The sequence below is a fragment of the Quercus robur genome, chromosome 1, assembly GCF_932294415.1.
Source record: "Quercus robur chromosome 1, dhQueRobu3.1, whole genome shotgun sequence".
Taxonomy (NCBI): domain Eukaryota; kingdom Viridiplantae; phylum Streptophyta; class Magnoliopsida; order Fagales; family Fagaceae; genus Quercus; species Quercus robur.
Genome location: NC_065534.1, coordinates 14,692,592 through 14,836,770, shown reverse-complemented (window position 1 = coordinate 14,836,770; position 144,179 = coordinate 14,692,592). Strand labels below are relative to the sequence as shown.

At 34.4% G+C, this 144,179-nt stretch overlaps 7 protein-coding genes and 2 non-coding genes across 15 annotated transcripts; 6 read left to right on the top strand and 3 right to left on the bottom strand.

The window, feature by feature from the left end:
* The first annotated feature begins 30,999 nt into the window (after window positions 1-30,999).
* On the top strand, window positions 31,000-35,175 carry LOC126722519 (UDP-D-apiose/UDP-D-xylose synthase 2). The gene is made up of 9 exons (XM_050425677.1): window positions 31,000-31,462; window positions 31,557-31,649; window positions 31,829-31,936; window positions 33,481-33,595; window positions 33,678-33,811; window positions 33,911-34,012; window positions 34,105-34,197; window positions 34,307-34,442; window positions 34,526-35,175. The coding sequence occupies exons 1-9, from the start codon at window positions 31,193-31,195 to the stop codon at window positions 34,636-34,638; spliced, it is 1,164 nt and encodes a 387-aa protein (XP_050281634.1). The 5' UTR covers window positions 31,000-31,192; the 3' UTR covers window positions 34,639-35,175.
* Window positions 35,176-37,019: 1,844 nt separating this feature from the next.
* On the bottom strand, window positions 37,020-37,092 carry TRNAR-UCU (transfer RNA arginine (anticodon UCU)). The gene has a single exon. It is a non-coding gene; the product is annotated as a tRNA-Arg (tRNA).
* A 10,476-nt stretch (window positions 37,093-47,568) lies between these two features.
* Window positions 47,569-52,625, top strand: LOC126722511 (BTB/POZ domain-containing protein At3g44820). Its single transcript, XM_050425671.1, has 4 exons — window positions 47,569-48,336; window positions 48,749-48,818; window positions 50,141-51,349; window positions 51,457-52,625. Exons 1-4 carry the CDS (start codon window positions 48,287-48,289, stop codon window positions 52,024-52,026), a joined length of 1,899 nt encoding a protein of 632 aa, XP_050281628.1. The 5' UTR covers window positions 47,569-48,286; the 3' UTR covers window positions 52,027-52,625.
* A 3,983-nt stretch (window positions 52,626-56,608) lies between these two features.
* Window positions 56,609-56,690, top strand: TRNAS-GCU (transfer RNA serine (anticodon GCU)). The gene has a single exon. It is a non-coding gene; the product is annotated as a tRNA-Ser (tRNA).
* Window positions 56,691-56,795: 105 nt separating this feature from the next.
* LOC126722503 (protein RETICULATA-RELATED 1, chloroplastic-like) lies at window positions 56,796-63,878 on the top strand. Its single transcript, XM_050425664.1, has 7 exons — window positions 56,796-57,574; window positions 57,665-57,763; window positions 58,627-58,847; window positions 59,580-59,649; window positions 59,936-60,015; window positions 60,835-60,899; window positions 63,448-63,878. The coding sequence occupies exons 1-7, from the start codon at window positions 56,984-56,986 to the stop codon at window positions 63,639-63,641; spliced, it is 1,320 nt and encodes a 439-aa protein (XP_050281621.1). The 5' UTR covers window positions 56,796-56,983; the 3' UTR covers window positions 63,642-63,878.
* A 4,557-nt stretch (window positions 63,879-68,435) lies between these two features.
* LOC126722496 (AP-2 complex subunit alpha-1-like) lies at window positions 68,436-84,316 on the top strand. The gene is made up of 27 exons (XM_050425656.1): window positions 68,436-68,930; window positions 71,422-71,553; window positions 72,252-72,377; window positions 74,588-74,650; window positions 74,735-74,832; window positions 74,928-75,135; window positions 77,011-77,082; window positions 77,167-77,259; window positions 77,611-77,712; window positions 77,890-77,987; window positions 78,251-78,332; window positions 78,472-78,560; window positions 79,058-79,163; window positions 79,335-79,400; window positions 79,890-79,996; window positions 80,088-80,192; window positions 80,293-80,413; window positions 80,552-80,734; window positions 80,916-81,152; window positions 81,852-81,932; window positions 82,109-82,273; window positions 82,411-82,497; window positions 82,595-82,720; window positions 82,817-82,897; window positions 82,989-83,060; window positions 83,577-83,656; window positions 83,740-84,316. The coding sequence occupies exons 1-27, from the start codon at window positions 68,799-68,801 to the stop codon at window positions 83,885-83,887; spliced, it is 3,060 nt and encodes a 1,019-aa protein (XP_050281613.1). The 5' UTR covers window positions 68,436-68,798; the 3' UTR covers window positions 83,888-84,316.
* Window positions 84,317-84,502: 186 nt separating this feature from the next.
* Window positions 84,503-93,727, bottom strand: LOC126722486 (DDT domain-containing protein PTM). The gene is made up of 10 exons (XM_050425647.1): window positions 93,551-93,727; window positions 92,390-93,404; window positions 91,000-91,707; window positions 89,547-90,744; window positions 87,990-88,278; window positions 87,649-87,767; window positions 87,029-87,492; window positions 86,847-86,875; window positions 86,210-86,728; window positions 84,503-86,084 (listed from the first exon to the last, which is right to left on the bottom strand). The coding sequence occupies exons 2-10, from the start codon at window positions 93,223-93,225 to the stop codon at window positions 85,024-85,026; spliced, it is 5,223 nt and encodes a 1,740-aa protein (XP_050281604.1). The 5' UTR covers window positions 93,226-93,404; window positions 93,551-93,727; the 3' UTR covers window positions 84,503-85,023.
* A 6,627-nt stretch (window positions 93,728-100,354) lies between these two features.
* On the bottom strand, window positions 100,355-109,480 carry LOC126722469 (DNA repair protein RAD5A). 3 transcript variants are annotated; one of them, XM_050425630.1, is made up of 20 exons: window positions 108,631-109,476; window positions 108,402-108,535; window positions 108,008-108,143; window positions 107,752-107,805; window positions 107,530-107,676; window positions 107,287-107,438; window positions 107,126-107,210; window positions 106,760-107,032; window positions 106,458-106,604; window positions 106,160-106,315; window positions 105,009-105,076; window positions 104,086-104,208; window positions 103,920-104,019; window positions 103,668-103,780; window positions 103,060-103,338; window positions 102,709-102,909; window positions 102,269-102,362; window positions 102,088-102,159; window positions 101,496-101,594; window positions 100,355-100,858 (listed from the first exon to the last, which is right to left on the bottom strand). In XM_050425630.1, the coding sequence occupies exons 1-20, from the start codon at window positions 109,213-109,215 to the stop codon at window positions 100,736-100,738; spliced, it is 3,141 nt and encodes a 1,046-aa protein (XP_050281587.1). In that variant the 5' UTR covers window positions 109,216-109,476; the 3' UTR covers window positions 100,355-100,735. The 3 variants fall into 3 exon arrangements, 2 of the variants coding, with proteins under 2 accessions (XP_050281587.1, XP_050281596.1); XR_007654003.1 differs by lacking the exon at window positions 100,355-100,858 and having other exon boundaries at window positions 101,514-101,594; window positions 102,088-102,176; window positions 108,631-109,478; XM_050425639.1 differs by lacking the exons at window positions 100,355-100,858; window positions 101,496-101,594; window positions 102,088-102,159; window positions 102,269-102,362 and having other exon boundaries at window positions 102,770-102,909; window positions 103,064-103,338; window positions 108,631-109,480.
* Window positions 109,481-133,671: 24,191 nt separating this feature from the next.
* On the top strand, window positions 133,672-142,903 carry LOC126722445 (uncharacterized). Of its 5 annotated transcripts, XM_050425614.1 has the most exons (5): window positions 133,677-133,990; window positions 134,857-135,023; window positions 135,257-135,466; window positions 138,665-138,783; window positions 142,523-142,903. In XM_050425614.1, exons 3-5 carry the CDS (start codon window positions 135,379-135,381, stop codon window positions 142,634-142,636), a joined length of 321 nt encoding a protein of 106 aa, XP_050281571.1. In that variant the 5' UTR covers window positions 133,677-133,990; window positions 134,857-135,023; window positions 135,257-135,378; the 3' UTR covers window positions 142,637-142,903. The 5 variants fall into 5 exon arrangements, with proteins under 5 accessions (XP_050281577.1, XP_050281571.1, XP_050281560.1 ...); XM_050425620.1 differs by lacking the exon at window positions 134,857-135,023 and having other exon boundaries at window positions 133,672-133,990; window positions 138,665-138,777; XM_050425603.1 differs by lacking the exon at window positions 134,857-135,023 and having other exon boundaries at window positions 135,326-135,466.
* The last annotated feature ends 1,276 nt before the right edge of the window (window positions 142,904-144,179 follow it).

Below are 144,179 nucleotides of genomic sequence, written 5' to 3'. Positions count from 1 at the left end.
CTTATTTTTTATTTTTTTTTGTATCTTTTAGCCCAAAGTTAAAGAGTTTAGCTTAAATAGAATAAAACTTTTTACTTTTCAACCCATAAAATAAAATAAAATAAAAATTGAGCCCAAAACAAAAAAAGTAAACCTAAAAAAAAAAATGAATTTAAGGCCTAATTTGTTAAAATGGATTGAATTGATCGAATTGAACCAAAATATACCAAACTTGCTTGGACCAGAGTAGACCGAATGGGGGTAGTAACCTTTTTATAAAGGATAAAATATTTTTTCAATAAGGCATTAGTACTAGGCCACTTTGAGCCGCCATTTTCTAGATGTAATAAGTTGTGTGCTCAACTTTTAATGGTAGATCACTATGGAAGAAAACACATGATTCTAATTTTCCTAACTATTGGCACCCAGGATCTGTCCCTACTATCAATTTGCTTTTTTATTGAAATATTGTTAAGGGCCTTTTGTAGTAATATTGATTTCAACATACATAATTGCATACTCAGCATGTTTAAAAAACCCAATAGTTCTCTCTCAACTCGGGTGTCAAGGAATTTGTTTAAATTTATGGCGCAACACCTTTTGTCTTTCTGCAAGTGCCAAGGAATTAGTTTCAGGAACTAATAGGTAAGCAGAAAGGAAAACTTAGCAAATAGTAGAAACATGGCCCACGGGGCAAGTTCCACTTTAAGGGATAGGAATGAAAGGCCAACAACCAAACTTGCCATTCATTTTGATATAGCTCCTCTGCCTTAAAACCTCTATACATAGGGGCATAACTCTGCATTTAAGAGTAAATAGGCTTCACCAAAACATGCCAAGTATGCAATTAATTGGAATCCACTCGATGTTGTACTATGCTCAATTTGTAATGGGTATCTCATTTTGGAAGTGATAGGCTCTATGCTCAACATTTAATGATGGACTACTATGGAAGAAAACACACGATTCTAAATTTCCTAAATATCGGCACCCTGGATCTGTCCCTACTATCAACCATTTTTTTTTATTAAAAGGATGTTAAGGGTCTTTTTGCAATAATACTGATTTTTTTTTTGGAGAGAGAAAGTTTCAACCTATGGCTTCCGCTACTGATGATAAATAATAGCACTTTATCATCAGACCAAGACACCAATCAATTTTTGGTATAGGCAGGAATTGAACCCCAAATCCCATATTCAACCATAAGAGACTTTACCAGTTGAGCTAGCTATAACCCACCAGTAATACTGATTTCAACATACATGCTTGCATACTGATCAGCATGTTTAAAAAAACTCAATAATTGTCTCTCTCAACTCATACCCAATAGTTTCCGGTTTTTTTTTAAACATATTGTTAAACATACCGATTATGCGGTTATGTATGTTGAAATCAGTATTGTTGCAAAAGTTACCTCAACACTCTTTTAATAAAATAAATAAATAAATAAAGCAAGTTTATAGGAGGACAAATCCAGGGTGTCAATAGTTATGAAATTTAGAATTGGGTGTTTTCTTCCACAGTGGTCCACAAAAATTTGAACCCATTCCCAATTCCTCTTTCATGAACTAGGCGGTGTAAATATGGATAAAATTCATTATTGACTCCATGAAAAGCACAATCACCATCAACCTAATCATTGACAAGGACATTACATGCCCAAGTGAAGATTGATGCAGGCCCCCCCTCCTAAGCCTCTAAGAATAAAGGAATAGTTGTCTGTGTTTAGCATTTCTGGAAAATTCCAATGCATATTGTCCCAAAGGACTCCAACGTAGGTTGGTAGACGACTAGAAAATTACAAACCATGAACAGAGAAATTAGGTTTGTAACTCCTACTAGCATAGGTTTGTAGATGACTAAAGAAATACAAATCAATATAAGACCAGTTTGACTTATAACTCTAGTGCCTATTTTTTTAAGTTAAAACAATGCTGCAAATTAAGATGCCAAATATTGATACCAACAAGAAGACACCCACCTCAAGTTCTTTTGGAATGTTAGCCCAGCTATTTATCATATTCTTACTGTACAGTATGAAGTGGATGCCACTCCTCCTCGGCCCCATGTGCTAGAAATATCTTTTTCAAACACATCATGCTAGCAACCTCTTGTTTTATCAAAAAAAACAAATTTTCAATTTTTTAATTGAACTTTTAGTTAATTTTGAGGCTAAAATGTTGTAGATTGGTTCACTTTATAGGTGTTTTAGCCAAAACTGGTTGGCCTGCAGAATGGAATTTAGTTATGTGAAATAGCAATTTATTATTTAGCTAGAGTAGCTTATCCTAAATGATACTGTATCTCATTAAATATAGAATCATGTCATTGATGGAATGGCTTGACTCCATATGTTTGATGGTTGATTTTTTTTTCCTCATATGTTTTTCTATTGTTATAAAAACTTATAATGTCAATAATAATAACAACAATAACAGCAACAACAACAAACTAGTTCTCACTAATATAAGTAGTGAATCCATTGAGACCAACTAGCACAAGTCTCCAAGAAAAACAAATATCATTGAATGAATTCTTAAAACTTCCACTAGCAACGAATGAGGGTAGTCATTCCCACCTATCTATAACCAATTTTTCGGAATAATTTTATCATAGCTGTAGGGGGTGGCAATAGGGTGACTTTTGAATCAAGTCATATATGAGTCGGGTATATAAATACCTAATTAACCATTTATTATCCATTTAAACATATATTAAATACTTGTTACCCACCCAATCCATTTTATCTAGACCGAAATGCTACCCTAATTGTGGCTTAAAAGAAGCGTACCAATCATAAATGTTATGCTTTAACTTTTAGATTTTATATAAATTTGTAAAACTTACATTTAGTAAAATTTGAACTAACTACAATATCGCTAAAAAAATAATTAAGAATTCATTTATTATGTTGTTGATTTGAAAATGACCAATCATGTCACTTTGTAAATCTTTTATTTAATCAATGATATCGTTTAAATATTCTTTTTATAATAAAATTTTAAATGAAAACATACATAAGATGCATTATTTAAAAGATTTTATTATTTGATTAATATTAATTTTAAAAAATGTTTGAATGACTTCATGTACTAATAGATTTAGAGTAATTAAATTAACTCATTTTGTTATTTACTAAGAGATCTTACAATTGAAATTGATAGAAGGGGACCGAATTGACAAAAAAAGACCGAATCGACCGATATAATATGCTAGTATGGCTCAATAAGGACATAGTAACAATAAATTTTACATTTCAACTTTTAGATATTATATAAATAAAGATTTCTTGTTAACTTTTTCCTTACATATACTAAAGGATTGGTGGATTTTGAGGTTGTACTTTTGTTCTTTTGGTATAAAGCTCAACTACTTGAAAATGGAATTGAATTTTGTAGATTTTTATTTTTATTATATAATAAATTATTGGTTTAATCTTGTTGGTATTAACTCAAATATTCATGAATTGCCAAAAACATGACTACTGGCAAATATAATAGTTACCAACCCATGTAAAAGTGTGTGCAATAGAGAGAAGTGGTATCAAAACAGTTTTAACAAGTGTTGTTCAAGTCCAAGGAGAAAGAGACACATGGAAAGACCAACTATAAATAATCGTTGAACCGTAAGGGGAGAGAGACATGCGTAAGGAAAAAAATTTCTATAACTATTGAGTCTCTAGTATAAATAAAAGACTCATTTTCAAAAGGATAACACCACCTTCGACAAACTCACTTATACGGAGACTATTATATCATTCTTATGTAATAAATTGTTTTTTATGAGATTTTCTTGTAGTTCATAGGGTTTTAAAAGGTATTCATGCTTCAAAATCCAATGGTGTCTGATCTTACATAGAAGCTTAGCCCCAATACTTGGAAATTTTGAATTTAATTTACTTTTTTATATAAGTAGGATGAAAGAATTTAATTTATTTGCTTTACATAATTCGTAGTTACTTGCATTTCCTCCTCCAAGCATAATAAGTCCTCTTAATTGAGGCAATACCGAACCACATCCCTCTTAACACAACGTTAAATAATTCATCATAGTCCATAATCAATCAAATTGAAGATTGACAAAAGGCATCGAACCACCAGTAATCACTTTACACATGTTAAAATTAAAATTCTCTTATATAGGTTCCAGTTAACTTAATTGAGAAAGTTTTTTGTTGTTAGGAACAATCATAGTAAAGCATTGATTGATAATCTATAGCCCCAGAGAAAAAAAAATAGCATGTAAAAGCAGATTTTTTACTAATGAAAAAACACTCTTGAGTAAATCTATTGACTATGTTGTAATAAACTTTGACCACCGGATAAATTATTTTCGCTGACACACTTTATTGAAATGATAAGTAACAAAACATATAAAAAGTAACACTTGTTAGAGAACATCAAATTTCATTCTCTTTATTTGACACTTTTATTTTCCATTGTTTGGCATGAACTTTTCTGGCAACGTAATTAACTCATTGTTCCATCAATGCAAAGCCATTGACCAATAAAGATGGTGTTGCAATTCAGGTTAGGGTTGATAGCAGTGTAGAAGTCAGCATTGAGACTGAACTTTTGAAAAATGCTAGAACAAGTATCTCCTTGTTGTGCACCATAGACCGAAATGCATTCTGGTCCTGTAGATTTACCCTCTCCAAAACCAACTGCACCATATATATAGGTAGTCAATATATATGAAATTTAAAAAAAAAAAAAACTACTACTAAGTAGTAAATTGAAATCGCTATATTGATTGTAAGATGAAATGTAATCATAGAACTCACAGTCGAATAGTCTACCCTCGGTAAAGGAGATGATGAGAAGGAGAGAGAACACTAGAATCAAGTTGAGAAAAGTGTTGTTACACTTGGCCATGTTTTATCACTCTTTTAATCTCAAGTAAGAATTCTCTTTTCTTTGGGTAGTGACTTTAGAATACCGTGGAGTCTAATTTATAGGTGAGCTAGAGCACATCAAAGAAACCAAAATATGTTGTGGAACTTCATCACTAACTTTGCTTTAACAAAAGTCGGCTTTCTAGAGCATTTTTCTTTTTGTTTTAGTTTAAGCTCATTGTGAACATGGCGGATTACACAACTCTTAATTAGTGGACAAAGTATTAGAAAGTTGTGCTAGGCAGGCCAAGCCTAGGTGGGACTTGGTTTGTTAATTTGCTTTCACTAGATTCCTATATTGTTCTAAAAAAAAATTCCTATATCTTCTTCCTTCTCTTTTCTTGGGGAGGAAAATTTTGTATTCTTGTGCTACAGACTATCTCCAATCGAGTGAGCAAGCTATATATACCATTGGTAAGGTAGGGGTGGCAAATGGGCAAGTTGGGTCATAAATGGATTAGGTGTGTAATTACTCATTTATCTATTTATGACCTGTTTATATATGGATTAATTATCCATTATCCGCCCAACCCATTTAATTAGTAACCCACCAATTTAACCCAATATGACCCAAATACCTCTAAAATTAGTTGAATACGCTATTGACTTTCAAAATTACCAAAATACCCTTAAATACTCAAAATGACCCAAATACCCCCTACACTTTCAAAATTACCAATATACCCTTGAACATCCAAAATATTGTCTGTAGAGGTTTATTTCTTTGTTGACAAACTGTATTTGAATCCAAGCAGTACCAAGTGGTTTTGTAGCCAACTTTGAACTATATAGTATATACAAAGTATACTATTGAATCATCTTTTATTATTATTATTATTAAACAATTTGTTGCTTTAGCTTTTACTTTTTCTCTTGCCAGGACCATTTTCTAAAATGCTTCTAGGATGCTATTTCATTCTAATTTATAAACAACCTACCCTTTCTCAAAAATAAATAAATAAACCTACCAAACTTTGAATATGTCCTAACTTAAGTCAAGCACCAAATCTAAATATTTATGCTTTCTAATTTCAATTTTTCACTATCTTGCATGTGATTTAAATTTGCTTCTATGTATTTATTAAGTTTATTTTAAAGGGCACATATATCCAATAGGGTTAAGACAAAGAAATTCTTACTGGATTGAAAAAACATTATAATCAATAACATATACCCTTAAAATTACTGATTAACATGACCACATTATTTATGATGTCATTATTTAAAAGCATGTCTACTAATTGATTGATGTTTTCTTTGTGGTGCTTGTTGGCAAAAGATGCACATCAAATGACTTCTCTTCAAAGTATTTTATGGCTATGGTAGCAATATTAATAGTACAAAAGGCAAAGGTTAACTCTTTTACTCAAGAGCTTCATGCAGACTCCAACAAAGGCAAGGGAAGATCCAGTTATAATAGAGGCCAGGGCATTTCTTTTGGAACTACATACAATCATAACAATTTGGGAACACAAAGTATTAAGCTAGAGATATCAAAGCATAATTCCAACGCCAAACACAAAATGTTACACTTGCCACCCAATTCTCCATTTACTTCCTCTGATGTAAAGATGTTCAGTATAGGGAAAATGAATCATCAATACTTGCGTTTATTCCTTGCCTCTTGTTTGTTCTTCATTTCTCTTTCTCAAACTGTCTCTAATACTTCCTCTCAACATCATTGCCTCCCTAACCAAAGTGCTCATTTGTTGCAACTAAGGCAAGAATTTATTGAAAGGAGAATTTCTTATCTCTTTACTATGATTACTATAATGGTTCTTATCCAAAGATGAAGTCTTGGAAGGCAGATAGTGATGATTGCAGAGTCATCAGTAGAAACAATTTTTGTCCAACAAAAATTGCAGAGTCATCAGCAAAAACATCAAACTATCAAGAGAAATTCTCATTTTTGCCAAAGACTTAATAAAGCTAAATTATTTGTTCCAATTCAACAAATTTCTAAATATCATTCTTCTATTCAAATTAAAGAAAGAATAAGGATGGTTTCAAAACATGTCAGAGCACCAATTTTAAGTACCAAGGCTGCAATTATTACAACTATGACATGTAAAAAATTGTAGAGTCATTAGCAGAAACAATTTTTTCAATTGCATTCCCCACTGAACCATCCCAACTTTCATGAACCAACAACTACCTAAAATAAAACTAGGGCTAATCTTGTTGATTTAAAGCTCAACTACTTGAAAATGAAATTGATTTTTGTAGATTTTGATTTGATTATATAATACATTATTGGTTTAATCTTGTCGGTATTAATTCAAAAATTCATGAATTGCCAAGAACAGTACTAATGGAACAATAGGAAAATTACACTTGTAAAAGCATGAGAAAGTAAAAAATAACGTAAGAGTAAATATAATAGTTACCAACCTATGTAAAAGTGTGTGCAAAAGAGACAAGTGGTATCAAAGCAGTTTTAATGATTTACGAAACATCACTCAACAATACGACAAGTGTTGTTCAATCCAAGAAGAAAGGGACACATGAAAAGACCAACTATAAATAATCGTTGAACCTTAAGGGGAGAAGAACACTTGTAAGCAGCAATTTTCAGTAATTATTTAGCCTCAAGTATAAATAAAAGACTCATTTTCAAGATGATAACATCACTTTCCTCTTTCAAACTTGCTTATACAAAGACTAGTATATCATTCTCATGTAATATTTAATTTTTTATGAGATTTTCTCGTAGTTCATAGGATTTTAAAAGGTATTCATGCTTCAAATCCAATGGTATCTGATCTTACTTAGAAACTTAGTCCAATACTTGGAAACTTAGAATTTAATTTACTTGCTTTACGTAAATCTTAGTTACTTGCATTTCATTCTTCAAGCATACAAAAGCCTTCCTAATTGAAGCAATACTGAATCACATCCCTCTAAACACGAAGTTAAATAATTCATCCTAGCCTATAATCAATCAATTTGAAGTTTGACGAAACGCATCAATTAAACCACTTATAATCACTTTAAACACGTTAAAATTAAAACACTCTTATATAGATTCTAATTAGCTCAAATGGTAATTTTTTTGTCGTTATGAATAATCATCATAGAGCATAGGTTGAAATTCTATTAAAAAAAACTCTTAAAAAAATCTATTGATTATGTTGTAATAAACTTTGACCACCAGATGAATAATTTTTGCTAAGACACTTTATTGAAATGACAAATAAGTGAGTAACAATATATATATATATATATATATATAAAGGAACAGTTGAGAAAATCAACTTTAATTCTCTTTATTTGACACTTCTATTTCCACTATTTGCCATGAACTTTATGGCAACTTAATTCATTGTTCCATCAATGCAAAGCCATTGACCGACAAAGATGGTGTTGCAATTGAGATTAGGATTGATAACACTGAAGAAGTCAGCATTGAGACTGAACTTTTTGACAATGCCAAGACAAGGATCGCCACCTTTTGCGCCATAGACCGATTTGCATGCTAGACTATTAGATTAACCCTCTTCAAACCCAACTGCACCACATATAAAGACAGTCAACATACATGAAAAAGAAAATTACTAATTAGTAACTTAAAATTGATATTGATTGTAAGAGGAAATGTAATATTAGAACTCACTGTCGAGTTGTATACACTCGATGATGGAGATGATGAGAATGAGAGAGAGCACCAGAATCAATTTGTGAAAAGTGTTGCTACGTTTGGCCATTACTCTCTCACTCTTTTTTCTCCTAGGTAAGAACTTTCTTATCTTTGGGTGGTGACATTAGAACACCATAGAGTCTAATTTATAGGTGAGAGCCCATGGAAAAAAGCCAAAACATGTTGTCCATCTAGCTTTGCTTTAACAAAAGACGGCTTCTAGATCGTATTTTTGCATTAGTTTAAGTTCATTGTGAACAAAGTAATAGAAAGTTGTGCTGACCAAGCCAAGCTAATTTGCTTGCATTAGATTCCTACATCATTCTACCCAAAAAAACAAAATCCTATAACTTCTTCCTTCTCTTTCCTTGGGGGAAAATTGTATTCTTATGCAGCTAAGCTATATATGTTGCAGACTATCCCCAATTAGGTGATGAAACTATAAATGCCATTGCGAAGCAAAATTTTATTGAAGTGTCATGATTGTTACATTTTAAAAGAACACATAGTCGGGACTAGTGTTTCAACTAACAAGTGTAAGGTGTTTAGTTGAGAATGTGATGAAGGAACCAGTATAGCTTATAAATGGACAACATATAAATTATTAAGATTGTTGCCTAACTGTGTGAGAATTTTTGCTTTCAATTTCATTTTGTAACACCTTGGTTCATCTGTGATCTGCCTATTTAATTTTCTTTGGTTTGGACCTTGAATTTTGTAAATTTAGTGTTATGTACTTGTGCTAGTTGAATTTGGCATTACTATTTTCGTTATCATTAACTTTAATAAACAAATATAGTCATTATTTATGAGATTAATTCATAATTTTAGGTACATCAAAGCGCTATATAATAAAAATGATGTCTTTAGTTATTTATTAGTATTTCATGTTTCCTTTTTTCTTATGTGTATTGAAGGATTGGTAGATTTTGAGGTTGTGCTTTTTGCTCTTTTGATTTACTACCTGAAAATGGAATTGAATTTTGTAGATTTTGATTTTGATTATTTAAAAATTATTTTTTTAATCTTGTTGGTACTAATTCAAAAATTCATGAATTACTAATAACATGAGAAGTGGCACAATAGGCACTTTATACTTGCAAAATCACCGGAACATAAAAAGTGACATATGAGCAAATATGACAATTATCAATCCATGTAAAAGTGTGCACAATAGAGACAAGTGGTATCAAAGTAGTTTTAAGAATTTTCAAAGCATTATCCAATAACACGACAAGTGTTGTTCAAGCCCAATGAGAAAGAAACACTATGGGCGCAACTCGTGGTTTGGAGAGTACGCCTCGATCGAGTGGACCGGGGTGGAGAAACAAGGAGTTGCCACCTAGTTTTATAATTTAAGAACCATGAATATAGCACCCTTAAGAATTTTCAAAGCATTATCCAATAACATGACAAGTGTTGTTCAAGCCCAATGAGAAAGAAACACTATGGGCGCAACTCGTGGTTTGGAGAGTACGCCTCGATCGAGTGGACCGGGGTGGAGAAACAAGGAGTTGCCACCTAGTTTTATAGTTTAAGAACCATGAATATAGCACCCTTGCATGGAAGGACTGATCTTACTACCAGAGTATGAGTTCAGAGTTTAGGTACGATTTTAGGAAAGTGTTAGGCACCCAAAATCGTCTGACCCATGGGTTGCCTTCCACTTATTGTTTCTTACGTCTTAATCTCATTAAAGAAATGTTCAACATTGTATTCTATACTCACACACACACTAACATGCATCTAACAATTAATATGGCATCAAACATCCCAAAACCTAACATTCATCTATCATGCTTATCAACAAAACCTAGCATACATCTATCATGGCGTCTATTCCAAGGCAACAACAAATCATGGTAGCAACTAGCAAGTATGCATGGCAGAAACACAAACATGGCCAAAATCCAAATAAACATGTGATTGCATCAAGAACAAATCATCCAAGCAAACATTTTCATACTCATCATCAAACATATACCCAACCCATGTTCATGTGAATGCATGACTTACCTCTCTTACCTTATTGCATCTGAGCACCTATGCATCATGAATGGACATATGAATGCATGTTCATGGCTAGTGGCAATGCCACTTATTGCTCAAGGTGTTCCCAAGAACACCCTGACCTGAAAAAAAAAATTAAAAAAATTATATTTAATCTGTATTAAGAAGACCCTCAATCACAAAATTAGGAATACCCTCAAATTAAAAAAAAAAAAAAAATTATCTATTCAACTTTCAAGCCAAAAAAAAATTGTAACAGAGCTAAGCCCACAGCGAGCTCAACAGATTCAAAGGTAGCAAACCCACCCACGGATTCTCAAAAAAAAAAAAAAAAAAAAGAACAGAGAATCAGAAATCAAACCCACGGTCATGTTGCTGGCAGAGAAAGCAGAGAAAACCAAACCCCAATACAGTCTATACAAAGCAAAAGCAAAACAAACTCCAATATAGAGGTGTTTATAAAATAAAAATAAAAAATAAAAATAAAAATAAAAAACCCAATACAGAGCAAACCAAAACCAAACCAAAAAAAAAACCCAATACTCGCTCGTCGTCGCCATAGCTCGTTCCTCGTCGTCGTCGTCGCTCGCTCACTCACCCCTCCTCGTCGTCACTCGTTGCTCGCCCCTCATCACAGATCGCAGATCGCTCTGTTCCGGTGCTCCCTCCCTCAAGGTTTTTCTCTCTGACTCTCTCTTAGTCTCTCAGTCTCTCTCTCTTTATCTCACTAAAATGAAAACTAAATTAATGAATGTCTCTCTCTCTTTATTCTTTAAGAGTCTAACTCAGTAACTCTCTCTCTCTCTCTCTCTCTGATTGGCTGGTCGAATGAATGAGCTTTATTTATGTTTTGCTTTTTGCCTATTTTTTGTCTTTTTGAATTTGGCTTTATCTTATCCATTGGTGTTGGTCAATGTGTGTTGGTATTGGTGTTGGTGTTGGTGAGATATTAATTGTCTTTTAGTGTAATGTGTATTGTGATTTGTGATTGTAAAATTTTTTGATTGGCAGTTGGCTATTGTGATTGGGGCATCAAGCATGAGGCTTGTGCTTGTCTGTTAAGTGGGGTGGGGGTAGATGGGCTAATGGGCACATGGGGCCGAGTAAACAATAATTAAAGCAGTGTAATGTGCTGCACATGGAATGTGTAATGTTCGGCTCTTTTAGTGTAATGTGCATAAGGGGCTAGACAATATAACAAATTAAAGCAGTATAATTAATAACAAACAAATTAAAGCAATATAGTTTATTATTAAGCTAAACAACAATAATTAAAGCTGTATAATTAACCAATACATTATAAAAGACAAACAAATTAAATTATGTTAGGCTAATTAATAATTTTATAATTAATGAAACAACAATATAACAAATTATTGTTTATAAAAGACAAACAAATTAATGAAACAACTAAACAACAATAATTAATAATTTTATTAATATTTCAAATGAACTTATAATTTATTATTTATTCTTTTGCTAGAATTATGGACAAATATTTGATAAGAAAACCACGTACCCAAGATTCATCTCTTATGTAAGATTCATCTCCTGTGCAAGATTCATTTCCTGTGCAAGATTCATCTTCATCTTCTAAGCGAATTCGTGTTGACTTTAACTTAGAAAATCTTCCTTCAGATCCTGGGCTACGACAAAAGATATCATCTTATCATCCTAATAATCATAATGAAATAAGAAGACATTATTTAACAAAAGGCCCTTGTCAACCTTTTGTTCATGATTAACCTATATCATATTTTTCTGGAAAGCCCTGTCGATTTAAATCTAAATGGTATGTAAATAGAAAGTGGTTGGAATATAGTATAAACAAGGATGCTGCATTTTATTTTTATTACTACCTATTTGGGCGGCAAGATGTTGGTAAGCAAGAAGGAGATGAGACTTTTGTAATGAAGGGATTCAAACTTTGGAATCAGCTTGTGAAGTTAGATTCCCATGTTGGAGGAGTTAATAGTGCTCATAATCAAGTTGTCAAGAAGAGTGAAGATCTACTGAAGGAAAAGCAACACATTCAAAGTGTTTTGGTTAAGTAATCAAATAAAGATAAACTTGATTATCGAGTTCAATTAAATGCAATATTTGATTGCATAAGATTCCTTTTATACCGGAGATTAACTTTTCGTAGTCACGATGAATCTCAAGGTTCAAGTGATAAAAAAAATTTTCTTGAGCTTCTACAATTTTTGGGGGATCACAATGAATCTATTAATGAAGTGTTGCAAACAACTCCGAAAAATTGCAAGCTTACCCACTCGGATATTCAAAAAGACATTGTAAATGCAATTGCACGTGAAACATCCAAAGTCATCATCAAGGATCTTGACAATGGGTTCTTTTCAATATTAGTTGATAAGTCACGTGATATCTTAGTGAAAGAACAAATGTCCCTCGTTCTTCGTTATGTGAACAAAAAAGGAATTATTATAGAGCAATTCCTTAGTATTTTACATATTGCAAGTACTACCGCTTTGTCACTCAAATGTGTTATTGAATGTTTACTTTGTGGATATAATTTGAGTTTGTCGAACCTACGTGGGCAAGGTTATGACAAGGCTAGTAATATGCAAAGTGGTATCAATGGTCTCAAAACTTTAATTTTGAAAGAGAATAAGTCAGCATTTTATATCCATTGTTTTGCTCATCAACTTCAATTGACACTTGTTGCCGTTGCTAAAAATCACATTAACATTGCTAAATTTTTTTTATGTGGTTAGTAATTTAGTAACTGTTGTTGGAGGCTCTTGTAAGAGATGAGATGCTCTTCGAGATGCACAATTTGCCGAAATTAAAGAAGATTTAGAGAATGGTGTACGTAAAAGTGGGCAAGGTTTGAATCAAGAGACAAATCTTAAACGCCCTGGTGATGCACGTTGGGGATCACACTATAGGACTATTCTCAACTTGATTTTGATGCTCTCTGTTGTTGTTGATGTACTTGAGATTATTGAAGAAGATGGCCTCTCCGACCAAAAAGTTGAAGCTCGATCTATTATGAGGTTAATTCTATCTTTTGAATTTGTCTTTGGTCTACACTTGATGAAAAACATTTTAGGGATCACAAATGAGTTGTCAATAGCATTGCAAAAAAAAAAAAAAAAAATTCAGGATATAGTAAATGTTATGAATCTTGTTAAAGTGTCTAAACAACGATTGCAAGTGATGAGAGATGATGAATGGAAATCTTTATTGACTAAAGTGTCTTCATTTTGTACCACACATGATATTTCTATCTTGAATATGGATGAAATGTTTGTAGTTAGTGGGAGACCGCAATGCAACACTCAACAAAATACAAATTTACATCCTTATCGTGTTAAGCTATTCTACACAGTCATAGATATGCAACTTCAAGAGCTTAACAACCGTTTTTCTGAGGCGAATATCGATTTGCTACTTTGTATGACTTGCTTGAATCCAAGTAATTCATTTGTGGCTTTCGATAAGGAGAAGTTGATACGTCTAGCTAAGTTCTATCCCTCTGATTTACTTGGGACATATATTTTGGCACTTATCTCTCAACTGCAGAATTATATTTTTAATATGCGCAGCAACGACTTCTTTTTAGAGCTTCAAGGAGTTAGTGAACTTGTTGAAAAGTTAGTGAGCACAAGGAAGCATGAGACTTATTCCTTAGTCTATTTGCTTGTAAAGTTAGTTTTGACCCTTCCAGTTGCTACTGCAACAGTAGAAAGAAGTTTTTCAGTAATGAAATATATAAAGAATGAACTGAGCAATCGAATGGGAGATCAGTAGATGAACGATTGCTTGATTTTTGTATATTAAAAAAGATGTAGCTTGTAGCATTGATAATGAGACTATCATGCAACGATTTCAAAATATGAAAACTCGTAGAAGGCAATTGTAAATTTATGTATTTGCGTGTTTTTTTATTGTTGTTGTTGTCAATATATAAAATTTTCTTTTTATTAAATTGTGTAATTTATACTTGTTGAGGAATACCCTGACAAAATTTCTTGGAGTCGCCACTATTCATGGCATCAAAGTAAGAAAAGAAAATAAAACCCTAATCTAGCATGTTAAAGGAAAACAAACAATTCAAACAAAGGAATAGAGACTTAAAAAGCATCAAAAGGAACCAAACAAAGACATATGGTGTAAAAGAAACAGAAGAAGAAAACCTAAATTAGGTTTTCTAGGCACGAGTATGCGTGCGCATACATAGGCCTACGTACGCAGGCTAGTTGTATGCGTACGCATACTTCAAGCCTACATGTGCATACAGAAAGCATGCATATGAAACTTGCTTAGGAACCCTAATCCAGAACAGAAAACAAAAAAATAGAGCAAAAACTTAAAACAAAGAAACTAACAACCTAACATGCTTTAAAACATAAAGACTAACTAAACCTAAGTTAAACAAACATATCTAAACATTAACAATGTAAGGAAACTAGATTAAAAATAGATTAAAGTAGAAATGCAAGAAAAGAGTTGAAAACTTAATACCTCAAACAAGAAACTTTTCAAGCTTGATTTTGACCATTCCCCTCAGTCAACCTATTCACAACCAAACAAAAATAATTAGTAAACTTCAAAACTCGAGAATCAAGACTAGAAAAGGTTCCGATCAAAATAAAATTAACTTAAAGATGTTTTATGAAAAACTCTCTCTTTGATTCATTATTTCTAATGAGTCTTAGTTTTTCCCTTATGATTTTCTCTATGTTTTTGAAATATATCATGTAAGGATTTATATAATTGAAAAATGAAGGTTTGGAACGACTCCAGACAATGTGAGATTCATTTCAAACCTCAGTCTTTAATGCAGAAAACTTGTATTCATAGGTTTCTGAAACCCTAACTGCGTGTGCAGGTTCGTGCCTGCGTACGCATGCATCAGACTTGCATGTGCAGGTCCTTGCCTGCGTACGCAGGCTGAGGGTTTCCTTGGCCTTTTATTTTTCAAAAATGGATTTATTTGCTCATAAAAAGTTATAATTTGATTAAGCCTTAAACCAACATTGGGCCTTAGAATTTTGGCATCATTGGAAAACGGGGACTTGAATCATAAGGGCCACAAAATGCAATGTCTACAAACATGTGTAAAACATAACTATTTATAACTGTCAAATCTCAAGTTTAAAAAGAATACTCAATTTCAAAAGAATGACACCACTCTCCACTAATAAACTTGCTTGTACATAGATAATATCATTCTCATGTAATATTTGGTTCCCTAAGAGATTCTCTCATAGTTTATAGGTTTAAAAGGTACTCATGGTTGTAAGTGTTCCATTTCCTTGTAATCTTTTTACTCTGTTTAATCTTGTTTAAACGAATTTAATTTAGTTTAATTTAGTTCATAGTTGTTAGTTTTGTTTGATCTATAATGCCTTATCTTCGATCTGGTTTGATGTTTAGAAATTAGAATGCTTACTTGGCTATGATATGCTCACTATCCTACACTTTTTAACCTTTGATATATTAACTATTTAGATTGATTATACTTCAAACTGTTTAATTTGCAATTGGACTTAGTGTGAATTTGAATAACTTAATTGCTTGGAATCCAATGGCATCTTATTTTACTTAAAAGTTAGTCCCAATATTGGGAAACTTTTTAGAATTTAAATTATTTGCTTTCCATAGTTCGTTGTTACTTGCATTTCATCCTTCAAGCATAAAAAATTCTCTTAACTGAGGTAATACTGAACCACATCCCTTTAAATACAAAGTCAAATCATCCATCATAACTCATAATCAATCAATTTGAAGCTTGACAGAAGGCATCCAACCACCTTTAATCACTTTAAATACTCTCGACTAAATCCATTGATTATGCTATGAATTACTTACAATATGACAAGGTTGAGATCTTCGCACAATAGTGACTCGTAATCAATCAATTTGAAGCTTGACAAAGGCATCCAACCACCTTTAATCACTTTAAATACTCTCAAATAAATCCATTGATTCTGCTATGAATTACGCACAATAGTGTAGTCCACATCTCTCTCATGTGCCTTACACACACCTCTCACATTTTACTTTTTGCCAAATGAGATAGAATCACAAAGTATATATCTAACATTTTTATTTTACTTCATTTCATCAGAAGTTAGGAAAGTGAAGTGAAATTATTGAAAAGTCAAGGGGTAAACTGAAACTTTGGCCAAACAGGTAATTTTCCATTTACCCTTAAAACAACACGTAAATCGACCAAAAAATACCAGAAAATAATATTGATTTGATTTTGAAGGTTGAGGGACTACTTGGATAATATTAATAGTTTATTGATCAGATTAATGGCCTGTTTGGAAGTTTAGAGAGGGAGGAGAGTAGAGGGGAGGAGAGTAGTGGGAAGGAGAGTAGAGGGAAACCATTCCCCTCTACCTTGTTTGGATGTTTTTAAAATTTGTAAGGGGGAATGGAGTAATTAACCCTTCCTCTTGTTTGAATGTTTTAACAATTAGGATGGAGAGGAGATGAAATGATTTAAATAAATAAATTTACCCTTATTTAAAAATGAACTTACAACATTGGTCTATGATTAATTTATCAGTTTTGTAAAGTTTGGACCTAATTATCATTCATCCAATCTTAGAATATGTTAGTGATTTTTTTTTTTTTGGGAGAAGCATAAATAAAATTAAAAAATAAATAAAACAAAATAAAGTATATACCTAAAAACTAAAAAAAAGATTAAAAATCCAATTAAATATAATTAAACTAAGGAGCACCACTACGAGTCCAAGGCCAATGCCAGAGACTCCAAGACTTACCCTCAGCAAGCTGGTACTATTCGCAAGAATGGCTATATCGTCATCAAGAACCGTCCTTGCAAGGTTCAATCTTTTTTGCTCTGTTTCTAAGATAAAATCTATTTTTGATTTGAATAGTGTGATTTCATTTCGATCCTCTCTTTCTCTCACTCCGATTCTCTCTCTCAGATTACATGTGGGTTTTGGTTTGCTTTGAATTTTTGTTGTGGGTCTCTCAAATCAGCGTGGATTGGAGATCAAAATTGGCAACAGGGACTGAAGATCAGCGACAATAGCGTGGTGGTTTAGAGATCGGCGACAATGGCATGGTAGTTTGGAGTGGCAGCGATGGTGGATTCTCTCTCTTTCTCTCATTCCAATCCTCTCTTTCTCTCACTCTGATTCTCTCTCTCAAATTGGATGTGGGTTTTGGTTTTGCTTTGAATTTTTTGCAGGTTCAATCCGAATTGTTTTGCTTTTTTTTTTTTTTTTTTTACTTCATTCTGATTTTGTCGTTAGGGTTTCAATTTCTAATGGAATTTGTATTTCATCGCGAGCTTGAATTTTTCTTGTTGGGTTGCCTTATTTGCAAAGTCAGTAACAAAGGTAAATAGTGAGATTCAATTTTTCTTTCTCATATTTTCTTGGGAAACAAACAAAAATTATTTATATAATTTGTTTGTAATTTTTTTAATTTAAAAAGGTTAAATTAGGGAATTCATTTGGTCAATAATCTACTCTACTCTCCCTCTAAATCTCTCCAATTTGGGAGAATTAAAAATGAGCGATTAGAGGTAGTTGAAACCCCTCCAAATCCCTTCCCCTCCTTCCTTAAAAATACTTCCAAACAAGGTAATTGAATTACTCTCCCTCCTTTTACTCTACTCTCCCTCCTTTTTTAAACTCCCAAACAGGCCATAAATATTGCGCCCAATATTAGAGGATTAATTAATAATTTAAGCTAAAATGAAAAATATAAAATAAATATAACGATCCCTAATTCGGCCTTAGCTTCTAATAAGATCTCTATCTCTATCTCACAATTTGTGAGATAAACTCACAATATGAAACCCAATGGCAATATAATGTAATAGCTAATAAATAGGTACAAGGCGATAAAACGAAAAAGGGTCCCCACTTGTTGGGCTTGGCACTAAAGAAAATCTTACGACTGGGCTTTAAGGCCTTCTAAATATCCCTAAGATGTAGCCTGATTTAGGAATAGCCCAACAAGACCAAAATCTTGCCATGATCCAATGTATTAGTCCATGTTTGATATGATAAGTGATATTTTAATAATTTTAATCCGATAAATTATATAATATTTTCTATGATCTCGAATTCAATCAATTAAAAATTGTTTATAAAATAAAATTGTGGAGTCAGAGAATTTGTGATCCCAGCCCACTTTACATTAGGGCTCAAGGTTCGAGTAGAGGAGAAACGTTGCCGAAGATGTGCAACAAAAGTCCAAATGACCTAGAGGTGTAGCCGAGGACGATCCTGTCCTCGGCATCCCAAAACTTAGAAGGAAAGAATGGCACGTCATCAAAGGCGGCCCCTAGAGCGCTCCCAGAAGAAATGGCGAGTATAGTGTAGGAGCGGTTCAAGGGAAAGGCTGCCAATACTGCAATTAAGTACTCTGCGCCTGATAGGACCATGCTCTTTAGCTTTTACAACCACCCCCAACCACTTTGGGTATGAGCTGACAAGACAAGTATCAGACCTAAAAAGCGGAACCTACACGTGGACGTATGAGAGAGGGGAAAAGCTAATATAAAAGGAGGAGGAAGCAGCCAAAAGGATGGAGGCAGATCATCTCCAGGGCCATTGAACCCTAAAGCAAAAAGAATAATAAGAACATTAAGCTCCTCGGACGAGGTCCAAGGACCAAAGCCACTTAGGCCATGCCGAGGAGAAAGTCTTCTTAGATACACTCAGTCCACCCCCGTGCGATCACCATGAACACCATGACTAACTACTGTCCAATAACTAAGGCCTAACCTTTTAGCCCACTCTCTACAAATTTATCGTTTGGGTCTTTAACGTTCGAACCCAATAAACCAATTTAGGGTCATTATAAATTGAGCCCTTACAAAAATATATTTTACAAATATTCTTAATAATTAGTGAATCACTTGAAATATTTTAATAAAATTTCACCTTGGTTAAATTGACTATCATAATATCTACATATGTTAAGCCAAATAGTGTAAGCTTTACTATATAAGCAGTGATAGATTGATCAAAATAAATATTAAATTTATTGAAATTTTTGGTAATAGAATTTTAAATTTATTGAATTTAAGGTAATATTTTTTGGATATACAAATTTAGTTGTAGCTAATTGTAGGGGTAAAATCCCAAGATCATACAATGGGCCTTGGGCCCCATATAAAATTCAACCACATTTGAGGAGAAGGTGTAGGTACCAAAAGGGCTCCCGGCCCAATTCTTATGGGCCCAAAATTGTTTAAAAGGCAGTCCGAGGAGAAATGTCTCCTCAGACATACCAAATGTGGCTCGAACATGCACTCTGCCAGCTATAAGGATTCACTACAACGAGTATTAGTAATAGAGATGAGTCCCATAAGCCCGTAAGAGGGAAAAAAGTGTAGGATGTCAAGGGAGAGGTTACAGCTGCCACATTAAATGCATTGCAGCTACTTTTCCGGCCGCATTAATGTGGAGAGGACTTGTGAACAATGTTACCTTGGCTACCACAACTCACAGAAAGATGGGAGAGATGTCCGATGGGACGGGCACTCAAGTGAAGGTCTAGATGATCAACAAGTGTAAGGTCCTGATGACTTCAAAGGGGCTATATAAGAGAGAGAAGGGGGGGGGGGGGAGTCCCCATGAAGAAGGGGACGAAAAAAAGGAGGAACTTAGAACAAAAGAAGAGGGTTAGAACCATAGCCTTTGAGCAGAGACAGAGATACATCCCCTACGTCTCCTCAAACCGTATATCTAATGGACATGAAGGAGATTTTCTTATTTTCAATTGTTGTATGACCCAATGTTAATTAGTATGCACTTCGTTAGGGCCTAGTTCTGTAACACACTCTCTATAAATTCATTGTTTCGGGCTCCTTGAGCCAGAACCCCATACCTGTTGGGCCTGGACCCCGAATCAAGACCCTGCACTAATGTTTACAATTTTACTCAATAACTTTTTATCAGATGTGAATTTTGACAAATTTATCATTAGATAAAATTTTCTTCTAATATCCCACATGCCTGCAAAATTTCCAAAAAACTAAATATCAATAGTTATGTCATCAATCAAATGTTTAAATTTCAAATTTTTGTAATATCAAATTATAAATAAAAATAATTTTATGGATCAAATAATAAATAATATTCAATTCACATAAAATTTGACATACATATTAAGAATATAAAAAATATACAATCCAACGGTTAAAATTTTAAAATATATAGTCATGTTAATTTTTTAATAGGAATTATAGCTGTTAGCTATGACAAAGTTTGTAGCGTACTTTTAGTAATGTATAACAAATGTACAGGGATCAAATTGTAACTTGGCCAAAAGAGTTTTCCAGAATTTTTTTATGGGAATTTTAGGGAACTTGATTTAAATAGTCAAATTACATATCATTATAAATTTAAAAAAGGCAAATATTGTTAGTATCATCACACAAATATATTTCATGCCTTAAATATTACAAGCTACATCCTAACAAGTTATATTTATCTTTGTAATTTATTTATTTATTAATTAATTAATTATTAAAACAAGTTGGGAGGGAAATTCAAATCCTAATTCTCTTTATAAAGGAAACCAAGAAATGTCACCGAGTTACAAGGTTCTTGGCCTCTCTCTCCCTTTGTCTTTAGGTTAAAAATTGTAAAAAGAAAAATAATAAATAAATAATAATAAGGTTAGGTAGAATTTGTAATATTCCATCCAATCAAGTAAAATAGCTGCAATGGACTTTTGATTCAAATTTCAAACATCTTATTCGAGGATAAAAGATTTTATCGATTAAGATAACTGGAACATACTTAATCAATTTATTGCTTAAGAAGCAATTTGGAGCCAAAATAAAAGATATACACTTTTGAAGAAAATCGCAATACATCAATGAAACCATTAATAATGAATAGATAATGTAAGTACTAAGTATTAATGATTAATTAAGTTATTAAATCTTGGTAACAAAATTTTATCATTGCTTTAGTTTAAAAAAGATTGCAACAAACTGATTTTGACTAAAATATATCTTCGAACAAATTGACAGAGAGAAGGAAAAAAATATTAATAATAAAAAAAACGAATACTTTCATGAATAGATTAAAAAGTATATATTTGAATAAAAAAATTAAAAAGTATATATTGGTTGATATTTTCTCTATCTTTTACCGTATCTCATCCATAATTATGATACTTTAATTTTTTTTTTTTTTTTTTATGGATACTTTGGTTGAGATATTTTTTAGTATTTATTTTTTTTAATATTTTACATCATTAACATTTAACAGAAACAATAAGGCTAAAAACCTTATCAAAAAAAAAAAGAAGCTAAAATCCAGCTTGGTTCAAGCAATCGCCGCCCAATCGAAACTCCGCGTACATCATCAAATTCACACTGTAGACTCTGTACAAGACAGCTAATTACTCGGCTAGCTTAGTCAATTAATTGAGGATAATTTTGTCGGTACCTCACTTAATTGTGCTAGAAAAGAATTAGTACGTAGCATCTCAACCACGCTTCAGAATTTGAGTATGTTCTCACGCGCTGAATTGTTTGCGTGGTGCTTGCTTGATAGATTTTTTGTCGGTGGTCCTTTTTTTTTTTTTTTTTTTTTTTTTTTTTTTTTTTTTTTTTTTTTTTTTTTTTTTTTTTTTTTTTTTTTTTTTTGAGAAACCAGACATCAAGCCTGGGCTTTTATTGAAAAAGAAAAACAAAATCAATGAACATCAAACAAGACAAGGGTGGTCCTTGGTATTGCTATATGCAGTAATTTGGTGTGGGTCACAGGCTCACAGTACGCCCATTGTTTTTCTTCGTACGTGAAAAAGCTTGCACGTAAGGGTTTAGTTTGTGTATCGCAACGTGTTTGGTGACACTAGCCACTAGACACAGGCTTCTCACTGCATGTAAAATGGAGCCCTCACTCGATATGTTATTTTTAAATTTACTATATTCTTTTGGGGAAAAAAATAAGAAAATGTATATTTTCAAAAATATAATTAAAATTTGTTAAGAAGACATTATTATGTATACATTACACATATTTAATCTCTCAATAAGTAATAAAAAATTAATTTGTATCATAAAAAATACCCATTATAAATACTAGTGTATAGCTCCGTGTATATATACAAATACAATTAAAAATAATCATAATTATTCAGTTCAAATTATACAGAGTATTAGTTTACACTTTTTTTAAACCATATATTTTTAAAATATGTAATGGTTTCTCATTTTATATATATATAATTGGTTTTAGACTCTTTGATTTTTGCACTCAATAATTTACTTGTTACAAAAATTAAAAACTTAGATGGACTCGTGAAAAAAAATTGAACTTTAATTGAAATCCAATTTAGAATTTAATTGGATTTGGATTCTTTGATTTTTACCCTAAATAATTCACTTAGCACAAAATTAAAAATTAAATAGGACAAGTGGTGCAAAATTGAGAATCCAATTAAAATATAATTGAGTTTTTTCTAAACTTTGGATATTAATATATATATATATGAGAATAAAATAAATCAATTGCCTAAGGGGAAAATTTAATCAATCGAGTTCAAAGCCTTAAGAATCTTTAGAACTAATAAGGGTATATCTTAGAATTGCGCTGTTTGTAAAATTTGCATTCTCATTGTTATATTTTCAATGTGTGCCAAGTGCCAAAATGGATATAAATATATATATATATATATATATATATTACAAAATGAAAAGGATAATATATATACATAGGATGCATTTGTTTGCTACTGATGCAGTCCCTCTCATAAGATTGCTTGGGGCCAACGTAGCTTATTTGCATTAAAATATGAGAGATGTGAATGAACAATTAGTAACTTAGTAGAAATATAGTTAGTTCCAGAAAAAGGGCAAATAGTAGGAATATAGCAAAATGGCCCAGCTTCTCCTGTTTCATCCTATTTCACATAGATTTTTCGTGCTTTAAGAAAGGGGACAAGACAAGGTGAGACCATAGGTGCTCCAACCCCACCCGTCACTTCCTCTCAGTTGGGAAAGCCCATTAGGCATTTTCTCAACCTCAATTAGTTGGCTTTGTCACTGATAAGATAGAGATGAAAAAGAAAATGAATGGACAACGAGGCGAGGAGAGATAAAATAGGGACTAGGGAGTAGTAAGCCCCATCCTCTCTTCAAAGGGGGAAAAACACATGAATGTTATATTTAATCGTTTATACTTGTTCTATATATTAATTTCTTGATACACTAGTCTCTCTCTTTATCAAAATAATAATAATAACACACTAACAATTATATAGAAAGAAACATAAGTCCTACTTTTTTTTTTTTAGAGAGAGCGAAATCTCATTCTAATTCATGCACGGACAAATCAAGTCTCAAATCAACCAAACAATTTAACTATCAAAATTTATATGCATGCTATTAAATTTTGGACCATATTTAGTCGTTTATCACAAATTCTAACCTAACTTTTGGTTTAATTAGAGAGACTCAATTTTATTTTTTAAGTTTTGGATGTAGAGAGACTCAAGTTGAGCACCGTAAGGTGCCGGTTAACACACCACTTTTTATCAAAATTTGTGTTCATAATTCAGTTTTATGTAGTATTTTGTCAGTTTTATAAACTTTAAGATCAATTTTATACAATTTTTTTATTAAATGAAACTCATATTATTTTAACCTTAAAGAAGCACAACATGGTGTTCGTTAACATTTGTCTGGACAAAAACAGATTCATCATGAATAGCACGTGGTTGATGCTATTACAATAATCTTATCCAAAGTAGTAAATAAAAACAACAAATTAAACTATTAAAGATAGCAAAACAGAGAGCTGATAAAGATATGCACGGTGCTCATTAACATTTGCCTGGTTAAAAACAGATTCATCAGGAATAGCACATGGTTGATGCTCTTACAGTAATCTTATCCAAAGTGGTAAATAAAAACAACAAATTAAACTATTAAAGATAACAAAATAGAAAGCTGATAAAGATATGCATGGTGCTCATTAACATTTACCTGGATAAAAACAGATTTTTCATGAATAGCACGTGGTTGATGCTCTTACAGTAATCTTATCCAAAGTGGTAAATAAAAACAACAAATTAAACTATTAAAGATAACAAAATAGAAAGTTGATAAAGATTAGTTTGGTTGCTTCTGGCAAGAGAGATATAGGATTCCTTTGAAATTGGTCGCTAAGCGTCAGAAAAGCGCGTGCAGTAATAATCGGAGACCCAATTAGCAGTGGCAAGCCTCAAAGCACAAACAGAGAAATATGAACCACGTGAGCATGAATATATACAGCTCATTGGAACAAGGCGAGTCACATGTCTCGATTGGACAATCGCGATCTGAGAAAAAGAACAAAACGTCATGAGTCATGACTGTCCCTACGAGTTGACATCGTTGATCAGAGCAACATTACGCGCTGCTATCTACGGAAACTTCCTAGCTTTATCGCGATTAATTTATTTGCAGTACTGATAACTTGACAAGATATTACTATTTTTATTTTGCTCAAAAAGATATTACTATTTTTATTGTTTACTATAATAAATTAATAATATTAGTGTTGTGTACTAATATTACTATAATAATATTAGTGCTGTGTACTGTGTACGTAGTCTTTTTGTTAAATCCCATTTTGCTACTTACCCAGGGAAATTTCAATTTTTTAAATATAAATATAAGGGTATACATGAGTAAACCATTTTAGATAAATTTTTATGGAAAAACAAAAAAAAAAATAATTATTTTGACAATTTTTTCAATTTTTCATAAAAACTTTTCCAAATGAATGATTAATGTATGCCTTTAGAACAATTATAATAGAATTTTAACATATGAGCTTCACTCTATGATGATTGTTCTTATCGTCAAATAAAAACACTAATCAATACAATAATAAGAAATTACTAATACTATCTATACTACTTATGATAGAATTTCTTTCTTTATATTAGACTTTTCTCGAGTTCTAAAAAACCCTCATACTTAAAAAAAAAAAAAAAAAAAGATATCTTGCAAAAGTTTAAGATCATAGGGTCAAAAAAGGATAAATTACAAATTTAAATCCTCTAAATTTAAGATAACTCTATAAATCTGTTTCTGTAAGTTACTAGCTATTTGAACTCCCACGGAAAAAAGAAAAAGAAAAAGAAAAAACAAACCCCCTCTCCCAAACTCTTAACGTTTAAACTTTTTTTTTTTTTTTAAATCTTTAAGTGGTGTTTACATTTTTAAATTTGGAAAAATTACATTTCACCACTCTAAACTATTCACCATATTAAAGTTTGCAATCTAAACTATGACATTTATCATACTTTGTACTCTGCCATTAAGTTTGTTATTGACTTGGATGAAATTAAATTTAAAATTTATGATGCAAAGTGTAATAATGAGTATAATTTATGGTGGTAAAATATAATTTATCTTTTGTTTTAAAGGATTAAGAATAAGGCAATTAGGTCTTCATGTGTGATGCCACATTTTTTCCATCCAAGTTAATAGCAAACTTAATGTAGGTATACAAAGTATAACAATAATTATATTTTAAGGTGCAAATTAAAACATGCCTCCAAAAATTTAGGACGCAAAATGTAATTAGAGATATAGTTTAGGATGGTAAAATGTAAATTTTCCTTAAAATTGATATCTCTTTCTATCCTCAAAGTAAACCAAAACCGCCTCCTCACTTATCTTCTTCCATTTCATCACCTTCCCAACAAATAAAAGCTAGCCAACTCCAAAACCCGCCCACTACAACATGCTACGGTACTAGCCGTTGCTGAACATGTTATGCTTTTGACTTTTTGAGTCGCAATTGGAACAATGTACCACTACAACACGCTGTTGTACTAGCCATTGCTAAACATGTGTTGCTTTTGACTCTTTGAGTCACGAATAGAGCAATGCATGAGTACGTGGGCATGAATGTGTGTCAAGAAAGGTGGCCTCACATTTTTTTTTGCTGTTGCATTTTTTGATTTTTTACATCGCCTTTGATTGATTGAGTGCAGATGGATCACGTGTATGATAAAAATGGGCTAATTTTTCTCTTCATTGATGCTTTAGAATTTTCATGGTAGATTTAGAGTTATTTTTCACAGTTTATTTTGTATTTTAAGCATTCTTTGAACTTATGAGTTTACATTTTTTTTCCCGTTAATAATAGTAGAATTTTCCTTTCATGATGTTGGCCGGCAGGAGGAGTTTTAATTTTCACGGTATAGAATTTTCCTTCTGATTTCCATTCATTTTTCTATACATGCACATGAATCTCTTATATCTGGTGTGGTGTTATTTTGATAAAGAAGTATATCCTAAACATTTCCACATTTCATGGGATAGAAGATCCAGCAACAAAATATTGTCTGATAGTTTTGCACAGTAACCCGAGATAACTTTTTTTTTCTCGATCGCTTGTAACCCAAGATAACTAGATCCTTGGTTTCTTAAAATATTGTACGTCCAAATGATAGCTTGCATTGCCATTTACAATTCATTGCATTGTCATATATATACAATTTCCCATCAGTTACCACCAAAAAAAAAAAAGCATCTCTTTTGTTTTTAATCTTTCATTTTCAGTTTCAAAAAAGAGAAGGGAACCAATTTGGAAGAAAATAATAGGCTGGGACATTGAAACCCGCTCTTGGTTTTCTTCCAAAATGGTTTTTTTTTTTAAGCATCCTCTGTATTAAAAGGTTTTTTTTTTTTTTTTTTTTTGGTTTTATAGTTCAAAGGTTTTAGAGTTTTTAAGATTTCAAAAAACCATCACACATCTTTGGTGCGATAATCACTCCACAAGTATAAGTGTATATAGGATGTAGGGGGCAAGGGCCGAAATACAAGTCTTCAGGAATGAGTTTTACACACATATACACTTAGATTATGCTATAATAAAATTTATATCTTTGTATAAAAAATTAAAAAAAAAAAAAAAAAGATTTCAAAAGTCTCTGTACATGCCGACTGTGAATAACTGTAATAAATACGTTTCGTCAAACTTTTAAAATAATGGAGGTGATGATATGTTGTTTCGATTGGGAATGATTCATCAAGCCTCATCCTTAGCAAGATTGTTTGTGGGCCAAATCATGGAATAAGGTTAAAAGAGAATTCTTATGCCTTTATTCATTTTTCCATACATGTTTTTAATAGTTATGATTAATAAAATTATACATTTGTCCTTATTCCTTTCTTCATGAATTGTGAATTATTTTGTTGTTTTCTTGCATTGGAAGTCTAGTTGTGGAGAAGCATGAGACAATATAATTTGTTATAATTTGTTCACTTTAAAGATGTCTCTTCTAGGAGAGAAACAAATGGAGCTAGAATAAAGACACGAAATCTCATATATGATCGTTAATTATGTATAGAGTGATGTAATTTTTTTTTGTTAACGATGTGATAGTTGGGTAAGGGCCATTTAAACTCTGAATGTCTGCACTGTAAACAATAAAAAATGTCAACTGAATTACAAAGCTTTTAACAATAGAATAAAAACACTTCCAACTTTTCATACATTTTATCATTAATAAACATATAGAGTGATGTATTTAGGTGATAACAACTAGGCTAATGAATATTATTTGTAAGCTATTTACATGGGGCTCAAACTCACTTCATATTTCAAAAATCATTAATTTTGGTACATGTTTCTACCCTAATTATTTTGAAATTTTCTCAAAACTCTTAACCTTAAACGCGGGTGCTCAGAGGCAGTTTTTTTTTTTTAAATCGTCCACATCGAAGATGTATTCATTTGTCCGCATTTGTATAATCAATTAGATAATTTTTTTTTTTTTTGGGTATTTTAATGGTCAATGTAATCAATAGATAACTTAATATACACACCCAAGTTTTCTCATACTAAAACAATAGAGGAAAAGCTTGCAACTATATTATAAAGAAAGGAACTCTATGGTTGCCTTTTGAAATTAGTAAATTATAAAAATAAACGTGTGTATTTTCAAAGTTTTTATGGGGAAGGGGCGGCATATACTTTCTTGATAAAAGATTAGAATGGAGGCATACACTTAACATGGATAAGGAGGTGAGGTGTTAATTAAAAAAGAGTCTCTAAGAAATTTTATAGGCAACCATAAGATGGTAACAAATAATCAGCAAAATAAAAATAAGAAAAAGATAATCCATTATATCTCCAAGTTGTATAAATTAGAAAAGTGTAAAAAAAACACACACGGGGGAGAACTTAATTAAGGATCCCACTTATCATGTGTTTGAATTTAATAAAAAATAATACATATATATATATATATATATATATATATATTATGTGTAACTAAATATATGTTTAATTTTTTTTTAAAGGTTTCAATTTTTTTTTTTTAAAGCTTAAGAGAATGACAAAATTTTGTCATTCTCTTAACTAAATATGTGTAACTAAATTTTGTCATTCTCTTAAAAAAATTATTTTTTATAATCTTTATATATATATATATATATATAAAAGCTATGACCCACGGACCATATATTGATAACAATTAAAATAAAAATAAATAACTAAAACCCATAGCAAACCGCTTTTTTTTCCTTATTTCTTTATATATACCAGCCTTTTTGAACTTTTTCTTAAAAAAAAAAAGTTTACATTTTCCATTTATTCCAATAAGAGCTTTTCATTTTTAAAAATATGTTAAAATTTTCTATTTATCTCAATTTAGGGCTTTGCAATTTTTAATTATTAAAAATAGACAGAAGCATGACGAGACTCTTCCCCAAAAAAGAACAGTCATAGTCACAATCACAGTTACACTCATCCTCGATGACTTCAATGTTATTGATTACCAAAAAAAAAAAAATGTTATTGACTTGTTTCAATATTCATTTTTTAGGTTGGTTTTATCACACTTCTATATTTTTTCAATGATTAAATAAAGGTTTTGGGATGAATAGAAAATTTCAACATTTTATAAAATAAAATCAAAAATCAAAAAAGCCTCTTATTGCGAAAATTTTCAACATCCGCAAATTTGACTAATGAAATGGAATAATTTCTTCTCCCATTCTTTGTCAAACTAGCTCTTACTATAGTAACTATACCCTCAAAAATGTTATTAAAATATATATATATATATATATATATATATATATATACTCTCAAAAAGATACACACACTCATCCTTGAAATAATGATTTCAATATTATTAACTTATTTCAATATTCATTTTCACACTTTTATCTATATTAAGTGATTAAATAATGCAAAACCTTAAATTGAGATGAATAGAAAATTTCAAGAATTTCTAAAAATTGAAAAGCCTCTTATTGCAAGAGAAAAAAATTCAACATGTGCAAATTTGACCGAAGAAAATGGAATAATTTCTTCTCCTACTCTTTATCAAACTAGCTCTTACTATAGTAACTATGCCCTCAAAGACACACTCACACTCATCTATGAACTAACAACTTCAATATTACTGACTTATTTCAGTATTCATTTTTGTGGGTAGGTTTTATCACACTTTTATCTATATTAAGTGATTAAATAATGCATAATTCTAAATTGAGATGAATAGAAAATTTCAACATTTTTAAAAAATTGAAAAGCCTGTTATTACGAAAAATTTCAACATACACAAATTTGACTGATGAAAGGGAATAATTTCTTCTCCTATTCTTTGTCAAACTAGCTCTTACTATAGTAATTCTCAGCAAAAATAAAAATAAAAATAAAAACACTCTTACTTTAGTAACTATACCCTCCAAAAAAAAAAAAAACACACTCACACTCATCCATGAAATAACGACTTCAATATTATTGAATTATTTCAATATTCATTTTTTTAGTAGATTTTATCACACTTTTATCTATATTAACTGATATAATAATGCAAAATCCTAAATAGAGAGGAATAGAAAATTTTAACATACGCAAATTTGACTTGAGAAAGGAAATAACTTCTTTTCCTTATAAATAAAATAAATAATCTATATCTTTATTGGACCTCATTATTCAATATTTTCATAATAAATCTTATGTGGTAAGTTATTATTTGTTTTTACTAATGAGCAATAAAGTAATTTTAGTAATTGATTCAAATTAAAAACCTATAACAACTTGTCAACTATAAAGGTTAAGTTTTTTTTTTTTTTTGAGAAATAATTACAACATGCTGCTAACCATGCAGCTCAAATCCTTTCCCCCTAGACCCCCAAGCATTTTGTACATAGGGAGGTGCCAATTCAATTACAAGGCCTTTGGCAAAGGTTAGATTTTTTTGTAATTGTACTCTGATTATATAATGTATATTATAAACCCGATTTAAAACATTATTATTATTATTATTATTATTATTATTATTATTATTATTGTATAAATTCTAATAAGTATTATTGTTGAAAATATCTGTAAAAGGAAAAAAAAAAAAAAAATCACACCTGAGCGGGGCCAGAAATAGCGCGAGTACCCTGATCATTGACACGCGCGAGAGTGTTCGAAAAAAAAAAAAATCCAATCCCCAATTAATTTAGGCCGAGAGAGAAGTGCAAAGGAGTCACATCCACTCACAGAAATACATCCTCCCTCCCTTTCCGCTCTCTCTTCCCCCCTTCAAATATCCCTTTCACCTCTCTTCTCCTCACATCCTTTCCTTCCAATCCAAATTCCTCTCTCTCTCACAAACTCAACTCTCTCAGTGCACAAAAGGCAAAGAAAACAACAACAAAGAAAAGCTTCAAACACAGAAAAATGGCGGCGAGGGTAGATCTGGACGGGAAACCAATCAAGCCTCTGACGATATGCATGATCGGAGCTGGTGGTTTCATTGGCTCCCACCTCTGCGAAAAGCTCATGGCGGAGACGCCGCACAAGGTGTTGGGTCTCGATGTCTACAGCGACAAGATCAAGCACCTTCTCGAGCCCGCGGGGGCTCACCCTTGGTCCGATCGCATCCAGTTCCACCGCCTCAACATCAAGAACGACTCTCGCCTCGAAGGCCTCATCAAGATGTCAGATCTGGTTAGTTCCACTCCTCTCTCTACACATTACCATTTCAGATTCTCTCAATTTCTTCGTTCTTTTTTTGAAACTGTTCTTGAATTTTTTGTCGTAGACGATAAATCTGGCGGCGATTTGTACTCCGGCGGACTACAACACGCGTCCACTCGATACGATTTACAGCAATTTCATCGATGCGCTCCCAGTGGTAAGCATTGATTGAGATCAAAATCGCGTTTTTTTTTTTCAATTCTTGTTGCATTTGGAATCAATTGGAATTTGATTTGATTGATTGGAACTTTTATTTATTTTACGTTCGCTTTACAAAGATTTGGTTGTTATTTGATTGACGGTGATGTGTGTGATTGTGATTTTTGATTTGATTAGGTTAAGTACTGCTCAGAGAACAATAAGCGTCTCATTCACTTCTCTACTTGTGAGGTGTACGGGAAAACGATTGGGAGCTTTCTTCCTAAAGACAGTCATCTTCGTAAGGTAATCCTTCGCTTTCTTCATCTTTTCTTACTTGTTGGCAATTCTTGGTATAGTTCAGATCTGTGATTTTCTTGCTACCTTTTTTGTGATTAATTTGGCGGTTGCGTAATTCAGATAGTTTGTGGCTCAGCATTTGCTGTTTTGATGTAAATATGTTTTGGATGTATAATGTGGATCAAGATTTGAAATGATATGTGTAGGAATGATTGATTATTAATTTTAAGTGTAATAAATAATACTAGTAATTTGAACTGCCATGAATGACTGTATAGATTGAAGATCTTTGTACAAAAGCACGGGTAATTCATTTATTATAGAAATTATTGATTTTCAAGAGCTCTCTTTTAGGTAGCCATCTTCTTTACATTATGAGTTTAAAGCCGTTTTCAGACAATGCGGGTTGTTTGTAGAGAATTTTATTTATTTTTTATATAATTTTGTTTCAATGATGATAGTCTTACTAATGCCGCGGTTATTCGTTTATTTATTTATATGTTTTCATCTAAAAGTAGTTATTCTTGTGTGTTTATTTTAGATATGGGTTTTTCACGCCTCCCTTATGTGGGCCTGTGGCTGGTTGGTTGTTTTTGTTGTTGTCACACATAGCTGACTGAGTTGTAGCATTCAATAAAAAAAATTGATAATTTCTGTAGCCTATAACCATATGCATATATTTGTTGAGAATTCTAGTCTTCTAGAAGTTGATGAAAGTTTTAGATGACGAAAGTCTCACTAATTTTATTTATTCCTGTCATTAGGTGTTTTTGAATGACGGGAGAATTTACTTTTTTTTTTTTATTTAAAAAAAAAAAAAAATAGAGAGAGATGGTTGGAGTACATTTCAGAAGTGGAAAGATTCTAGAATGACATTAGTATTTTTTTTTTTTTTAAATACACGCAACACACCTGTGGGTTTAGAACACATGACCTCACTCACCATCCCATTATTATGGGAGGAGTAAGTGCCAGTTGAGCTATAGCTCAGTGCCATTTTTTTAAAAGAAAAAAGTAACATGAATTGGTTCAGGTTAATGTTACAATTTTATCATGTGAGAGAGAGATAGAGGGGTTGGTTATGAGGTGTGTTTGCTTATGTGAGTTACAAGGCTGGTTAATTTTTTCAGGGTCAACAGATTTCTTAAGGTTTATATGAGGTTGGTTATGAGGCATGTGTGTTTTATGAGGGGTAGCTTTTGTGGGTGTTTGTGTGCGTTTTTATATGAGGTTGGCTGGCAGTTTCTCTTTGTTCTGAGTACTTATTTGGAGTAATAACCATTCTCTCTATACACTGAGGTATAAAACTGCTTTTCTTATGATAGAATTATAACTCACTTTTGACATTGTGAGTTAATGGTTGCCCTGACATTTCAGAGTTTAATGCAAGTTTCGAAGAAACAATCCCTTTTCTCTTCTTATTATTGCTTTAAGTTTATCTGCAGATATTAGATTAATATGAATATGTTACATTACTTTGAAGTCAATGTGATTTGTTTTATACCTTGCTTTCTATGAGCTGACTCATTATATTTGCTATTTTGTTCCAGGAGCCAGAGTATTTCGTTCTTAAAGAAGATGAATCCCCATGCATTTTTGGCCCTATTGAGAAGCAGCGATGGTCCTATGCATGTGCAAAGCAGTTGATTGAGAGGCTGATTTATGGTTTGCTACCTTTTCCATTGGCTTGGCTGTTTCTTAATTGGTATTTTGTAATGAATATTTCTGACTTCTTGTCTTGTTACAGCTGAAGGTGCAGAGAATGGTATGGAGTTCACAATTGTGAGACCTTTTAACTGGATTGGACCCAGAATGGATTTCATTCCTGGCATTGACGGTCCAAGTGAGGGTGTTCCCAGAGTTCTGGCATGCTTTAGCAATGTATGATCAGTTTTTTCGCATCTTTAGTGTATGTAGATATTTTAGAGTATTTCTCTTTTGTTTTGTATATTTGTTTTAATCATGTCCTTCATGTATCAGAATCTACTGCGTCATGAACCACTCAAGCTTGTGGATGGTGGTGTTTCCCAGAGAACATTCGTTTATATAAAGGATGCAATTGAAGCTGTTATGTTGATGATCGTGCGTTCTGATATGCTGCCTTTTTCTTTCATTTTAAATTTATGTTTGACATGACAGTGGCTGAGTACTGTGATCCTTTTCTTTATTTTCAGGAAAATCCCGCTAGAGCCAATGGCCATATTTTCAATGTGGGCAACCCTAACAATGAAGTTACAGTTAGGCAGCTTGCTGAAATGATGACTGATGTGAGTTGAAGGATTGTTTTATGTGTGTTTGGTTGGGAAAAGACTGGCTTAATTATTGCCTTTTTATGCTTTTTTGGGATTTGAGAATTAATGTTCTTCCACTATACAGGTTTATTCAAAAGTAAGTGGTGAACCTTCTCTGGAAGAACCTACAGTTGATGTGAGCTCCCAAGAATTCTACGGTGCTGGATATGACGATAGTGACAAGAGAATTCCTGACATGACCATAATCCATAAACAACTTGGTAGGATTCTTTTCTACTCTACTTTTATCTCGTAAAGCCTCGAGATTTAGAAACAATTTGACAGAAGTTTATGGGTTTTCCAGGTTGGGACCCCAAGACATCGCTCTGGGATTTGCTTGAATCAACACTCACCTATCAACACAGGACATATGCTGAGGCTATGAAGCAGGCCATTGCAAAACCAGCTGCCAACTAATGCAAGTTGGTGTTCGGTGGCACTTACGAGAAGGGGGATTCTTGCTTAGGTTGCTTTTGTCTACAATTCTTTTTACGGAAGTCCTATAATATATGTTAATCTTTGATTCCTACATACCCTATTTTTTTGTTTTTTTCGGTCTTTCCGGTGTCACTAGTCTTATAGCTGAAGTAGCTCAGGAATATGTTCCGGATATCTCTGGAGAAGGCACTAGATTCTGTTACCGAACTCTATCGTATAACTGTAATTGTCAGTAAAGCTTGGCTACGACATGTTGGGGGCCATTATACAAGGAAAGCCTGCTTTATGTTCTCACCTTCTCATGGGGTAATGGTTGTCATTCCCTGCTTTGTCACTCTCAGGGCGTATTGTTTGAGTTGCAATGTGTCATGTCTCCTAAATTATTATTATTATTATTATTTATTAATCTCAGGCAATTCTTTTGGTTGCTGGGTTCTACTTCTATATATGTAGTGTGATGAGAGTTATTGAATAAAAAAATAGGTTGTTCAAGAAAGGGAAAAGCTTTTAACTCTATTCTCGGTCATTACTTCTAACCAAAATTTCAGCAGTAGCAGTTCTAGTAATGTTTGACGTGCTTGCTTATTATACACACGTACATCTAGTCATGTACATATCTTGTGGAACAACATTGTTCTCAATATTTTGCTATAATGGCTTTGGGTCAAAGATTGGTAAGCCATAGAACATGTTTAATGCGTTTCCTTTTCTTACAATATAGTTTAAGTGAATGATTTCTACTTTTACTACATTTCTGCAACCACCACCAGACCCAACAGTCAGAAAAATGAAATTGCAAATTATACCATTATAATTTAGTGTAATTTTGATTTACATAGGCTTATTTGGATTGAGGGGGGAGGGAGGGAGAGTGGAGGGAAGTAGAGTAGAGTTGGCTCAAAATTTGACTGAAAATAGACAAATTTTAAGCCAAATCTGCTCTACTATCACTTGATCCAAACAAACCATAGAAGTTTTCAAATTTTGATCCGTTCTCTCTATCTTATATAGTATTTGAATTTGGTTGCTACCATTAATATTTGTTGTTGATGTGGCTGTTAAAAAACTTAAAATATCACATGGCATTGACGTTGGTGACCTGGTGGATCTCTTATTTCTGGGAACCAATATTGTAATTTTGATATTAAAAATTGTGAGAAATTGGAGACAAGTGTCACTTTGAGGATGTCAATTAAAAGTTAAATATTTTTTTAATTAAATAAATTTTAAATGTTTCATATCATATAATACTATTCAGATGTTAAATCCTAATATCTTGAGATTAAATTTATGATACCAATTCGTCATCGTTGGTGTCAGTAAAAAATGTTGTTAGTTCAAAATATATTGGAATGAGTACAATATATCAGTATCAACACAACCCAAAAGTAACATTCTAATTAAACCATGGGCTGTTCTCAAAAACCCAAAACCCTCCATATTGCTTCCTCCTCCTCTAGACTGGGTCAAGATCAATTTTGATGCATCGATCAGGCCCAACAACTCCATGGTTGCTGCTGTTTGCAGGAAAGACAATGATGATATCCTATTTGCTCACTCACTTCTTCCTCCATCGGATCCTCTTCTTGGAAAGTTATTGTAGCTCTTCTAGCCTTTAAATTGTCTGCCTTGGTCAACCTCTCTTTTGTGTTCGATTTAAAGTTGATTCAAGCACAGTAATTGAGACTCTTCAGACTTCAGCTTCCCCTCCTCCTGATTTCCTTGTCTATGTCATCTCAAATGTAGTTGCCTCTTTAAATCCCTCTCTTGTTGAGAATTTTGTTATGTTCCTTGGAACTTAAACCATTTAGCCCATAACATTGCTTCTTGGGCAGCATTTTGTAATTGTGATGGACCCATAACAATCTCTAATCTTCTAGGTTGGATCTTCTATTTAGAAGGTAGAGATGGGTCTGGACCCGTTTCCCCCTTTTCTCTTAATACATTTACTCTTTAAAAAAAAAAAAAAATTCTAGTCAAACATTTCTCGCATGCAGAGATATATGTCAAATAAATGGAAAATTATTTTGAAGCATTTTACAGAACAAGAGTGGAAACAATGGCCTACCTAAGGTTTGCAATTTGTCTAATAGTAATGCTATGAAACAAAACAAAAGAAGTAGATATGAAAGAAATATTTCGAATAAATTTTTGTTTGGCAAAAGAATTTCGATGAAAATATTTCCATTGAAAGAAATAGATATGAAGAGATGCTAATTTTAAAGCTCGAAAATATATTTGAATGATCAGAAAACAAAAGGAATAAGATTTGAGGCGTTCGTAAGAGGCCCAGAAGGCAGTAAGCCGACAGTTATGGAATTGTTCACAGGTAGCCCAGCCCAAAATGAAAAAGAAAATCTCACGCCCGGTGGGACTCGAACCCACAATCGCCTGATTAGAAGTCAGACGCCTTATCCATTAGGCCACGGGCGCTTTGCGTGACCTGTTATCAACAATAATAATAATAATATAAATAAGTTGTCTGATTACAAATCAAATAGCTAATTTCTTTTGGTAAAAGGGGGATTCAATATAAACAAAATAAAAAAACACACACACTACACTAGGCTTTGATGGACCTACTTAATAAAACAAATAATTAAAGTGATGAGTATTTTATATTTTTGTGATTAATGACTAAAGTGGAATGTGTGAAAATTGGAAATGACAGACTGAATTCGAGGTTAGTTTAGACTCTAGAATAAGAGGGGCAGGTTAGAGGGAAATGAGTAAGAAAGGAAATGAAGGAACTCGGTATTATTCAACTTGATTCCTAATTACAAGTGCTCACTCTCCCCTTTTTATAAAAAGGTTGTATCAAAAATGGCAATAACTAAAATATAACTAAATAAATGGTAGTAACATTCACATTATTGTGCTTATTACTAAAAACTTATCAACATTGATGACTTATCACTAAGTACTAATTTACTTTTCTAGCACTAGTAATGGGAATGCAAAAAAATGCATATTTTACACCCTTAAACACTACTTTATTTATTTTACCAACCCATCCAACAAACACCCAAAATCGTAATTTTCATTTTTACACGCAATCCAATAAGATAATATAAACTAACCTATCAACTCATTCTCTCTCTTCTCTCCCATCTCTCTCTTTCATCTTTTTTGTACTTTCATGTACTTTTATAGTTACTTTTATGTTTGGCAACCATGAATAGTAGGTTTTATATATATTAAACCTTAGAGCATTAGCATCCGGGGATGCAAAAAAAAAAAAACCTATTTTGCATCCTCAAACACTACTTTATCTATTTTATCAACCCATTTTACAACTCATCTTACATCTCAGTTTTCATTTTTATATACAACCCAATAAAATAATATAAACTACCTAATAAAATAATAAAAAATATTATTCACCCTCTTTTTCCCACTCACATTTTCTCTTCACACACAACCACATATTAAAATAATATTTTTTTTACAACCTATGAATAGTATGCAGCCTTACTATTCATAGGTTGCAATTTTTTTTGAATTTACAAACCCGATTGGAGTGGGTTTTGAGCGACTTAAGTTGTAAAATGGCAATTGGGGGTGTTTACACCCTCAATGCTAGTGCTCTTACCATTCATGGTTGCTAAATATTTTTAGCAACCCACCTCGGGATGAAGCTCGATTTAAGCAGTTGGGTTGCAAAAATAGCAACTTGGGGAGTTTTACACCTCTAATGCTAATGCTCTTAGTTGTTTGTTATTGGGGTGTGCATAAAATTTGCTAGTAGTTATGGTGTTTTTTTTTTTTTTTTTGGAAGTTTGGTGATAAAGAATTGTAATATTTAACCCAAAAAGCTTTTACTAATCACGGTTATGGCTTGATCAAGTTAATATTTTTAAAATTTGGAATATTTTGTTATTGTTATTAACCAAAATTACCAAATGACTATATTGATTTTCTGCAAAACTTCGAAGGATAAAAAAGTCATTTCCTTTAAAACCTGGGCTGCAGTATCATTCTTCTAAATTTCAAAGGAGATTTTTGTAATTTACTCTTTTAAATTTGTAATACTGTTTGCCATTATGTTCTAAACGTGGAAATCTTCAGATCTTTATTATTTTTTAATCTTCTAGTACATTTTATTTTTGGTAGAAGTTGTTCAACATGATCTTTGATTAAACTGCCCTTTGACTTCTCCGCCAAAGAAAGCTCATCCATGGTGTAATGATGGGTCCATGGTCTTGGGTAGGTTTTTTTTTTTTTTTTTTTTTTGGCTAAATTCTTAGGTAGAGTTTATTTTGGCATGCAGGATGCAACTATGTCACAATTATAAATTAGTCTTTTTTTTATGAAACAATTATAAAATAGTCTAGTCATTCAATTCACAGAAGTAAATATAATTAATCAAATCAATAAATGAATAGAACAATGACTTGAAAAGAATTGGAGTCCCATGCTATAACTGGTTGATGTATGGGACTGCTTTATTTATTTTTGAGGTCGCCTAGGCTGCCCAGGTCAATATACTAATTGAATTTTTGTGTAGGTAGATTTTTTTGTTTGTTTGTGCGGGGTATTAACTTGTAATCCTCCCTACATTGGTGTGAGCTTATATAATAGTAACAATCATTATGTGACAGGTATTGTCATACAAGCAAAAAAGAAGAAGTGTTGTCATATAAAATAAATTGCCAAAAGATTTTTGCAAATATTATTTGGTTTAAAATATTGTTAAATTGGAGGGACACTTGGCATAAAATCATAATAGATTATTTTAATTCTTTGTTCAGTTTCAATTTCAGCTTTTCTCAAAAAAAAAAAAAAATCAACTATATAATAATATAGAGATAAATCTAAAAGGGTTGAGGATTTTGGTGGCTGTTTGAGATTTGAGTCACCAGTCCGAAAAAGAAACAATACTGTTGAATAAAACATGGCTACGTTGACATTTGACACTATATTAGGCAAAAAGTTTCCTATTCATGTACTTTAAACAATGTAATAACTGATAGCATTATGTGATAAAATTTCAATGCTACATGTAGAGCAAAAGCGGACGCTGACACTTGTACAAAACTTTACGTTTTTTAATACAACTAAAATTGTCTAATGGCTCTATCAATAAAAAAAAATAAAAATTGTACAATGGCATTTTGCTTATTGCGCTATATGATGTAAGAAACCACGTTATTCTTTTTTTTTTATGAACGAAACCACGTTATTCTTGTGCTCCCAGGAGCACAATATCATATGTTTTACTCAAACAAATTGACCTATAACTACTTTGGATTTTCATATTGGCAGTTGGCACGACAGTTGCCTGGCCTGTTGAAATTAGAGGCAACCCATCTCACATGAAATTGACAATCAATTTGCTGGCTTGCTGCCCTTCTTTTTTATATGAAAAATTCTCCCAACTGGGAAATATATTAGTAATCTTTATGAAGATGCTGGGTGCTGACTGTTTTGGAAATGTTGAAACGAGAAGATAATCTCTTTTACGTTTTGAGGTGTTATATAATCAATCCACGAAATATAGAAAGAATTATATTTTGACTTACAAATAATTATAGAATATTCGATAAATACAATAATTATATGCTCATTCTTCTTACATAATAATGAGTTTTACCAAATAAATTCATAGTGAAATCCACCATTCATATTAGAAGAAAAATATGCATTTATTACACTCTTGGAATATTATTCTATAATTTTCTTTGATTTAGTCACTTTTATAGTTCACTATATAATCAAATTAAGGTTAACTTAGTTTCTAAAAGAAGAAGGTTAACTTAATTAGTGATTCTTCTCACATAATAATGAGTTTTACCAAATAAATTCATAGTGGAATTCATAATTCATATTAAAAGAAAAATATGTATTTATGGCACTCCTAGAATATTATTCTATAATTTTCTTTGATTTAGTCACTTTTATAGTTCACTATATAATCAAATTAAGGTTAACTTAATTAGTTTCTAACAAAAGAAGGTTAACTTAATTAGTGATTACACATTACACCCTTTATATTTGGTCTGTTTTTATTTTTGAAGTAATAGGTTTTTTTTGTTTTTCCAAAGTCCTTTAGCTTACATATATTTCGAATGTGAGCATCTTGTCCACTTTTGTCAAATGGGCTACCATTAAGTCTTGAAACCGACATAATTTTTTTTTAATTTCTAAATCCTAAAGAGTAGAGAAATTACATTTTATAATATTATGACTAAATTTTCTTTTTTATTTTGATCCACGTTTGAGATTTTTTTATTATTATTTTGATTTGATCTATCAAATTTGATTCCCTTTTTTAAAATGGTCCTTTAGGCACATGTGGATTTGGGTCAGCGTTCAACTTCAAGGCACGCGTGTTTAGCAATAATACGTTTAATTGATTTTTTTTTTTTTTTTTTAAATTTAACCACCCCCAAACTCTAACGTTGAAAATAAAGTTTATCTTATACGTTTTTATGGTAATAACTACTAGTCTTAATTTTTCACACAAAAAAAACAAAAACAAAAAACTACTAGTCTTAATTTTTTTTATCATTGTTTCATCCTTTTGCCTATAATGTAGATCTATAATATAGAAGTGATAAATTTACCTGTTTTTTTTTTTTTCATTAATAAGTGTGTTATGGTTTAACAAAAAGATCAAAGAATAAAAGATTTCAAAGAAGTTTGTAGTTCACTTGTTTGGTTGTTTGTAAATAGAATTTGTAGGATTTGTGATTTTTAATTAGCTTTACTGATTTAGTATTTTGTCATTAAATAAGAGATTTAGAGTTCAAATCTTGTTTTCACTAAAAATCAAATGATATCTTGGCCTAATAATAAAAAGCAATTATCATAAAACAGATACCATAGTTTGAAATTCTACTGTATTTATAAAATAAAATAAAATAATTCTAGATCTAATTTTGATGTGTATCTTCTTTCAAATTTCCTAATAATACTTCAAGCTAATTAGAGAAAATTTGATCAATATATAATCAATTTTATTTAAGTGCTATTTGGACTAAGTTTTAGATAATTTTTGCCTTCCCATTTGCCTAAAAACACTTACAAAATATAAAATGGATTGTGGGGACATGTCCAATTAAAAGGTATCTTATCTTATGGGACCACTCTTTCACAATATATAAGATCATATATGAAATTTAAGAGTACAAAGTGTTTAAAGAACTACTCTAACTTTTTTACCCTCCTGCCCATTCCCGCTTCAATCGTTTTAAATTCTTCTAGTGTTCACTATAAAAAGGGAGGGGGGAAAAACACATTAATTCATGTGATCAAGAGTTGTGTAATGATAACAATAAACTCAAAAGAATAAGAGGAGAAAAAAGGGTTATGGGCCAACATTCGTAATGATTTCTCTTGAATCTAGTCAAGTAGAATTGACTAATTGTCCATTGCTTGAATTGAATGTGTCCATTACTATGGGCTATCGCTGTGATGGAGTTAATTAATACTTTTAATGACTGAAGTGACACATTTTTCCTCCCTTTGTGTGGGTAATCTTTTTGTTTCTTGATGGACTGCTTGCAATAAATACCATATTAAAAACATTGTATTTGACCCATCTCATGTGTTCATCAAAAAAGACCCATCTCATTAATTAAGAGAGTCTATCTCCTACATCCAGTTCCAGTATATATGAATCTCCCTCATAATATGGGGGTTTCGTAGAGTTATGAAACTCATATACTATGTGTAGGATGCTACATAGTATATATACCAAAATCATTATTACACCACTAAAGAGCATTTGAGATGGATTATTGTATTTCTGATTACAACGATGTGTGATTATTATTATTTTTTTTTACAAGAGAAAGAATTAATTCTTTAAATCTCTCTTTATTACTTTTTGTTTTTTTTGTTTTTTAATAAATGGTAGATGTTATTTTAGGTTATTTTAATGGATGTTGTGTTAAAATAAGAGATGAGATATAAGATGTAATGTTAAATGCTATACTAAATTTTTTTTAAAAAAAGTAACTTTTTTGTGTGTTAAAATATACTAATATTTTTAGAATATCTAATACTAATTACTCTTATAACTATACTTAGTCTAAGATTCGGTCTTCTATAAATGCCCTGCTATGAGTGCATCGTGAATTTGTAATACATAGAGTTCATAGTAAAGATGTACCTATAGTTATAAAATGATATCCTCTGTACACGTAGGTTTTTAGGTTGAATGATGTAATTTTTCTCTCTTTTTTCTCTTGCTTTTGTTTTCTCTCTCTCTCTTTATATTATATTATATTATAAAAATAAGGGCTTTTTATGGACATAAGCTGTTATTTAAATCAAACTTAGTGAATTCCCTTTCTTTCTTTTTTTTCTCTTGCTTCCACTTTGTCTCTCTCTAAATTGTTTTATTTTCTTGCTTTTACTTTTACATCTTATCAGAGCTATGTTCTAGACTTCTAGTTCTACCTCTTCTAATCCAGAAGTTCTGTCCAATTCCCTATTTATTTTACTTCTGTTTTAGTAGGCAGCCGTACATAATTTGCCAATCAAGATATTGCTTCCATCTCCTTCAGGTCTTGTTGTCCCATGTCCCAGCTTTGTGATAATAACAGTACAAGTCGGGCTTTTGAGTAGATCACAAGTATATAATTCCTGATAACGAGACATTATTTCGACTCTCTTTCTTCCATTATTTTAGAAAGACAGTCCTAATAATCATATCACAACCACTATACACTACTAGTTATCATAATTCATAATCTCTCAGCTTCACTCCCCTGATGATCTGATCTATTTTGAAAGCAAAGCATGTGTCTTCTACTTATTCTCTAGGGCATGGGGTTGTTGCTTTGGGACCAGCCTAATGAGTCGTCAGCTTCAAGACATCAAATCATCATCTTATTTGGGTGGAGAACGCGCCTGAGAGCTATGGTTTTGTCAATTTGTCAAGAAAAACTAGGAATCTTATTGTTAGGGGTAACATAAATTCGTCAAGAAAACTAGCAAATGTCCAACCAAAAAAAAAAAAAAAATCAATAATGATGCTTACACTCCTTATCTACTGTGAGGTGAGACTTTTTAGTTTTTACTAAGTTGAATCCATAAATTTTAGTAACATTTTTTAATTATTAAATGATTTGAACAAGTGTATTCATTTTGGGAACAACTTATTTAGTTTTTTGCTAAAAATGTGCTAAAAAAACTCAACCCTTCCCCAATCTGTCACAATCACCAGGGAAATAAAAATCATAAGAAAAATAAAAACACTCACATAATTTAATTTTCAGTTTTCTTTCCACTCCCTTCACTTGGGCTCCACCATGTAGAAAATGGTGCGTGATTTTTTTGGTGTTTTATTACGTGTTCAGAGACTTCTCTAAACAATTTTTTTATTTAATAAACTTTACACAAAAGCGTTTTTTTTAAGAGAAAGATTAGATAAATAGGTTGAAAAGACTAGCATGTGATATAATTTTTAACATAATTATGATAATTAGATCTGGAAGAGAATCTGATTATGACAATGCTTTAGTTTATATGTTTTGATAACTCAATTGTTACAATAAGTGAGAGAAAGAGATATAATTTATCTTATTTTTTCTTATAAAAGAGTTTATATAATGTTACAATGTTATGATGATTGTTCTTTATTATAAGGTCAATATGCCTCTTCTCAAAAAAAAAGAAAAAAAAAATAAGACAAGCAAATGGCAATAGAAACCCACAAGGGCCACAACCGGTGGCAGAGCCTTAAAATTATTTGGGAGTACTAAATATATGAAAAAAATTTAAATCCAATAAATAACCTATTATATACATACATGCAAGCATAAAGTATGCCTGTAACATGATTTTAAAATATGTTATTTTCTTATACTTCGTATATAACAAAAAAATTTACATTAAGTTAGTCTTTACATAACTTAATATGTTAATAACCTTTTTTTTTTCTAGTTATTTTGTAAATTGTGAACTACCTTTTAAATCATAATAGTTTCAATTACTTTTTTTAACGAATATTTGATATCAAGACTTTTAATAAAAAATTTAGAAGTTGCACAATTATAGTATGCTAATTGGAGGGACACGGTTTACAGCCCAAGCCCAAAATATATGGGATCTTGGCCCAATAATCCCAATACAATAAATTTGTAGAGAGTAGGTCGAAGAACTAGGCCCTAATGAATTTGACAATGGCTAGTATGAGTTTGGAAGATGATCAAACAATAATAAAGAAAGTAAAGCTGAACGACTTCACCGTCCGAGGAGGTCAAACTTATATAAATTGGTTACAATTGAATACAATAACAATTTAGATTGCTACAGTGTTATCTCTCTCTTTTTTTCATCCCCTGGATATGGAGGATCTCTCACGTTATATAGCTCCCTTAGGATCATCTTGATTCTACACTTATTGATCGTTTGAACCCTTACTTAAGTACCTGTCCCATCAGACACCTTCTTTGACTTTTTGTGAGTTGTGATAGCCAAGGCAGCATTGTATAAGTTTGGAAAATGATCAACCAAGAACAAAAAAAGTAAAGCTGAACGACTTCACCGTCCGAGGAGGTTAAACTTATATAAATTGGTTACAATTGAATACAATAACAATTTAAATTGTTACAATGTTCTCTCCTCTTTTTTTCTATCCCCTGGATATGGAGGATCTCTTACGTTATATAGTTTCCTTAGGATCATCTTGATCCTACATTTATTGATCGTTTGAGCCCTTATTTGAGTACCTGTCCCATCAGACACCTTCTTTGACTTTCTGTGAGTTGTGATAGCTAAGGCAACATTGTTCAGAGGTATTCTTCACATAAATGCGGCCAGAAAAATAGCTGCAGTGCATTTAATCAGCTTTTCCTTAGATATTTTTAGGTTTCCTTCTTTCTCGTATGTTCATGAGGCATGTCCCTATCACTGGGGCTTTCTGGAAGGTCGTTCTAATCGCTGGAATAAATACTTGAGCTGCATTCATCGTATCTGAGAAGAAGTTCCTCCTCGGATCACCCTCTATTCGTTCCCTAATTATGAGACTTTAAATGGGAACCCCTAAGAACTATTTGTTCCTCCTCAGACTTATCAATGTATTTGGACAAAACCCAAGGCCAAATATATGATCTTGGACCCTTATCCCTACACTAATATTTTTAAAATTTATTAAACATATAAAAATTTAGTCAATTTGAAATAATTTATGTAATGCACGTCTATTCACATGCATAAATATATATACAAGATATTTTTAAAAACTATAAATATTATTTTTTTTCATAAATGATAAATGCAATAAGGATCTTGCAAAATCCACAATTGTCCTTTCTTACATTTTTTTATTAAAAAAAACATAATTTCCATAGCTCTAATTTTATAAATGATAAAAAAAAAGATTTTTTTTTTTTTTTTTTGGAAAAAAGAAAACATCTCTTACAAAGATTTAGTTCTCTCTTTTTAGTCTTCTCAAAAAAAAAAAAAAATATATATATATATATATATATATTAAATATATGTTTTGGATTAATGATTTTTTTATATTAAAAAATTAGTTTAAGCCAAAGACAAAGACCTTCAACTCCATGCTATTAACATGCGAAAGACCTATTTACATCGTCATCACATTAAGCACTGTTTATAATTTGATTAAATGTGATTATGACTGAATTATGATAAGATTCAATCTTTTAACTTTCTATTCATCTTCATCATTTCTTACTATTATATTAAAAGTGAAAATTATAATTATAAAAAAAGTGAGAAGTATAACAAAATTATCTTTAATTTTCTAAATAATATATGTTGTGATTTACATATAATAAGGTGTTGAAAAACGTAAAACTAATGTTACTTCACTCATCTTCTACAAAAAAATATGTTACTCCAATAAAAACAAACTAAAACAAACTAAAATTACCGATATGAAAGTTTATGTATCCCTAACATTATTCTATAAAAATATTTAAGAAGACAACTAAAAGAGATAAGGACTAGCCATGCCACATAGGAATAAGTAATATTACACCAATCAAAACCGACTATAATAACCGTTATAAAAAATTGTGTATACCTAACATTATTCCAAACAAATATTTAAAAGGACAACTAAAAAGGAAGGTTGGCCATGCAACATAGAAATAAGTAATTGTATTCCAAATTTCCAATCAAAACTGACCGTTATGAAAAACATATGCATCCCTAACATTATCTACACAAATATTTAAGAGAATAACAACTAGAAAGGATAAGGACTAGCCATACAAACTACTGAAACTAGTGTCATTCACGCCTTGTTGAAATAGCAAGTTGTAAGTGGTGAAAAGTAAAAATAGCATAAATGATAGGCAGCATGGGCCCATGTAAAAGGAGTATTAACTGATCAAAAATTGCCACCATAGTCAGTTGTAAAATAAATTATGTTCATAACATTCTTCTACAACCACAACATTTGTCACAACTTGAATAAAGTGATTGAGAGATAGACAATCACATTCATATATACCTCTTATTTTTTCTCCACCATGGCCAATTTGGTACTAAACTTGCCATACAAAACAATGTCATTCACGCCTTGTTAAAATAGCAGGTTGTAAGTGGTGAAAAATAAAAATAGCATAAACAATAGGCAGCATAGACCCATGTAAAAGCAAGTATCCTTCACTCATAAATTGCCATCATAGCATGTTGTAAAATAAATTGTGTTCATAATATTCTTCTACAACCACAACATTTGCTGTAACTTGAATAAAATAGTTGAGGGATAGCCAATCACATTCATATAAACTTATTAGTGCCAAATTGGCATGGTGGAGAAAAAAAAAAAGTTTATATGAATGTGATTGGCTACCCCTCAACTATTTTCACTATTGTATTAGTAAAACACTAAAATAACCCACTTAACAATGGTCTGAGCAGTTACAAATACATGCGTACATTCCAATCCTTTTCAGACTTTCCTTTCCCCCAATACACATTAATAATACACACACAGTGCTGGGCTTCTCCAACCAAACAAGAACAACGCGCGCTTCAAAAACCATGATTGGCATTGATTGTTGCAGCCAAGATGTTCGGCAAAAAGCATGAGACAAACATCATTCAACCTCGGCCGGTTTCATATAATTACCTATCGTTCCTCGACCGGCTATGACCCCTACAACCTTTCCTCTGACCTTGTCTCTCACACCCACTTTCCTGTTTTTTAAAATTATATTAAAAGAAAAGAAAAGAAAAAAGCTTTACCCTTTCATAGTTTCATTGTTCTGTGCTTAAAAAGTTGAAAAAAACGTACACCACCAACGTTAAACACACTTTTTGCTTGGTCGTGATCTATAAAATTCTTCTTTTTTTTTTTTTCTCACAAAATCCCAAAGTGATTGCTTTTGTTTGGTTTTATTATCTTTGGTGGGCACGCACGCACGGACATTTCCTAGCTGTAAAGGCCCACTGTTGCCGACACGACCCCAGTTGACTCAGTGGAACTCCGATTCTTGCTCTCAGCTCTGTTTGTTTTCCTTGTTGGGTATCTTTGTTTTTTTTCTTTCTCTCTCTCTCTCTCTCTCTCTCTCTCTCTTTTATTAGAGAGAACTAATATTTGGGTCTCCAACGGAAAATGAAGAAGTGGACTTGGTAGAAGAGAGAGAGAGACAGAGACAGAGACAGAAAGGCCTTTCCTTTCTCTCGCTTGGCCATGGCTCCAGCTGGGAAGGTCTCTGGGTTTCGTCGAGAAGGCAATGACTGGTAATCATTCACACAAACCCCACTTCTCATATGCTTTGGTTTCATAATATTTTGTTTAAATTTTTCTGTTTAGTTCATTTTTAAAAAAAAAATAGTGTTACAGAATTTGAACCTGTGGCGTCCACTGATCGCACTTTATTATCAGGCCAAAGCTGGTTTAGCTGAAATTTGAACTCAGGCTCCTTTTACTAATTGAGCTTGTTAGTTCTGATTCTTGTTTATCTTCTTTTATTATTTATTGGGTCCTAGAATAAATAGGCCTTTAAAAGCTCAAAGGCCTAAGGCTTATTACAATGGAAATTAATTATATCTTAAACATTCTGTTGGTGGTAGTTATTGCAAGGTCCTTAGAAGAAAAAAAGTACTTAATCTTTTATGTTAATAATTTTGGTGGATTTTATGGGTTTGACAGGTTCTGCAATGCTGGATTGCCGAGTGATATTACGGTTGTGGTGGATGGCATTAACTTCCATCTTCACAAGGTATTTCTACCCATTTTCTGTTGTGGGTATTCATCATAAGAACTTGATTTATCTTCTTTTCTCTTTTGCGTGTACATATCTATTCAATGGTTTCTCAATTCTTTGATTTGTTTTGTATTATCTGTTAAAGTTTTAGTCTGTGATTAACTTAATATACATGTTGATGACATGTTAAAAGACACTTGTTTTTAGACCCGTAGGTTTTGGGGGAGTTAAAAATGGAGAGAATTAGATGTTCAAGTTGAGGTTTTATCCATAATCCTATTTTATGGAGAATTTATTCTCTAATAAAGATTACAGAAGTGAAAAAAAATTAAAATTATCAAACAACAATGACAAAACCCCAAAGGCTATATTCGCTTCCTCGATTTTCTTAACAGCCAAACACCACCAGAAAAGGACACCAACCGCACTCACCACCAAGCCCCTCTTCTTCTCCTTCTCTCTCTTTTTCATTGCACATTGCTTCTGCTAAATCACATAAATTTGAAACATCATGACCCCAAGAATTAAGGGACTGCTAGAAATCCAGTTCTACCATCCATTCAATACTCATGCTGCCTCTATCAATGTCGTTGCCAAGCCAAGCTTTACAACAATTAAAATTCAGCTCATCAAGGATCTCACACTGCTTACATAAATACCAAAATCCCAAGTTGTTATTCCAAGTTTTTGAGTTTGCACCAACAGTAGTCCCAAACCAAGAGTAAGAGAGGGGAATGGGGAGGCAAGAGGGAGAGCTACTCCACAAGTTAATTTCATATGGTTGATCATGAGGACAAACTTCATGAATATGTTTAAAATCATTGAAATTTTTTACATAAAAGAAGCTTCTTGGTGTACCTGAATGAATGGCGATTTTGCTTGTTCTCCACATGTTTTATATATAACTGGTCTGCCATATTATGTACATCGCTATCAAAATTTCCAATAGATTTAGCATAAAAAACTGTGTAGGGCATTTGTTTAATGAAAACCAAGTAGCCATTTTTAGATGTGTTCCCCTTATTACCATGCACTGTTGATTCTTTGAAATCTGCATCTTGCTGATAGCTTTTATTGATTAGCATGTTATATTTCTTAGGTCCCTTCCCCTTGTGGCCAAAACTCACTTATCAAAAAAAAAAAAAAGCATTCTATACTTCTTAGGCATATTGTTTGCAGTTAGTTTGGTCTTCATATGTTATTGTATTTGAAATACAATTGAATGTCATAATTCATAGAAAACTGCTGCAGTTGGAGCTGTAAGTTTTATTCTTTATGTATTGTACTGCATTAATATTAAATAAGATTATAATTTATTACAATGGATGACTTTCCAGTTTCCTCTCATATCAAAATGTGGGAAGATAGCAAGAGTATATGAAGAATCCCAAAGTAAATTTGAGAAGATTTTCACTGCAGTGCTGGAAGAGTTCCCCGGTGGCCCTGACTCTTTCTTGATTGCAGTTAAATTCTGCTACGGTGTCCGGGTCGAACTGACACCAAGAAACATAGTAGTGGTGTACTGTGTGGCAGACTACCTTGAAATGACAGATGAGTATGGAGAAGGAAATTTAATCTCTAAGTCAGAGAGTTTCTTCCATAAGAATATACTTCGCAACTGGAAAGATTGTATTTTGGCTCTTCAAAGTTCTGAGCCTGTCATGTCAAGGGCTGAAAAGCTCCAGATATTGAGCAAATGTTTTAATGCTCTCTCTATGATGGTTTGTACAGATCCTAGTTTGTTTGGTTGGCCCATGATGATGTATGGAAGTTTACAGAGCCCTGGTGGAAGCATCTTATGGAACGGAATTAACACAGGGGCCAGAATTCGAAGCTCTGAATCTGATTGGTGGTTTGAAGACATCTCATATCTTAGTGTGAGTTTGTTTGAGAAACTTATGAAGACAATGGAAGCAAAAGGTATAAGACCTGAAAACCTAGCTGGTGCAACAATGTACTATGCCAGAAAGTACCTACCGGGTCTAGGCCGATGGCAGGGTGGACAAAGTGGCAAAACCAGAACAGTTGCAAGTTTTAGCTTGACACCTGCTACTGTGGATCAAAGAGTTCTATTGGAAAGCATTGCGAAGCTCCTGCCAGAAAAAAAGGGGAAATCCTTTTGCCGTTTCTTACTGGGACTACTTCGTGTTGCATTGATATTGGGCGTCTCTCATGCGTGCAAGGACTCTTTGGAGAGGAGGATAGGAATGCAACTAGAACTGGCAACCCTAGATGGTCTTCTGATTCCTACTTATTCAGATTCTGATACATTATATAATACTGACTGTGTTGAAAGAATCATTCATTATTTTATGTCTTCAGAGTCGGGGATAACATCATTTTCTCCATCATCATTTGACCTGGAAACATCGCCATCATCTGGACCATTAAGAAACGTTGCAAAGTTGATAGATGGCTATATAGCAGAGGTAGCTTCTGATGTGAATTTGAAACCGGGGAAGATTCGCGTGCTTGCGATGGCCCTCCCAGAATCTTCAAGACCTTTGCATGATGGGCTATACAGAGCAGTGGATATATATTTCAAGGTCTGAGTTTGCTTAACCTACTATAAAAGTGAAAGCATCTTTTGGCTTTTGAGGTTTATAATTGATAATAGCATTGTACTTACAGGGGAAAAAATGGCATTTTGCAGGCACACCCTTGGCTTTCAGAGGAGGATAAGGAAGAACTCTGCAACGTCATTGACTACCAGAAGCTATCAATTGATGCTTGTGCCCATGCATCCCAAAATGATAGGTTGCCACTTAGAGTTGTTCTCCAAGTTCTGTTCTTCGAGCAGATGCAGTTAAGGACAGCACTAGCTGGCTGTCTCCATGTATTGGACGCTGAAAGTGCCCCTGCAGGTCCTTTGACTGTCCCAGGTGACATGGCAGGTCAGATTGTACAGAGGGACGGGTGGGTGACAGTAGTACGTGAAAACCAGGTTCTAAAGGTGGATATGGAAAGGATGAGGTCTAGAGTTGGGGAACTTGAGGAAGAATTTAGTAAAATAAAGCAAGAAATGAAAAAGGTTACGAAATCACATAGCACCCTTAGTTCTCCTCGTTTGGTTGCAAAGAAACTTGGATTCAAGCTTATTCCACGATCCTCAGATGCTCAACCAGATACTGGTGAAAGCACTGGACCTACTCCAAGAGCATCAGTTGAGCAGGCATGTCCTCCCTGTCATTCCAGACACAGGAAAAGTTTCTCGTTGTTTTGAGGGTTAGTACAAGAAAACTGAGGATGGCATTTTCGTACATACTCTTTGGTTCAGAATGTGCAAAGGAAAGGAAAGGAAAATGTTACAATTTGCCTCCTATTTTTGGCTTTTTTTTCAACAATCGAGCATTTTCCTCTTCTTTCCTTTGTTTGAATCTGGCATTATCGGAAGGCAGTCAAAAAAGAGCCATAGTTTTGCTCCTCAGAATTGTTTTTGGAGTGTCTGTAAGGAGAATGGCTGCCTATATGTTTTTCTTTGGGGCTTGTAGGGTAGGGGTTGGTAGGCATCAAAGAATTAACCAGAAAATCAGAAAGAAATGATTTGTCATTGAAGATGGAGCGCTGATCCCATCTGAAATTTGGACTCACGGCTTTGTTTTCCACAATATCTGTTGTGGAGTCTATACAAGTGAATACATCAAGTTACAGTTATATATTGTTAATACTTCTCATTTCTGTAGTTATTTCTTCTTTGGTGCTTATACATGTACAGCACAGTGAATCAAGTTATAAGTTTGTCAAACATTGGAAAGATGAGAAAAGGTTTATGTTTCCCGTGTCTGAAATTCCTAATGAACTGAGTTCTGGTTATTTTGTTTAGCCTTTGGTGAATCTCCATATTAAGGTTTGAAGTGCACAAAGATGAAATGAATATTGGGATAATGTGAAGGCTTTTCATAGGAAATGCCGCAATGGGAATGATGGTCTTGTTGAAAGGCACGGTTTTGTAAGCTTTTCGCTTCTGATCCATAGCCTTCATCTAGGATACATCAAATTTCAAAAGTAGATTGCAGCTCTTGTTCTTGTAACCTACTCATGAAATTAGACAGCATCTGCATTTTTCACGATTCAATATATGTGGAGAATATTTCAAGTTACAAAGAAGAACACCTCAACTCTGTTGTCTGCACGTTGCAACCAAGTGTGTGTGATTTTGTTTTTCTTTTTGTTTTTATGCAAATGATTTATATGTTTGTCAATATGCTTTGGCGTGATTTGTTATTTGAGACCCAAAGTTAGGAGGTGTTATTTTGTATCACGGGGATATGTATCACTCCACTCACAAAGGGGTGGATGTGATACAAAATAAAAATTTCAAAGAGATTTGGGACTTCATTATTAGGGTTTTGCTTCTTGCCAATCTCATGTAGTATTGTTCCATCTAAAGGATTTGTTTGTGTGCTTAAAAAAAAAAATTACTTCGGAAATCTAATTAGTGCTTTAGTTGGAATGATATTGTACAGATTGTGAGATGGTGAATTTCATGATTTAAAAGAATGTCAAGTTATATTCTGAGATGATTAAGTTTAAATACATTTGAGTAAATACCATAGATGTCAGTCTTATTACTCATGTATTTATTTAGTTTGTAATCTTAATATATTTTTTACTCTTAAATGGCAAAAAAAAATTCAGTTTATGCTTTGATCCCCTATCATGAAATCAAGGTTCCTTTTCTATTGCTATCCACAAAACTAGTATTACTATTCATTTATTCACAATGGTTTAGTATGCTAAGTGTTTATCAAAAAAATGGTATAGCTGAGTAATTGTTGTGAATTGTGATAATTTCACATACAACTTCCAAATTTTTATACCGTTTAAATCAACATGAATGACATAGCTTTTGACTGAAATATATGATTATATGTGATAGGTAATAGCTAAGAAGTACTAATTTAAACAAAGCATTTGTAATTAATTAGGTTCATGATTTGCTCGTGCCAAAAGAAAGGATTGCATATATCACGACGCCAAACCGGCCAAGCAAAGAGTGTGTTACTGTGTTTAACGTTGGGGATGTAAACTGTAAAGCATAGTTTCAAAATCAATAAGCACATAGCATTGAGGCTTTAAAAATTAGAATAATTAAAAAAAAAAAAATTCTTAGTTTACAACTAACATTATAAACTTATATTATAGTCACACAAAATTTGTACAACGTTTTACACATTTAGTAGTATTTGGTATTATTATTTAAACAACAGTTTTTAATGTTTAAATATCACACTTATTTTCAAAATACTTTTTAACTTATACGTATTTTCACAATTCTTAAATAACAATATTAGAAATCTTTTAACAAGCGTTCTTTGTGCGTATATACCATATAAGTTTATATTGCAAGTACACTCGATAGAAATTAGAAACCTGTAAAAGTCAAAAAATGAAAAGAAAAGAAAAGTAGATGTGTCAGATACAGTGTCAGAGGAAAGGATTGTGACGTTGTAAGAGTTTTAGCCGGCTGAGGAATGAGTTTGTCTCAGGCTTTTTGTCAATAATTTTGGCTACAGTCATGGTTAGAACAAGGATGGGTTTGGTTGGAGTTTCCACTTTCCACATTGTCATTTGTTTCGACCTGAACAATTGATTTCTTCCTTGAATATTATGTTTTTATGTCGATTTAGTCCATGAGAACATTTTGACATTGTAAGTTAAGTTCCTTATAAGTAACATCATTCATTACATTTTTTTACTTCATTTTTCTCTATTGTATCATGTGATTCACTTATATGGTAGCCTACTTTAATAATTTAATCATCGTCAAATTTAAGCCTGGCCTTGGAGTTGTAAGCCACCTTCTTTTAATATATATATAATATAATATAATATAATATAATATTAGTTTAAAGGGTTTAATAAATTCTAATCCTATCATTTAAGAAATATCAAGGACATAGTAAAATCACGTGTATATACAATTAGATTAATTCTTTTAAGAAAAATGTTATGTTCACAATATCATAACAAATCTTAAGTGATAAATTGTTATTAGTTGTTATGAGTGGGCAAAAAAGTAATTTAAGTTGTAGCTTCAAATTAAAACCAATAACAACTTATCACCTATGATTTGTTGTGAAAATATTGTATACATAGCACTCCTCTTATTTATAAAATTAAAGGCAAATATAGTAACATAAAAGGATTAATGATGGTCTACTAAGAGCATTGCAATTTATTTATTATAGAATTCCAACTTACGTATGCTTTTAATGATTACTTTTTGTAATAAGAATAAGGCTGTGTTTGGTTCGTGTAAAAGCATTTCCGAAAAATATTCCATTTTTCGGAAATGCTATTTTCCGGAAAGGAAAATGTTTTCATGTGTTTGGTTGCATTTCAAAAAATGTTTCGAAAAATATTTTCTGGTGTTTGGTTGTGTTCTTGAAAATACCATAAAAAACACATTTTCTACTTGTTGCTCACATTTTCTCACATTTTCTTGGTTGCCAAACGAATATATTATATCATTCATTCCTCAATACAGAAACACAAACAAAACCCAGAAAAAAAATCATCAAATCCGGTCACATTTTCTCGGTTGCCAAACAAATATGTAATATCATTCATTCCTCAATACAGAAACACAGACAAAACCCAGGAAAAAAAAATCATAAAATCCGGTCAAATTGAGAGAAGAAGGAAGAGAGAGAGGCGATTGGGTTCGACGAGGGGCGAGATCGCGTGGCGGAGGCGAAGGCGAGATTGGCGCGGTGCTTCGCGAGATCACGATCGGCGCGAAGGCGAGATCGCGATCGATGGCGCAATCTTTCTCCCTTTGCGCGTTCACAAGATCGTTCTTTCTCTCTCTCTTTCTCCCTTTGCGCGTTTGTGAGCTCCTTTCTTTGCGCGTCTCAGTTCCGGAAACCATTTGAAGTGAAAATAGGAACGGAAATGAATTTCCGTGGTCAAAGCTTCTTTTTTACGGTCAAATGAAAATGATTTCCGGAAAATTCTATTTTAAAAACCAACCAAACAGCCTATTTTACGGAAAATGATTTCCTCAAACCATTTTCACCCAAAACAAACACAGCCTAAGATACCAATTAGTTTTTGATTTTGGCGAAAATTGAACCTTTAGTCTTTTGTTCAACCATAAAAGACTTATCATTTGAGCCAATTAAAATTCACGCCTTTGTAACTTAATTTGTTGGTACTAGGGCTGTCCACGACCCGCCCGGAACCCGATCATCTTCACCCGAAACCGCCCGATCAAAGCTTGGTTTCAGTCGGACGCGGGTCGCCGGCACATGGACCCAAGAGCATCGGTTCGAGTTGCGGGTTAGCTGTCTGAGAAACTGACGAACTTGACCCGCCCGATGAGCTGTTCTTCCCTCGTTGGAAATCATGAGTTTCAGCCAAAAACTGGTAAGTCTACAGACTCTGAACTCTTAAGTCCGACGATATAGGCATATTTTGGCCAGATCTTAAGAAATTCGGCCATAATTTGGCCAAAATCCAGCCAGATTTCGCTCCACTCCGACGAACCCAAAACAGACCGATATGGACCCAAAACCGATACGACCCGAACCGACAGAATCGAAACTCTGGCTGGGTTGGTTATGGGTTAAAATTTTCCCCACCCAATGCAGTCGGGTCGAGTCCGGGTTGGGCACAAACCCGACCCGTGGACAGCCCTAGTTGGTACCTTTTTTGTTTCCAACGGGAAGATTCAATTACCATGTTCAAAACCTCCTTGTATTTATAGAATTATAATAATAATAATGTAATAAGAAGATTAATGGGTAAGATTTGTAAAAGTATCTATTTCTATGGAAAAATATCAATACCTGACATCTAGCGTCGCTTTGGCCGAGTGGTTAAGGCGTGTGCCTGCTAAGTACATGGGGTTTCCCCGCGAGAGTTCGAATCTCTCAGGCGACGGAATAATTTTATTTTTTCCAAAAATTCAAATTTTCTTTTGCCAAATTTTCATTGGATAATCCGGTTCAGCTCCCTGGACGTGACCACATTTAATCCCAACCTTCCCATTTGTCTCTCTCTACCCTCTCTCTCTCCTTCACTGCACAAAACCTTAAAAACCCTCTTCATCAATCTTCCCCCTTTGTTTGTTTTTTGTATTGAACTATTCGACTGCTCGTATCGTAACTGTAACCACGTGCTTTTTTCAACGTTCTCCGCCGCCACCATTTTCATTTCCCAATTCCTTTAACGACATGTCGTTTTGTTCCCCGAGCTTCCAGCTCTCTTATTTACGCAACCCCTTCAACGACACCACCACCACCAATCCGACGCCGCAATGTACTCACAAACACAATTTCACCGTCCACTTCAGGCTTTCACGATTCGACGACACGACCACCAAGTACTCTCCACCAAAGTTAATAGCTTCTTCTTCTCATTCATCACAACGCCACTACTCGCCTCTCAGGAGCCACCACCACCACTCCTTCAAACTCAACTGTGCCATCGAGTCGTCGTCGTCGGAGGAGGCCAACGCGATCACGGTGCCGGAAGATGAAGTTAGGGTTTTGGAGGGAAATCATGAGCAAAAAACCGATTTTGGCGGCAACGGCGGAGATGACGATGATCGTAGTGGTAATGGAAATGGTGGTGGCGGCGGCGGCGGCGAAGGTGGCGATGGAGAAGAGAATGGTGAGGAAAAAGAGTTCGGGCCGATATTGAAGTTGGAGGAAGTGATGAGGAAAACGAAGGATCGCGGTGTTGAGCTTCCTAAAGATATGTTGGAGGCTGCTAAGATCACTGGGATTCGCCAAGTGTTTCTTGAGCGATACTTGGATTTGCAGGTAATGTGCTGTGCATGTTAATAAATTCAATTGAGTTTTCCATATAGTTTTTTTAAAGAGCTGAATAGAATAGTTAATATTTGATTGCAGGGGTCAGGTTGGCCGCTGGGATTTTTGATGAAGTACTGTTCCATGCTTCGAAATCGAATGCTGGCTGATCCTTCTTTTCTCTTTAAAGTTGGAACCGAGGTTTGTTTTCAGTGTTTTTTTTTTTGTTTTTTTATTTTATTTTTTAAATGGAAAAAATAATTTTGATGTTTGCATGTTTGATTGATAGTATTTAATTAATAAAAAAGTGTCAAATTAGAGAATTTATAGGGGAAAAAACTTACCTAATTTATTAGAATTTGGTTAGAGAAGATCAAACATAGTTTTTATTTTTATTTGTTTAGTATTGCGAGGGTTGCTCTATCTAAGAAGATGATGAGTTCTAATTAGTTAAAAATAATAATAATTTAGGACTATTTGTAACTCTAAAAGCCAAATTATGATGTGAAAAAATATTTTCTTTTGGCAACCTATATATATAGAGAGAGAGAGAGAGAGAGGTTCACCACTCAATAATATTTTAATGGATGTGTATTTTGATAACTTATAATACCCTTCATGTTTGCAAATTTTGATACAATTAGAGATCAATAGCTATCTCATCTATATAATTTTAAAATTTCAAGCTTTTTGTACTTAAAATTTACTAATAAAAATGAGTTTATGAATCGAATAGTAAACAACATCTAACAGATACAAAATTTGGTGCATGTGTAATCCAATGTTGGGATTTTCAAAATAGTAATTCAATAAAATTTTATTAGATGGTGTAAAATTAAGAAAAAGTTAGATGTGGTGTAACTTGATCCTAACTCTCCTCTCTCTCTCTCTCTCTATATATATATATATATATATATTGAAACTAAATAATCATTGCAGCTTTTGGTTATTAAGTGTGTAGTTCAGATTGAATGAGTCCATATTACAGGTTTCTCAGAGCTGGTGCCATGCATCTAATGTTAATGTAATAATGAAATTCTTGCTTTTGATTTGGTGTTATGCAGATAGTCATAGATTCTTGTTGTGCAACATTTGCGGAAGTTCAGAAAAGAGGCAAGGATTTTTGGGCTGAGTTTGAGTTGTACGCTGCTGATCTTTTAGTTGGTGTAGTGGTAGACATTGCTTTGGTTGGTTTACTAGCACCTTATGCTCGATTTGGTCAGCCATCCATGCCAAATGGTTTATTTGGAAGCTTTAACCGGGCTTGTGCAGCTCTTCCTAGCAGGTTTGTTGCAAACTGACACTATGATCCATCTGAAACTATAATTCTGTAGTCAGTGTTTTTTTTCCTATGCTGTATGCACCTTGCTGCTTAGTGCTGGATATGTATTTTATACTAGATCAGTGACTGTTTAGATATAAAGTGTTTTAGTTTGCTTTAGTTTGGATTTCGAATGAAAGGCCTAGGGAGACAGATTTGAATCTGGTTGACAGGTGGACAGTTTATATTTTTTGGTAAATAGGTGGATGATTTATTTACAGAAAAGAAGTGGTAATGGTGCTGAAAAAGAAATTTGGCTATTTAGAAGTTACTGTATAGAGTTTATGGAAGAATGATTAATGGATTCAGGAAGAATGTAAGCATAAGTGCTACAATATAGTCTAATGTATTGGTAGTGTTAGGCTTGGAGTAGTGTCTTGTGCATTAAACTAGTGAACTGGGCCTGCTAGTAAAACAGTACTGTCCTAGGGTCTTGGATCATGATCATAACCAAAATGGTTCAGAAAATGTTAATAGTATTGATTAAAATCCTTAGAAACTAGCAATATTGAAGGGAGATAAAATCTTGTTGACTAACTGTGGACCCATAGATAGTAGATACCTTGCAGGGGCCTCATAGATATCCTCCTCAATGTCTCTTTTGGTAAACTTTTTAAGGACTTCACATCCTTTTTGCACAAAACTTTAGATGATTGGGGAGTGCTTCATTCATAGAAAAATATTTCTCTAATGCAGTGTTTTTGAGGCGGAAAGGCCAGGATGTAGATTCTCAGCAAAGCAGCGGATTGCCACATACTTCTATAAGGTACCATATGTAATTGAACTTTATAAGTAACCGATAACTGTTTGCTTGCCTTCTGGACAATGAATATTGTGGATAATGCTCCTGCAATGGGAAGGGTGGGATGGAGTTCTTGGCTCCATCCTTGGTTTTCATTGTGATATCTTGTTTAATGTTCCCTTTAAAACAGGATTTTAATACCAGTTTCTTGCTCAATCCTGACTTTTCTATATGCCCAAAGATGGGTTCAAGTGTTAGTATATATTTATCTCCTATGTTTAATTCATTGGTTGATATATTCTGGATCCAGGGTGTCTTATACGGATCAGTTGGCTTTGGATGTGGTCTAATTGGCCAAGGCATTGCAAATATGATCATGAATGCCAAACGGTATGCTTCTATCAGGATAATTATCCTACTTATATATCAAAATATATATATATATATATATATATATATATATATATATCCTACATGATTCTGTTTCTTTGTTTGTTTGTTTTTGTTTTTCTTTCCCTTTTTATAAATTTTTTTTGTTGATAAGTAAGTTTTGGCCCCAAGGGGAGGATGAATAGGAGACTCAAACTAGTGACCTATGCTTCATGAGGCATGGTCCCTAGCCAATTGTGCTTCCCCTTGAATTTTCTTTGTTTCTCTGGCATTACATTGTTGCTTGGTTTGTACTTTATGTAAATATGTCAATTGGGTTCTATGAATAAATTTATCAATAAAAATGTGACAAGAAAAAGTCTACTTTGTGCCAAGTGTTTTCAGGATTGAATTACTGAAATACTGATGAATAATAGACAAATTGATTTGGCTAGAGGGCATTGACCCCTAATTCCATTAATCAATAAACTATGATAATATTTTAGATTGACCAACAAACATTAGCCAACAGCCTTGTGGCTTGATGTTACTGCCTGAATGGGGGAGAACCTGGGTCTAACTCCCTCATTTCCCACATTTTTGTAAGCAAAAACAATAAATGATAAAAGATTAAAAAATGTTAATTTCAAATATATAGTATCCATTTTTCCCCCTGTATTTATTAGTCGTTAAGTGTTATACTAAAGAAAGACTACATACATATAGACACCAGTTAGGGAAATGATATTCATGTGTAGACTGTTGTTGTCATTACCTTCTTTTGCCCCCATCTTTTGAAGGAAACACTAACATACCACCTGTAATTGAATGTATGATCAGGAGTTTAAACAAATCAGACGAGGACATACCTGTGCCGCCCCTTGTACAAAGTGCTGCTCTTTGGGGTAAGCATTACCCTGTTATTCATATTCCAATATCTTGACTTATAGTTTTGTACTAGCATGACCAAGCCCTTCACAACTATTTTCAATAGTCTCTGTGCTCTTCTGAATGGCTTTCTGTTTTAGTTGCTCCTGAGTACAAAATTACAGGGTACTAGCATAATAATTTTTTTACCTATTTTTGTATTAGCATGAACAAGTCCCTTACAATTACTTTCAATAGTCTCTGTACTCTTCTGAACGGCTTTTTGTTTTAGTTGCTTCCGAGTATTAAATCACAGTGCTAAGGTGTTCACCGAAAGAAGGTTCTCTTTTTTTGGCTTTAGCCTTTCATATATATTAGCTTTTTATGTCAAAAAAGAAGTTCTCTTTTCTTTTTTAGCTATGATCTTCCTAATGTATACAAGATACAAGGTTTCAAAGTGCAAAGAAAATTATTAACAATTTCAATTGAATCATCATCACTTATAAAAAAAATAAAAAATTTATAATAAAAGTGGATAAATATGGATTAACACTGGCCATTGGGACTTATGTACATATGCTTGTCAATTAATCTTTGTTGGCTTACATCTGTTGTTTTTCAAATTTAATTAATTTGAATTTACTTTGAACATCTTTGGCTAGTAATAAATTACCACTACATGAATCATTGTAATACACATAACTGAACCAAAACATGGTAGAAGACTTACCTGACTTCGTGGATATATGAACTTTTTATATAGTTTTTTTCCTTAGAACATAGTAGCATTTGATAAGGTAGGTTTTAAGTGAAAATCTTCATAATTATAGCTACTTCCCACAAAACTTCATGTTACTTAAAAACTATATGTTACTAACCAAACTACACTTTTGGTCCTCCAAGATTGTGGGCAGTTTCAATTCGAGATCTATACATTTAATGTTGTTAATTTTGTACCTGAACTATTATTTGTGTCAATTTCATCACTCAACTTTCAAAATTAAGTCAAACTTAAAAGGTGACTTGATTCTGAAAGTTGTGGGATGAAATTGATACAAATAATAGTTGAGAGACCTTGATATTGAAAGTTGAATAGCGAAATTGAAACAATTAAATGTACAGGGGATGAAATTGAAACTGCTACAAATGCATAGGGGACCAAAATTGTAGTTTGGCCTATATTCCCTTTGACGAAGGGACTGATAAGAGGGATAAATAGAGGGCACTCTTCGTATCACTGAAATTAGTTTATTTGAATGGTGTAACATGTTTTGGATTGAGCAACGTGGATAACGGTTTGTTAGAATGGTGATGAACTAAGGAAGCCCTTTTCTGGAAATATATGCATTTTTAGCTTTTTCTTGATTTTCTAGGTTGGGGGCTTGTTATTCTGGTTTTTTTGTTTTGTTTTTCTTTTAAAAGATGTCTTGCCATATCTTTTCTCCCATGGCCCCTCCTTATAATTTTTTTTTAAAGGAAAATAAAAAAGAAAAGAATAAACTATTTAGCAATTTTAATTAAGTTCTGTTTTGATTTGGACAAACTGTACGTGTTGCTATAGCCTATAGTTGTCAGTACTTTAAGAAAATGATGCATGTGGACAACTTTGGTTTTTTGTTATTGCTAGCTAAGGTGAACATTAGAGTTATTCATATTGCTTTGATTTTTTTAATACAATATTTCCAATCTTGATATCTGCAGTTCTGGCATTTATGTTTGGTATTTATAGAATATTCATTATAGGGATATTATTCCTTTCTTATGTAACATGGAAATGAGCATGCCTCTGATTCTGACCTCTGCAACTTATAAAAATGAGATGTGATGTGTTATATAATATACACTCTTTAAGTGTGAACCCATTCTAGTCTGAGTATAAAAGCTTTATTAGTTGTGAGAGATTAAATTGTTTTCTCTTATTTTTTTTCGTTTCCTTTAGGGCCTATTCCGTTGAGGAGAAGAATTTCGAATCTCGAAAATTACAAATTCTTAGGAGTTTAAACTCACAAATTTAATTACTAAAATTTGACATTTATTTGTTTGGATATACTTTGAATTTGAATTTATATCATATTATAAAAATAGTATATTTAATAATATAAATTTTAATTGTTTAAACTAGTCATACATATTATTTTAGTAACTAAAGAAATAATAATTGTCCATTTTGGAGAAAAGTTTTAAATGATAAAAATACACTTAGATATTAATAAAAATCTTACTCGGATGAAAATTTAAATCGTTTTGTTCTAAAATGAACTTTATTTGTTTAGTTTTAAGAAAGAAGAAGTGAAAAGTCAGATTGAAGTATAAAATTAGTATTTCTCACAAATACAAGATGCATGAGAATTGATATTTCTTACCTGAAAAGGTGGAATTTAGAATTCTTGAGTTTCATGGGAATTGAGATGTTTATGGCTATTGTAATTCTCGAGAACTTGTCAAATGAACAACTAAAATTTTACTAATTATCAAAAATTAACATTTCCTGTCCTAAATTCCTATGTAACAAACCCATGGGACGGGAAGGTAACTTTCTTCCATCTGCTGCTGCTGGATTTACTTATCGTATGCTTTCTCTTTCAGGTGTTTTTCTTGCTGTGTCTTCCAATACCAGATACCAAATCATAAATGGCCTGGAGCAACTGGTTGAAGCATCTCCATTGGCAAAGCGGTTACCACCTGTTGCAATGGCTTTCACAGTCGGCGTGAGATTTGCTAACAATGTTTATGCTGGTATGCAGTTTGTAGACTGGGCTAAGTTGAGTGGGGTACAATAGCAACATAAACTAATCTCTATTGTAGAAGCTGCTTTTCAACTCTCAACTTAAAAGGATAGGTTCTTCAAGGTTTGGCGTTAGATCTGGCTAGAAGCCTCCTCATTTAGTTTGGCTTCCTATATTACAACTTACAGGGATGCGAGATTGTGCTTGTATCATCAAGCAATAAATCAAAATCAAGCTTCTTTTTTCGGCCATCTTTTTGGTTTATTAAAATTTTGTTATAAGTATTTTTCACCTCTTTCTGTTTTACTCTCACCTATCAATATAATTGTATCCAATAAATCTTAGCTAAAACTTTGTGAATTGGCTCACCAACGTAAGAAATTAATTTGAATTATAATAAACAGATGTTGGTACTGAAGTCTGCCATGCTTTACTGCAGGGGCCAGTACTAACAAGAATTACAATAATTTAAATTTTTTTTTTTTTGATGTGACAAGGGTTTAACGTAAATGTAAAGTGATATAGGTAGTAGGTTTGGATAAATCTAATAAAAAATTATAAACTTTTTTTTTGGTAAATAAATATAAAAAATTATAAACTTATCTGTTGTGGGTTTTTTTTCGAAAATAACTATAGAAGCCAAACTAATTTATTAGTTAGTCAAGGTTTTGAAACTATTTTGGTATCTAACAAATCGAGTGCAGAAAACTCGATTTTGCTCTGAGAAATTGTACTTGGAACTCAAGTGTCGAAATTGCACTTGGAACTCGAATGTGAGACACTCGAGTTCCAAGTGCAATTTCCTAGAGCAAAATCGAGTTCTCTGCACTCGATTTGGAACTCGAGTGTCTCCAAGTGCAATTTCTCAGAGCAAAATTGAGTTCTTTGCACTCGATTTGTTATATATCAAAATAGTTTTAAAACCTTAGCTAACTAATAAAATAATTTGAGGGATTTGATTATTTTGGAAAAAAAATCTTTGTTGTGTATCTACTAGCTAGACTTATCACTCAAGACTTATCACTCAAGCACATGTGAAAGAATATGCACTCATTTTGTTCAGTTCAAAATTTAAAAGGAAAAAAAAAAAACATAAAAAGTGAAATGTTATTGATCGATTGTTAACATAAACAAAAATGGTAAGTTTTAATTAGCTCAATTGGTAAAATCTTTAATGGTTGAATAAAAGATCTAGACTTCAATTCCTGTCTATGCCAAAAATTCGATTAATATTTTGGTCTGATGATAAAAAGACAAAACAAAACAAAAAAGTCAAATAAACGTATGTAAAAAATATGCAAAATACCTAGCAAACAAAATATACAAAATAATTAAATTGAAAATTGTTTAGAAGGCATAGAATATAGACTTTCAAAGCTTACATGGTAACAAAGGAGAGGCAACCAAAAAGTCACAAAAAAAATCACTTCATATTTTCTTTTTATACCATATGTGCGTACCTAAGGCATGCTTGGCAACGTCCTAGGCATACTTGCAACGTCCTAAACGTCCCACATCGAATAGAAATCCCCCCACTTTTAAAAAAGTAGTGGTACACTACTCCTTCGCTTCAAAACTTATAAGGTAAAAAGTAGGGGGATTTATATTCGATGTGGGATGCCTAGGATGTTGCAACGCATGCCGATGTCGGCTAAGGACGTTGCCAAGCATGTCGAGGACGTTGCAAAGCATGTCGAGAATGGCCAAGGACGTTGCAAGCATGCCTAGGACTTTGCCAAGCATGCCTTAGGTACCCACACCATACATACTCAGAAAATTTCAAGATCAATAATGATCTTATTTATAAAAATATCTAAATTTAAACTTTTAATTAATTTATTGCAAATATAGTAAATAATATTCAATTAACACAAAATTTAATATGTGTTATAAGAAAAGGTTTTTTTTTTTTCTTTGTCTAATGTCATGATTTTCCTTTATTTTATTTTATTCTTTTGGATAAGTTTGTTTTGAAGACATGGATTAATAGGAGAGTGTCATATTTTGTAGGCCTTTTAAGTGGACTTAAAGATATATTCTTACCATATAAAAATCTAGTATAAATAGGAGAATCTTCTAATGGATAATACAGAGGAGAATCTTCTAATAGATAATACAGATGAAATAAAATATATAATTTAACAGTGATGTTTTGAACTATTAATCCAATAAAAGCTTATTTGGTAGGGTAGACTAATAAAAAGTTTGACTACCATATGCAATTCGATTTTCAAATCCATCAGCCTCTCAAAGGGATAAAAGCTGCTAGCCTCACATTGTGTTGTCATGGTGCAACTTGCTTTTGAAAGCATGGAAACCTTAAATAATAAATAAATAAAAACTAAAAAACAAAAAGAATATAAAGGGGGATGGTCATGGACCCTTTTTACGGTCCATTTAATCATGATTCATAACTTTAAAAAGTATGTTTTTCTGCAATTAAAAACGTGGGGTAACTTCATAGTGATTAGCAATTTCACTTTGAAGGACTTGTGGCTTGCAACTGTTCAGTCTCTCTCATAAAAAAGGACTTTACATTGGAATTCCTCTTTTTTTTTTTTTTTTTTGGAGGAAAATTGAAATTCCCTTTAATTGTTGTAAACAAGTAACAATTTCCGAAGTATGTCACAAGATATCTAGGATTTAAATCCTTCTATCCATTAATCAGTGTATAAAAAACAAGTACGGCGTGACACACACCGCAACCGTAATACTAGCATTGGCTGCAACCATCATGCCCGACACGATGCCAACAGCGTTTGCTGTTTTCCACCACCTCAACTATAGACCTTCATCAAAAAAACACAAATGTCATGTCTGTTACCATCACCTCCATTACCAACAGAACCACCACTAACATTTTCACTCTCAACTGGCTCCATCAAGACCATTTTCTCGTTGCCAAATCCAATGGACAATACCATGGAGTCATGGTCATCTCTAGATTCTCTACAACCTCCTGCATGATATTTCTAAAACCGACAAAAAAGTGCATGATAGGCCTACCAATACCAATACCATATCCCATGACCCAACCCTTTCTCACTACAACCAGCATTTCTTCCGTAACCAAATCACGAGATATATCTAGTGAGATCATCTTAAAAAACAAAATAAAATTACTCGTCATCAAGTAAGAAATTTGGAATTCGAACCCTATCCAGGCCTATATCTAAAATCGATTAGTGTTTTAGTTTAGAAATAAAAACAATCACTATGAATCTATTATATCTATTTTTTTTTTATAAAAACTCATAATTTTATTTTTCTTCTAATCCTTGGTTCATTATACTTTGCAAGAACTTTGGGAGTTTCTAAATCATTAATAAGATAGAAACAGTTTGTTCTTTGAGAATTAATAAATAAAACTAAAAAATGTTTGTTTCTTGTAATCGTTTGAACAAAAAAAAGGTGAGGTTTAAACAAATCAAGAAAGAAGAACTAACCTGAGCTTAAATTTTTCCATGATTTTGTAAGACACATACAAAAAAGTATAGTTCCAATTTTATCCGATGTTGCCGAAGGGGTCACGTAGAAGAAAGTAAAAATATGAGCTTTGATGATTCAAAACCAATAAAAATTCATTGTGGAATCTAGAAACCATCTGGGTTTTGTTCGTCTTATGTTAGAATGTCTTTTCAAATGATAAGCATGCATGAAATGTAGACAAATTTAAAGCCCCATCTTAAATTTTACTACTTTGTTTGTTCCTGTTTTAGTTTTACTAATATAGGTATCCTAATATTTGCAATTTCCTTATGCTTTAAAAAGAAAAAAAAATTCAAAACCAGTTGTCCCTTTAAATTCACGAGTAGAATCAAATTTGAGAGCATTGATGAATCAATAACCTAATCTACAATCAATCTTATTGACCAAGTTAATAAATTTTTACCTTCTATATAAGTTTTACTAATATAGACAAAAAAATTATTTATTTTTTAACTGTCTTAATATTTTACCCTTTGGAAACCTTCACTTCACGGGTAAACAGAATTTTAAAGGACGCAAATAGCACGACACATTTCTCAATCCCTAAATGAAATACAAAGTTAGAAACACAAAAAATAGGGAAAAAAATTAAGAAGATAATTGATTCTCAAAAAAAAAGAAGATAATCAGAATATCGGATTTGAAGGACTTGCTGAAAAATTGGAACCCCCAAGTTTCATTCATAAAATTTCCAAATGGCTTATACCATAAATAACACAAGATTAAAACATTATTTTCTTCTAAAAAAAATAGAACACTATTTACTTATAAAAAATAAAAAAAATTTGGCAATATATTGGATGGACAAAGTTTAGTTACAAAATTAGTTGTAGCCTTAAATTACAAACTTACTCAAAATCTTTTTATTAAAGGTGAATTTTAACAAATTCATCATTAAATTATATCTTTTTCTTATATCCTCCATACTTTTAAAATTTTTAGAAAATTAAAGATTAATAGCTATGTCATAGATAAATTATTTAAATTACAAGTTTTTGTAGTTTAAAATTATACAAAAAAATATATATTTATAGATCATATAGTAAATAATATTCGATTAACACAAAATTTGATATATATATTAAAAGTGTAAAGAACATAAAATTCAACTATTAAATTTTTAAAATATATAATAATATTTATTTTATTGAATAAAGTTATAATATCATGCTACAATTTATTTTGTAACTAAATTCGATTTCACCTTTAGATTAAGGTTTAAACAGAAACGGATTGGAGAGCAGATGAAACTAATAAATGCAATAATAAAAGAAAAAAGAAAAAAAAGACTAAAAGGACTAAAAAGAGGGATAAATGATGGGTCAGAGAGAAAAACAAAAAGTATTAGGTGGAATATGAAAGGAAATGATACAATTGGGGCATAGTAAATAAAAGTCGTCTCCCTCCCCTTACTCGGCGACGGCTTCACCAATTTTCCACAGTCTACCTTCTCTCTCTCTCTCTCTCTAGAAACAAAAACAATTGTTTTCTCTCTCTACAATCTTTTAGATCAAATCCCCTTCTCTCCCTCTCTATACGCATTTTTGCTTTTTTGAAATTTTTTTTAGGAGCTGATCTTCTCCAAGATTGCTATATATAGCCTTTTAGATCCAAAACGCTGAGGCGATCTGAAATTCGCGAGGTCAGAGAGAAACGATTACGGTTACGCTCTCTCTCTCTCTCTGTCCGTGTGTGCGTGTGAGAGTGTGGATCTGAGCGGCGATGGCGTTGTCAGGGATGCGAGGCCTCTCGGTGTTCATCAGCGACATACGCAATTGCCAGAACAAAGAGCAAGAGCGCCTCCGCGTCGATAAGGAGCTCGGAAATGTCCGTACACGCTTCAAGAACGAGAAGGTAAGGGTTTCCATTTTTCATTTCCGTCTTTATCGTACATATGCATTTGATTAATTTTGCTTGAATTTTGATTCGGCTTCGTTTACTTGCTCATCATTTCGATTGATTGGATTATGATTCGAAGCAATTTGTGTGTTTCGTTAGCTGAAAATGTCGTAAACGGAAGGAATTTTGAATTATTGGATATACTACTAGGCATAGTTGAATTGAGCATGTGAAATTCTTGTTTGAATTATTTGCTTTAGTTTAGTGAGCTACTGAACGTAGAGATTTGATTGATGGTGACTTCTATGATTCATTCTTCTAGTTGTATATGCTGGCATTGGCATATGCATTTTATAATTTTGCTTGAATTTTAATTCAGCTTCGTTTACTTGCTCATCATTTCGATCGATTAGATTAGGATTCGAAGCAATTTGTGTGTTCTGTAGCTTGAAATGTCAGAAATGGAAGGAATTTTGAATTCTTAGACATACTACAAGGCATAGTTGAATTGAACATGTAAAATTCTAGGTCTGAATTTGAATTATCTTTGCTTTAGTTTAGTGAGCTACTGAACATAGAGACTTGATTGATGGTGCCTTCTATGATTCATTCTTCAAATTGGATATGTTGGCATTGGCATGAGAGAGGCCTTTGGTTTTTCAAGTTTGTTTTAAACTATCTTTGGAATAGCTTGCTAGGCATTAGGAACTTAGTACTGAATGGAGGAAATTATATGTCATAAGATTTAGTATTAATAGCTCAATGGGACTTGTTAACTGTGACCAATTAATTTTCTATCCCAGGATTTTGGTTATAATAACTAGTTTTTATTCCTTGAATTGTTAGGAGCTATAATTTCAGAAGATAAGCATGATTCTGAAAAAGTGAATATGGCTCAATCTGCAAAAGTGAACTTCAGATTTAATTTTCTTGTTTATGTTTTCCCACAGCTCTTGTAGGATTAGATCTGATATGTTAATGAAATCAAATAAGACGGGAAAATGCTTCTAGTTTTGGATCTCATATGGGGTGAGCATTGCACCCAAGCCCCTAATATGGCTCAAAGATATTGTTTCATTAATCATTATACTGAAAAGTTTGAAGATGTAATTTAGGACTGATCATCTGTTTTGGATAAAGTTCAAGTGGTCATATTCAAGGGGAAGCCGAGAAATTTAGGACTTTTATAGATACTACTTAAGGGTCAATTTCTTTTGTGTTTAATAGAGATTGTGAAGTACCTAGACTCTCTGCTGTTAATCCCCTAATATTTGTTCTTGGTTTCTTGTTTTTTTGTAAGTGTTGGTCTCTACTTAGCGGCTTTCCTGGCATTATGTCAAATTTAATTTAGAAATTAAAGTATAAGAAGCTAATTTTTTCCCCGTGGATTTTTATGAAGGGAGTGTAAAATTATATTAGCAGAAACCATTGAGATTGAATTTCACAATACTAGTTTATAGTTTAGACATCTTGTTAGGGGCAGCTAACAAAAGTGAGACATACTTTTTTTGTCAGTATATAGTTGGTAGGGTGGCGAACAAAAATAACACTTACTCTGGTCATTCTGTATTTGCTGTTCTTGTTGTTGTGATTTTTTGTTGACTTCAATAAATTCTGGACAAAGATATAAGTTTGGATGAAATAAGGCACTATAAGACACTGGATATTCTCAACTTCCTTGGTGAAGGTGACTTGTCCATGTCCAGACCAGCTAGTGAGACTGATTGTTAGCTCACCCTTAGTTTTAGAATTTTTGTGCAGAAAGTTGTTTTCACTAAAAACATTTATACAGACACACATTGAGAACTTCTTGAGTCTCTATTTTGCAATTTATGTTTGTGTTTGTGTGGTAGTTCACTGGCCTGGTGATTGAACCTGCTGTTCAAATCAGCGCCATTATATCAATTTTTAAGGAATTTCGTCACAAAGAAAAATGTCCATCTATATCTATTGCTTGGTTGAATTGCAAATTTTCCTGGCCACTTCAAGTGATGCTCAGGAATTAATCCTTGGTCAAAAAACATGCTTGAATGTCAGCTTGGGCTGTTAAGACTATTATTTTGCCACTAATTCAGTGTTCTACTTCTATCCTGTCTGGGTGTGTGAGTTGTATTTACCTACAAAGAAAAGATTCTGCCAAGAGCCTTGTAGCTCAACTGGCACCTCCGATGTTTCCAATGGAGACATCTAGGGTTCAAATCCCTTCTCCCCATTGTACTATTGGATTATCAAAGAAAAAAAAAAAAAAAAAATCCTTTTGCGCAACTGCTTTAGATTGGGTTCCCATGAATCACTGTATCATACGTGTTTTGTTTGTTCAGTTGTTATTTATTTTCTATTTTTAATTATAGTTTCCTGTATTATTTTGGTTGTTTGCTACTTTGAGAATAGCTGTTTTTATATTTCCCTTGTTGGCAACAACCATTGCTTATTCTACAGAACATTGGCAATATCTAATCTAGACAAGTGAGCTATTGATTATTGAAGTTTTTTGTTCTTTCAATAGGGTTTATCCCCGTATGAGAAGAAGAAATATGTTTGGAAAATGCTCTACATTTATATGCTGGGTTATGATGTGGATTTTGGTCACATGGAAGCTGTTTCTCTAATATCTGCGCCAAAGTATCCAGAAAAGCAGGTTAGTATCATCTTGCATGTCAATTTGAGCCAATGAGCTCTGGCTCAAGACTTCCTCTTCCTAAAAGTATGGATTGAGGGTTCAAAAACACATTGGGTGTATGTGTAGCATATCAATAAAATAATATTAATGATTTAACAACATGGGTTGTGTTGTATTTTGCTGTATAACCTGAATAACTTAAATTAAGCTTAGCGTCTATGTTATGTGCCCCAATTCTTTGAAATAATTATAGATCTGAATTTAAAGAAATATTAGAAGAACTTGGCAAAATCCAAAGTTCATTCTTAACTGCTAAAGTGTAACAGTCCCGTCTCAACTGTGTAGATATTGTCCATTTTGGGGCCTATACCCCTCATGGTTTTGTTCTTCCCCAGGTTGCATTGGGGAAAAGGCCTTTACACATTGAAGGGAGGTCATTCCTTATAAACACATTCTCATGTGCTTCCCTAGGCGATGTGGGATTCTATGGAATGCAAGACCCCCCTTTTTGGGTCACTACATAAAGACCAGGAATTTTTTTACTATGGCTTCATGGCTTTGTTATTATCAAACTTGGGGTCCTCAAAAGACATGTTTCTCGTCTCATATTTGTTTTAATGCTCAAATCTAGTCATATATTGGCTCGTCCTCTATGTCAGAAATACTTTCACTCTCAACTGTCAGATCGATTTTTATTGTCCTAAAAATGGGTGCAGGTTGGTTACATTGTGACAGCATGTTTGCTAAATGAGAACCATGATTTTTTGAGACTGGCGATAAATACTGTGCGCAATGATATCATTGGTCGCAACGAGACTTTCCAGTGTTTGGCATTGACTATGGTATGACAATACGATTGCTGTTAACATTTTAAGAGCTTACTATTTAATCTGCCAAAATTATACTTCCTGTTTGACTTTACCAAGTGCTTCTGGAATATTTAGCCTGCACTGTAATTCATATTTTGATCCTTCACTTGTCATGATCGCAAATATGACCTGTACTTTCTGTATTTGAAGGGCTGTTACGTGGTGATGCTTTACAAGCAACATTACTGTTTTTCCTTTTGTGTAGTTTTTTTCTCTTAAATATTCCAAGATATATGGTGTACAATTTCAGATATACAATGTTTTATGTTGGAAGCAGTTATGTTGAAGGATGTTCTGTAATCATTTGTTATGAATAATGGCAAGACGTTACAGTTAAGAAGTGTTTTAGTTAATTTGTTTAAAATGCTAGGGAGATTCTTTGTTGGAATCAAACTCCATCTTGAATGATGGCATTGTGACATGTAGTATATGCTTATTTGGATAAGACTGACTCTAGACTGATTATTTTAAAAAAATGAGCATGATTCTGTGTATTTAAATATCAGAGACTGTATTTGGATGAGCATATTTTCATTGGCTTAGAGTGCGTTTGGATGAGCTTCTTTTTACTTGTTTATTTTGTTTGAAAAATAAATTTTGTAAATGTGCAACTGTACTTAGAAAAGGTGAGGTTTTAAAAAATTATACATAAGCTAGTGGTGAAAATAGGTTGACATTAGATAAAATAAATAGATCCTTAATTTTTTTTAAAAATAAGTTGTGTAAAAGTACAGCTATACGTAGAAAAAATCTGAGGCTTTACAAACCTATACATAAGATTGTGGTGAAAATAAACTGGCATTTTAAGCTAAATCAAACAAATGTAAAAGCGTGTTAGAATTTTTAATTATTTATCACAAGGAAACAGTTAGATCATGCTTTGATCACCTACATGGTTTTCTTCAAGAGTAAATTACATCAACCTCTCTTGAGGTTTTGCTGAAATGACAATACCCCAAACATTTTATAAAATGATACTCCCCTTCTTAAGACTAACAGAATATTCCATTTAAAAAAAAAACTCCTATTAACCATACATACCTCAAGGGAGTATCATTCATCGACAACCCTCACGGAATGAGGGTGTCATTTCGTCCATAGTTTGGATAAGAGTCTTTTTTAAAAATTGAATATTCTGTTATATCACAGTTTCAGAGGGCATGGACCTAACTGTTATATTTATTCAAACCTCAAGAGGGGAGTGTCATTTATACAAACTTTTTTTTGGGGGGGGGGGGGGCGGGGGTTCATTGCAATAAACCTCAAGGGAAGGTGGTTTATTTTATCCTTTTATTTTCATATTCTACATTTTCCACTTCAGTAATCATGGGAGACTAAATCCTGGCAGCTTGTGGAATTTTGATGTTGGAAGAATCCTTTACAAGGAAAAGACTAAATAATTTCTCATGCAAGTGCACAATTTTTTCTACTCAACAAAGCCACGTTTTTTACTTTACAATTTGGTCATATTTTCTTATATAAGTTTCCCCATTCTCTTTTAAGTAGGGTCTTATTCATTCCTGAGCATAACATCAAGAACGACTTGGTTCATGGATCCTCTCTTTTTTTCTTTTTTTAACTTGGTTCATAAAAGGTTTGATCAACCGTTTTCCTCTCTCTATCTTTAAAACAAGCATCCTTTCTCCTGGTTTATGACTGCCCGTAAGAAAGTCTAAAGCTGTAACAGTGGATCCTTCCCCTCATTATACACCCTTTCTTTTCTCTTTCGTAATATTTGGTTACTTTAGTCTGTACCTAGATTCTCACATACTTTCTATGATGGTGCACTGATTCCATTTTTCTGAAAGACTTAGCAAGTTTTTCATTTTTCACTAATTGAAAAAACTTAGCAAGTTTTCATTTTTCCAATGTTACATGTAACAGCACATGCAATGTGCAATCACTTGTATGTGAAATTTTCTTCTCAAAAAAAGAAAAAAAACTTGGATGTGGAATTTTGTTTTAAGGCATTCCATTGTTTAACTATAGTATTGCGATGACTATTTGGTTTCATTCTTCTGATGTTTAGTCTTTTAGATTATTGATTTATCAACTTGTCACTGACACAATGTCTTCCTTCTTGTTCCTCTTGCATATCATTTCTTGTGCTATACTATATATTCAAAATTGTATCTCTGTCATGACCTCATGTGCCCCTCCATTGTTTGTCTTCATTTATGTAGGTTGGCAACATTGGTGGGAGAGACTTTGCTGAGTCGTTAGCACCTGATGTCCAGAAGTTACTTGTAAGAGACCACAAATTTTTATTTTTTGGAGACCACAAATTTTTTTAATTTTAATTATTGATTTAACCAAGTCTTTTGATTTAGATCTCTAGCAGCGCCAGACCACTTGTGAGAAAGAAGGCTGCATTGTGTTTGCTGCGCTTGTATAGGAAAAATCCTGATGTTGTCAATGTAGATGGCTGGTATGTTTGAATGTTCCATTTTTGACAAAAGGTTGTTTTCCTGAAATAGATTTTCTCGTGCTTATTTTGTTAGTCCTTTTTGCCATATGTCTTAGGGCGGATCGGATGGCACAGCTATTAGATGAACGTGATCTTGGTGTTTTGACATCTTCTATGAGTCTTCTTGTTGCCTTAGTATCAAATAACCATGAAGCATATTGGAGTTGTCTTCCAAAATGCGTTAAAACCTTAGAGCGGCTTGCCAGGAACCAGGATGTTCCACAAGAATACACTTACTATGGTATCCCATCCCCCTGGCTTCAGGTTTGTGTTCTTTTTTCCTCCTGCTTTGTATGTAATGGATGCCAAATTGATGCCCAATTTAGCCAGCATTTCTGATCGTTGTTGCCAAGAATGCACTCTGTGCTAGATGAGATAAATTGAAAACTGAAAAAACTTTGGCATCCTGCGATTGCTTGTGATGCAATCAGATTGGTGGTCCCTTGTAGACTGACTGATAGACAAAGAAATTTTTATGTAATAATCAGCACATCCTTGTTTATCTGGAAGAATTTGAATTTCCTTGTTAATATTATGCATACACGTTCATATTCATAAAACATAGGGTAAATTATAATTTTGATGATCCCTGATATTTGGGGTAAATTCGATTTTAGTCCCTCAAATTAAAAAAGTCGGTCCTTTAAATATTCAAATTTTAACAATTTAGTCCTTCCGTTTTATTTTCCATTCACATTTTGCATACATGGCAGTACATTAAGAAAACTAAAATTATTTGTTTTTAGGACACCTCAGCCCATTCACATGCTTTTGTTCTCATCCCCCCATGGCCCCTTCACCCCGGACCAAATACCACCCTAGCAACCAAACCCAAAATAACAACTCCCACTTAGATATCCCATGCCATGAAAAAATCTGAAGCACAAAAGAATTGAAAATTGGTTTTTATTGGGGAGGGGAGAGAGAAGAGACATGGATGGACTGGGCGCTTCAGTACTCCAGGTTGGACTTTGATCTTCTGACATAATCGACAATGGTCCATGTGACTCCATTCAAGCAGCCGAACATGACATCGGATCTCTAGAAGCTTCCGAGAATGAAAACCACCATTTTCAAGGCTGTTGGTTTGGTGGATTTACTCGAAATCTTACTGGGTTCTCAATCTATGAGTGGGAAAGTTGAAATTGGAGGTAGAAAAATAATGTGTAATAGATTGCTTGTTATTTTTTATTACATAAGTTACCTCATGCTTTTCTTTTCTTTTCTTTTTTTTCTTTTTTATTTATTTTTTATTTTTATCCTTGGTAGCTTAAGTGGAGAAATTCTGAGAGGAAGATAATCTTCGTGAATGACTAATTGGTTGTTTTGGGTTTAGGCTCTTAGCTTGTGGGTGTGTTGCTGGAGTCTTTCACTATGGGCAGGTCAATGAGGGCTGGGTCTTGGTTGCCAATGGTATGGGGTGTGGGATGGTGTTTTAGTTTGGACTTTGGAGGCATTCTAAGGCAGTTGTAATGAGAAATGGTGGAGTGGGCTCACATAGTGGCTGGAAACTGGAGAAAGAAAAAGAGGGAAAAATAAGAGAGAGAGAGAGAGAGAGAGAGAATGAAAATTTTAAGGACTAAGAGTATAATTTACCCTAAAATATATGTATGTATATTCTGGAAATCCACTGTCAAAGAGGCCATGAAAGAATAAATGTATTCTGTGCTTAAGTTACGACGATCCATCTCACTTTTCTGGTGGCTCATTCTTGATGGTCAATCTATAAAACTGGAGTCATTCATTTTATGTAACATCTAAATGTCCTTAAATGTTTTAGTAATGGATATGATCTAAATTTTAGTTGGAGAATGGAATTGACAGTTTTTATTAAAGAGACTGCTTCTTAATACTTTTTGCCATAGTGCGTACAGTTCACTGTGGTTTATTCTAAAACATTTTTTCTTCCGTATGGCTAGAAATCCCTGAAATCCTATTTATTGTTAGCCTAGAATGGGAATTTTCTTATTTGTTGATATTTTAGATGTATGATACAGAATTATGCTACCCGTAATTAGTTTCAGTCAATTTCCATTCTTAAGAAATAACCCAGTGTGGATGATTGATTGTTGAGGGTTTGTAATAGGTCAATGTATTAACAGGTTCATATTAATGCTTGTTAGCACTTGGTTAATGCAGGTGAAGACAATGAGGGCTCTTCAGTATTTTCCAACTATTGAAGATCCAAATACCAGAAGATCATTGTTTGAGGTTCTGCTTTTGTTAAAAGACTTTTTTTTTTTTTTTTGGGTCATGTTTCTTTGATTATATTAAAATTTGATTTCGGAATTTCAGGTCTTACAACGGATATTAATGGGGACTGATGTTGTGAAAAATGTAAATAAGAACAATGCATCACATGCTGTTCTCTTTGAAGCCCTTGCTCTAGTAAGTTTGTGGCCCAGAAAATCTTTTTAGCATATGGTATTTGTTACTTAAAATGGCTTATGATTGTTTAATGGTTTTTTATTGTTAACAGCTCTTATGCACATTCATAGTTCGTGCATACATACAATGATGTATTTATGTACACATGCACAAATGCATATGATTGTGTAGACAATGTTATTGTGATGTGATCTTGCTAAAACTAACCAAAGGATGAAAGCTTATGGAACTCTAGTATTTTCAACTGGATTTTGTGGGAACAAATTACTATATACATTGAAGGATTCAGTGTTGTTTCTTGACACTTTCATTCCTTGCAACATACTCATGTTCTGATTGGCCCTTCCTTAGGTCATGCATCTTGATGCTGAAAAAGAGATGATGTCTCAGTGCGTTGCCCTTCTTGGAAAATTTATTGCTGTGCGTGAACCAAATATTCGGTATCTTGGCTTGGTAAGTTTTAGAAACACCACAGTTTATCTGTCTTTATGATTGGTAGCATGTTGAGACTTTTTTTTTTGATAAGTAAGAAGAAAATTTAATTGAGACTTACTATATCAAAATCTGGAAGGGCAAATTTAATTGCTACATTGTAACTGCTTGATTTGATGTTACATTGCTCTGGTGCAGGAGAATATGACTCGGATGTTGTTGGTAACAGATGTGCAAGATATCATCAAAAGACATCAGGCTCAGATCATAACCTCATTGAAGGATCCTGACATCAGGTTAAGTTTGCTATCATGCAGTGTTTTCGTTACATTCTGAAAATTTTAGAACTCTTGATACTGCCACTAATTCATTTGCAATAGCTTTCTTTTTTGTGCGGCACATGTTCTAGCACTGAAAATTATTTATTATTTAATTGATCATGTTAATTAAAAGATAAATATTATGTTCTACTCTGGAGGATGCTAGCCTCCATGTATGTGTGTGCACACAGGCGAGCTTATAATTCCTTCTGCTTAATGAAGTCATTTTGTGTGCTCAGTATTCGTAGGCGTGCTCTTGATTTGCTTTATGGTATGTGTGATGTTACAAATGCAAAGGACATAGTTGAAGAAATACTGCAGGTATGCCAATGCTGGTTGTGGACTATTTATTTTGTGTAGGCAGTCTTATTTGAATTATATATATTTTTCTAATATTAGCTTGCTGAGATAGTTTCCATTTCAATCACAAAATGAGTAAGCCATTTTCTGTTCTTTTCAGTATCTCAGTACAGCAGAATTTGCAATGCGTGAGGAATTGTCACTTAAAGCTGCTATTCTTGCGGAGAAGTTTGCCCCTGATCTGTCATGGTAAGCATGGCACTTGTGTGCAACTTCTTAGGATCAGACAAAACTCTATTGAAAGCACGATATCCAGATTATTCACATATAAGTTAGAAGGAAATTAACAAGGGCTTGTGCTTCTATTTTTATTATGCCACCATGATTGCATCAATTTAACTAAATATAACAAATAATAGTCGATGTTAAAACTACACACATTTAGCTTCACTTACGAAAGTATATCTCTGCGGGAGTGGATGCCAAAATTATTTATAATATTTCACTTTGGTCAATTGATGCGTTTTTCAGCATTCAATGTTATGCAAGTAACTCAAATGATATGCCAATTGATGTTATACATAGAATTTTTTTTTTTTTTTTAATAAGTAAAGAAAATTTTATTCAAAGTCATAAAAGAGTCATCCAAGTATACAAGAAGTATACAGCAGGGGACCAAAACAATCAAATACATGCATTCTGAGTGTTTTGTGCAAATGATATCATTCTGTTTTAATATGACACAGGTATGTGGATGTGATTCTTCAATTGATTGACAAGGCTGGGGATTTTGTTAGCGATGACATATGGTTTCGTGTTGTGCAGTTCGTTACAAACAATGAAGACCTACAGGTAATCAAAATGTTCTAACATATACTTTGTGCTTCCTCTATCTTTTCTTCATTTCTTTTTTCTTTTCTTTTTTCTTTTTTTTTTTCTTTTTTGGATGTGGATGAATTACCCGTTTCTAAGACAAATGTTTATATTTATATTATTTAACTGAGAGTTTGTGCATCTGATCAGCCTTATGCAGCAGCAAAAGCCAGAGAGTATCTTGACAAGCCTGCTATACATGAGACTATGGTGAAGGTTTGTATATTGTATACTGTGTCTCCTTTGTTTTGGTTTCATGATAATAATTTTAAATTATATATATTTGAGAAGAACTAGAGATATATTTTGGTTTTGCTTTGTTTTGTCTTTCACTCTATACTGCATGGCTCATTGCCAGTGTGCTGTTGCTGAATGATGCTTTATAAGGATTTTCATAAGAGGTTTTTGCTAATTCCAGATTAGAAATGCAAAATTTTGGTTTCAAAAAAAAAAAAAAAAAAAACTCCTTTTGAGCATGAGTCTAATAGGCTTAATGGGGATTTGCAGAGCTTTACCAAAATACTCATCATAGACTCATAGTTGCATGCTGTCTTTGTTTATGTTCATGTGCCAAGCTTAACCAAATATTGGTTAATCCAGATCAGCCATTTGGAGCTTAATTAAACGTATAATAATACATCAAACAAGCATTTTAATTCGGTCAAGTGTCTTTAGTTCATTTGTGAATTGGCATAAATGCAACAGGTCAGTGCATATCTCATTGGAGAATTTGGACACCTTTTGGCCAGACGACCTGGGTGTAGTCCGAAGGAATTATTCAGCATCATACATGAGAAGCTTCCTACCGTATCGTAAGGGCCCTTAACCCTTGTTTACTAATCTCTGGCTTTCATTCCTTCTAGCATATATATAAATATCTTAGAGTCCTTTATTTATTTACAGGTCTTCTACCATTCCTATTCTTCTTTCAACATATGCTAAAATTTTAATGCACGCTCAACCCCCAGAACCAGAACTACAGAATCTGATTTGGGCAATATTTAACAAGTGAGATTTTTACCTTTGCACCCTGTATATTGATTTAGTTTGTCACAAATTGATGTAGGTTTCTATTACACTTTTTTTTTTTTTTTTTTAATTCATGTAGATACGAGAGTTGCATTGATGCTGAGATACAACAACGAGCTGTAGAATATCTTGCCTTGAGTAGGAAAGGTGCAGCTCTAATGGATATATTGGCTGAAATGCCCAAATTCCCTGAGCGGCAGGTGCATTGTAGTGCAGTTTTCAGTGGAAATTTACTTTCTTGTTTTGTAGGATGAGTCTCTTAATACTTAATAAATGGTTTTATTTGGAGTGAAACTGAAGGTTTTTGGCGCTAACTTTAATATCTCTCTATCATTTAGTCCTCATTGATCAAGAAGGCTGAAGATATTGAAGTTGATACTGCGGAACAAAGTGCTATCAAGTTGCGGGCACTGCAGCAAACATCAAATGCTCTGGTTGTAACTGACCAGCGGCCTGCGAATGGGACACCTCCTGTCACCCAGCTTAGTCTGGTAAAGGTGCCCAGCATGAGCAGTAATGTGGTTAGTGGTTGATTTTTATTTTTCTTTCTTTCTTTTTTACAAAATTCTTTTTTTGTGCTTTTTTTCCTGAACCTACCATTGTTGGTGTAATTTCCCTCATTAATTTTGAAATCTTAGGTTGAATAGTTTGTTTGTTTATGTTATTAATTGGAAATTGATGTATGCTTGATAATCTTGACAGGATCATCATGTAGCAGATCAAGGATTGTCCCAGGAGAATGGAACCTTGACTACAGTAGATCCCCAACCTCCGTCAGCCGATCTCCTTGGTGATCTCTTGGGTCCACTGGCTATTGAAGGCCCTCCTAGTGCTGATGTCCAGCCTCAACAAAATATAGTCTCTGGAGTGGAAGGTGTTCCAAATGCAGTGGAAGCCACAGCCATAGTACCTGTTGGAGATCAGACAAATTCTGTTCAGGTACCATTGACTTTTTTCATGATACATTGTATTGCTTGTTTGAAGAGGTGGGCAAAATGAAAAGATGTTATGCAGTGAACTCTGGTGTAATTAGGAATACTCACCTTGTTTACACTCAAACAGGGTTATTTTTTATTTATAAAAATTTTAACTTAATAAAAAAAAAAAAAAAATCTGGTTTGATTGTAAACAAGGTGAGTATTACATTGCTCATGCTGGACTCGTTCTTGAGTGATCTCAACTCTTGAGCAAGCCTTTAATAAGCAAATCTCAGTTGAGCTTGGGTAGCTTGAACTTTTAGGAGACAAAAATGAAGTCAAGCTTAAATACAAGATTGCTCAAAATTGGCTCATTTGCATTATGAAAGCTAGAGGCTTCTTGATTAAGACTAGATTGTCTCAATCATGAGCTAAGCTCAAGCAGCTCAGCTCATTTTGCTTCCCTATTAATCTGCAGTCCCAATAAAAATTTTCACATTTTTTCCAATCCTTCCCCAAAAAACTTTATTCCTTGCAAGATGGAGAGCTTCTGCAATAGACTTTGCAGCATATCCTTGTTTATTGGGTTTCACATCTGGTTTTATCAACAGCAGAAAAACATGGTCTAAGTCTCAACTGCTATGTGCTTTAAGATAGTGACCGGGGTTGGGTGTGATTAATTTAACTTTTAACTCGCTAATCCCATTGTTCATCTTTGCAGCCAATAGGAAGTATTGCTGAAAGGTTTCAAGCACTGTGCGTGAAGGATAGTGGTGTTCTATATGAGGATCCTTATATCCAGGTTTTTCTTCTCTTTCTGCAAAAGTTCTTTCATCATCTGTGACATATTTATACTCAACTGTATGCAGTTTATTATAGGACAACCTCCCTTTGTAGTATTTCCTGTTGGCCTTTAATTGTTTAAAAAGATAATGCTTCAACTTGGTGTTGTGGTAATTTTGTTGTTTGTTACCCCAGATTGGCATTAAAGCAGAATGGCGAGCACATCAGGGGCGTCTTGTTCTTTTCTTGGGAAACAAGAATACTAATCCACTACTTTCAGTTCAGGCTATAATATTGCCTCCATCCCATTTGAAGTTGGAGCTCTCATTAGTCCCAGAAACTATTCCTCCCAGGGCACAGGTGAAGACTATTTGCTATTCACGTAGTAGATCGCTGATTGTTGGTGCATCTAATAGCCACTCATCTTTTGTCCTTATTCAGCTGCTTCTTCTTCTTCTTCTTTCTTATTTTTCATTTTTTAATCTTTGGTTGTTTAGGTGCAATGCCCACTTGAAATTGTTAATCTCCGCCCTAGTAGGGATGTAGCAGTACTTGATTTCTCCTACAAGTTTGGTAACGATATGGTACTTATATCTGTAACTTATGTGCTTTTTTGCTGGCAATCAACACAAAGCTAGGTTATATCCATGGCTTCATCTATCTTACTTGTCCCTATCATAGGTCAACTGCAAACTCCGTCTTCCTGCTGTATTGAGTAAATTTCTTCAGCCTATACCAGTGTCTGCTGAAGAGTTTTTCCCTCAATGGAGATCACTTTCAGGACCACCTTTGAAGCTTCAAGAAGTGGTATGTACCTTTGCCTTCTCTATAGCATTAGAGTAAAATTTTCTCCCCATTAAAAATCTGCTAATTGTTAATATGCTCATGTTTTCCTGTGAACAGGTTAGAGGCGTAAAACCAATGCCTCTCCTGGACATGGCAAATTTATTTAACAGTTTTCGGTTGATGGTTAGTCCAGGGCTTGTAAGTATAAAGAAATTTTAAAAAATGTTGAATTTTCCTTGGACTCCTATTAGTTGTATGAAGGTGTTCATTTTTTAATTCTCTTGTATAGGACCCAAATCCAAACAATCTTGTAGCAAGTACAACATTCTATTCAGAAAGTACAAGGGCCATGCTCTGTTTGGTAAGTGATGTCCATCCATTTTCAGCATATAACTTCTATGATTTGATGTGTTGCTATCGTTTTCATTATTTAACCTGACCTAGTATGCAAGACTTAAAGTTTAACTTAACCGAATTTTAAAACTTTTGGTCTACATTTGGGTAAATGATTCCACATCTAAGTAAATGATCACGGGTGCATGTGTGACTTGCCAATTAAAAAAAGTTATTAGAGAAGGCTTTCTTAAAAAAAAATAAATAAATAAGGGAGAATAATTGGTAGGTGGGCAATTGGGAGGAGAGAGTTAGTTGGGAATAGTAGCACTGCTGATTACAATTTTATCATTTTATTATAATTTTTTATTTTTTGGACAATGTTGAAGGACCTTTTGGGAATATAATTGGCAAAAGATGCAAATTGAAAACTTCCTCGGTGTAGATAATGCTTTCGTATTGTGATTTTTAGAATATAAGATTAATGATGTAATAGCATTGTATGAGGTTGCTGTTTTGACTGTTTTCTTTTATGACACTCCAGGCTAGAATTGAAACAGATCCAGCAGACCGAACCCAATTGCGTTTGACAGTTGCTTCAGGGGACCCTACATTGACATTTGAGTACGTTTTTAAAATTTTCTTGTCGCATACTGCTAACCTAATTTTAATTCCTTCGGCAGATTTTTCTGACTGTTGATGTACAGGTTGAAGGAGTTCATTAAGGAGCAATTAGTTAGTATTCCTACAGCCTCCCGTGCTCCTGCACCGGCGCCACCAGCACCTCAACCAACCAGTCCACCAGCAGCAGCATTAACAGATGATCCTGGGGCTTTGCTGGCTGGTTTACTGTGACAAAGTGGAATTTTGAAGATTTGTTCATTATACACATGTAAACCTGATTTATACAGCGGGGCCACCCATGTCCCTCAAGTTAAAGATGTGGATAAAGAAAATCAAGATGCAAGGGCTGGCGGCATTAAAGGGTGAGCTAATTTAGTAGTCGGCTTAGTGTTATGAGTGGGGATTTCTAAAGGGGGGGTTGGTCGGGATTTTGAGATTCTTTATGCACAATGTAATTGTGCCTTGGTGAGATTTTTTTCTCTTTTGGGGTGAGGGTTTTTCATTGTTATTCATTTTTTTTCCCCTTCCCACTTCACTGGATTGGCTTCTGTACCATGAATATTTGACCGCCATGTAAGATATACTACACGAAGTAGAACCAGTTGTAACAGTTTGCATCATTTGTTTTTGTTTGTTAATCCATAGTAATATTTTCAATAAGAGTAATTATTGGATGATTGAGCAGAAATATGTTTCCTAGTTATGTCATAAAACGATGAAATACCACCCAAAACGCATAGGGGAGAGAGAACCTCAAACTACTAAAAGCCATTGGGTAACATAAGTGCACTGATAGCAACAGAAACTCTCCAGCAAACAGAGACAACTTCCATAACAGCATTCAAGTAATAAAACCCCATCTGATTGCAAAAAATTTGTGGTAGTTCTTTTTCTTCATCCTTTTTTTCTTTTTTTCTTTTTTTTAAATACAAGAAATTCAAAGAGATAAGCACAAAAAACCTGCTTATCTTCCAAGATCATAGAAAGTCTGTAGATTGAAAAATGATGGCCTTACCTATTTAAGGAAATAAATTTCCCATTTTTATATAATATTTGCAACCTCCTAGCATCATCAATTAAATCCATCAACCCTACAAATAGTAAAGCCAATCTTTCCAAACTTCCCAATGAGAAACTGAATCCATCAGAATGGGAGCCACTTGTCAGGAAGCTGCAACTATCTCCCTCAAAATCAGCAGCGGTTGACACTGCTTGGCCTATTAAACGTCAACCATAGCATTTACAAAATTTTCTCCGCAGTTTCAACAGCATTGGAGAATGAACTTTCCCATTCTGACCCATTCAGATCAATATAATTTTCAATTGTAAACAAAACCCAAAGCCTCAAAAGGGGACAACTAGATTAGCTATCGCCACTCACGGCAATTACCACACCTCCAATTGCCTTCCTCAAATGATGTTTCAACCCAGGGTGAGCAGTGACTATGTATTTGCAACCCACAATTCTGGCAAAAAAGATCAGGAACTGGTTCTGCATGTGAACACCTCCCACAGTGAATGATGTTAACGGTAGGCTCTACAGAATTTGCAGGTTCTTCCTGATCAGTATAATTACCCACTATTCCATACTGTTCAGGGAACTCATCTTGTGAAATTGTACAAGAAGCATTTCCCATGTACCCCGACCAATTCCCAGATGTATCACCTCCATTATATGGGGCACCATCATCAGATGCCAGCAACTCTGTAACAGAGAAGTAGGTCTGGGGTTCAAATTCCATATCTTCACAATTAAATCCATCATATTCTAACATCATCTCGCTCTGAACATCCCATTCCACCATAGGAGATAATGCTTTTTCCTCATGATTCAAGACTCTGTCTGTTTCGGGGTGTGTCGATAATTCAGCAGAAAGATTACTCCCAAATAAACCATCTACATCCTCTTCACGCTTCACTTGCCTTCTGACTGGAAGTTTCTGTGGCCCTGGCACAGAAGCAGTACTCCATTCAATATCCAGTTCTGAAGTATGGTCTGTGATTAGCTCAACTTTGGAAAGAGGTAAAAGAGGATCATGTTCTTGTTTTGACACTTCTGCCATGGGAAACGCTGGAGTAACAGGTTTAAACTCTTTAAATTCTTGGTACAAACCTTCATCCATATTCCATACTGGAGTAGCTGGTTCACAGTCTATATATTCTTGTTTTCGAACTTCTGCCATTGGATACACAGGAGTTGCAGGTTCACACTCTCTAGATTCAGAAATTATTCCCGAATCAGAGTCTGCTCTTACATTTCCTTGTTTTGTATCCCTTGTGCGTGTCTTATTGACCTCGGGTAGCTTGTCTTTGCGGTCTGAGTAAGGACACACTGGTGACCTTATCCTACGACACCTGCAACACTTGTAGCCTGCCACTTCAAAAATTCTTGACTCCTCAAGTTCAACAGCTTCAGCATGGAACCATTCTGCCAATTATCACAAACACAAGGCATCAAAAAATAATAGTAATAAAATACACAGAGAGAGAGAGAGAGAGAGTAGGCATCTTTAGTCAAAAAACATGTGGCATCTATATCTAGAGCAAACTTACTATTGCATGTCTCACAGCAAATGTACATAAGATCAGATTTATAGGGCTTCTGGCACAAGTGACAAACAGGTTCCAAGTGACGTACATCCAAACTGCCCTTCAAAAGAATGTTTTTAAGCCTGAAATCGATGCCTGTATCTTCACTGTTCTTCTTCTTCCATATAATACCCCAAGAACACAGCTTGCGACGGCTTTTGTTTGCCAAGCTAGAATCAGAAGTAGCTTGTTTCAGCTCAGAACGAATATCTCGAGTAGCTGGTTTCAGCTCAGAACGAGTATCTCGAGTTCTCACAGGTGCTGATGATTGATTATTAGCTTTAGGCCTTCCACCCTTATTGACTGTCATTAAGTTAGGATATTCTTGCCTTTGCAATGGCAAGGGACTGGTAGGAGATTCATTACAGCTTTTGTTTTGCACAAGAGCCTTTGCATGGTAACACTGTTTGCAGGTAATCGAGAACTCAATTTCATCATTCATGGAAATTGTTGAACTTCTGGCACATGCTTCATGACAATAACCTGCCCACATTATGGCAAATAATACAATGGTTCAGAAATTTCATGTAATAAATAAATACATAAATGTGTATCTCTGTGTGTGTTTCTTGATATAGGCATGATGGCTCAGTTTATATACCTTGGCATGCACTGCACTTGACTGCCTTTCTGAAAATCACAACAGAGAATATTAATGAACTTGGACCAAGTTGTAGAATGTAAAGAACTAATTAAAAAGAAAAAACGAATACAATAGATATATAAGAAACATACAATATTATTGAACAATTGGGGAAAAACACAATATTATAAAATAATTACCCAAGAGAAACATCCAGCTGACATGAGGAACAAGAGCACACGTCCAATTTATCTCTCTTGCACGTAAGATAGAAAAAAATATCTCTACGGGAAGCTTTCAACCGCCTTTGAGACTTTAAGGTTACATTCAAGGGCTCCTCAATAGATTGCAAGAGTACTTTATTAACACTTTCTTCATACTCTTTGATCAAATATAAAGGAATGCGAGATTCAGAAAACCAATACTTGTCTTTTCCATCTTGACTTTGCTCTATTTCAATGATATTCTTCATGACACGTGAAGGAAGATGCTTTTGGTTCCCAAAAGCAACTGCATATCTAATCCTTTTTTCCACAATTTTTTTATCACAAACGACAGCATTTCTAAAGGCAGAAGCTTCTGTCTCTGGACCTTTTCCATCCTGGAGGTTCTGCTCAGGACGAAGAAGATCACTCCATCTCAAATGAAAGTCTAAGTATCTGACCTGATGCAAATTCCAATTGCATATTTAAAAAGTCATACAACTACAATCTTCAAAAGATAGTTCAATTTGCTGTAAGACCTATAGAATTTGCTGAGAGAGAGAGAGAGAGAGAGAAAGAGAGAGAGCAACAAAATTATAATAAAAATGAGAACGAACCTGAAGCGCAAGATGAGATGCATTCCTACTCATTTCAACTGCAGTTCTCCATACTGACTGTCGGCTTCTTTTTGGAATATCAGAAGAATAATCAATACCAGAAATCCGCCTTCGACCACCTGACGAGCCAAAATACTATTAGTACATTTTCCCCTTATTTTGCAGTAATGCAACTATCTTTAATCTAAAGACTAAAGATGCTTACAATAGCGATGGAATGTTTACCATTTGACGTTAAAAACTGATTGGGGGAGGAGGGGGTGGGGGAAGGATGCTTACAATAAGGGGAGAAGTTGTAAGATTATTTTTCAGAAGATGAAAGGCTAGGGCATCATAGTTACCTTGGCGAGCTGCTTTTCTAACTAATGAGCGAGGCAAAATTGCCCTCTGGAATATAATTTTTGACAGCTTCCCACCTCGCCACCACTCAAAACTCTGGTCACGGCAACCATCAGCTGTCACTTCAGACACAGCAGACTGTTTCCTGTTTCGCCTTCCACTAAGTCCACGTTTCTGTGTTGTTCCAATGGTGCATGTAGAACTTTGAATCATAAGAGATTCATCTAACATACCATCCACCAGCTTAACCCAGTCCACAGAAAGAGCAATGATGCGGATGTGTTCCTCAAGCTGCAAATCAAAACTGAGCTAATCAACCAAAATATAGATGGCATGCGCACAAAAATGCCTACATAAAAAATTGCACTAAATAGAATTTATTTTCTTCCCATAAACAAGGGGAGGATGGTTAAGTCATGGGTTGAGTTTTGCACGTTTTTATGAGTTATGTTTGCCTATAAGAAAGAAATATATAAATTAAACATATATAAACATGTGACACCAAGTGAAGATCAGACAATTTGAATACTCAAAGCCCCACTGATTGCTGCTGAAAGTGGCTAAGTCATTTTTAGTGCCACTCATTCATTCAAACATTTGTATTACAAAAAGTTTGTAAATCCAAATTATACAAGAAGATAATCTTAAGAAAATATTGCATTTGCATTTTGTTGATTAAAAGGCATAAGCCAATGGATTAAAACTTTCATTCATTAGATGTAAAACTCAGAATTGGCAACCAAGGTCTGAAAATTACAAATTTGATATGAAAATTTTGTTTGCGCATTTTGTCTTTCCGTGAACAGAGCATTTTTTTCATCTTTAATAAACAACTATTACTTATTAAAAAAAAAAATTGATATGAAAAGAGCTTCTGACTATCTAAACCAGATCCACACTTATTTGACAATTAGGATGCACTATGAATCTAAAAAGGGAAATTAGAACTTCTGACACATTTCCTTTAATAGCTCCAACAGAAATTTGTCACAAGACCATTCAACAGACCTTTTCTATGTTCTATTTCACAATCAATCATAATAGGTACCTACTAAAGCAGAAAACAAAGTCATTTTTTTTCCAAAATGCTTTTCACATATAGCACATTATAAACTACACATTGCAAGTTCAAAGGAACAACAATCTGCACAATAGTGTTCATGCAATTTTTATTAACAAAAAGTACAGCTTTCGAATTTGACTACAAAAATCAGAAGCTTTAAGAAGTTCAGAAAGCAAAACAAACACACACATACACATATTTATCTCAAACATATTATTGGAGTTTTCTGGGCCCTAATTCAATGTCAATTCTTATAGAACCATTTGGGGTGTCACTTGAGATCAAACTCAAGAAACGTCCCATTAAAAAACCAGCAATAATTTTTTTTTTTTTTTAATTGAAAGTGGAACATTTAACTGTCAGTATAACATTAAACATCTGATTAAACAGAGAAAACTAATGCATTACTAGGCCAAACAATACCTAACATTAATACATAGGCCGATTAATATATACACACAAATAACCAAATAAACCAGGTAACAAAAGAACTTACTTCAAGCAATAGAGCCTTTATTGTACTGCAAGTTGAAGCCTGTTCTACTCGCTTACGCCATTGCTTTCTGTAAATAGCATTCAAAAAGGGGCCAACTATCAGACCACATAAACTCTCCTCCAAATACAAAATGTATGTTGCAATGCTCGCAAGACTCCCTTCTCCACTCTTTTTGAGACGAAGGTTGGCAAGGATCTTCGTGGCAACTTTTGTGGCACACAAGCAAGCATGGTTTAACATGCATCCTCTCTTGCTTGAAACAGGAGCCTTACAAGACAGACACCAACCACATCTCTCTCTTGGGACCTCCACAAGCTTCTTTTCAGAACTTGGCCAGAAGAAACGAGAGGCTGTTAGTGAGAACGCTTTTGCTTGCAAAAGATTGTTGGAAGATGCAACTTTCCTTGGATCTGAAGCATGAGCCTCTGAAACCCGAGCTTCCTCTGATGAAAGAACAGCCAGTCTAGCAGCAGCAGATGCAGCAAAATCTCCATGCATATAGTTATTTATGTATGCCTGAGGTTTAAGGGATGACCCCAGGTACAAAAAATTATCAACTGAATTGCTGTCACCCTTTCCATACACTGATCTATTACCTTCTTTGCTTTGAGAGGGAAAATTCACAGGAAAACACATACCACTGCCATGCCCAGTATAACTGCCATTGTTGTTTCTGGAGGTGCACATAGTAAGCTCTATTGCACTTGATCGGCCAACCAAACTTTGGTGTGTCAAGTCAGATTGATCAGCTTGCTGACTAACTGAGTCACCAGAAATGGCACAGTCCATTTTTATCCCCTCAGTTAGTTTCATATCCATAAGTTGACAATCCTGTTGTCTTGTACCACCATTGCTATGAAGACTGCAATGGTCAGTGTGAATAGTTGTTTCCAAGGAGGCTTTGCTTTCATTATTCCCATAGTTCTCAGACTCAGGCATATGAAGAACTTTCTGGTCTTCCTTGCCAGAAGGGAATGACATTGAAAGGGTTCCATAATCCTTTATGTTTGCTAAATTCATATGTACTGGAAGAGAGAAGACACTTTCTGGAATAGACCAATATTGTAAAATTGCCTTACACAGCCCCAAGTATAAAGCTGTATGTTGCACAGATGAACAAAGAACTTGCAGCACTTTAGGGATGTCATTCCGATTGAAATATCTGAAACATGGTTCTGAATCTACAAAAGCCTTAAGCCTACAATCATGAACATCAAAATATTATAAATGGGTTGAAGAAAATTTCAAAAATTAAGAAAATTAAAGCAGAACAGACAGAATTTAAGAACAAGTCTGAGATAAGGAGAGGTATCAAAGACTAAAGTTCAGGAACCATGTGTTTCACAAAGCCAGAAAACAAAAATTATTCCAGTACAAACAAATAGGTTCATCGAACATTCAGTATAATGTAATTAACAATAAGGGAGATGAAACAAAAGGGTTGAAAACATACACTAGTAAGTGGTCACAAGAACCCAAGAAAATCCGTCCATACAAATCAATGCCGAATATTTCTGCTCCTTTAAGTGTTGTTCCCATCGTAATGGCAGGCCCAATCTTATCAATAGTGCACTCTGGACAGTACCATGGCCCATCAGGTATAAACATTTTCATCACACCTATACACCTTGAATGGTATGCTGACGGGCACCCATCACAGCAAAGCAAGGTCCCATCCATGCCACAAAGCCGGCATTCATCACCATTGCTATCAACATCAACATCAGCACCATCCATATCCTGTTTGGTACCTTTATAACCTGAAGAATTTATGTTTCCTGATGCCTTCATCTCATGCGTTTCTGCAATAATCTCCATAGCTTCTCTGTCCTTGCAAGCAGAAGTTTTAGAATATCTGGGGTGGACCCTTCTAGGCCCATTTTCAGAAGGATTGGATGCTTCTGTACCATAATCTAATCCAACTTCTGATTCTTCACGCATGTCAATCTCAGATCTTATCTCAGCAGACTCTAAGACATCATCACACAGGATTTGCAAAACCATTAACTTCCTAACTGCAGGTAAGGAATAATACTCTCTATCCAAAACCACGTCATAAAATTCTCTCCACTCAGGTCCCTTTGCATATCCCATAACTGTTAAATAGTTGACCAAGTAAACAGGCCACGTCAATGAATCAAGGAGGCTCCAATCAATGCACCTGACAGGAAACAAAAAAATATTTTTTTTTAAAAAAGGGGGTGGGGAAACCAACTTTTTAACAAGGTAAACTGGAAATAGAATCATGTTTCAAATGTAATTTATCATAAAAAATAGATATGCATAATGGCATAAAGAAATATATCTCTTATCTTATAATATCAGAGGGAGAGGTTAGCAGAGAAATAAAGGACATCTTATAATCAATCACTTCAGATATATGGGGAATCAAAATCACCATTCCAACATCTATTTTAACAAAAGATCAATAAAATCCATCTAAGGCTTCATTGTTGCTGTTGTTGCTCAATTGATAGCCAACAGAAAAGAGAGTGCTAATGCATTGTTATATTATAAGATTAGTACTTCTAGCTTTAAAAGAAAAATATAAACAACTCACTTAAATGAAATAGTCAGAGGTATCATGAACAGTAAAGTACATAATAGTATGTTGAAAAACATAGCCCATTTCCACCTTTCTTTCTGCAGTTTGCAACCAAACATAACAGCATAAAAAAAATACTTCCAACATCTACTAACACAAGAAAAACTAGTGACTAGTTAATTCCATCAAAACATCATTCCCACTATGCTTACACAACAACTTGACAGTAATTAAGTTTAAATTTCAGGATGTTGGGTTTTATCAACCAAAGACATAAAGAGACGGAAAAAAAAAGTACCTCAAGCATTTTGAAGCAAGCTCCAAGCCATCCGATGAGAGCGTTTCAAGATGACGCCTCAATGCACGCATCAATGCAACATGAATAGCATCCAACAAGGTGTTTGCAACACAACAATTAAGCGACCCCACAAAATCATCCAAAGTAAATGGGCTCAAAAACAAGCAGACACTAAACGACCGCAAGAAGCCATAAACGGATAAAAGATGTGAAACACACTGCTCCGGCACACCTATGGTTCCCGAAGAAGGTGGCAACTCAAGTAGTGGGATAGGTGGGGTCTCTGTATTGAACCCTGAATCCCTATCCATCGCATACTCACACGAATCACTCGATGAATCAGCATCAGCATCAGCATCAGCATCGCCTTCAACCTCTTCCCCATCCTTTTCAATTGTCAATCCACCACTCACCTCACTCAAAGTAGACATTTCAACCTTATCCCCTTCATTTGTCGAGGCACGTGCTTTCTTCTCCAATTCAATCCTTCTCTTTTCACTAATCTTCAATGCCAATTCATCTAATTTTATCTTCCTTCTATCCAAATCTTCGTCGAAATCATTATCCCTCAAAATAAGCAAGCGAAGCTCGCCACTCTCCAAGTCCTCACTATCACCATCCTCATAATTGACCCTATACAATCCCTCCTCATAATGTACAACTTTCCCGAGAAAAATCCCACTGCCATCGAATTCCTTCAGCACATAGCGCCCAACCAAAGCCAACGATCTCGTCTCCACCGGCTGCTTCTTCGCGTCTAGTCCCGGAGTGTTCTCAGCATCTTTTCGCCTCCGTTTCCTTGGCCGACCTCTCGATCTGGCCACCGGAGGCTCCATATTACCGATCTAGAGTGCAAGAATCGGATCGGACCCTAAAATCCGAATTCCGAATCCAATCGAAAGCGATTTCTAGGGTTTCAAGTAACCTCTATCTCGCTCTAATCAACCAAAAACAATAGAAAAACAAATTTTCCTCACATGAAAAATACTGGTTTAAATTAGGGTTTATGTAGATCCTACACAAACAGAGCAAAAACTAAATCGATCAGAATACAATTTTACAGTATAATTATACTTTTTGCACAAAACAAAGAAAAAATGAAGTTTCGGAATGATATAGATTGGGAATTTCAAAAATTTCGATGAAAAAGCGAAAAATTACCTGATTGATAATCACCATTGACGAAGTGCACGCGGCTTTTGAGAGAGAGAGAAAGAGAGAAGCAAAGCCCTAATAGGAGAGAACAACAACAACCGCCTCTCTCCACACTCTTCTACCAAGTTTTATTATAGCGGCTCGCGTGGTGCTTATACTTGACTCGGAACTCGCTTGCTCACTCCGAGTTGGCTCTGAGTCACGGGTTTTGGTTATTTATTATTTGAGATCTTTTTGTGCTATTTAAAATTAATAAATAACAATTATACGATGAGGGCATCCTCGTGTCACTACTGTGAGTCCTCCCCCCGTATGGTTATTATAATATATGGCCCACTTCTTTTTCTTTTTTTTGTTTAAGAAAAAAAATATCTCTCGTGGACATAAATTCCTAGTACTATTATAGTACAAAATTTATTTTTCCCTATTTGATAACAATAAATTTACAATTATTTTTTTCATTATTGTTGGATTTCTTCACTTCATCCAAGTTGCTTTTATATTATCACTATGATTTATATCATTTTAATCTCTCAATTTTTAAAAATTATTGAACAAAGATATTTTTTTTAAAAAAAAAAACTCTCACTCTTTAACATCTATTGACTAATGAAGTCATACACTCTTTTTTATTCCTACTTAGTCAAAATCCTTTAAATTCTAGAACACCTTGTCCAATTTGAAATTAAATGTATAAAAAAAATGTAGCCAAAAAAAAGCAGCATAGCCTATGATGAGAGATCTAATTTTCATATAGTTATTTTCATCTTTTAACTAATATTTGGGACTTGGTTAAAACTATTACACATTACGAGACATAAATATTATATAGTTTAATATTTTAATTTATTAACTAATAATTGGAAAATTATTAGGTACTCCCGGAGTATCATAAATACGTACTCCCCTCTTTCACATGAATGGTGGGTCCCATCATAAATTTAATTAGTGAGACCCATCATTCATGTGAGATGGGAGAGTACGTATTTATAGTACTCCGGGAGTACACAATAATTTTCCCTAATTATTGGGGTCTTCTTAATTGCCTTAAATCGTTGATTAAATGGCTTAAAGGAAGAGTCAACTGAGTCCGAGTTATATATACATCATGTACATAAGAAAAATGCTTAACAATTTGAAAGAAATTTGATTTCTCTTTTTTTGCGCTTGATAATGTTTGACTTTATAACTCCAAATGGTTTTTCTAATGGTTCTTAAAATAAGATCCATCGGCTCCTATGTTCAAAAACTTTAATAGACATCTTAGAGTCACTCCAAAATGATTTTTCCTTATAATTGTTTAGTGTGTGTAATATTAGAGAAATGAGCGGATTACGTTCAGTGTATCTGGTGTACTAGACTCATAGATATGGTGACACGTGTCACAATAACAGTGGATCCAATATTACTGAATACTAGACATAACTTGCTCTCATTAGAGAATACACACATCCAGTAAATAATTAGGTGCTTAAAACTTATAAACACTTAAATTTAAAAAAAGAAAAAAGAAAAGAAAAAGAAAAATATAATTTATGAATTTATTATGATTTTCGTGGATATGGTATTTGTACCATGTACAAAACCGCATGGTACGTTTTAAGCTAACTAAAAACATATGATGTGGGGTCCATAACTTTTGACACATGAAAAGTCAAACCAGTTGCACAAAAACAAAGGCAGTACTATTTCCACGGGATTTTGCTTCCCTAAGCCCACCGCCTCAAACATGAAAAATACAATACAATCAATAATATTAATAATATGAAAAAGTGGGAAATAAATAAATTTTATAAAACCCGCTAGTATGGTTGACTCTGAAAAAAGCGAGTCGACTCAGAATTTAACCCGATCCCGTGAATTTTTTCAAAAAAAATGCCAAATAGTTAAAGACTTTAAAAGTTAGGTGCGAGTCTCACCACGAATAGTTGTATTTGCTTAAAGCTATGAAGGGACAAATTAGATTAAAATGGCGGGAAGTATGTCCTATTTAATGGAATTTCCCGCCCAATTATTTTCCAAGTTCAAAAACTTTGTCTCCATTGTAGATGTAATTTGTAACGGTCACTGTCCTAGTCCAACGGTTAATTTTAGTTCGGACTAGTCCTTGTAAAATTGGGAACAAGAGTTGATAGTTGCACAATTTGGACCCTAGATATTATATGATATATTTCTCAAAAAAAAAAAAAAATTATATGATATGATATGATAAATCATTTAAGCAAAAGTTATCATCTATTTCATTGAATCCCAAATTTGCAATCCAAATTTTCATGGGTTTTAAGGGTATGAGATAGTTTTTAAAAAGAGGAAGGCTATAAACTATAATTTCCACGATTGTTGACCTGATATGTTGTAATTAGAGTAACATCATTTTCAACATTGTTCATATATAACACCACTTCTTTAACATATTGTTTATAAAATTAAAGCGTTGATTATTACAAACAATGTCTATGGAGTGTTTCAGTTGAAACCGTGTGTTCAAAACACGATTTCAATTAAATTATGAAATTATAACTGAGACAAAAAGCTATGCCATCACATTTTCAATGGTAAGAACAATTTTCTTTTTATTCATATGCATAGGAAAAAAAATTTGTTTGGAAAGGAGTAAACCTTTTTTTTTTGGGGGGGGGGGGGGGGGTTACCTAAAGTTGGGGGTATAGTCCAAAGGGTAAATTTAGTAGGAATGTCAAAATGTGCCAACTAAACCAAGTGTGTTTGAGAACAAAACTTAAATTTTTGTTTGGTAACACAATTCTCATCTACTTGTCAGTTGCTTCACCCACAACCTAAAACTCACAATCCAAAACACTCGATTAGCCAGTGTTTCTAATAATGAGCTAATCCCAAAAACTACCAAATTGTGCCTTAAATTTCACCCTTGTCGAATGATCTTGGAAATCCAAAGCCATTACTATCAGTAAGCAACTACGACCACATGTAGACATCTTATCTTCCACTGCCCAACAACTTACGTCTTTAACCTTAATGGCAAAGCAATAATTATTTCAAGATGAAAACTGAACCACAATGCCCCAAGCAATAAGGCCTTGAATGACTAGGAAGTTAAGGTTCCATAAGAACCATGTGATGGATACACTTGGTTAGTGCATGCGTACACATTCAACACCCCAAAACCCTAAAACCACTTTCAAAATTGATAGTAATCATCCAATCCTATGGGTGAGCATAGATTCAAGGGTATTTTTTGGAGTTTTAAGCACTACACCAACCCCCAAAACATGTATATATATATATATATATATATATATATATATATATATATATATATAACCCTTAAGCCATGAGGCAAGGCATCCTTTATGATCAACATATTTTCTTCTATTCTCCCTTCAATTTCTTTAAAATTAATGGCATGTTTGGATGGAGAAGGAAATGAGGGGGAGTGGAGGGGAGTATAATAGAGTTGGCTAAAAATAAGCTGATTTTGTGCTAAATCTACTCTACTCCTCCTCAATCAAAACGAATCATAAAAGTCTATTAAAATTTCTAAACCTCGAATACTCTCAGGAATCAAGATCCATGATTTATGAAATATGAAAATTTTCAGTTAAGATATGCTAATTGTTGATGATCATTTTAGGAAGCCCAATAGAAATAAGAAGCCCAGCAACATGGGCAGAAATGAGTTGGTAATTGGATAGAAAAGTCATTAAGCCTAAGCGGCAGGAATAATAGATTATAGGGCCATAAAATAAACAAATGGGCCTTGAGAAAGCAAACGGGCCTAAAGGAGCCTGGAAAGAGAGAAGTAGCAAACCCATGGGCAGTATGTGATGTGGAAAAGTGAAAATGGGCCACAGCAAGCCCGAAGTAATGAAAGTAAAGAAAGTAAGGGGTTGATGGAAAGTCCATAAGCCCCAAGGATGAAGGATAAAGTAATTGGGTCAGGGAAGCCAAAAGGAGTTAGTAAAAGCCCATGGGAACACAGGATTAGAAAGGGCCGAGGATGCCCAAGGAAAGTAAATGGGCCAAAGATTCCCAAAAGGAAAATGGGACACAAGAGCCCGAAAACAATGTAACCAAAAAGCCCAAGTGACTATACTGAGTCATTTAAAGAAGAATAAGCAACAAGCCCAAAGAGGCCTAGCAGACTTGGGTCAAATAACACCACAGTAGGAATAACAGAGTAGTACGGCAAGAAATGCAAAGACTGCAGAAAAGAGCAAGAGAATGGGTTGAAGGAGGAAAAGGCCACAATCAAGCAAAAGCCCAACTCCCGAAGGGAGCAGGCCCTAAAGAATGTGAAGCTAGAAAATGGCTCATGCCATAAAAAGCCAAGGATGGGAGGATGGGCGACAGAATGTGCAGACAAGCCTCCAGACCACGGCGAACACATGAGCAGCAGGCAGATTTTGGACATACATGGAAGTGTAGCACACGCAAGACCTAAACATCACCAACTTGTACTCAGCCAATATAGGAGGTGGTGAAGTCATGGGTCAGAGGTAAAAGGGCATGGTTTGGCGGTGGGGAGAAGGGAAAACCTATTCTGGGGTTCCTGCTCAGACTCTTTTGGGGAGAAATGTCCTGCTGGGATGACATACCACCCAAAGGAAGCAAGGATGAGCTGGGACCACTAAGTGCATGCCATAAGGGATAAAAAGAGAGAGAGCCCCACACCGTAGCAGATAAGAGTGTCACGGTAAGCAAACAAACAAAATAATTTTCTTTGTCTGGTGGCACAGCCAACATGGGTAAGTGGTAGTGGCTGAGCGATTGGCAAACTATTAAGTGGTTGGCAAGGACACCCAGACCAAACAAAGGTTGTTAAAGGCTAAAATGGTAAAATCCAGTCACGGCAGGCACTATATAAAGGACCTTTACCATGCACAGTGAAGGGGCATCATGATCACAATCACAATCATGAACACAGTAATAGCAACCTCTAGGAGAGAATCGCAACAAATAAGTAAGCATTGAGAAAGAAAAGGAAGAGAAAAGAAAGAAAGGAAAAACTAGAAAAAATAGAGAAAAGGGAGTATAGAATGGCAGGCATGCGCCAATAGGTTGTCCTCTCTCTCCCTTTAACAGTCCTACTCTCTGCCAAAAGCTAAGGATTCTTTTGGGTACAAGCCATTCAGACATATTTCCCTTAAAGTGATTAATTTCCACGGCAGGATTTTCCCTGAGAGATTATTCGCATTGAGGAAAAACGGTTTTCCCTCTTTGGTCTTGATCTTGTGACATAACTCGGCACATCAGATTAATCTTTTTTCCTTTCTTTTGCTAACTCGTGCCTCACCCATTTATTCCCACTATTTTCTTTACAAGGTGTTCCTGATTATTATGATTATCATTTTAATTGGGGATTATTTGTTCAATTTATCTAAAGGCAAAAGCACTTTCTTTTATTATTATTATCATGTCTGCTTGCTATAACCCATCTGAAGTAGCTTTGTCTGCCATGAGCATCTTCTTGGCAAACGAAGCATAGTTCGTGCACAAGTCGGACTAAAGTGAGTTGCAGTTGGACCGGTCTCAACTCCCTAATCCAGAATACTTGGGTCCAATACGGTAGGAGGTAGCCCAGCCCAACATTACAAAAAGGCCCTCCACACTAATATATTATGAAATATGTTTTTTTTTTTTAATAGTTAAGATATGCTAATATATAGTATATAAAATAGTCTTTTTTTTTTTTTTTTTTTCTGGGTTGCCCTTTGAATTGAAAACCAATCTCCCAAAAATCCAAGAATTAAAGTTGACACCTAGTTCATATCTATGGCTAGCGCGGTCCCTTTCCAAAACAAAAATAATTTTTATTGTGCTCGCTATTATGGTGGGAGAGTCACTATTATGTGAAAACAAAAATAATTTTTATTGTGCTTGCTATTATGGTGGGAGAGTCACTATTATGTGAAAGGAAGGAGCACACATTTATTGTGCTCCCGAATCACTGAATAATAACTCCTTACTTAATAAGGAGTGTTCAAATATACAATACACTGCCAAATGTAAGACATAATTTACACAGAGCTTTAAATAAACTAAGCTAAAGTAGATGAATTGGCTCAAAAGATTATTTATAATTATCCATCACGTTGATTGACATTGATGAACAAAATTTGAACAATCCACTGCAAGGCTTGATCAAAATCATTTTGCATCCCACCACCAACACTAGGCCTTGTTTCTCTTATATTTCACCATTTTCCAGTAAATGAAAAAGCCTGGAGTACTCTTTCAAATCCCTACGCTCCTGGGGGGGGGGGGGGGGTAATTGAGGTCTGGGGGAGAGTAATGTTTTTCCTGTCGTCAATTAAAATATTTCTCCGTTAATTCCTTTTAGTTGGGCCTCTCAGTTTGTCATTATACCCCAAGAGGTAGAAAGAATTACAATCCCCATCCCACCTAAAATTCAAGGAATTCGTTGATAACTAGAAATATTACTGAATGAAAAAGAAGATTGAATCCACTCCAAATCATGTAAAGGATGCTACTAAAGATACTTGGCCACTAAAAGTTTAAGATGAAATTAGACACAAAACCATACTTTGACTATTCACGAACACTATTGTCATTATGATTAGCTACAATATGCTAACCCTGATGCGACTATCTCCATCTTAACATGTTAAAATACTCTCTTATGATATACATTAGGTCATGTGGCCGTGCAATTTCGATTGAGAAGTGCTAAGTCCACAATTTTCACAAGTCCTAGGTGGCAAACTGTTATTGATTTTAATTTGAACCCGCCACTGAATATTTTCTTACCCACCAATAACAAGTAACAACCTATTACCTAAGATTTGTTGTGAAAGTGTTGTGGACATAGCATTTCTCATTTCGATTCGTTGCCTTTGAAGACCTGAAAACTTAGGTCTAGTAAATCAAATCAAATCAAATTGAATTCATTCTGTATCCATCAAATTACAAAAATTGACCACCGCTTTAAAACCCATGGTGGAAATACATGAGCATGCAAGAAAATTGCATAGCAAAAAACTCTTGCCGCCCCGATCTGCCTCCGCAAGAAGTATAGCATGTTGGCTTATATAAATAGGCCCAAGTCAACTTCCTTCAAGCTCTAGTGCCAGGTCAGAAGCCACTCATTTTACCAGGTCATAAACATCTTGATCTCATGCGCTCTTAGAGCAAAAGAGCATTCTCATCAAAGGACATCATGTGAAGGAACAACTATTATATTTCTGTATTGGTCTAAGTAAAGAGCATTTTCAATTCCTCAATTCGTGCAGTTCTGACTTCTTGATCAGTCAAAGCTCCAGAAATCATCCGCTGCTTACGTGCTTGCACTGCTTCCATTCTTTCCTCTACAGTTCCCTGCCATCCAAAGCATTTAAACGAGTGTACACAGTTGCATCAGAGAGATATGACATAATTGGTAATAGTGCTTACTGTAGAGTCCAAGACAAAATGTTTGTGACATATCTCCTAGCTTTACCCATGTAAAGCAAAAGGTCCCCCGAGCCTTGCGTTAATTATTATTATTGTTTTTCTTTTTTTCTTTTCTTTTTGAGGAACAAAAAAGGGTGGCTCACGTGTGATATCACAACCGACCACACCCCACAGATACATCGCCTGTGAGTACCACCAGCTCATAATGGTGCCCGCGACTTGGACCCCACCCACGCACTTTGTTTTTTTTTAGAAACCAATGTCCAAACCCCACACCCGTGGGGTATGAGGACTCGAACCCGCACCTGGCACAGTCATCAAGAAGGGGGCAACCACTAGGGCTAGTGTGGTATTGTTTTCTTTTGGTAGAAAGGGACAAGTTGCAATTCCGTTGAAAAATTCTAAACCCTATTTATATTACCACTGAAGAAATGTTGAGTCAGCAACTCAATGCAGTTACTAAGTTCAACTCTGTACTGCCAGTGTCACTATAAAACTGAAAGAATAAAACTAGAATTTCTGGCCACATGGGCTAAGGATTCAAGAGAGAGAGAGAGAGAACCTTCACAATGAACCGTTTGATCATCACACTCTTAGTTTGTCCAATCCGATGAATGCGCATGACTGCTTGCTCCTCTACCGCTGGATTCCACCATGGATCCTAAAAAAATGTCGATCAGATCATAAACACCAAATTCACCAAAGCAAAAATCACTTGCCCAAAAGAGTATTGGACATGGAAACTGAAGAACAAAAGCAGGAAGAAAACATTAATGCAGAATAGCTTATTTAAAACATATATGCAAGTTATTTGTAAAGGCATTATCTATCTCGTCTAGTAATTAAAAAAAAAAAAAACAGATGCATAATTACACAATTTCACAAGCACCACCAAGTTTTCAGCATAAAAAAACTGCTCCTCCTAAATAATAATGATCTGGCTAAATTGCCACCTAAGTCGGACATTATGAAGGTGCAAAAACCCCAGTAACCTTAACAAAGATTCATTTACATTTTATAACTTGCTGACAACCAAAAACAACAAGTTAGTGCTTATAGAATGAGATATACCAATGCCAATTCCTAGTGCTATTTCATACAAGGAAGACAGCATATCACAATGAAAAGTGGAAAGTTCAATCTCCGTTGCATACCAAGACAAAGGCATTGGAAGCTGCTGTTAGATTTATTCCAACTCCACCAGCCTTCAGTGACATCAGCAATACCTAATGCAATATCCAAGCTCCAATTATTAAACCCAAACCATTTGTTAGACTACTTTTCTTTACCCACAGTACAAAAGAAGGAAAATTACTGCATAAATTAGTCAAATACCAGAATGTTGCTATCTTCTGAAAACTGCTTTAACACTTTTTCCCGCTGCTGCAGATTTAGAGTACCATCCAGACGAACAAAGGAAATGTTATTCCTGGACAAAAATGAAACTACTGAAATACTGATTGATGTGACAAATTACAAAGAACTGAATCTGATGGAAAAGTAAAATGCTTATATGAATTCACTCAGATCTTCTATAAAAGATATTCTGAAAGGAGAACAGCATGGTGCTCTAAGCTATCACAACCAAACGAGTTCATCTTCTCTAAGCAGCTATGAATTTTTACCAGGAGGAATCTTCTGCTATTCCGAAGAGTGTATACTCATTCAACTCTTCTATAAAAGATATACTAAGAGGAGAACCTACATCGCGCCCAATTTCTATGACACAACCAAATGAGTTCCTTCATCTTTTCTAAGGAGGTATATATTTTTACCGAGAAAGAGGAATCTGCAGGAGGTCAAGAAAGGCAGTCCACTGGCTGAAGACAATGCTTTTAGAGCCTGAAAAGCGAAGATTTTCAAGTTCATGCAAGAGAGCAACAACTTTGGATGACTCCACCCAATTTTTCTCAATATCGATCTGGAAACGACTCTCGGTTGGGGCTGTTATAAGATCTTGCTTACTAATGATCTTCCTGTAGAAGGAAATAATATTCAGAAATCGCATAATTGGAAAATTCACATCAAAATGACTTCAAAGAAAAGAATATACAAATCCTGTAAAAGAACATACAAAAATAAAATCCATATTTAAAACATTATGACAACTGACAACTTGAAGATACCTACAAACAGGACATAAACCAGAAGTAGAATTTCGCCAACTTGCCAATAGACATTCCCGACATAAGCGGTGAGCACAAGGTGTCAATACTGCATCTTCGAATGCTTCAAGACATATCGGACACTCTCCTTTCTCCCCTTTACGCAGCTCTTCCACAACCTCTTGAACATAAGCTCGTGAAGGCACATCTTTAGCTTCCCCTTCCTGGGCATTGTGGCTGCCTTTAAGGAAACGTTTAGCTAGCTTATTCAGATCAGAAAATTCTTGCGTATCTCCTCGACTGTCCAAATCAAAGCCACCCTTAAGCAATCATAATTGTAGGATTTTTTATTTAAACAAGATATAAGGACATTTTTACGGTTATAATCAACAGTAACATTTAACTATCATATGAACAATTATTATGGTCAATCTCTTCATGCAACTAGATATTTGGGGATAAGAATTCCTTGCTGACTACCAATCATTCAAAATAAAGTGCATTGATAATTGGCCTAAAGATCACCTCTATACCTTACCAGACCTCCATAGTACCATCATCATTGTAGCAAGGCATGAATATAATAACAATAAAGCTGGGGGGGGGGGGGGGACTGAAGGTATACATACCTCATCACAAGAAATGGATGATCACAACATTGGCGAAGACGTAAAAGTAACTCCAATATGGAAGCATAGTTATGAAGAACCCGTCCTTGCTCAACAAATTGATCAAACTTCACCTGAAGGGATTTCATATCAACATATTACTCTTAGTTTTATCCCCCCTCCCTAGGTCATTGACATATTGTTCAAAATGTACCATAGAATATAACCTTAAAACAAATACACAGTATATAAAGCAATGATGGAAACGAGAACCTTAGATCTTCTAAAAAGGGCGTCATAAAAGTCTTTTTCAGCTTCCGTGAGTTCGCAATAGATAACCTGAATATCAGCTGGTGGAAGAACAATAATTGGCCTGCAACAAACAATAATTTTTAGAGGAAAACATACAAAAAAGTGGAGATAAGATGACATTACTCACCTTCCTTCTCGATCAGTGCTAGATTTTGTTCTCCTTAACATGATTGGCTTTAGAATGGACTGAACCAACTTTAACCCTCTCTCATCACCCTCCTCAAATGGTTTTTGAACAAGTTTGTTCCACCTGGAATATATAAGATAGACCAATCAAACAAGGGACATCTACATCAACTAACTTCATGGAAATAATAGGAAATTAGAAAGAGTGTTTGCTTAAACATATATGACACCCAAACCAACCCACATACACACAAAAGAATGCCAGGAATGAATGGCATCCACTGCAGAGGTTCCCTACCTTATCACTTCACTGAAGCTGCTATGTGCGACTTGGGGACATAGTGCTTTATATGACTAAATTCACATATAAACTATAATTTTTCATAGGGCCAATGTCCTGAAAATGGTGTTTGGAGTGCTTTTCTGGGTTGCAAACAAATTGCTGAAAATAAGCAATTTTCCTTGAAAATATTTTTGACTGAAAATGGAAAATATTTTACATCAAAACTAATGGATTCTAATACTGGCAAAGGTGCAGCCATTAAACAAAACTCAAAAGAGGCCCGGTTTAAAGTATTGCCAAAATTTCTCATCAGAAAGATTAGTTTCTTATGTATCTCTTGTAATCATTAAATTTTTTTAATTTTAAAGAGCATCCTTTATTTCGCAAACTACAAAAAAGCATCTTCTATGAATTCGCGAAGGCTTCTCAGTACATTTGATGTACAAAAATTGATAATAGCTGAGCAAAGGAAAATATTGCCTTCACATGCAAATAATTTTTAAACAAAAATAGAGAAAAAATACTAGATATAAGAAACCTCAGCAGGAATTATACAGAATTAAAAATAGCCATAACCAATTTTAGGAACTCCAAAGATCACATTATGTTTATTCTACACTAAAAATGGCGGCAAAACTTACCATGCCCAAGTTCCCCATGGTTCCACCTTCAAAAATCTAAGAAGACTGTAAATGTCCTCTAGGTTGTTCTGTGATGGAAAAATTAAATGTCAGGAAGCATAACAATGAAGTAAAACAACCACACCACACAAGTAACAAAAGTCACTATCTGCAAGATAAGCATCTGGCCTGCTCAATATAGCTTCGTAGACATTGGACTTGATGTCCTACCAAAACAAATAGCGGACTCAACAACAACATCTATATCTAAGAGAAACTAACCAAGTCACATAAGCAAGCATAAATTCAAAACAAGTGCATGTGCAGATGTAACACTGCAAAATAGTACATAAAACCACATAAACTTGTTGCAGTGCTTAAGCTTAACAGCATATGCACAGGTATATCAGAAGCTGAAGCTCTTGTATCCAGCTTCTGATATCAACATTTATCTCCCTTTAGATTTTGTATTACATATACTAGAGAAAAGTTTTACTTAGTTCTTACAGAGCTTAATCAAGTTAATAAATGTCCACGGCATCCTTATTTCAGCAGATAAACTGAACGGTGCTTGCAAGAGAAAAGTCAAAAGGTACCACATGAAGATAACTTCATGCTTCAAGCATGACATCAGATGTGAAAAATTTGCGAAGCACATAAATATGCAATAGACCTTAAAGATCCAATATCATTTAAAACATGGATATTATATAATAATGAAAAGACGGAAAGTATTCTAATAATACGCCATCCGTGATCCATCACATGATATAAGTATCAAAAGGAAGTTTTGGCCTAAAGGTCCCAAGTACCTTCCCATTATGGAAAAAGATCTATTAGATGTCAACTGTCAAGTCAACCATCCTGTTAGAAGCTTAACAAAAGGGGTTGGGTGGGAGCTCAGCTATGAAATAGACTTGAGGGAGAGAGCAAATACTGACTAAAAAAGACATCTAGAAGAAATAGTGGACGAGTTCGAAGGAACCTTTTTTCTTCAGATTTAGTAAAGTTGTTCATTTGATTGCTAAAAAGATTGCACAGAAGTACCAGAGAGAGAGAGAGAGAGAGGACACCCAACAAGTAGTAACATTCATTCACAAGAACCCTTTTTGGTTTACAATAATTTCCAAGGAAACTTGACCAGTTTACAACAAGTTCCATAAAAACTTGACCTGGATGGGGGTGCCAGTAAGACACCAGCGACGATCAGCATCTAGAGCCGCAGCAGCCATAGAAATTTGGCTTTTAGAGGATTTTATGGTATGTGCCTCATCAAGAATCACTCTAAACCATCTAACTGAGTAAAGTCCACCATTGTCTTCAGCATTCTACATAGATAAACAGATACAACAAGAAAAATGCATTTGTTGATCTCATGCAAAGAAAGCTAGCAAATTATACTCAGACAGTTTCCATGATAAAGAACGAGTGTTTAAATTTTTTGATACATAACAAGAATGTTTAAATTACCTCTGCCGAGAACTCTGAGGCTAACACTCCATATGTGGTAATTACAACATCACTCTGAGCTAGAGTTCTTGCATCCTTTGGTCTACTTTGTCCATAATGAACATATAGAGACAAAATCCCTGGTTGTGCATGAGTCTCAATCTCTGCCTGACAATTCACTGAATCATTCAGACTGACTCTCATAAACAGAAAAGCATATGAGCATGCATATGCTTTGCTACTTATAGTACCAACTTTCAATGAAGCACTTGATACAATTATGCAGAATAACAAACAGTAAATAAGGATTCCAATACTAATACCTTCCACTGGCCTAGAAGTGTCATAGGACATACAATCAAATTTCCACCATTAATAAGGATGTTCTTTTGCTTCATCAACTTATCAAAACCTGAAATTTTTGTTGTCTTCTTTGGCGGATCTTGACAGTGGTCCAACATACCACTGGGTTCACTATCTTCACTTGACGGGTGACTCATGTACTGACTACTTGATGATCCACCTCTTTCTGAATGAGCAAGGAGGAGGGATATGGTCATAATGGTCTTCCCAAGACCCATTGCATCTGCCAGAATCTTTAATTGCAAAATAAAGTCAATATACTGAGTTATAACAATGATGAATGGGAATTAAAATCAAAATTAGGTATGAGCCATCTCAGAACATACTCCTCCTCTGGCCATTTGCAGTGTGCTTGGAAATTCTGTTGTAGCATCACCTGAAAATGCATTCAAATAGACAACCAGCTCTCTCCTAGATAGACAAACACTCCCATGAATACAGAGTCTCAAGATTAGAGAGGATCAGATAACATAATGATCTAACGTACTTGTCTGCAAGACGGTATGCCTCCCAACATGGATGAAGTGTTGTTGCTGCCTCATCCAGGCATTGTCCCTTCTCCAGCTGAATCATCCAATGAAGAGCCTGCTTTTGGTAGGGTCGAAGTTCACATTGAAGAGTACCAGGGGGATCCATTTCCTATAACACAACACACTTCTGAGTAATTTCACCTTCTATAGGCATAAGCAAGCCCCACTAAAGTTCAATATCATCTAAGAAATGACGGTACCTCTAACTCAGAGCAATTTCCAACACCAACAATGTTGTCGAGATCAGCATCTGAAATGGACTCCTCATTTTCCACTTCATTTTCGTTTCGAGAAGGATTCGTAGACTTGTTAACGTGTAACAATGAGGCCCGAAGACCGGAACTATCCTGTTAAAGCAAGATTAAGCTCTAAACTCCACCATGAACACAGCTAGAAAAAGAAAGCTTTTAATGTTTCCCTACCTCCGGGTTTAAAGGCCGCTTCCTTGTGTACAGGTCACTGGGAGTGAATTCTGCCTAATTACAACCAATCAATAAAGTAAATAAAAATTCAGTTACAACTTCTATGTAAAAGCTCAGCAGGATACAATATTCGATAACAAAAAGATGGTAACTACATCATATATTCAAATTTAGCAGCACAAGCAGCATCTATGATCAGATTAAAGGAATAAACTTGAAGGAGAAAGATGAAACAAGAAAAATAACAAATTATCACCTTCTTAGAAGGGATTAGTCCGAGCAACCGGAACAAATTTGGGAGAGGATGAACTACTGATTCCTCAGCAGCATTGCTGGCTGCCTTGAGCGAATTCTGGTGATGCTTACGGAACATAGAACTATTGAGGTATACACTAGATTGAAGACAATATGTAAATTCATCAACCACTGTATACACCAACCAGATACAACATTATACAATTCAAAACAAAATCATATGCAACACTATCTTAACCATGCTACCCTCATCATCAATTTCTTGACGCCAACCTAGTTATGAGGTGAAATTAACCAAAACATCTTCGAAAACTTACAAGTCTATCATAAAGACAACGTAATTTCATGAAATCAAAAAAGCAGATTATCATCATTAAGTTAAAACCTACATTTACCTTATCGACAAAAGAATCGTATCCATTATGCCTAAAACATCAGGAGCAGATTTACAACAACCTTCAACCTTAACCTTCTTATCTCTCACAAGCGGCAAAAGACACCGTGCCCATTCATTCGGTATTCTACCAATCTGCCACGACGCCAATCAATTCAAACACAACATATCAGACTCAAATTGATCAATCACATTCACAATCATTCTCAAATTAATATTTTCCACATTACCTCGCCGGATTCTATAGTTGAAAACCTCACAATCTCTGAACAAGCTGCCACAGCGTGCTGTCGACCCTTCCCGAAAACCTTTCCCGGCGACGGAGAACGAGAAGAACTGCTCTTCAGCGGGAACGTGAACACCACTTCATCACCAGTCTTCACTCTCCTCCCTTTACTCGTGGACAACCCGGAAACTTCACTGCAACCTACGAACCACCACTCGTCCCCAAGCGAACTCTCTCGACTCACGTCTTCTTCTTCGACGAAACCCTCACCGGAGTCACTAACGCTGCAATCAGTAGCATTTGCTTCGCGCACTGTCGAATTCGAATTCGAATTTGAATTCGAATTCTGGTTCTCGAAGCCGTTTCGCTTCGAAGAATTCGAAGCAACGGCGCGAGAAACTCTAGGGGTTTTGGGAATGGCTTGTAATTCTTTTGATTTGAAATTGGGCGTGTCGAAGATTATGTTGATCGCGGCGGTGGCGTCGTTTTTGGCCAAGTGTAGGGCTCTGATTATGTCCATGTCGGAGTATTCCGAGCCCACGATGGATCGGACGGTGGATAAGAGCTCGTCCGTGACCTTATTCCCCATCTGAACAAAACCCTAAATTTGAACCCTAATTTCCACGTGTACAGTTTGGGATTGCGAAGTTTTGGAAGGACTGTGAGACCCAGGGTGAGTGGTGAGACTGGGGACGGTGAAGGCAAAGAAAGACAGGGACGGTGGTGCTAAAATGCGCAGCGGTGCAAGATAGCGATGGTTTTGAAAAGTGGGGAAATGAAAAGTGGAGAGAGGGCGGGTCTGGGTTTAGAAATGGCGGGGAAAGTTGGAGAGTTAATGCGTGTGACATGCACGTGACGCCGTTCTATTTCCCGCCATTTCTATATATGTGAAGTAAAAGTAAAATTGTAGTTAATGGCAAGGTTGGGTTAAGGGCAATTGCGCACTAGACCGTTGTGTTGTGCCCTGAACTCATTGAAATGTAAGGGAGAGGCTTGTGTCACTGGACATGTTAGGATATAATTGAACGTGTGTCCGTATCTCAATGTATCTAGTAGAACTGACCACTAGATACAAGTCCAACCCGAAATGTAAATACGTGATAACGGATCTAGTTTTCTGTGCATTGGATTTAAGCCAGCTCCTTAAATGCATTTGTAATTGGCTAATTGCTGGTGAAACATGACATTGTCTTGATAGTGAAAATTGGGGTTTTTGGATTTTATTTAAAAAAAAAAAAAATCATTAAGCGATTTTTTAAATATTTTTTATTGAGAAAATAAGCAAAATATTAGAAAGCAAAGAGATCCATGTGATATTGGGTGTTTATCAAATAAGTACTGGTTCTTGATCCATGCTTTGCAAAAAAAGAAAAGAAAAAAAGATGTGTTGAATTTATAATGATGTGATTGCCCCTTTGCATTAATGCCAATCTGGGATAACATTAAACAATAAAATTATCACAAAGCCTACTTGAAGCATCAACTCTTTAGACAATTATAAGGCCAACAAGAAATGCTAGAAAGGGAGGTTATTTATTCTATAATAAACTGCATACAGTTAAGTATGCCACAGATGATGAAAGAACATTTGGAAGCAAGAGAAAAATCCTGAATATAAGGATCCTCATATAGAACATCGTTCACTTTTATTCGAGCACAGAGCATGAAACCTTTCAGCAACATTTCCTATTGGCTGCAGAGATGAATAATGGGATTAGCACATAGCAGTTGAGACTAGACCACGTTTTTCTGCTGTTGGTAAAACAAGATGTGAAACCCAATAAACTGGGATATGCTGCAAACTGCAAAGTCAATTGCAGAACCCATCCATCTTTTGCAAGGAACAAAGCTTTGGGGAAGGATTGGAAAATATGTGATAATTAAAATTTTTAATATTGGGCTGTAGATTAATATATAGGGAAGTAAAGCAATCTGAGCTTCTCGAGCTTAGCTCATGACTGACACAATCAGGTCCTAATCAAGAAGCCTCTAGCTTTGATAATGCAAATGAGCCAATGTTGAGCAACCTTATTCATTTTTAACTACTAAAAGTTCAAGCTACCTGAGCTCAACTGAGATTTGCTTAAAATATCCAACCTTGTAATTTTCATTTTTCAAACCTTTTGCACCATTTTCGCCTATGATGATAGGCTCATTATTGTGAATGTGATTTTAACTATTTAATGGTGGCCACCTCTCTCATGTAAGGCAAGTACTGGAGGAATTTCATTTTTTTCAAAGAGGAGAGTTGCCTATGTGGAAAATATCACAACATTCAATACTTTTTTTTTTTGGTGGAGAAGATACAACATTCAATTCTTGAATCTAAAGAATATTCACAAATATCACAACATTCAATACTTACCTCCTTTACCTTGATAAGTTGTAATACAAACCACTAGTGGTTAGATAGGTAGATAATGGAGAAGGGAGAGATGAAATTCAAACTACTACGTGAGGTATTAATTATAAATGATGTTATTACCATTAAACTATTGTCTAAACCTCAAAAATAGAAATTTATATGAGAAAGTAATATGTGGTTAAATAAACAAAATAATTATTGAAAAAATTATAGGAAAGGGAGAAATGGAAAAAGGCTCTTAAGAGAAACCGAAGTCAAGTGGCAACACATTATTTTCTTTCTTTTTGAAGTGTTAAGAGTTATAGATAACAATTGTCAAGAGCATTGTAGTTTGATAGTTTGACTTATCTAGATGTTACTAACGTATAGATGTCCAAACTTCGAATCTTCCTACTTGCAACTATGAAATTAGTAAATATAAATAACCATTGTGTCTTCGTAGTACACATATCACTTCATTTTTTTTGAATAAATATTTCAATAAATTTTGGCTATTATATTGTGTAAGTCTTTTCATGGTTATATATATATATATATATATAACAAAACAAAACAGCAGAACATTTAAACTTTTTTTTTTTTTGGAGAAGAAACATTTAAATATATTTAATCTATCTTAACCTTGCCTTTCTATTTCAATTTTTTTTTAAGTGAACGTGTGTTCTTCATTTCATCCATTGAAAGGCATAATCGATTCATTTAAAAAAATATATATAATTATTTTCTAATTTAAGAAAATATGACACATGTATTTCTTTTACATTTAAGAACAAAATAAAAGATTATTAAGTCGTGAAACTGATACCTTTGAAAATATATATAACTCACCAATAAAAAAGTGATTTATTCAACGGTCGTATCAAATTCTTTCCCATTATAGCACAGAAACCTGAAACAATTGCTCAATGCCTCAATGTATAAACGAAAGTGGCCTTCACAGTTCACAGTAACAGTATCAAAAGCCACTAGTTAAGCCGAAAGTCACCAACTTTGCCAAAAGACACTTTCCCAAAGTTTACATTATTTCTCATAGGAAAATAAAAGCTTTTATTTAATTTGAAAAGGTCTTAACAATAAATAATCTCAAACGTTAAATACTCAAAAATTTTGAAAATTGTCCAAGAAACTATCACTATATACGCTCATATTCCACATTGCTGCAATATATGCTACTAATTAAACCTACTTATCATCCACATATTGAGTCATGTCTTACTCAAAACTCCTCACCTTATAGGAAAGTACAGAGTACAGAGAATTGAAGGAAGAGAGAAAAGCTAAAGCTAGAGAGAAATTGGAATGAAGAAAAACTTGTATTCCATTCAATTGAATGAACCTGTACATGTATCTGTGACTAAATCACTAAACTAAATACAGAAAACAGAGCAAAGTAAAATATCCCAAATTATGCGGGAACAGTTATAACACGTGTATTTGTTATTGTCTCACGTGTGAACACATCCTACTTAAATACACCACTAAACTACAGGTCTACACTACACTATACTACACTGCACAGCTGTCGTTTATCTCAGACTTCATTCCTTCTCTTCTTTCATCTTTTACTTCGTTCCTTTCTTCCTTTCTGATCTGATTCATAACTTTGATACACCTCTCTCATTTTGTTAATCCTCGTTCTTCTTCTCCAAACCGTTTCTGTTGTTCCTACCCATTATTATTTAAGCTCTAAGAATTTCACCAGCAATGATCATTATGAAACAAATCTCAAAGATCTTATCTGTTATCTTACCTATGAAATCCCTCCCTTGGGTTTTGCTCTTGGTTCTAGAGGTCATGGTCAAGATAGAACATATGGGCTAGCTCTTTGTCCTGGTGATACCTCAGTCACAGATTGCATGAGCTGCGTTGCCGATGTAACAAGAAAAATTCTAACACTTTGCCCAAATACTAGAGGTGCAGTCATGTGGAACAAGTTTTATGTTAGGACATGTGTGATTTGATATTAGGAACATATGTCAAATTAGAATTAGCTAATTCTTGTAATCGGGTAGATTTAAGATATGTTTAATGTTTCAAAAAACAAGGTTTCAAGTTCAAGTGTCAAAGCCATACAAGTCTATCCAAGAAACAAGTGAAGAAGTACTGGATTTTAAAACTCGACAGTTAGCATCTATCGAGGTTTAAAAAGCTGCTGAAGCCCGAAGCTCGACAGTTAACTCAATAAATACCCTATCTGTCGAGGTTTATGAAATTCAGTTTTTCAGAGCTAATTTCACTCCAATCCGTGAGTATGTGTTTTTTTTTTTTTTTTTTTTCCTCATAACCTTAAACATATATAAGGATTATTTTAAGGGCCGTAAAAGGTTGCGCAAGTATGAAACAAAGTTTTGTTCATGCAAATTGTGACCGAAGGCATAATTTGCCCTCGTTCATCTTTCTTTTAAAGAAGCTGTTACGTTTGTACACCTTAGAATTTTGTGACCAAGGAGCTTCGTGATTTTTCATTGTGTGATGAACTGAAGAAATTTGCAACCAACATCTTTCTCAAGTTGGTGATCAAGTCGCGTATTGGGATCTGTATATCTATTGGTTAGTCACGTACTAGGAGTCATGCATTGAAAATGAGAGATTGCTACTACAGAACAAGTCCAATTGAGTATTGAAGTAAAGCTTCAATTGTAGGTTGGTATAAGGTACTAAGATTCCTTTACTTGTAATCGCTTGTTTTGATAATAATAGATTTTCGAGAGTGGTGACCTTAAAATCACCCGATGGGGTTTTTGTCGTGTAGGTTTTCTCCATTCGTAAACAAATCACCGTGTCAATTTAATTTCTGCTACATTTAGTTAATTGGTGATTTTTTTGTGCTACCACGCATTTTACATGTTAATTGAATTAATTAATTAACTTGGCTAAATCAATTAGTTAATTTATCATAAGGGGTCAATGCATTCTTGGCCTATCATTTTGCATGTAGTATGTTGAAATACTTTGTCAAGGATTTCTTTGGCCAAATTGAAAACCAAACCCGATACGAAATTATGGACTCACAAAATGCAAAAGATCCCATTAAGTTTGGCCAAAAGACAGAAGATTTATTGAGTAAACTCGCCAGGATTGCTTTTGTCACACCAAGTATGTATGGAAGATGCACAATAAAGCTTGCGGAATCAGAGCAACTCTATTTGTTAGCTCAGTGTACTAGAGATATTACTAGCATTGATTGCAAAAGATGTCTTAGAAATTCTATCTCACAGCTTCCAAATTGTGGTGCTGGAAGAAAAGGGGCAACAGTTTATAGTGACAGTTGTATTGTGAAATACCAAACGTCCAAACCTATTAAATTTATTGATGTATTAAAGTTCGTAATATTTTACGGTGCTTGTAATCACGAATGCAATCACTAGTTGGCTAAAAATAAGGTTAGTGGAACCAAGTTCTGATCTAATTATATATGGGTTGTAAAACAATTCAGGTTGAGCCTTGCACTAGAAGGTTCACCCTTAGTACATCTACCTTAATCAAGTTAAGTATGATGGCCGTATGATAATTATAAATGATCTTTTGAGCCAATTCACCTTTAGGCTTTAGCCAAGCTCAAAGTGATTTAGTTTATTTGAGCTCGGTTTAAGTTATTTTTAAGCTTGATAGTAGTGTTAGTTTAGAAATAACTTATAGTTTGAATAAGTGAGATTTTAAAAAACAGCATATAAAAAATAAAAATTGTCATCGAGTTAATATCAACCTGAGATTAACTTGGTTTACTTAATTAATGGTCCCAAATTTCATGATGAATTTTAGATCTCACATTCCATGATATTGTAAGCACGGAGATGTCAATTCCTTCATATTGATCTTGTGTCCAACAAACTGATGATTTAAACTGAATTAACTTTTCAATTAGTCTCTTCCATACCACATGGTGACATGCTATTAAAATTAACACATTGATCCTTGGATCCTTCTCTTATTTTCTCTCGTGCAAATATGTTTTATTTAGGGGTAAAACCTAACTTTCGAAATTGCAAGGGAAAAATTGTGATTTAAGAACTTACATGAAGATTTATCCACCACCAAACTTTAACTATTTATTTTGTAGGCAAAATGATAAGATATTTAATTTTCCACATATATTGTTCACCATAAGTTGAACTCAGGGCAGGGGTTTTGGAATATAACATTAAACTACAATATAGAACTTGCGACTTGTTGATTGGTTAATTAAATAACATATTGTTTATACAAAATTATATAACATATTTGTGTCCAAACTTATAAACTTAAACTTTTGGGTTAAGTGAAGTCTATTTTCAATAAGTAGTATTAGCAACTTGATAGTCACGCGATCCTTACTACACACTCAGTACACACACCCATAAGTAAGTTTACAATTGAATAGAGGTGAGCCTTATGTTCAAATTTTGAAAGGAGTATTGAGAAGTTCACTCAAGCAAAATCAAGACAGAATTACAATCTTTTTTTGCAAAAAAATAAGGCAAAGAGAACATTTTATTTTCCTAATGACTAGTAAAGGTTATAACAACATTTTAAATGTTATGCCTCTTCACAAGTGACCTTTTAAAGGTTCTTTCTCAATGGGATCTCTTCATTGTTTGTAAATAATAATTCATACTTATTTATTCCCGCAGATTTTGCACATTTATTAGAGAAATTTATTGGATTTTTCAGTTTTGCTTATTGTAGAATCCTATTTTAGCTGTATCCTAGAAATGATTTGCTCACAACCCTTTGGCAAACTTAATGAAGTGGGGAAAAATATCGTCTTAAAGAGAAAGATTAATTTATGCCTCTAAGCCTGCTTCAATACTTTTTTTTTTTATAGGTAATCAAAGATTTATTGCATAAAAAGGACATCATGTTCACAATGGTGAACACTCTGAACTTAAAACGGATACAAGTAACTCAAGAAGAGATACAAACAGAAAGGAGAAATCAAAAATAGAAATACATTGTGTAAAACCCCAAACTCTACTCCACTAAAATAAAGTCCCAACTCTTGCATTAAAAAATAAAAATAAATAAAGTCTCAACTAGTATAGGCTTCAAAAGATCTACAGATCTCACAATATCTTCAAAAGTACAATTATTATGTTCCCACCAAATAACCACATAACACAAGCTGGAATCATATTCCAAACATTAGAGGAATGCTTCCTCAGCCAATTCCACCAACCAAAAAGAAGGGAGGCTATAGCCTTCGACATCACCCATTGGATCCCAAATATCAAAAAAACTTCACTCCACAAAACATAAACAAACTTACAATGGAGTAGAAGATGATCCACAGTTTCCTCATCACACTGGCACATGCAACACCAATTAGCCAGAGGTAGACGTCTTTGAACAAGATTATCAATAGTAAGAATACTACCCTTAGCTGTTTTCCATAAAAAGAAAGACACCCTTTTAGGTTCCTTTATACTCCAAATGCATTTCCATGGGAAAGAGATAGAAGGAGAACCATCCATAACAGCTAAAAAAATTATAATAAGAGCAAACATAAAAAATGCCATAACGATTCAACTTCCAAGTCAAATTATCATCTCCCTCACCCCTTGGCATATTGGAGTAAAGAATACTTTATTATTTATTGTTTTCCCTTTAATTCCCCAATAATGGATAGTTGTAGATCTTCACATTATACATATGATTACGTAATTTTGAAGAAATTAAAAGTTCTTATGAGAAATCTTCAAACAAAATTGTTACAATAGATTTTCTTTCTTAAATTTAAATGGAATAAAAGTTGTGGTTGCACACTTGTGCTCCTATCATTTTTTTTTTTTTTTTAAATCTCAAAATCAACAACATTGCCATTTAGGGGAAAAAAAACTTTTTTTTTTGTTGCTAATGTGGGTGTTTAGTTCAAAGTTTCCTTATAGCATGCTTATAAAAAAAAAAAAAAGGAAAAAATTTAGTTACAAAATTGGTTGTAGTTTAAGGCTACAAAGTACAAACTCACTCATTTCCCTCTCCCTTGTGTGTGTGTGTGTGTGTGTTTCTCAAAAAAAAATTATTATATAAGGCGAGATATTTTGTAAATAATGTAATTTATGGTTGGATTTTGTTTATAGTGCTCCTTAAAAATAGTTCATCCTCTATATGTCTTGAATGACCTAAAGAGGAAGCAAATAGAAGTAAATTCATCATATATATTAGAAAAAAAAATACAAAACTTTAATAATTAAAAAAAAAAGTAATTTGATCAAGAATCTACAAACATTATGCTAAGAATATGACATAATTGTTAATAGAGCAACTCTTCTTTCTAAACAAATCTCTCCTTGCAAAACATTACCGAAAGTGGATCATATTGGATGGAAGTGGATTGGAATGGACCGAAGTGGATTGAATAGATCGAAGTGGACCAAAATTGATTGTAATGGACAGAAGTAGACCAAAAGGACCGAAATTGATGAAAATGAACCAAAGTGGACCAAAATGGACCACAAAGTGGACTGAATAGACCAAAATGTTACACTGGTATGTCTCAGTAAAAACGTAACAACAATAAATACTACGTTTCACCTTTCAGATATTATATAGATGAATTTACCTTTTATTTCTTAATTTGATTGTTTGAAGGAACATAATTATTTGTTTAAACTATTGATGAAGTATCATTTCCTCTCGCTTGCATATTATTTTAGATGTTTATATTTTGAGTTTGCTGCTGTCTATGTAACGGCAATATTACTAGTAAAGATAAAAGTCTAGTTATATTGCTGCAATTTTTATAAATTGAATTGCAGTAATAATGCTACTTGTTGAGGATACATATGGCTGCCCAAAATTAGTCTATTGAGGATCTATATTCTATTTCAAAAATTTGGAACTAAGGTAATTTGGTTGTAATAAGTTTACTTGTTGGGGGCATTGACGCAAACACGTTAGGATGAAAATATGTATCTATCTTTGATGTCCACCAAAAAGGCTATGATAGATGTGGACAAATGCTTCTTGATATGTCTTAAACCTTGAGGCTATTACAATCCATTTGATGTTATGCTGATTTTTTTAACCAATTGTGTTAAGGAAATATCAGCATGTAGATATCTCCTCTTGAACCCATTTGACGGGGCTCTAGGTTGTAGTGTATATAAAGCACTTGACAAATTAATAGTTTCATATATAGAGCAGAATAGAAGAGAGCACCCGATCCTTGGGATGCTTTAGGAGACTTCGGTCAGATTGTTAGTGACAAAAGCCATGGAATATATTGATATGTGATTATGATTTTAGTAATTTGCTTGATAGATTGTTATAATCTTCATATTTTTTTTTTAGTCAATCTCATGAGTATTTGCCTAGAAAACCACCAGTTGAAGCTACATGGCTACACCCACAAAGCCGCCAAACCATGTAACCAGCAAATCCACCACTAGTAGATGCTATACGCCTATACCTTGAATGTACACGGCTACATCCACAATGCTGCCAAACCTTCTGATAATTACAAATTTTTAGAACATTGTATTCTAAAGAACGAGACTACTTATTGCAGGCACCATGACATTAAAAAGGATCTCTTTTCATTTAAATCCTCAATTTCTCTCCTATTTTAATCTGGATGTAATAAACATGATTTAAAAAAAAAAAAAAAAATTCAATGGTATTTGACAACCATTTTTTTTTTTTTTTTTAAGAAAGAACTATGTAATATTATTCAGAAGAATAGCCGAATTGGCCAAAATTACATGTAAACTACATAAAATTATATAAATTCCACTTGTTGCATGTCTAGATTAATTTGAGGATTATAATCAGAGGGAATGTTTCCCCAATTTTAAATAAGGTCAATGTGTTATTTAATTTCACCCCTTTAAATGAATACTTTGATCAACTGCACAACGTGACTATTGGATTGACTCATCACTTACTAATGTTAATGGTTGAGATTGCTTTCTTCCCACCAGGCACCAGTTGTACAATGCAAGTAGCTCCCCCAGTCAGCAAAAATGACCTTACCAAAGATCAGTTAACCTAAAAGTTTAGCCCCAAAGGTCACCAACATTGCCTAATGACAATGAGTCATAACTGTTTAAAATGGTTTTTTTTATTAAAGCCAAAGCCAATTATCCCTATATACACAGTGTTGAATGTCACCAATTAAACATATAAGTTATAACCCACATTAACAATGTCTGTCTCGAAATTCACCACCTCTTTTTTTTTTTTTTTGCTAATCACTAGTGTTCTTTTCCTAAAAGCTGTTTCTGTTGCTCCTATTTATGATTGTATAAGTGCTAGGAATTTCACGGTCGGAGCCCCTTATGATATAAACCTCGAAGGGCTACTTAGAGCCTGTTTAATAATATTGTTCTAGTAACGGTATTTGTATTTTTTGGAAATAAGTGTGGGTGAAAAAATGTGTGAAAATACGTGTAATATTGTTTAAACACTAAAAACTGTTGTTTAAACAATGGTAACAAACGGACCCTTAATAACCTTACTTATCAAACCCCACCTACAGGGTTTGGTCAGGGTTATAAAGGCCAAGACCCAGACAAAGCATATGGCCTAGCTCTGTGTGTTGGTGATACCACACCTACAGATTGCAAGAGCTGTGTTACCAATGCTACATTTTTAGTTCGTGCATTTTGTCTAACTAGTAAACGTGCAGTCATGTGGTACAAGTTTTGCATGTTGAAATATAATAACGAGAATTTCTTTGGCCAAATTGACAACCACAACCACAACCATTTCCAAACTGTAGACTCTAAATGTGCAAGTGATCCAACCTCATATAACCAAATGACTGGAAATTTGTTATGTGAACTCACGAGGAATGCCTCTGTTGCGCCAAATATGTACGCGAATAACATGATGAAGGTTGGGGGAACATAAAATATCCATTTGATTGCTCAGTGTACCAAAGACCTTTTAAGAAACGATTGTGAAAAATGTCTTAACATATCTATATCCATGGTTCCAAATTGTTGTTTCAGAATAAAAGGAGTAAAGGTTTATAGTGAGAGTTGTTTTGTGGTGTACCCTGATAGGAATATGTACAAAATTCCCAAATCTATGAGATGCAAAAAAATAGAGAAAATATACGCCAAAGAAAAATAATCACACACAAGATAGTATTTATGTGGTTTGGCAATTTGCCTACGTCCACAGAGTTGCAGGAATTTCCCTATTCTCAGGGAAAAATACAAAGTGCGGCAATATAGTTTTCTCTCTCTAAAAAAAAAAAATCAAAACCCTAATCTCCAAAACAATAGTTTTTATATCCTACGCACAGGATTCACAATGGACTAAGCCTCAAAAAATCTCCCATTAAAAACTGTAATAATATTATTTCGAGTCGGGTCATAATTCGAATCAAACACAACTAAGCTCCACAAAATCCAACATATCGAACCGTTTTATGGTAGTGTTATTATACATATCAAATTCTACGCACTTTTGCACACACTCTTAAAATGCATTGAAATCAAGTCAGGATTTCAATTCATTTTAAGAGATTGTAAGAGTGTATAGAATAGTGTGTGCACACAAGTATTTTACCCTTTAATATGTTGGTGAATAAATGTTAGTAATATTATAGTGTGCTTGTACCTTTTGGTTGATGTTGTGTTGTTGATGAATCAGAACTTATATATTTTATGTATTTATTGAGATTATTAGGATGTGTAATATAACCTTTTGTTCTTTATGTTGGTTAATGTTGTGTTGGTGATGCAAACCTAATTTGAGAAAGTTGGGATTTTAGAATTTTTCCTAAACTTGATATCACATGTGAGCAGAAAATTTGGGTTGTTTTATTTTATTTTTAATCTGATGTGGCAGCTCAGTTGACAGTTGATGTGGCATGAAATAAATTATTTTTTTTATTCTATTTGACATATCAGATTTTTCCATTCAAGGGATAATGGTACATACCAAATTAACACGACGTCGAAAATGTTAGGGACCAAATTGACACAATTGAAAGGGTATGGACAATATTAACAAATGATGTAAAGGATAGGACCAACTTTGTAATTTACCCTTAATTTTTTAAGAGAAAAACAATATATGTTTTGCATTCTTTCCTCATCTAGAAGAAGGCTCCAAAATATTGAGCCAATAGAAATTCAACACAATTGAAATCTTAATTTTAAAAAAAAAATGTTATATGAGTATGTTATGAACTCATGAATAATGCCAAATACTAATTGATGGTGTTATAAAATACGCCAACTCCTAAGCTCGTCCATATGGCTCGTCCTAAGGAAATGATGGATAGCATATAGCTTATCCGTCCAAGGTAAGCTCGTCCGTCCACAAAGTTGGTCAGACGAGCTTCCTGCGTCCTAAACATGCTTAAGCTACTTCTGTTTTCCTGTCAAGCTACAAACCCTCCCCCAATGAACAGTTTTTGAAGACAAACCCCAAAAGATGTAACTTCCTTGGTGGTTATGGAAGTTACCTTTGAATCCTCCGAACTCTACAACGGTAGGAGAGGTAACTGCCTCTGACAAGCACTATATAAGAGTTCTTCCATGGGAAAGTAATTGATTGAGACATTTTTTCCATACAACTTGGAATTCTGAAAATCTAACTTTACCATCGGAGGATTCTTGGCCAGTCTTCCCCGGTCTTCTCTGACATTGTATTCAGCTTTTCAGGATATTGCAAGTAACACAGATCAACGCTCGAGACATTCAGCCTTACTGATATCCTTGTGTTCATCAATTGGCATCGTCTGTGGGGAAGTTTTGTTAGATTTTATCTGAGTTCTACAATTTCTTTCTCTGACAAAAAAGGCTGTAATGGTTTAGACTAGATCGAGGGCTACCAGCCCAGGCCATCAAGATAGTAGGGATGCTTCTAGCCATCCTCATTACGATCGTCAATCTGCGCTTGCCATGTAACCATCCTCTATTCATGTGCAATCCATGGTAGCCGTTATGGCAGAGTTAACTCGCCAGAACCAAGAACTGACAAGGGAGATTCATCTTAGGAGGCAACAACATGAGGTATATGGGAAGAACAAGACCAGAGCCAGGGAGATGGAAGAAGTGTTGTGCCTGAAAGTCAATCAAGGGGCACAACATCAAGAAAGGTGCCACACTTGGAGAGAGAGATCGACCAGATGAGGAAGGTTATGGATGAGATGAGGGAGAACATGAGAAGAACAAATCTTGTAGAGGATCTAGTTCACCACACAGATTCCCCTTTCACGGCTTCCATCAATGGTCACCCCTTGCCTCCAAAATTCAAGATGCCTTCTTTGGATTCGTATGATGGAGTGCATGACCCGTTTGATCACATTGCTACTTTTAAGACTACAATGTACCTTCAGGGGGTCCCTGATAAAATTATGTGTAGAGCCTTCCTTACCACCCTTAAAGTTCTGGAACGAGTGTGGTTCAGTAAAATATCCCCGAATTTGGTAAGTTATTTTGAAGAGTTGAGCAAGTTGTTCGTTAATAACTTCATTGGGGTACAGAGACACAAGCGTTCTTCGTCCAGCTTGTTGACCATAGAATAGGGGGAGAATGAAAGTTTGCGGTCCTTTATCACTCGTTTCAACAAGGAAGCTTTGACGATGGATGAGGTGGATGATAAGCTACTATTGGCGGCTTTTCACAACGGGGTTAATTCTGATCTATTCATCCACAAGCTTTATGAGAAGGAACCTCAATCGATGGCTGAACTCGTCCATTCAGTCCAGAACTTTATGAATGTAGAAGACGCGATCATAGCCAAGAAGAGGAAAAGAGCCGAACGAATGGAAGCAAACCCCATGCACCACTCTGAGCACGTCCCTTGTCCAAAAAAGGGATGGACGAAAGATAAAAAAGACCGGGATGGTAAAAGGGCTGGTCCTTCAGCACGGAGTCAACAATACATGCCACTGAACACACCGCTCGAATAGGTCTTTATGCAAATCAAGGAAGATCCTTCCTTAAAATGGCCAGAGAAGATGAAGGGAGATCCCAATAAGCGCAATAGAAACAAGTATTGCCGCTTCCATAGAGACCATGGGCACGACACGAACGAATGTTACGATCTAAAACAGCAAATTGAAAATCTTATAAGGCAAGGAAAGTTGAGAAATTTCCTTAGACGAGAGCATAAGGATGAGAATTTGAAAGGGAAGGTAGAAGAGTCGTCGCGCCCCCTACTTGGAGAGATAAGAGTTATTATAGGAGGAAGCTCAATCGATCAGTCATCCAAGTCCAAGAAAACGTATATGAAAGTAATGTAGAATGTTCAACTCTCTGGACGATCTCCAAGGACGATGATCAAGGACGAGCAAGCAATCACGTTCATGGACGCGGACACTGAAAGAGTTCACCACCCCCACGATGATGCCATTGTTATTACTTTGCTAATTGCCGATTATACAACTAGAAGGGTGTTGGTGGACAATAGAAGTTCAGCAGATATTCTATATTACCCTGCCTTTTAGCAAATGAGGCTCGAACGAGACCAACTTTGTCCAATAAACTCACCCTTGGTATGATTTGGTGGAATAAAGGTGCAGCCTGTAGGCACTGTCACATTACCTGTCGTGGTGAGGGCATACCCACAACAAGTAGCCAGGAACGTGAATTTCTTGGTGGTAGATTGTTCATCCTCCTACAATGCCATAATTGAAAGATCAATTTTAAATAGTTGGAAAGCAGTTACGTCTACTTACCACCTATCAGTCAAATTTCCAACGGAGCATGGGATAGGACAAGTGCATGGAGATCAGCTGGTAGTAAGAGAATGCTACCTGGCCATGTTGGCCATGGACGAGCAAGTTCAGACGATGAATATTGAAGAAAAGAAAATGGTGGTTGAACCCATTGAAGTGTTGGAAAATATTTCTTTAGACGAGAAAAACCTTGAGAGGTGCACCAGGGTTGGAGCAGATTTAGAAGAGAAGGTTAAGAAGGACCTCGTCCATTTTTTGAGGAAAATTATTGATGTATTTGCTTGGAGTCATGAGGACATGCCGGGTATAGACCCTAGTGTCATTACCCATTGTCTAAATGTGTATCCTTCCCCTAAGCTTGTACAACAAAAGAAAAGGGTGCTCGCTCCTGAGAGAGACAATGCTATTAAAGAAGAAGTGCAGAAGTTGACCGTAGCGAAGTTCATTTGAGAAGTTTATTATCTAGACTGGTTGACCAATGTAGTCATGGTCAAGAAGGTAAACGGTAAGTGGAGAATGTGTGTAGACTTCACCGATCTGAATAGGGCTTGCCCCAAGGACAGCTACCCGTTGCCTCGCATTGACCAATTAGTAGATTCCACTGCGGGACACAAACTACTTAACTTTATGGATGCTTTCTCCAGATACAATCAGATAAGGATGGACGACGCAGATCAAGAAAAGACATCTTTTGTCACAAGTCAAGGCTTATTTTGTTATAAGGTGATGCCCTTTGGTTTGAAGAACGCTGGGGCAACATATCAAAGGTTGGTTAACCACATGTTTCGTCCACAAATTAGGCGGAATGTAGAAGTTTACGTAGATGACATGCTGGTGAAAAGTCAGGACGAGGAAAAGCACTTGGACAACCTGCAGGAAACGTTTGACACACTTAGGCAGTATAACATGAGATTGAACCCCAGCAAGTGTGCTTTCGGAGTGTCATTCGGGAAATTCCTGGGGTTTATGGTTTCGCATAGGGGGATTGAAGCAAATCCAGACAAGATCCAGGCGATACTGAACATGGAACCTCCACGAAATATCAAAGAAGTCCAGTCTCTTACCGGACGAGTTGCTGCCCTTAACAAGTTTGTCTCTAAAGCTACTGATAAATGTTTGCCATTTTTTAAGGTACTTAAAAAGGCATTTGAATGGACGGATGAGTGTCAAAAAGCCTTCCAGGACTTGAAAATCTACCTCACTACGGCTCCTTTACTAAGTCCATTCGTGCTAGGGGAGGAGTTGTATTTGTACTTAGCAGTTACCCCACATGCCGTTAGTTTGACATTGATAAAGGAGGAAAGAAGAGCGCAAAAGCCCATATACTATACAAGTAGAGCACTAAGGGGAGTGGAAGGACGATATCCGCTAATAAAGAAGCTGACTTTTGCATTGATAACGACTTCTAGGAAGCTAAGACATTACTTCCAAGCTCATGTCATCAATGTCATGACCGATCATCTGCTCAAGAAAGCAATGAACAAGCTAGAAGTTGCAGGACGACTGATCCAATGGACTGTCGAGCTTAGTGAATTTGACATCAGATATCAACCAAGGCATGCAATAAAAGCTCAAGCCCTGGCAGATTTTAATGCAGAGTTCACTCCAAGTTATGAAGACTTAAGCGAGGTGGAGAATAGAAAGAAATGGATCGTCCATGTGGATGGCTCATCAACACAGCATGCAGGAGGAATAAGAGTTGTTTTACTATGCTCGGAGGGAGATAAATTGAAGCACAAGGTTGGTCTACAATATCAAACAACCAACAATGAAGCTGAGTATGAAGCCCTTCTTAAATGGTTGGAGTTGGCTAAATCTATAGAAGCAGAAACGATACTCGTCCTGGGAGACTCTTAGTCAGTCATAGGCCAAGTAAATGGGACATGTAAAGCCAAAGAAGAACGAATGAAGAAGTACCTTAATAAGGTGGTACGCCTTGTAAAGAAGTTTAAGGAAGCCGATTTCATTCAGATCCCAAGAGAAGAAAATATAGAAGCAGATACTTTAGCGAAAGAAGCCTCAGCAAGTAAAGTAATGGACGAGTTTGATGAAATTCAATACCTGCCCAGCATAGACTTTCCAGAGGTGCATCAGATAAAGGGTGAAGAAAATTGGATGACTCCAATAGTATCATACTTGAAGGACGGAAAGCTTCCAGAAGGAAAAGACGAGGCCAAGAAGCTCAAAGTCAGATAAGCCAGATACGTCCTCATGAACGAGGTACTATACAAAAGGGGTTTTTCACAACCTTATCTGAGGTGTTTAGCTTTGGACGAGGCCAATTATGTATTGAGGGAGGTTCATGAAGGAGCATGTGGCAACCATTCAGGAGCCAGATCACTTGTCCACAAAGTCATCCGCGTAGACTACTACTGGCCAACCATGCAAGCTGATGCCAAGGCATATGTCAAGGTCTGTGATCAATGCCAACGACTTAGTAATGTCCCTAGATAATCATCAGAATATCTCACCCCTATGATGGCCCCATGGCCTTTTGCACAATGGGGGCTAGACATCTTGGATCCCTTTCCGCTTGGGACGAGGCAAATGAAATTTCTGGTAGTGGGTATTGATTATTTCACCAGGTGGGTAGAAGCAGAACCTTTAGCAAGTATCACGCAACAAAATTTCAAGAGTTTCGTTTGGAAGAACATTGTGTGCAAGTTTGGGGTGCCCATAGTATTAGTGTTTGACAACGGATGACAATTTGACAATGCATTTTTCAGGGACTTTTGTGAACACTTCAGAATTCAAAATCGTTATTCCTCGCTCGCGCATCCCCAAGCAAACAGTCAGGCTGAAGTTGCAAACCGATTTTTGTTGAAAATCATCAAGACTTGGCTTAAGGGGGCAAAGGGAGTATGGCCAGATAAGCTACCAGGTGTTCTATGGGCGTACAGGACGACGGTGAGAACCCCTACGGGGGAAACTCCTTTCAAGCTAGCCCATGGAAGTGAAACAGTCATACTTGTAGAAGTGCACATGGCCAAACATAGGGTGACGATGTATCAGGATAAGGATAACAAGGAGCAACTCCGTTTAAATCTCGATCTAATAGGCGAGGTAAGGATGGACGCAGAACATAGGATGATAAGGTACAAAAACCTAATGGCTAGGCAGTATGATGCAATGGTGAAGCCGAGGCGATTCAACATAGGAGATCTTGTCCTGAAAAAGGTTTCTTTGGCAACCAAGAACCCGGCTCATGGGAAACTGGGGCCTAATTGGGAAGGACCTTACAGAGTTATCAACTATAAAAGGCAAGGATCCTACTACTTGGAGGTCCTGGACGGGAGAAAATTGGAGCATCCTTGGAATGTTGAGCACTTGAGGAGGTACTATCAATAAAAGTGCTAGCCTGGACGAGTGTTACTATGGACGAGCTTGGAACCTGTTTGTCTACTTATATTCTACTTATGTTTCATTCTACTTTATTATTTATGTTGTGGTTATGAACAAAGTTATGGATTTGTTTGTACTTATTAAACTCCCTGGAAGGCATTTGATTCTGAGCATGTGCCTCATTTGTGAATAATATTTATGATATGTACATAATGTTGTGTGAATTCCTATTTTCATTCAAATTAGTTCACAAGAAGGCTAAGAGCCCAAGACGAGTAAATTCTCTAGACATGGAGATATAACGTCTGTAAAATCCCCTAAGAGCGAAGGTATACTCGTCCACATCATGGATGAATAGAAGCCTTCAACTTGGAGTGAAAACGTCCAAATAATGGACAAGGTAAAGCTTATAATACCTTAGTCCAATACATGGACGAGGAGTTACTTGAGCAAGCGCTCAATCCATTGATCAAGATGCCAACTAAACAATCCAATCTATGGACGAGAGAAAAGTTGGGCCTTCATGAAGCGTCAAAAATCAGCCAAATCTAAGGACGAGTAATGCTAGTAATTATTATTTCACAGACGAATTACATTTGGTGAAATTCAAAATAAAAAATATAAATGAACAATGGACGAGCTGAGCTTGAAATCTATTGTTTATAAAGATAAAGCTTTCATTCATATCATGATAAAAGAAAAATAACATTCATTCAGATTGTTCAAGGGCGGACAACCAACGTCCAAACATCCTTACGAAAGTAAAGCCAACTGTTGATAGCTCGTCCTAAAACTATGGTCGAGCTTAGTGTACTTAAGTTACATTAAAAGGTCCCAAAACCAAGGACAGAACAAAAATCAAAAGAAAAAAGAAAATACAAAGGATAATCAAAAGATTTAAGCAAGGGGAGCATTAATGTTGGGGTTGTCTTGGGTCAGCTGGGTAGTAGCATACTCCTCCACATTAACATCCTTGGAGCTGGCCTGAAGAAGAGAACTAGTTGTAGCAACAAGGTTAAGCTTGATGGAGCTAAAGTCCACTTCAGGGAAGTTTTCCATGGCATCCATTCTAAATCTTCAAAGCTTGCTGCGTAATGTTCATTTAGACGTTCAATATATTCTTTGGACGCCTTGAACTCAGCAATTGCATCTTCTTTTGCCTGGGAGAGAAGGGTACTCAACTCGTCATTCTTTTTCTGTAACTGATCAAGATGAGTATCTTTCTCCGCTATATTGGTTCTCAACTCTCCAATCAAATTTTGCTACTCCGTTACTTCCTCCTTAGCTTTGGTAGCCACCTCAGCCCATTTCTTGCATTTGTCCCTTATCTCTTGAATTCTCGTCTCCAGCAAGATCCTCGTCTTATCCAATTCAGTGGCTTGCCTGGACGTTGCAATGAATTTTGACATGCCCTGTAAAAAGATAGATCCAAAAAATGCTGGTTAGACGAAGAAAAAATTATGGGATAATAAGGATGAGACAAAAAGTACAGTTAACGCACCTTAAAAGATCATGTTATAACAAGCAGTTATGTCCTCGTCCTTCACAGCTTCTCCAAAGTGTTCCTAAGCCAAGTCTTCATTTTCAATAATATTTGTGGGAACCCTGGGAGGAAGCTAGGACGAAGCAAGTGCAGTTGTCCTGGGCGGAGAAGTCTTGGACGGGGTAGTCTCAACTGGAGTGGACGAGTCAACATCAATTATATGGACGGGAGGCTGGAATTGAGGAAGCTTAGGTTTAACCACTTGGGATGACCCACGCTTAACCCTTTTCTCTTGTCGACTATCTTGTTGGCTGGGAAGACTTCCTAAATCAATGTTCTTTGACAGGGAATTCCTTTTCTCCCCAGCCGACGGACGAGTTTGGGGTTGGGCCTCAGGACGACCCTCCTCGCCTATAATCTCCTTTCCTTTGTTTTCTTTCATTGTTGCCATTCCTTAAAAAAAAAAAAAAAAAAAAAACTAAAGCAGAACATAAATATTGTAATATTTATCTAAAGTTCAAAAACTTACTTCTTCGTATTGTGATCTCGTGTGCAAGTGCTTTGTCATACGGATTAGGGCCTAATCCCCACTTGGCAAGACATCTGAGCATGACCAAGGAATGGAAGCTCCTATCCACGTGTAGATGAGCCCTGTGAACATGGTTTCAATAAAACTTGCTTAAAGACGGTCGTTTAACAGCTGTAAGCAAACAAGTAAGAAAAAGTTAGAATGTGAAAGAAAGAGAACAAAATGAAGAAAAAAGGGGAGGGACTTACCTTCAGGATGAAGGTTCCCTAAATCCCCGATGCAACGACCAAAGACGTCTCGGTCAACGTCTATAGGATTCCCAGCCCAGAAATCGGAGACGAAGAAAAATTCCTTCTTCCAGTTTCTATCAGACGAGGCCAAAGACTTAATCAATCTACAATCTGTACCCCTAGCTATGAATTGGTAAAAGCCAAGGGACTGATGTATTTCTGAGGGTTTGTAACAATAGAGGAACTCGTCCACAGTAAGAGGACGATCCCCTCCAAATACTTCCTTCCACAAAATTTGCATGGAAACAATTAATTTCCATGCATTAGGATTGAATTGACATACTCCTAAACCTAACCTAACTAACAATTCTCTAGCGAAAGTGTTCAAAGGTAACCTTAAGCCCCCCAAAAAATAAGCCTCATAGACGCCTATTCTAAAGTAGGGGTTGTAGCACCATTCTCCACAGACGGGCAACCTAGGGTTAAGCTCATCCAGAATTTGGTACCATTTCCTAATATTGTTGAGTCTTTGTTCATTCGTCTTAGAAGGGATGTCTATCGCACAGCTATAGATGGTGATCTCCACCTTGTCCAAATGACTAGACGGAGGGATGTTGGATGAAGTACCAGCTTGAGACCCTGAAGCCTTCCTAATTTGTTCTTGTATGACTTCTAAAGGAAAACCGGGGACACCAGAAGTATACCCCTTGTCTGTGGAGCTTCCTCCACTACTGCTATGGCTAGTGCTATTGTTAGAACTACCATAACTAGTTGAGTCACGGTACTCGTCTATAGCTTTTTCCGTACTATTACTAGACGAAGAAACAGACATTTTTTTCTAAAAAATGAAGGAAAACCTAAAGACGAGAAAGGAAAGAATACCTGGCTCTAAGACGGAAGGAAGCCACAGATGCGAAGGAACTTCTAGACGGGGCTCTAGACGAGGAGTGTCTGGGAAGAAAATTTTAGAAATGTGAAGGGTAGAGGAGGAATTCCACTATTTATAGACAACTGACCTGGGCATTTGAAACGACACAACCAACCAGGATATGACATGTGGCTTACCCCTCGAAAAAATAAATTTACGAGAATGGTCACCAGTAAAATTAGGACACGTGGCACATCCAACTGTAGACATTAAATACACATATCCAGGGAAATAGTGCCAAACTACACATTCCTTTAGACGATCCATGTGGACGAGGGGGCAACTGATGGTGTTATAAAATATGGCAACTCCTAAGCTCGTCCATATGGCTTGTCCTAAGGAAATGATGGATGGCATACAGCTTATCCGTCCAAGGTAAGCTCGTCTGTCCACAAAGTTGGTCGGACGAGCTTCCTGCATCCTAAACATGCTTAAGCTACTTCTGTTTTCCTGTCAGGCTACAAACCCTCCCCCAATGAACGGTTTTTGAAGACAAACCCCAAAAGTGTAACTTCCTTGGTGGTTATGGAAGTTACCTTCGAATCCTCCGAACTCTACAACGGTAGGAGAGGTAACTGCCTCTGACAAGCATTATATAAGAGTTCTTCTATGGGAAAGTAATTGATTGAGACATTTTTTCCATACAACTTGGAATTTTGAAAATACTAACTTTACCATCGGAGGATTCTTGGCTAGTCTTCCCCGGTCTCCTCTGACTTTGTGTTCATCTTTTCAGGATATTCTAAATAACACAGATCAACGCTCGAGACATTCAACCTTACTGATTTCCTTGTGTTCATCACTAATTGAAAATAAAATTTTTTCTAACAACTTATAACAAATAAATTAATAAAACCTAAAAATAAAAACTATATGAGCAATTTTGTATCTCAAGAAAAGAAAAAGAGAACAAGAAAGCAAATGAACTTTTATATATAAAAAAAAAGAAACAAAATAAAAAATTGAATAATTATTATAAAAATATTAAATATCCACTAAAATTTATTGAGCCGCCCTTGCCTCTCTCACATCATATCATACTCTTTCTCACACTATAATGGTAACTGAGCAAAAGTCCATGAAGCCCAAACCTCACAGTCACAGTCACAACAACATTGCCATCAAAGTCGTACTCAAGAAGTCTTCCATTGTCAAGATCAGGGTCGGCCCTAGACATTTTAAGGCATTTGAAAGCTCAAATAGTGTAAAACACTATTACTTGTTTAGATCCCAATTTTAAACTTACGGCTAGATTGCTTTTACCCTACTTAACTAAATGCGGAATAAGAGTAAGTGTAACACAATGACGCCGGAACAACTCTAAAGCATAATAAACAATAAGTATAAAGCATAAGGAGTAAGGGAAGAGAGATGTAAACAACGAGATAACATTGAAACGTATTATAGAAGAGGAAACCAAAGTACTAGGCAAAAAACCTCTCCGAGGCCCTCCAAGCCGAAATGAACCACTAGTGAATAAAGCTAAAGTACAATGATATCAAAAAGACCCTCGAAGTTTAATCTACCCAATGTACTTGAACCTTCCGAGTTCCAACTCCCAACGGATTTCACTGAATCTTGTCTTTACTAGTTATCCAAATCCTGCAATTAGCTCCAAATTGCATCTACCAATTAATGGCTTCTTCCAATGCTTCCCACATGCACCAAAACTTTTCTCAACACTTAGATTAGGTACGGTAAGTGTTAGGCTAAGAACCTCTCAAGGATTTGTAATTGGAGATATATGAGTAGAGGAAAATTAAGAGAAATTGTGTAGATGATTGTGGGTTTACAATCTTTAACTCTCAAGTGTATTGTTAGGGTTTTTTCTTTGAAAGTTTCCTTATAATTTCATGGGTAATGTGGGTTTATATAGTATGTGTAAAGAAATGAGGAAATCACTTTTTAAAATTATCCAAGTAGAGAGTTTCGTGGGTCATTCACGAGTTGGCTAAGTCGCGAAGTGACTCGTAAAATATAGTCTGGCAAAAGACTGTTCAGATTCCAGCGTGTGCTTCTCACGTGGCCTTTCACGGGTTGTCCACTTACAAGTCAGTCGCGAACTTCACTGTCTTCACATAACTCTCACACTCAACCCTTACATTGAATCCCACAAACATACAAGGAAAATGATTGAATAGAAATACAATCAAATTTGACACAGAATTAAAGTTAACAAAAACATAATTGTAAATCACAACTTTACAGCCTTAACTAAACAATTAAAATAGAGCATTTTCATATTTGCGTATTAATTAAATTAATATTTTATATCATAATATATTTTATTTAAATATTATTTTTTTTGCATTTTAAGATCCAAACTATCTAATTAAATTTTTGTATTTAAGTTCCTCTAATATCTCTCTTGTTTAACATGCAAACTACTAATTTTTGTTTTGTTTTTTCTTTATATATATATATATTTGATAAAAAAAAATATTTTTGGGTTTGAAGTCTTTTGTAGTAGACACAACTAAGTGTCCGTGTGGATAGTGCTGAAAAGCATTGTGTTTGGCGTTTTGGTTTTTTTTTTTTTTTTTTTGGGAGGTGTGTTTCTTTCTATCTTTTTTAGGGAATCCTCTGCACTGTTTACAGATCCACAAACTTTTTTTTTACCAAAACTTTCATTAAAAATGGGTTTCACAGCACTATTTATACATTTAAATATTATTTTGTTATAGTATTTTCAGTTTTCAACAAAATAATCAGTATCCAAACATGGACCGAGGTTTTGAGCAGACTAACCTTCTTCAGCCTTTCTATTTTGTAAGTTAGACAACGTTTGAAACAATTTTAGAAAATAGCATCTCGAGTTTCAAAAAATCGAGATCCACTTAAAAAACTCGACCTTCAAAGACTCGCGTTCTGAGTGGGAAAATGCCACATAGATCTCAAGTCTTTAAGACTCGAGTTTTATGCAAAAAATTTCAACTATAGTGGCGTTTTTAAGCCTTACAGTGACGTTTTAAATCCCTATAGCGGCGTTTTCCTGCAAAAAATTTTTTAAGTACCAGGTTTAGGGTGCCCTATAGTGGCGTTTTTAATCACTATAGTGACGTTTTAAAGCCATATAGCGGCGTTTTTTGCAATTTATGGAAATCGAGTCTCTAAAACTCGATTTTCAGCGCAATTTTTTTTCCCCAAATCGAGACTAAAAACTCGAGTTCCATCTGGAACTCGAGTTTTAGATACTCGAGATGTTATTTTTCAAAATTGTTTTGAAATATGACAATTAACTAAATTTTTTAATATTTATTGTTGTTTAAAAAAAAAATTCAACATGGACCTATATCCAAACACAGCCTAAAGGTCCAAAACGCAAGATTTGAAATTGAAAAAAGAGAGATGCTAGATCTACAACATTTTTACAACAAATCACATGTGGTTAGTTGTTATTGGTTTAAATTTAAAATTAACATTAAAATTACTTTTTTGTTCCAACAATAACAACCAGCAACAACCTACTATTTAGGATTTGTTATAAAAATGTTTTAGACATATCATTTCACTTTTAAAAAAAAACATATCCCATAAAATAAAAATAAAAATTAAACGCAAACCAAAACGCCAGCAACGTTAACCACAGCCGATTCTACAGCCCAGATTTAAAATACTGTATAGAAGAAAAATCAAGAACCCAAGACACAAGAGCAAAGAGTAGCGGCAGCAGAGAGAGATATCAGAGAAGACCATACCTCAGCCGATTCTACTACTGTGTGAGTGTGAGCAATAGATCAGACGGTGGAGAAGTGGAGGTGCAGTAGTGACCAGTGGAGACGAAGAATGAGTTTATGCAAATTGCAAAGGCAGAGCTGAGAGTGTTTGGATCTAGTTTGAGGCGTGTTTGTTTTTGGCTTTTTATCAGGTTTGTTATCTTTTGTTTTAACTTGGTTTTTTTTTTTTTTTTTTTTTGCTCTTCCATTTTCAATTTTGCTTCGTTTTGTGTCTCCCTTGCTTGTTGGGTAACATGAAAAGATGTGAGATGTGTCTGAATTGGATTGATTGAGTTGCTTTTGCTTTGTGGATATGTATTTGGTACTTGGGGTTTCACATATATGCTTTTTGTGGATTCTTATTATGTTGAAAACTTTGTTTAGCTTGGAATTGGAAATCTTGAAATTTGATATGCAAATACCCATTTGGTAAGTGTTTGTTATTGTAATGAGCTAATGCATTTTTTTTTATCAGAACCATCTTTTAGGATGCACTGATTCTCTAACATTAAGGTTTTTGGGATTTTTGTCTGGGTCTTGTATCTTGGGTCTGTTTGAAGATGGAAGAAGTTGAAGAAAGAAACTACTGAATTGTATGTGGAGAAATGCCATAGAGTTCTCAGTCTCATGTGTCAACTTATTGATCAAGTTCAGTATAGAAACTTAATAGAGGAAACTCAGGAGGTTGTGTTTTAAGTTCTAGAGGGTTGTGTCTCTTTTAAGCTGTGGTTTAGGACATGGGAGAGTGAGAAAATAGAAGATGTTCTAAAGCATCTTTACCAATGCATCTTCTCCGATAGCCCTCATGTTGAACAATAATTTTATTGAAGCCTCTCGAAGTTCTACCAACTAGTTGCTTTGAAATTTTGATTTGAGAAATGGATTCAATTAAGAAATTCTCTGTGGTCTTCCCAGAAAAATTCCTTTGGAAACCTAGTACAAGATATGAAATGAGCTAGTAAGGTTCCTCAAAACCAAAACCATCACAATGTTATTTGTTTCTTGGATGCATTTTCAGCAGCAACAGATGCAGAGGATGCAGTTTCAACAGCAACAGATAATATTTTAGGTTGATATGTACTCAAGAAGTAACAGTGGCATATTCTAAGCATTAAATGGACAGATTTTGGAATAGAAAGTCAGATGTGGAGTGTTTTGAGAAGTGGATGGCTAAAATACAAAAAGGTAGCTACTTAAGTAAAACATGTAAAATTGGCCTAAAACTTTGCCCAGGCCAATGCTATTGCTCTAATCTCAAGCATAAAGAGGGGTATAACTGTCATGCTTCATTGTCTTGTTCCATTATCTTCTCTTTACTAAAATATTTTACTTATATTAAAAAAAAAAAAAAACAGTTCTTATTTCATCTATCTATATTTATTTTAGAGTCTTTTTGGTTGCTGGTGAATGAATCCTAGGAAAATAGGTGAATACTTGGAGAAAGTTTTGATCGAATCAGTTTGACCTGAGGTTTCTAACTTTACCAGAGAAAGCTTAACCCTAATCCTACCATAAAGAGAGATAGAAAGAGCAGAAGCTCATGTCTACGGAAACTAAAGCCTCATCAGGTCTTCAAAAGCGGCGCTTCTCCTGCTCTACCTGCTTTGATGCTCTCTGGTTTTGCTACTGTATGCACTTTTCATTACTCTTCTTCATTTTCATTTCTAATTCTTATTTTTTATTACAATCCAATTGTGTTGCGGACCAAATTTTGTTCAAACAATTCTAAAACAACATCATATCATAAATTATTCAGATGCTTATACTCGTAAAAATTGCATTAGTTTTATATTTCTATATTAACATAAACAACTCAACTAGTCATCATTGCCATAGAATCCATTATCTTATCCAAATATTCTGATAAAAAATTAATTTCCATGATCTGGCATTTCATTACCACAATGACTTGTGGTTTTTAAAATTTGTTCTTACCACTTTATTTTGTTCATAGGATGTGCCTTTCTAAGCATTGAACCCTTGAGTTTCAAATTGAGATCCTCTAGAGTTCTTAGGATTACTCTGCTAGAGTTATTAAATCCAAAAAATTTATTGTTAAATGAGTAGTTTAAATTTTGCTACATCCTCAGTGTTTAAACAAATGTTAATTTGTGCTATTTTGGCACATATTTAGTTATTGATGATGAGACAAAGTCCAAACCACAAATTCAACAATAAATGATTAGGATTTTATGAACTCTACAATGGAGGTGCCCTAGAAACACGAGGATCAGAATCCCTTAGTATTAATTAGAATACTGTCTAAATTTCAAGTCTCTCTTGTATTTTTTATTTTTTCAGCTGTTTACTTTAGGAACCTCAATTCTGGGAAAATATAAATAAAAATTGTGTATTGTGAGATTACTCATGCACCTAGTGGGTCCTGGTTCTCTTAAACCCAAGACCTCACCCTTCACCTTGCTCTTACAGGGGGAAACGGGTGGGGGGGGTGGTGGGGGGATGCCATTTGAGTTAGAACTTATTGGCACGATTATTTTCCTTCTAGCATTTGTGTACTGTTTGCACTGACCAAAATATTTGGTTTTCTCTCTTCTGTGTGGGCACTTCGCTGTCTCTTTGTACAATTTCTCTACATCCTTCTTGCCTTTTATATTTAAAAATTGTTATATGCATTATGTTTAGCTCTGCTCACCATTTCTTCATTCTCTTTTGACTATCTTTTGGGCCTTTTGCTCATGTATATTGTTTCATACTTTGAATATTTTCCATGCTTAGTAATGGGAGTGCTTCTTGATAGCCATTTATTTACGTTCTGGTCCAATCCTTCGGATTTTCAAGAAACCTGACCCTTTTAAGATAATCAACCATTTCAACTCACTTATTTTTAATTTCTTCAAGATTTTCTTCATAGTAAATTTTCGGCATTATTTGTTTCCTCTATTAATGCTTTTCAAATTTCGCAAAGTTTAGGGTATGTTCAGTAATTGTTTTTTCCCCTTATTTTCTGTTTCCAAAAACAATTTTCTATTTTTGAGACTAAAAAACTTGCTTGGCAACTCAAAATGGATAGAAAACAAAAACTGTTCTCAAAACTCAATTTATGAAGAAAACTGAAAACATGCAAAAAACTGTTTTCAGTTTCTAGGGAAAATTACACTTTACCATCCTAAACTATAACCCTAGATTACACTTTGCACCCTAAACTATTCGAATGCACATATTGCACCCTAAACTTTGATGTTTGTTACACTTTGCACCCCAAAGTTAGTTTTATGACTTGCACATGATTTTTCTTAGGTGACACATAGGTTAAAGACAAAAATACCCTCTTCTCAATCAACTAAAAACAAAAAACTCTCTCACGTGTTGCATCTCCTCCTCCCTCAAATCAAAAATCTGTTGCAGCACCTAATACAACAATGGCGGATGCAGCAATTGCAGCCAGCCACAGCTTGTTCTGTGCTAAGGAAGTGAACAAGGGGGTATCTACTATCTACAGTTTCTACACTGCCACTCAGGTCCTTAAGTGTGCCTAAGGACAAGTCTTGTGATGGTACAAGCAGTTCACATTGTGATTGACCCTTAAATGTATTGAAAGTTTTGAGTACGAGACGTTTTTTTTTTTTTTACTTTGAAGAGGAAAACTGATACTTATTGGTTCAAAGCTTCATCAATACTTCAATTTATATTTTAAAAAGAAAGAAGATAACATTTTTTTTATACTATAGGTGTGTACGTCCTCTAATGCCATAGTTGTATTAGAATACAAGAGTAAGTACCTTTACTCACTCATAAAATGTTGCATCATGGTGGTTTAGTACCTGGAACCTGTGAAAGGAGAAGAGGAGTTGCTGGACATACATACGTGAGAGCTGTTTGGGGATTTAGGGTTAGACAGATTTTTAATTTGGGGAAGATGATATGCTACGCATGTGAGAGAGCTTTTGTTTTTAATTTATTGGGAAGAGGGTATTTTTGTCTTTAAACTATGTGTCATCTAAGCAAAAATCACATGCAAATCACACGCTATCAATTTCTGTCTAACATAGTAGTAAAACTAACTTTGGGGTGCAAAGTATAACAAATGTTAAAGTTTAGGGTGCAAAATGTGCATTTGAATAGTTTAGGATGCAAAGTGTAATCTGGGTTATAATTTAGGGTGGTAAAGTGTAATTTTCCCCAGTTTCTAACCTTCAAAAGTCAATGAAAAAACGCATTTAATTTAATAAATCTGTCTCATTTAATGAGTTAGCATTAGAGTTCAAATTCTAGTAACAACATATTTTAGTATTTTCAATTTTTTTCTTCAAAATTTTTTTATTTTTATTTTTAATTTCAACTAACCAAACATGTTTTTGATTTTAAAAATACAAGAAAATTGTTTTTTCTTTATATTCCCAAAAACAAGTTTTTGAAAATAGAAAACAAAAACTGTTACCAAACATAACTTTAGTTTTCTAGACTTCTGATTTCCTTCTTTTCCTACATATCTTGCTTCTGTTAAGAGCTAATGTGACAAACCCATGCCTTGCTGTTTGGTCCTTTTGTTGGGTAAGGTTGTGATTTTTGCATGTTCAACATTCTAGTTGACTCTTGCTTATTTTAGTATATCCTCTTTTCCAGAGCTTCAAGTAGCTGTTTCAGAAACGTATGCCCATTGCCTATCATTATTCCCTCTCTCCATCCTTGTTTCAGTTAACTTATTCCCATTTGCAATTTTGCATCCTCTACTGCCTTAAATGGGCCATCAGATGAGGCATTTAACAAAAAATTGTCTAATTCTTATTTATTTTTCTCCCTTTAGTTTTTCATTGTGCTTTTAAAGCAAAATGTTTTGAAGCTGATGGGCATTTATATCATGGCAGCCCCTGTTCATCAGATGCAGCAGTATTATAGGCTTGGTGTTCTTGATAACTGTTCTGAGAAATGGAGTGTTTTATATGATTGTTTGAAACTGAAGACAAAACAGTCCACTGAGGTGCAGGTTTGTTTTTTAAACTTAAGCCACTAGTCATTTTTGAAAGAAGAAAAAATTTAAGTGCATCACTTTATCCTTGTTAAAGCAACATGTAACTTTAATGGCAGGGTGCTAGACCAAATGATTGCGCAGATTAATCTTCATTATTGTTTTGAGTTGTATGTGTTACTAACTTATTATAAATGATGTTTTACCAGTAGAACTTATCCATTTTCTTCTTACACACTCCCTCTATCCCATATTGTTTGTCCTGTTTAGATAATCCATTTGTATTTAACTAAACATTGTTAATGCAATGTCTTTCAAATAAAAGATATAAGTTTCCAGAAATAATTTCTTCATTTAAATTCTAGTGGAAGGTACTGACTTTTTAAATAATATAAAGTGTAAGTTAGGAAAGTTATCAATACTAAGTTCATTAACTTTTCAAAGATGACCATATTCTGGGACATTTCAAAATGGAATAGAGGGCTAACAATATGGATTGTGTGGAGTATTTGATTGACTTTTGGATAGTATTTATAAAGTATTTCCTTTATGGTTCCCCTTGTGAGTTTATATATTAACCATACATCTCTCCTCTAAGATGTGCCAAAAACTGGCAGCAAGAGCACCTACTAGGAACTGTATCAGGTGGGGGGAAAAATTCGACATAAAAGAGATTGCCAGATTGTTATGACTTGCAGAAAGAACAGTGGTAATTGAGGTGGGGGGGAAGGCAGGGTTGGGGGGGATTTTAATTGTGGAATAGGGGATAAAAAGCAATCCATCTATGGAGTTGGACAGATAGGGAGATATTATAGAATAAATACATTGTATTTATACATATATACGCACATAAAATTGATAAGTATATAAACACATTTTATACATTCTACATATCCTTCAGAGAAATGATAGAGGGTAAACATTACTCCTCTGTAGAAGGCCAAACAATGCTGCACTCCTGTCACATTGACTGAAAGCTTGTAAATTGTACATATCAATTTTCAAGTTAGTGTGGGACCACCTGCACACTTATTCTGGACCAAGCTTTAGTTTAACTTTGCAGCATGTATACTGAGTCATGTTAAAGTGTTTTATTATAAATCCAGTAATTTAATTGACACAATTTAGCGTTAAGACATGCTAAGTATAAGCTATAAAGGTTGCATAAATCCCTGAAGACTGGTCAATCATAATTGATTTCTAAAGCATGAGAACCTATAGATTAACCTGTTCTTTGGAGTCTTTTAAGTATTTCCATGTTGTTAGTCTACATTAGGTGTGGGTGTACTCCATGATTGATTTTACCCGCTGTAATAAATTATAGCAAGTAATCATGATCATATAAATAGATTGGTCCTTCTGAGAGAAAGAGAGGTTTAAAGTTTGATAATGATGTTCTAGCCAATGAGCTCCAGTTCAATTGGCAGCTCTTCCCCTTGTTCAAAATTCACAAAGCGCATGTGTAACAAGAATAACCAAACCTTAGTCCCAAAAATTTGGGATTGGATCCTCAACACTCTAATCAATATCAGTCATATGTAGTCTTTTCCTCTATTTTATTCTATCCAAAGTCATACTTGAACTACTTTGTCAATTGACATGTCATTTTTTACTACTACTACTAATAATGTTATTTTTGGTCATCCTCACATTTTTTCTCTCTCAACTTGAATTAGCTCATTCTTTCTCGCTGGTGAATTAAACTCTCTTCTAAACATATCCAAAGTACCTCAAACTTTCCCCAATTTTTTCATCAATAGGAAACACTTCTATATTTAAGCAAATTTATTTATTTCGAATTCTATCTTTCCTTGTATTTTAATTTATCCATCATATTATTTTCATTTCAGTTATACTTAATTTATGATTGTTGCTTCTTAACATCCTAACATTCAGTACATAGAGCATAGCTTGTTAATAACAATTTTATAAAAAATTTCCTTTATCTTAGTAGCTTTCTATGATCATGCAATACTTCTGATGTGCTTCTCCACTCCATTTGCAATGCTCTTATCTGATATGATTCACATCCTCGTCAATCTCTCCATTTTTATGAATTAATATCCAAAATATTGAAAGCCCTCGCTCTTTGGTAACTCTTGACTATCAAGTCTTACAAGCCCTTAGTCTTTGTTGTTATTTTTACTATACTTACATTCTATGAAACTTTATTTTAGTCCTTAACCAAAAGTCTTTAGATTTTAAAGCGTTTAACCAAATTTCTAACTTGACTCCAAGTCTAGTTTCATATACTAGAATTATATCATCTGCAAAAAGTGTACACTATGAGACTTCCTCTTGAATCTATTTAGTGAGCTTGTTCATCTCTAGTGGAAAGATACATGCACTTAATGTTGATCATTGATGCAAAACTATAGTGATAGGGGAAACTCACTTGTGATGCCTCCACTTGTTCTCACTCTAGTTATATTTTCATCATACATATCCTTAATCAACTTAATATACCTTAAGGAACTTATTTATCAAAAAAAAAAAAAACCTACCACATAACCTCTCTATGTACTTTATCATATGCTGTTTCTAGGTCAATTAAAATTATATGAAGATCTTTAGTGTCCCAATTTGATGTATCCCAATTTCTTAAAATTTTAAAAAATAAATAAAAAATAAAGGGAATCTCATAATGCCATTCTCTTAAAGTCTGCTGGTTGGAACAATTTTTTAAAAAAGAAAATTGGTAGATGCATTCGATGGGTCTTGATGCCACAACCTCACCTTCCACCTTGCACTTACAAGCTTGCAAGGGGAGGCATCCATTTTGAAAAGATCTATTTAAATATATTGAACTTTATGTGTTTGCTCATACCTATGATTTGTTCTCGAGAAACCTGCTTGGCTTTTGATGTGACTGACTCTCTGCTTGAATCTATGCTATAATCCTTGCCCTTTTTTGGCTGGAAGTCCTGTTTGAATGGGAATATTGAAGACCCATCCATCTAATAGCTGCCCTATATGTTCACGTTGAATTAATACAAGGAATTAGTGCTTTTTATTGGAAGAGTTGCAACTGCTTCACCTGTGATCCTGTTTTTCAGTCGTTAGTGTGTCTTTTTCTTCTTTTTCAGTAGGGATTTTTGGAGAGAGTAAAAGAAAGGGAAGAAGGTGGGGGTGGAGATGTGGATGTTTGAGGTACTTAGGTAGGGGGTCTTGATTACTTAGCCACGTTCAATGAAAGCCTTATGTACGGTTTAAGGGAGATCTTACATATATTTTGAGATCCAACTTACGATATAGGGTCAAAAGCCAAAATAAATTATTTTAGCCATTATGATAATTAATATATATATAAATAAAATTTTTTATTAAAAAAAACCTGGTTCTTGAACCCTTTTCAGTGTTTTCATACTCGAGTCATGTTGAGCTACTACAAAAGGAAAAATTTCAAAGTCCAAAATATCCTAATCAATTAGTTAACATGATGATTAATCCATAGCCAACTCCTAAATTTTGAGACTAAGACCGTTGTTGTTGGTGCTGTTGATTAGTTATCATGAGAGTTAATTGTATTCTAAAAGACAATAAAAGTAATTGATTATGAAAAGGATTTAACAAAAGACATAAACGAGTCCACTATCTGTTTTACATCAAGCAAGTCAACTTTTCTGAAGTTCATTAGTGTTTATTTTTAATTTGTTTCCTCGCCTATTTGTCACTTGAGGAGATGACTTCGAATTTGGTTTGGCCTATCAATATCATCATTTTGATGCAAGTAACAAGCTGAACACTCTGAATGCAGGAAATTCTAGAAGCTCGTGAGAGAGCCAAACCTCACATCTGGACTATTCGAACCCCTGAAGAAGCATCATCTCACTGGAAAGAACTGTACGGTCATTTAGATGAACCAGAGTGACTAAGGTCCAACACTTGCACAACTTCCATATCTTCTTCTTTTTTAATCTTTTTCCTCCAACTAGACCCTGAACATATTTTGATCCTGAAACCAAAGAATTTACACAGGATGTGGACTCAACTTGATTGGAATATTCCTATAATGGGAGAGGGTGATTCCTTAATCGCAGTTTTATGTTCATTTTAATCGTTTAGTATAAATGAATTCTGAATTAAACAAACAGAAAAGATAAATGAAATAAATAATATAATTCTTGCGTTGGTGTTAGTTTTATTTTTTATATTCTTGTTACTTGCTTACTTCCCGTTTCAGATCATGTTAAAAAATAGTGTTCTTTTCTCCTTTGTTTCACTACTTGATTAGTTAAAAGACAATGTTCCCACCATAGAAAACAAGGTGTTCAGCTGAACCTGAGAGTGATGAATGATGGCAGTAGTTTCACTAATCCTGAGGGCATCGGAGTTTGGTGTTTTTGATAAAGTCCAAATTGAGATGGGCAAAAACTCTTAGGATCTATTTGAAGGAAAAGAACTTGATTATGGTGGGAAAGGGAAACCCACTTGATGATCGGTTTAATTCCTAATTGTCAGGCTGTCTGATGTGCACATGAGCCATGTTGGTAACCAATGGCGAGATGGTGGTAGTCATGTCCAGTAGGAAAGAACGGATTGTGATCTGGTGCAATAATCATTCAATAGCACTTTTGATGACTAAGGGTATGTTTGAATACCGCTTATTTTGCGGAAAACTGAAAATTGAAAATACTGTAGCAAAATAATTTTTAAATGTGTGAATAGTATTATGGGACCTATTTTTAATGAAAGTTTTATTGAAAAAGTGAAATTTGTGGGTCTCGTGAACAGTGCATGAGACCCACTAGAAAACTAAAACGTGCTTCTCAACAACCAAAAAAAAAAAAAAAAGACAAAACATAGATAACTCAAATTTCATCAGTATCCAAACGGATAATAAGAGTCTGTTTGGAATCTGTTTATTTTGCTGAAACTGAAAACTTTTTACTGAAAGTACTGTAAATAAAGGTAATAGTTAGCTAAAATAATACAGTTAGATCCATAAATAGTACTAAAAAGTGAGTATAGCCTATAAATACTTAAATAGTAACAAAAATAAGTTGAATGATAAAATAAGCTGACAACTTTCATTAATGCCAAATGCACACTAAGATTGAAAGTTTAAAAACTTACTTTTAATATTTAACTTTTTACTATTTTTACCTTTTCAACTTCTTACTCTCACAATTGCATGTGCACCTAATCCGTAGCAGGAATGAACTCGGCTGATTGGGCTGGCCAATGATCTTAGTTGTAGTTGAACAGTAGAGTTTATTTTCCCTTTAGATATGCCAAATTATAGACAAGATTTAAGTTCATTAATAATTTTAGATACACTTTATAGCATAGTTATTAAGCTTGGACAGGACACTAATCTCGAATAGGACCAAGGTCTGTGGGTCATTGGTTAAATTTTTTTTTAGACAAACAAGAGTATTCAAACCTTTTTAAATATTTGATTATTGCCTCAT

Excerpts from the sequence above, each read along its gene's own strand:
- LOC126722469 (XM_050425630.1), bottom strand. The coding sequence starts at position 109,215 with ATGGGGAATAAGGTCACGGACGAGCTCTTATCCACCGTCCGATCCATC. Across the intron at positions 107,033-107,125 it reads TGCAAATGGCCAGAGGAGGA|ATTCTGGCAGATGCAATGGG; the intron begins GTATGTTCTGAG and ends TTGCAATTAAAG. Across the intron at positions 104,209-105,008 it reads CCATGGGGAACTTGGGCATG|GTGGAACAAACTTGTTCAAA; the intron begins GTAAGTTTTGCC and ends TATATATTCCAG.
- LOC126722445 (XM_050425603.1), top strand. The coding sequence starts at position 135,379 with ATGTCTACGGAAACTAAAGCCTCATCAGGTCTTCAAAAGCGGCGCTTC. Across the intron at positions 135,467-138,664 it reads TGCTCTCTGGTTTTGCTACT|CCCCTGTTCATCAGATGCAG; the intron begins GTATGCACTTTT and ends ATATCATGGCAG. Across the intron at positions 138,784-142,522 it reads AACAGTCCACTGAGGTGCAG|GAAATTCTAGAAGCTCGTGA; the intron begins GTTTGTTTTTTA and ends CTCTGAATGCAG.
- LOC126722503 (XM_050425664.1), top strand. The coding sequence starts at position 56,984 with ATGTCGTTTTGTTCCCCGAGCTTCCAGCTCTCTTATTTACGCAACCCC. Across the intron at positions 57,575-57,664 it reads AGCGATACTTGGATTTGCAG|GGGTCAGGTTGGCCGCTGGG; the intron begins GTAATGTGCTGT and ends ATTTGATTGCAG. Across the intron at positions 57,764-58,626 it reads TCTTTAAAGTTGGAACCGAG|ATAGTCATAGATTCTTGTTG; the intron begins GTTTGTTTTCAG and ends GGTGTTATGCAG.
- LOC126722519 (XM_050425677.1), top strand. The coding sequence starts at position 31,193 with ATGGCGGCGAGGGTAGATCTGGACGGGAAACCAATCAAGCCTCTGACG. Across the intron at positions 31,650-31,828 it reads TCATCGATGCGCTCCCAGTG|GTTAAGTACTGCTCAGAGAA; the intron begins GTAAGCATTGAT and ends TGATTTGATTAG. Across the intron at positions 34,013-34,104 it reads AAGCTGTTATGTTGATGATC|GAAAATCCCGCTAGAGCCAA; the intron begins GTGCGTTCTGAT and ends CTTTATTTTCAG.
- LOC126722486 (XM_050425647.1), bottom strand. The coding sequence starts at position 93,225 with ATGGAGCCTCCGGTGGCCAGATCGAGAGGTCGGCCAAGGAAACGGAGG. Across the intron at positions 90,745-90,999 it reads TCTTGTGACCACTTACTAGT|GCTTAAGGCTTTTGTAGATT; the intron begins GTATGTTTTCAA and ends TCATGATTGTAG. Across the intron at positions 86,085-86,209 it reads TTGCTGTGAGACATGCAATA|AATGGTTCCATGCTGAAGCT; the intron begins GTAAGTTTGCTC and ends GATAATTGGCAG.
- LOC126722511 (XM_050425671.1), top strand. The coding sequence starts at position 48,287 with ATGGCTCCAGCTGGGAAGGTCTCTGGGTTTCGTCGAGAAGGCAATGAC. Across the intron at positions 48,337-48,748 it reads CGTCGAGAAGGCAATGACTG|GTTCTGCAATGCTGGATTGC; the intron begins GTAATCATTCAC and ends TGGGTTTGACAG. Across the intron at positions 51,350-51,456 it reads CAGTGGATATATATTTCAAG|GCACACCCTTGGCTTTCAGA; the intron begins GTCTGAGTTTGC and ends GGCATTTTGCAG.
- LOC126722496 (XM_050425656.1), top strand. The coding sequence starts at position 68,799 with ATGGCGTTGTCAGGGATGCGAGGCCTCTCGGTGTTCATCAGCGACATA. Across the intron at positions 80,193-80,292 it reads ATTTGGGCAATATTTAACAA|ATACGAGAGTTGCATTGATG; the intron begins GTGAGATTTTTA and ends TAATTCATGTAG. Across the intron at positions 83,657-83,739 it reads GACCCTACATTGACATTTGA|GTTGAAGGAGTTCATTAAGG; the intron begins GTACGTTTTTAA and ends GTTGATGTACAG.